The 121,969-nt window shown below is 40.5% G+C and overlaps 2 protein-coding genes across 2 annotated transcripts; one reads left to right on the forward strand and one right to left on the reverse strand.

Annotated features, from left to right (window-relative positions):
• Positions 1–37,807: 37,807 nt before the first annotated feature.
• Positions 37,808–85,779, reverse strand: LOC132818669 (uridine-cytidine kinase 2). Its single transcript, XM_060829692.1, has 7 exons — positions 85,469–85,779; positions 72,177–72,336; positions 71,977–72,073; positions 67,995–68,137; positions 60,539–60,636; positions 40,981–41,029; positions 37,808–38,108 (listed from the first exon to the last, which is right to left on the reverse strand). Exons 1-7 carry the CDS (start codon positions 85,556–85,558, stop codon positions 37,972–37,974), a joined length of 774 nt encoding a protein of 257 aa, XP_060685675.1. The 5' UTR covers positions 85,559–85,779; the 3' UTR covers positions 37,808–37,971.
• A 9,405-nt stretch (positions 85,780–95,184) lies between these two features.
• On the forward strand, positions 95,185–121,267 carry tmco1 (transmembrane and coiled-coil domains 1). The gene is made up of 7 exons (XM_060829693.1): positions 95,185–95,343; positions 102,281–102,358; positions 102,767–102,826; positions 104,479–104,525; positions 104,894–104,961; positions 115,637–115,781; positions 120,752–121,267. Exons 1-7 carry the CDS (start codon positions 95,274–95,276, stop codon positions 120,848–120,850), a joined length of 567 nt encoding a protein of 188 aa, XP_060685676.1. The 5' UTR covers positions 95,185–95,273; the 3' UTR covers positions 120,851–121,267.
• Positions 121,268–121,969: the final 702 nt, after the last annotated feature.

Raw genomic sequence — 121,969 nt, forward strand, 5'->3', positions numbered from 1 at the left:
GGCCTCTCTGTGAAAGGCGGCTTCATCGGAACAGGTGCGTCCAGAGATGGAGAAACTAGGAGAATGGAATGGAGTCTTTACAGGAAGCAGAGTGTGAGGATGTATAGTTCAGGTAACTTTGGCAGTTTGCAGTGAATATTGGTGGTCAGACTATCCCCAGAAATGGAAACAGAGATGTCGACTGAAGGGAAGAGTCAGAGATGGACCAGGTAAAAAGTGTGAGCGGGGAGGAAACTAGAAGCGACATTGATTACTTTTTTTCAATTCCAGATGAGAGATGGAAACAGCACCAATGAGGTCATTGATACAGAAAAGAGTTGTGGAGATGGATCTGAATAGGATCGGAACAAGGAATGTTCCTTGTACACCGCAAAGGGACAGGTATAACAGGGGCCTGAGCGGATACCCATGGCCACCCCTTCGATCTGAAGAAAGTGGACAGAGTTAAAGAAGAAGGTGTTCAAAGTGAGGGTGAGCTTGGCCAGGCAGAGGAAGGGAGTTGGGGAGGGTGTTCCATGAATCTGTTTTCCAATAACAAAGTAATGCATGGTTTTAGTTGGGCTTTTAGCCATTTGAGAATTACTGAAGATGCATTTCAGTAGTGAAATCTAAGAGCACAATAATAATTCTCTTTGAGTTAAGTCATGTGGTAAACAGCTCTCTGCTTCCATTTGGATACGAGCCTCTGAAAATAAATCAAGCAGCACCTTTACAATGATTATGAGAAGGATAAGAGGTGTATATTTTTAAACATAAGTACTGATTCATTTTATTTTATCTTCAACTTGACATTTAGTCCATTGTGCCTCAGTCATAACCAGAGACACAGAACAAATGCTTTAGAATGTGTTCAGTTTTGTCATACCAGGGTTACAACAAGTATCACTTCACATCAGCTTTGGCATAATATGCTGTTCTTTAAATTCCCTTGCCAAAAAAGATCCTCCTAAATAATGAGCTGTGCAATAACAGCTTCCTCAAAAACACATTTTGATACTAATTTATTGCCTACTCAAGTGCAAAGAGGTTCGGGTAAATTTTATCTGTTCATATTTTATATCATCAAAGCATACAAATTATGGAAATAACAGACAACAAGCTATTTAAAAAAAACCTTTCAAGGCATTAAACTGCTGAGATCGTGTTGTAAAGTATTGAAAACACACTTGTCATAACAAATGTTTCCAGTTATCTAGCACCTTTAACATGTCCCAAGATACATTACTGGATGCTACTAAGTTTGAAACTGAGCCACATGACAGAAGATTTTCTTTGGCACCAGAGATCCTGCCATGAGAGAATATTCGTTGAGAGAGGAGAAACTTACTCTCCTCTGAGACTGTCAGTCATCAGCTAGAGTGCATCATTGGGACAGTAATCCACAAGTGTACTCACGCGGCCATCTTGAGATAGTCAGTGATCTTGCTAAAGTGGAAGCTCATATAGACAATCTGCCAGTGTTTGGATGTGGAGAAACAATGCAAGAAGCCATCACATATCACAGTATGTACTTGGTATATTGCTAGAGATCTCATTAGGTGAACCTGAAACTCAACAGGAAAGAGATTTGATTGAAGATGTCTGAAGTCAAGTACATAGGTCATTACTGATAGCAAAAGACCTTGGTCTGGAGCTTGATGATAGCTGTAGCAGAGACACAGATGCCAAGAGATGGGAAAGCAGTTCAATGATTTGTTTGATTTGTGGACTATTTAACAAATTTCTTGTCCCATTTGTCATCAGAACGTTAACCTCTGCACAAACTTCACTATTTTGGATGTGCATTGGTATTGGAGGACAGAACAAGGAGCAGCTTTCATTTGAATCAAACAGCGAGTGATGACAACAATGGTGTGGAGTTGCGATGGTGTTAACGATGAAGTGCGTTGTCAGAGAGATTGAACTTGGGGAACATTCATTATACAACAAGGACACGCAGCTGCATTGCATTCAGGGTGTTTATGCAAACTGAATGATTGAAAAAGTGCCTGGTTATTGTTTTTGCTGGTGAGCATTTAAACCAATACCTGTTTGGGAGAGACTAAGTGTCAGTGCAGTCTGACGGATTCAAAGTGTCAGTGCAGTCTGACAGTGATATATTCATACCACTGACGTCTGTGCCAAAGCATCTGCAAACAATGTTACTTTGCTTGCAGGTGTATCATTAGAACATGGAGGATGTGTTGAGATGCTATTGAGGGTAGTACTCCCTTTGAAGAAAGTTGAGGATACTAACATAAGAGAATGAAACCATCCAGATTTCAGATCTGAGATGCAACAGGTTGACATGCCCTGGTAGTTGTCGACACATCAGAGCCACTGAATCTGAAAGACAAGCTTCTCATTCAAATCTAGTAAACAATGCGGCGATATTGCAAATGGTGCAAGTAGTCATGATGAAAGCATAGCCTGAAAATATTAAAGATAAAGATAAATGTGAGGTGCTGCATTTTGAGAAAGCAAATCTTAGCAGGACTTGTACACTTAATGGTAAGGTCCTAGGGAGTGTTGCTGAACAAAGAGACCTTGGAGTGCAGGTTCATAGCTCCTTGGAAGTGGAGTCGCAGGTAGATAGGAGAGTGAAGAAGGCGTTTGGTATGCTTTCCTTTTTGGTCAGAGTATTGAGTTCAGGAGTTGGGAGGTCATGTTGCAGCTGTACAGGACATTGGTTAGGCCACTGTTGGAATATTGCATGCAATTCTGGTTTCCTTCCTATCGAAAAGATGTTGGGAAACTTGAAAGATTCAGAAAAGATTTATAAGGATGTTGCCGGGGTTGGAGGATCTGAGCTACAGGAAGAGGCTGAACAGGTTGGGGCTGTTTTCTCTGGAGCGTCAGAGGCTGAGGGGTGACCTTATAGAGGTTTACAAAATTATGAGGGGCATGGATGAGTAAATAGGCAAAGTGATTTCCCTGGGGTCAGGGAGTCCAGAACTAGAGGGCATAGGTTTATGGTGAGAGGGGAAAGATATAAAAGAGTCCTAAGGTGCAACTTTTTCACACAGAGGGTGGTACATGAATGGAAATGAGCTGCCAGAGAAAGTGGTGGAGGCTGGTACAATTGTAACATTTAAGAGGCATTTGGATCGGTATATGAATAGGAAGGGTTTGGAGGGATATGGGCCGAGTACTGGCAGGTGGGACTAGATTGGATTGGGATATCTGGTCGGCATGGACGGGTTGGACCAAATGGTCTGTTTCCGTGATGTACATTTCTATGACTCTGTGACACACCTGTTGCTATAAGAGGGTGTCGGGCGTGAAGTGATAGTCTAAGATGGCAACTAGTATAAGAGGAATACAGTAAATATTCCTGAGGAGTTGAGAAAGGAGATGCTGAACAACATCAATGTAAGCCATTGAGGAATTTAGTCCCGTCTAAAAAAGACAAGTATTTTACTGGCCAAACATAAAATCCCTACAATACAGAGCAGACCATTCAACTCATCGAGTCCATTTCAGCCCTCTGTAGAGCATCCCAACCAGACCCACGCCATCCCTGTAACCCCACATTTCCCATGGCTAATCCATCAAGCCTGCACATCCCTGAACACTATGGGCAATTTAGCATGGCCAATTCACCTAACCTGCACATCTTTGGTCTGTGAGAGGAAACCAGAGCGCCTGGAGGGAACCCACACAGACACGGGGAGAATGTGCAAACTTCACACAGACAGCCACCCAAGGCTGGAATTGAACATAGGTCCCTAGCGCTGTGAGACAGCAATGCTAGCCATTGTGCCACCCAAACAATGAGGTTAAATACCATGTTAGTCAGTGCAATGCTTGTAACAAATAGCAAACCAAGCAAGATAATGATCCACTCATGACACATAGTCAGAAATCATAAAACACCAGGTTATAATCCCCGACAAGTTTATTTGAACCCACAAGCTTTCAGACCACTGCTCCTTCATCAGGTAAAGCCCTCTAAAAGCTCGGGATTTCGAATAAACCTGTCCAACCATAATCTAGTCTTGTGTGACTTTGTCCACCCTAGTCCAACATCGACACCTCCACCTCATGAGACATGGCATTCCAGACAGGTCATGGATAAAGCTTGGGGTAGATTTTGTTCCTCCTTGAGATCCAGGTTATAATACATGTTGTGGCAATCTTTCTCTTATTGAAAATAAATCCAATTTGGCCTTATATTTCCTTTCATTTCTACATAAATAGGAAGTGGAAGATGCACACATATTTTGACTCACCCATTTCTTCCTTGCCGTTTCTTTCAGTTTGGGAATCTCTTCTAGTTCTGAAAAGCCACAACCCGCATGGGCACCATTTCTGACACCATATTAGAACATTTGAGTTAGCCCTTTATCCATTTAGAAGATAACAGGTGACTTTATTGATAGGATTGATGTTGAAAACCATGTTCCTCCTTTTGGGAGAGCTAAGAGTGATAGGACAAAGATTAAATGTAAGTGATGTCCCATTAAAGACAGAGATGGGGAGTTTTTATTCTCTCTCAGGGGTTATGAATGTGTTGAACTCTCTTCTCCAGGACATAGTGGAGGCAGGGTCACTGAATATTTTTGAGGTACTTCTAGATTTTGACTAACAGATGAGTTATTGGGTATCAGGGAGGTGAGTGGGAGCTAGGCAGGAAAGCAGACTTGAGATCACAAATTGATCTACTATGACTTCGTTGAATAGCAGAGCAGGCTTGTGGGGCCGAATGGCCTATTCTTGCTCCTAATTAATTTTCACAAGTGATATGTGTTTAATGGTTGTACACAAATTCACCTACAGTGCTCATTTGAATATGGCAAACCGGTCAATATATGAAGGATGTAATTGCATTTGTACATGACACTCACTGTTGTTCTTTGCAAACTACATTTCACATTTATTTGAACCACAGAAATAGGCTCTCTTTTGACTTTTTTACCCAAAATCAAAACAAATCGGCACAATGGCTCAGTGGTTAGAACTGCTACCTCACAGCGTCAAAGACCTGGGTTTGATTCCAACCTCGGCGACTATCTGTGTGGAGTTTGCACATTTTCCCTGTGTGTCCCTGTATCTGGAAGCTCCGGTTTCCTCTCACAGTCCAAAGATCTGCAGGTTAGGCTAGATTGTCCATGGGATTAGCGGGGTTACAGGGATTCGGTGGGTCTGGGCCAGATGCTGTTTGGAGTGTTGCTGTGGACTTAATGGGCCAAATAGCACACTTCCATGCTGTAGGGATTCTATGACTCATAGAAGACAGATCTCCTTCATTAATCTACTAAAATATTAACCTAAACTATGTCCTCAACTCCTTATCTAACCTGCAGGAAAGAGGTTGCCAAGTACTGCTTTCTGTAAAGGATAGGATTAGACCCTCTTTAGTTTCAAACAAAATCCGAAATGCCTTAACTCTGTGCATCTGTGCCATTCCATTTAATAATTCAATACTTTAACACCCAAACAAAAAAATAAGTCAATTTGTCTTGTGTCGGTTTATTTCTGGAAAGAGAAATATTATGAAAGGCTGAATTTGCGATCATTCAAAAAGCAATATCCTTGTTGAGCCTAATTTCATACATTTCTAAAGTTTTTGTGCATGACTCAACCCACAATTTTGTAAATATCTGGTTGTTAAACTATTCTTCACCAAATGGATTTGTTTATTTTGACTACAAGTTCTCTTCATTCAAAGCTTAAAATCACAGCAGAATATATTTTCTGCTCCATTAGCATGTAATGTTGCATGACTATTAACCTGAGAGCAATCACTTCTCTCACTGACTCCTTCTTAAAGGATAAAGTGCCAGGGCTTCTCGTTAAACCAGTTAACCTTCATTACAGGACTAATTTAAGCATTATCATGGTCAGCTCAGGAAGTTTCAAATCTGTCAAATTTTATGATAACAGGGGCATGGATAGGATAAATAGACAAAGTCTTTTCCCTGGGGTCGGGGAGTCCAGAACTAGAGGGCATAGGTTTAGGGTGAGAGGGGAAAGATATCAAAGAGACCCAAGGGGTAACTTTTTCACGCAGACGATGGTACGTGTATGGAATGAGCTGCCAGAGGATGTGGTGGAGGCTGGTACAATTGCAACATTTAAGAGGCATTTGGATGGGTATATGAATAGGAAGGGTTTGGAGGGATATGGGCTGGGTGCTGGCAGGTGGGATTAGATTGGGTTGGAATATGTGGTCGGCATGGACGGGTTGGACCAAAGGATCTGTTTCCATGCTGTACATCTCTATGACTCTACGACTCTATCCTTCCTAACACATCAGTGTTGATCCTGCCAAGTGGGAAAACACTGTGTTTGTGGCTGTGCTTCTTCCCCTATCATCTTAACTTGCTTGAATCGAGAACAGGCAGACTAACAGCACTGAAGGATTGTGCCTGATTTTGTTTCACATTAAAGCAAAGTGGCTCTGAATTCATGACTCAGTCAGAGACCCTTTGAGCAACAATACTTTTTCTTTACAAAACAAAAGGACCCGTAATATGAGGTTGGTTAGGACATAGCTAGAGTATTGTTGCAGTTCTGGAATCCACACCTTAGAAGGGATCAGATTACACTGGAGAGGGTGAAGAGGAGATTTACCAGGATGTTGCCTGGAGAGTTTAAGTAATGAAGAGAGATTGGATAGACTGGGGTTGTTTTCCTTGAAGTAGTGGAGACAGAAGAGGTACATGATTGAGATGTATAAATTTATGAGGGACACCGTGGGCGGCACGGTGGCACAGTGGTTAGCACTGCTGCCTCACAGCGCCTGAGACCCGGGTTCAATTCCCGACTCAGGCGACTGTCTGTGTGGAGTTTGCACGTTCTCCCCGTGTCTGCGTGGGTTTCCTCCGGGTGCTCCGGTTTCCTCCCACAGTCCAAAGATGTGCGGGTCAGGTGAATTGGCCATGCTAAATTGCCTGTAGTGTTAGGTAAGGGGTAAATGTAGGGGTATGGGTGGGTTGCGCTTCGGCGGGTCGGTGTGGACTTGTTGGGCCGAAGGGCCTGTTTCCACACTGTAAGTAATCTAATCTATATATAGAGGAGACTGGATTAAACATTCCCTTTGGTAGCGGGATCAATGACCAGGGGACACAGATTTAATGTATGGGGCAGAAAACTTAGAGGAGATGTGTAGAAAATGTTTTACATCAAGAGGGTGATGCGAATCTGGAACTCACTGCCTGTAAGCGTCATTAAGGGAGAAACCTTCATAATATTTAAGAAATACAATAGAACCCCGGCATCCACAGATTCAGTTTCCACAGCTTCTTTTATCCACGGTTTACAGTGGCCCGAATATATTACATGAACATTCTAGAAATAATTCCAGGGGGCTGCAAGGCAGGTAGGTTTCCCATTTAAATGACAGGCTTCGCTACTATCCGCAGTTTCGGGCATCCGTGGTAGGTCTTGGAACGTTTCATTGGCAGATATGGGGGTGGGGGTGGGGGAGCACCTGTAATTAGATGTGCACTTGTGATGGAAAGGTTACGGGCAATACATTGGAAAACTGGGGTAGAATAGTTCGGTGGTTGATTTGGACCTTTTTCTGTAGTATGACAGCCAATTGCAGAATCAAACTCTATTCAAAAGGTTCTTTACATATTTTTAAGATAATGACAAATGTATATATGAGTTATGTAGGATGGGATTGGTGGTCTTTGCCTAATCTCAGCAAAAGTGCTTCCCCCCCACCCCCGCACCACTGTCCCCTCAGGGAGGTGGTGGTATAGTAGATCTGCCATTGTGCTAAACATCCAGAAATCCAGGCCAGTACACTTGTGACCCAGTTTGAACTCCCCCAGGGCAGATGACGAAGTTAAAATTCAGTTAACAAATTTGGACTTAGAAGCCAGTCTAAATGGTGTCCATTATCGACAGTAATTAGAACCCATTGGGTTCACTAATTCATTTTGGGGAAAGAAAATTTGACACCGTCACCTGGTCTGGCCTACAAGGCAAGTCCAGATTCACAGCAATGTGGTTCCCACTGAAATGCCTTCTATAATGACCGAGTAAGAAACTCAGTTGTGTCTGATGACTAAAAAGTCTGAAAAAAAGGAATGAAACTACACACACCGCCCAACATAGATCAGGGAACCAGAAATACCAATATCATACACAACCCTGTTAAACTGCCAAAGTCCTTCTAACTAACATCTGAGGGTTAGTGCCAAAAGTAGGAGTGCTGTCCCATAGACTAATCATGTAAAAGCCTGACATAGTTATTATTACAGAGTTATACCTTTCAGATATTCTTCCAAGCACCACCAGCACCATTCTTTGATGTGTTCTGTCCCACGAAAGGGACAGACAAATTAGAGTTGGTGGTTCAGTGATAGACAATCAGTCAGTAGTTGTTATGGGAGTCCTCAACATTGACTCCGTTCCCTGTGGAGTCTCAGGTCAAACTGTTGGTTAATACCTACCACCACCTCTTGGTTGATGAATCTGTTCTTCTCCATGTTGAACATCAATTAGAGCACACACTGAGGGTGACAAGGACAGAGAATGTACTTGAGGTGGGTATTTCAATCATCAAAAGTGACTCAGTAGCACCTCCTAATGGCTGATGGCTGAGTGCCAAAGGACAAAGCTGGGAAACAAGGTCTGCAGCAGATGCTGAGGGAACCAAAAGAGAGGAAAAACTTGCTTGACTAATCTATTAGTAGCAGATGAATCTGTCCATGCAATATCAGCAGGAGTGTAGACCTCACAGTCACTGTGGGGAAGAAGTTCTGCCTTCACATTTGAGGATACCCTGCATCGTATTGTGTGGCACTGTAACCATGCTAATTGGGATAAACTTCAAGCAGATCTAGTAGCTTAATTAAGACGAGACATCCTAAAGGTGCTGTTGGCCATCAGTAGCACCAGAACCGCATTCAACTACAATTTGTATGTTCATGTCCCAGCATATCCGCACTTTACCATTACCACCTTGCCAGGGGATAAATCATGGATAAGGAATACAGGAGGGCATGCCAGGAACAACACTGGGCATACCCAAAAATGGGATGTCAAAACCTGGTGAAGTTACAACACAGGACTACTTGTGTGCCAAGCCACATAAGCAACATGTTATAGACCATGGCTCTGCAACCCCATTGCTGACCAATGGGTCAAATGTAAGCTCTGCAGTCCTGACACATGCAAATTAAACAACTAACAGAAGAAGGATACTTCACATGGATACATCTCCAGCCTCAGTTTGTTGCTGAGCATAAACAACAAGGCTGACACATTTGTATCCATCTCGGCCTCTTTTATTGTAATTGTACCAGCCTCCACCACTTCCTCTGGCGGTTCATTCCATACATGCACTACCCTCTGTGTAAAAGAGTTGCCCCTTAGGTCCCTTCTAATAGAATCCCTACAGTGTAGAAGCAGGCCATTTAGCCCATTGAGTCCACACCAACCCTCTGAAAACATCTTCTCCTGAGGTTTTCAGCATTATAGATGCCAGTCTTTGGCCAATTCAATTCATCCAAAGTGATATCAAGACACAAATGGAGGTACTGGATGATGCAAAGGTTTTGAGTCCTGACAACATTGCAATAATAGTACTGAAAATGTGTACTCCAGACTAGCCAGACCAAGCTATTCCAGTACAGCTACAACACTGGCATCCAACTTGACACAGATATGTCTTGTCTTATCACTGTCACGGTGACAAAATCCTGGAATTTCCTCCATAACGGCGCTGTCAGTGTCTCCATACCCCAAGTACTGGGGTGCTTAGAGAAGGCAACTCAGCACAAGCTTCAGAACAGTTAGAGTTGGGCATTGACGTTGTGTGAATTTAAAAAAATACTTTAGCTTCACCGATGATGGCTCCAACTCTGAATTCTGCACTAAACAAAAAAAAATGGATTCTGATATTTCTACTTAATTGCCAGCCTCAGTTAATCCCAAAACCTGAAGGTCGTCTGGATGTTTGCCCAGAGTTCGAACTCCTTAAGCTTAATTTCATATTGGCTATCTGAGTGCAGGCAGTGTGCTTGCTTAATTTTCCAGGATGGATTAGGACCTATCAGTCAGGTACAATGTTTCAGTTTGTTTTCTCATGTTGAACTTTTGACTTAAAAACTTTGGTTCAAATAATTTTGAAATAATATCAAAAGCTATGCGAGATAAAAAATTTACATTCGAATTATCCTTTGGAGGACAAGCTGAGGAGAATTACCTGTCCGCGCGTCTCTCTCTCTCTCTCTTTCTATCTGTGTATGAAGAAAAAGAAAAATGGCTTTCTGATTCACATTTGTTTTGTTTTTATAAACTTCAGAATGTGCATTACGTTTGCTGAGTGAGAGAGAGAAAAAGGATTTTGGTCAATTTAGATTAAAAATGTACTTAATTATAAAACAAACAATTTATCCTCTATGTGTTTTGCTGTTAGTTTGAAAGCTCACCACTGGTTCTGATATAGGGGTCTGAATTCATCTATCAATAAGACAGAACCCATATATCATTGACATTTGTGTGTGATGCTGCTCAGTTGTACTCCATTGACTTTCCATTTACTTACCTGTGACATTTCTCTGTCACACACATGACCTCTGTCGAACTGCAACTGTTGGCTGAATTTCTCTCATTCTTCACTGTTCTTTGGGAAATAAATTGCGAGCTTTGGTTAAGATTTTTGAATGTGTTTCTTTCACCCTAGACTCCATCTATTTCCAATTAGTTCCCAACTGGGTCTCTCAGCCTCTACAATACTGTTTTGGCTTCTGGCCCTCTTCAGAAATACACTGATACTTTAGGTTCCTTGTCCCTTCTCAGGGGTATTCCTGCCTCACTCATTTCATCTGATTTATTTGCAATTTGCCTCAGTGCTCAATCCCTATTTCTGTTTTTGCTGCAGCTTTCTCCCCAGATGTCTAGTCCAGTAAAGGTCTTGCTTACCTTTTATGGCAAGGTTCAAGGAAGACGTAAGGGCAAGAGAGAGAGATAAAGAGGTTGGAAACAGAGGGAAGGAGATGAAAAGAGACAGACACACACACACACACACACACACACACACGCGTGCGCAGATGAAGGAGAAAATCAAGCTTCACAAGGAGAAGGAGGAAGCTTGGAGGAAAAAAGACTGGGACACTGGATGGTCACAATGACCTAATGAGGAAAACACAAAGGTCAGAGTGAGTAAATGTCTCACTCTGAGCAATGTTACTGTGTACAATAATCCTGAACATGTTGTATTAGCATTACATGTTTCTGAAAACCAGAGACACTCGAATACATAGACAGATCTTTCAGCTATGAATTCTGAATAATGAAGGAAATATTGGACTTTACTCCTCTAAGTAAGAATTAGTGCACTTGTGCAAAGCACAGTTCTGAATTCTCCACGGGCTGAGGACCCATTGACAGTTTAATTAATTCCTTATGCATGCTTTCGACTGTCTCAGCATTTGGCCATTTTGTCTCAAGTTGCTAAATCAATACTGCATGATCCAGCCACAGTAACTAAATCAAACAACAAATCATTATTTTTTTTTCAGAAGTATTCTCTAATGACAGAGACTACATCTCTGAGGTGAGATATTTCTGATTGTACTTGAGAATACCAGGGTTAAAGTCCAGAGTGTAAGGATATCATCGAGGATGAGAAGAAAAGACAAGACATGGTAAATGATGAAGCATGATTAAATGATGCAAAATCGAACTGCTTTGCAAATAATTCCTGTTGCATAGTAAAAATGATCTACTTCAATATTCATGGCCTGCCTATTTTTGGAGGCTATGAATAAATCATTAATGGATGATTCTTTTCTGAATGAAAGATATCATAAATTTGCTCCCTTTTTTTGCAAAGAAACTGGTTGTCCTTGCCAGAAGGGACAATGAAGTCATTAAAAGAAGTGACAGATAGATCAATGGATAAATATGAGCATGTTCTTTTGCAATCGGTAAAATTTCTTAAGAAAGTAATTAATTTTATTCGAAGATATTGACTTGACTTATTGAGAAAAAATGGCCGATAAAATAAAAGGATCAGAAAAGATTTGATGTGATTTGCAGGGACCATGGGGGTACATTTCCTCTCCATGTGCTTTGCTTTGCAACGTGAACAGGAAGCTAGACTGATACTTTTGTAAAATTGTTGCCACATGCTTTTCTCCTGAGAGCTACCCAACTTGATTTCCATATCTGAAATAGAGAAGAGAGTGGATAAAACACTTGAATCGGACGTTGCAGCCCTCTGCTGCGATGTGCTATTTATTAGACGGAGTGTAATAGACTCCTTCAGAACACTTAAATCAAGGAGTAAACTAATTTCTGTGGAAGCAAGATTGCTTCTGTGACTCCATGGCCCCCAGAATCACTCCCTTCCAGTGCTCTGAAACATGCATTTCCAATTTGATCCTGTGGAGGAGATGCTGAGTATCCATCCTTTCCCCTCTTCCCATTACAATGCTGGAAGAGAGGTCATCAGAAAGTGAAACAAGTTTGCTGAAGTGACAATAAAGCTAGGAAAATGGATCAAAATCATACATGTTTTGAACTCTGGCTGCTGGAAAGATTTTCCTTCCCTGTAAACTCAGATTTCTCGATCTGTATTGTAATGTGATTGTCTCGGTTAACACCAACTAGACATAGAACACGCACAACAAACTAATGATGACTCAGAATACACACAGATTTTGTGTGCTTCCCCAAACTGACCCATGTTGGGTTATACTTATTATTATTAGATAGAGATATTGGACTGAAAATAGCCATTTATGCCAAGTGATCACTGTCATCTTTCATGTTCCCTGCTGCAAGTCCTCTCCTACTTCTCTTCATCTAGCTCTCTCTCAACATAACTTCCTAGAGCCAAACACCTTCTCAGTCATAGCCATTAAAGCAACAAAATGAATAATTTTAGGCCATAAAATGCTCATTCAGGCACAGTAGTGCCAAAAATTGCAGCAATATTTAGGCTGGTAGTTTAAATCATACATTTTTAACTGTGGAATAGACAATGTAAGTGTTTTTTTAAATTTTGTGCAATAAACTGTGTTTTCCTTCATTTGTTCTGAAGAATCATATCCTGACTGCAATGTTACGTAATTCTGCGCCACCTGTAATATGCTGTGGTGCTACCTGACATAATCAGTTCATGCAGACTGAACCCACTCTCCACTCGCTTAACAAATACAGACTCAAACTCTTTCCTGCCACTGGGACGCTCACTGCAACCGACATTCTGATGGATTGTCTCCACTGTTAGGACATTTAGCTAGACTGGAAATTCTTTTTTTCAGTTTAGAACCAGCAGTGTCGTTTATATTTGTAACATTTTTCTGGGGCATTTACCTATAATTCATGTTCCTGATTCATGGGACAAAATACTGTGGTCTAGTGATAATGAGAGAAGAAAGAGATTCCACCCAATATTGAAAATGTCATTGACCTTCTACTGAGTACAGACACAGAAGATTTTTCTGATATTAATCATTTTTCTCTTCACATATTTATGAAAAAAGTTTCGCCAGATTTTTTTGTAAAATATTAGTATGTGTAGGCCATTTGGGCTCTTCAGCTTACTGTGTCATAGATCATGGATGATTGGATTGTGCCCTCAACTTCACGTGCACTCTCCCTCCAATAACCCTGGATTCCCCAGTTAGTCAAGATCTTATCTACCCTTCCTTTAAAAATATTCAATGAAACTGTCTCTACTCCATTATTGGAAAGTGAGTTTCAAAGACTCATGATCCTCTGAAAGATTCTCACCTTAAAGGGAAACCTTCTCATTTTTAGACTGTGCCTGTTGTTTGTATTCTCTTCCTCCAAGGAGAAACATCTTTTCTGCATTTTTAAAGTGCCCTCATGACATCTATGTACCAAATGCATTCAATAAACCCTACAGGCCCTGCTGTTGGAAGTAGGATTACTGCTCTAAACATTTACTGTCTACAAGCCCTTTGGCCTGAATCTTTGGATTAACAGCTAGGACTGGGGCAAGGGGAAATGGTGTTTAATGCAGAAACATCATGTTGTTGTAAAGCAACGTCTTAAGGAATATCACAAAGTTGACAGGGAGCTACAGTCAAGCTGCCAACCAACTAATCTCTTTCCAAATTTTAACTTCCAAATTACGTGTGCTTGGTAAAGATGCCTTACAATAAACAGCACATGTCAACCAGCATTGTGTTCTTTCCAGAGTTGTTGCTTAACTTCACTGTAACTTGCAATTGAAACAAAGGCCAGGTGTACCTCTGGCATTTACGGGACTGAACTGTCAGGGTCGATCTGCCTGATTCAGTGGGCAAAGATATGTTGTAGACAAACCTAATGGACAAACAAGACAGTTAATGGACTGTGAAGAGATTGATGAGATAGGAAAAACTTATTTTCCTTCTAAGCATAGATTTTGTAATTATAATATGTTATGTTCATGTGTTTCTCAAGAATGGCTGGGATTAAGAGGTTGAGGTAAATGTCTTTAAGGATGCATAAGGTATGGATATAAACAGAAAGGAATAGAAAGATATATAGATAGGGTTCAAAATAGGTGGAAGGAGGCTGACATAAAGCATTAACACTATCACAGATCAATTGGACGAAGGGCTTGTTTCTGTTCTGTACATTCTGTAATTCTAGTCTACTATTAGAAACAAGCCCATCACTGCCATCTGGTGGAGTCTCTAATCTTTGCCTAGTACACAGCATTAGTAGCATAATGATCCATTTTGCATTAAACCATAATTCTCAACAAAATAACCAGTTGACATTCCTGTTTGTGTCCAGTACCTTAAAGTGCAATGTGTTTGATGAGGATAGTGCAAGAGCTATTAGCTTGCCTTTGACACTCGTGATAATTGATTTCCAAGCAGCACGCGCTGCCTTTAAAGTCTACACGTTAAGAATGACCATTTACACAATATAATAGAAGGCCGCTAACACCTTTGGAATGATGGTATCACAATAAGTACCTTGTAGAGAGAAGAAAAAGCTGAAGAGAATTCACCACATATGGAGAAAATAAATCAGAAACCAAATAGGTCGTGTACTTCATATCATTGAGTAAAAAATGAGGTCTGCAGATGCTGGAGATCACAGCTGCAAATGTGTTGCTGGTCAAAGCACAGCAGGCCAGGCAGCATCTCAGGAATAGAGAATTCCTGAGATGCTGCCTGGCCTGCTGTGCTTTGACCAGCAACACATTTGCAGCTACTTCATATCATTCCCCACTTTACAGTGACTTTCAGTCGCCAGCAACCACTATATTGTCTGGCAGTGTGAAATACACTTGTACAAGTGAACAAAGTGGAATTTTGAATGTGGTTGCTTTTCCCAGCCATGAGTGTAGGCTGGGTGATTAAGCCTTTGGAAGGTGCCATTCACACAGTATTGTTGCTGCAATCTACTCTACAGTGTAAACAGGTTGAATTTCACAGCAGTTGGAACCAAGGCAAATATGTCCTTGACTTTTCTAATGCTTTTATGTGAAACTGTTTTAAATACCATAACCTTGCTAACTATCTGTGAAAGAACTCAAACATACAAAGTTGTGGGGGGGAAGGACAGCACAAGGCAGAAAGCAAAAAATAAATTCATTGAACACAATAAAATTGAATGACATTACCAGCTGGAGATATCGTTATAACATAATCACTCTACCTTTAGTATAACAAGTTTCATGTATAAAATGCATTACAAGAGAGGAAGAGAAACTTCCTTTTGGCCCTTCTCATCCACTCCATGTTCTTTCCCCTCCTCCTGACTATTTACCTCCGTCCTCAGATCAATCAGCGACACTTCTGGTACTCCCACTTACTGCCATCTTTTCAAGAGCAATTAGAGATGGGCAATAAATGATGACCTTGACAGTGACACTCAAATTTCAAAAATGACTATTTTTAAAAGTCCCTTTTGCAACAACACAGCTAACATGGATTGAAAGCCAAATTTGTCTGGAACTCATCCATGTCACGGATGACAATCTAACCAGGTCACACTGTTTCAGATAGCAGAAATGCAAATGTCTGTGAACACTATTATGTCAATTTACCTTTGCTTTTTATTTATCTATGAGATGCAAATATTACTGGCAAGGTCAGTGCTAATTGCCATTGAGAAAGTGCTGGTGAGCTAAATTCCTGACCTACAGGTACAGCCACAATGCTGTTATAGAGTCATAGAGATGTACGGCATGGAAACAGACCCTTCGGTCCAACCCATCCATGCCAACCAGATATCCCAACCCAATCTAATCCCACCTGCAATCACCCGGCCCATATCCCTCCAAACTCTTCCTATTCATATACTCATCCAAATGCCTCTTAACTGTTGCAATTGTACCAGCCTCTACCACATCCTCTGGCAGCTCATTCCATACATGTACCACCCTCTGCGTGAAAAAGTTGCCCCTTGGGTCTCTTTTATATCTTTCCCCTCTCACCCTAAACCTATGCCCTCGAGTTCTGGACTCCCCAGCCCCAGGGAAAAGACTTTGCTTATTTATCCTATCTATGCCCCTCATAATTTTGTAAACCTCTATAAGGTCATCCCTCAGCCTCCGACGCTCCAGGGAAAACAGCCCCAGCCTGTCAGCCTCTCCATGTAGCTCAGATCCTCCAACTCTGAAAACATCCTTGTAAATCTTTTCTGAACCCTTTCAAGTTTCACAACATCTTTCCGATAGGAAGGAGACCAGAATTGGACGCAATATTCCAACAGTGGCCTAACCAATGTCCTGAACAGCTGCAACATGACCTCCCAACTCCTGTACTCAATACTCTGACCAATAAAGGAAAGCATACCAAACACCTTCTTCAATATCCTAACTACCTGCGACTCCACTTTCAAGGAGCTATGAACCTGCATTCCAAGGTCTCTTTGTTCAGCAACACTCCCCAGGACCTTACCATTAACTGTATAAGTCCTGCTAAGATTTGCTTTCCCAAAAATGCAGCACCTCGCATTTATCTGAATTAAACTCCATCTGCCACTTCTCAGCCCATTAGCCCATCTGGTCCAGATCCTGTTGTAATCTGAGGTAACCCTCTTCGCTGTCCACTACACCTCCAATTTTGGTGTCATCTGCAAACTTACTAACTGTACCTCTTATGCTCACATCCAAATCATTTATGTAAATGTCAAAAGGTAGAGGGCCCAGCACCGATCCTTGTGGCACTCCACTGGTCACAGGCCTCCAATCTGAAAAACAACCCTCCACCACCACCCTCTGTCTTCTATCTTTGAGCCAGTTCTGAATCCAAATGTAGTTCTCCCTGTATTCTATGAGATCTAACCTTGCTAATCAGTCTCCTGTGGGGAACCTTGTCGAACGTCTTACTGAAGTCCATATAGATCACATCTACTGCTCTGCCGTCATCAATCTTCTTTGTTACTTAATCAAAAAACTCAATCAAGTTTTTGAGACATGATTTCCCATGCACAAAGCCATGTTGACTATCCCGAATCAGTCCTTGCCTTTCCAAATACATGTACATCCTGTCCCTCGGGATTCCCTCCAACAACTTGCCCACCACCGAGGTCAGGCTCACTGGTCTATAGTTCCCTGGCTTGTCTTTACCACCCTTCTTAAACAGTGGCACCATGTTTGCCAACCTCCAGTCTTCTGGCACCTCACCTGTGATTATCGATGATACAAATATCTCAGCAAGAGGCCCAGCAATCACTTCTCTAGCTTCCCACAGAATTCTCGGGTACATCTGATCAGGTGCTAGGGATTTATCCACCTTTAACCGTTTCAAGACATCCAGCACTTCCTCCTCTGTAATCTGGATATTTTACAAGATGTCACCATCTATTTCCCTACAGTCAATATCTTCCATATCCTTTTCCACAGTAAATACTGATACAAAATACTCATTTAGTATCTCCCCCATTTTCTGTGGCTCCACACAAAGACCGCCTTGCTGGTCTATGAAGAGCCCTATTCTCTCCCTAGTTACCTTTTTGTCCTTAATATATTTGTAAAAGTCCTTCGGATTCTCCTTAATTCTATTTGCCAATGCTATCTCATGTCCCCGTCTTGCCCTTCTGATTTCCCTCTTAAGTATACTCCTACTTCCTTTATACTCTTGTAAGGATTCACTCGATCTATCCTGTCTGTACCTGACATATGTTTTCTTCTTTTTCTTAACCAAACCCTCAATTTGTTTAGTCATCCAGCATTCCCTATAGTTATCAGCCTTCCCTTTCCCCCTGACAGGAATATACTTTCTCTGGATTCTTGTTATCTCATTTCTGAAGGCTTCCCATTTTCCAGCCGTCCCTTTACCTGCGAACATTTGCCTCCAATCAGCTTTTGAAAGTTCTTGCCTAATACCATCAAAATTGGCCTTTCTCCAATTTAGAACTTCAACTTTTAGATCTGGTCTATCCTTTTCCATCACTATTTTAAAACGAATAGAATTATGGTCACTGGCCCCAAAGTGCTCCCCCACTGACACCTCAGTCACCTGCCCTGCCTTATTTCCCAAGAGTAGGTCAAGTTTTGCACCTTCTCTAGTAGGTACATCCACATACTGAATCAGAAAATTGTCTTGTACACACTTAACAAATTCCTCTCCATCTAAACCCTTAACACTATGGCAGTCCCAGTTGATGTTTGGAAAGTTAAAATCCCCTACCATAACCACCCTATTATTCTTACAGATAGCTGAGATCTCCTTACAAGTTCATTTCTCAATTTCCCTCTGACTATTAGGGGGTCTATGATACAATCCCAATAAGGTGATCATCCCTTTCTTATTTCTCAGTTTCACCCAAATAACCTCACTGGATGTATTTCCAGGAATATCCTCTCTCAGCACAGCTGTAATGCTATCCCTTATCAAAAATGCCACTCCCTTTCCTCTCTTGCCTCCCTTTCTATCCTTCCTGTAGCAATTGTATCCTGGAACATTAAGCTGCCAGTCCTGCCCATCCCAGCGCCATGTTTCTGTAATTGCTATGATATCCCAGTCCCATGTTCCTAACCATGCCCTGAGTTCATCTGCCTTCCCTGTTAGGCCCCTTGCATTGAAATAAATGCAGTTTAATTTATTAGTCCGACCTTGTCCCTGACTGCCCTGACTGTTTGACTCACTTCTGTTCTCAGCTGTATCCGTCTCAGATCGATCTCTTCCTCACTACCTCCCTGGTCCTACCACCACCCCCCTCCCCCCTCCTCCACACCACCTTACTAGTTTAAATCCTCCCAAGCAGTTCTAGCAAATTTCCATGCCAGTATATTAGGCCCCTTCCAATTTAGATGCAATCCGTCCTTCTTGTACAGGTCACTTCTACCCCAAAAGAGATTCCAATGATCCAAAAATGTGAATCCTTCTCTCATACACCAGCTCCACAGCCATGCATACATCTGCTCTATCCTCCTATTCCTGCCCTCACTAGCTCGTAGCACTGGGAGTAATCCAGATATTACTACCCTTGAGGACCCCCTTTTTAAATTTGTGCCTAACTCTCTGTAATCTCCCTTCAGAATCTCAACCTTTTCCCTTCTTATGTCATTGGTTCCAATGTGGACAATGTCCTCCTGCTGGCCCCTCTCCCCCGTGAGAACATTCTGCACCCTCTCTGAGACATCCTTGATCCTGGCACCAGGGAAACAACACACCATTCTGCTTTTTCTCTGCTGGCCACAGAATCGTCTGTCTGTACCTCTGACTACAGAATGCCCTAACACAATTGATCTCTTAGAAGCCTACGTACCCCTCGTTGCATTAGAGCCAGTCTCAATACCAGAAACTTGGCTGTTTGTGCAACGTTCCCCTGAGAATCCATCGCCCCTTACATTTTCCAAAACAGCATATCTGTTTGAAATGGGTATATCCACAAAAGACCCCTGCACTAGCTGCCTACCTTTCTTACCTTCCTGGAGTTAACCCATCTATGTGACTGTATCTGAGACTTCCCCCCTTCCTATAACTGCCATCCATCACATACTGTAGCTTTTGCAAATTCCTCATCACTTCTATCTGTCTCTCCAACTGATCCACTCGATCTGATAAGATTTGCATCCAACAACATTTATGGCAGATATAATCCGCAGTAACCCTTAAACTCTCTTTAAACTCACACATCTGACAAGAAGTACATATCACTGCAAAGGCCATTTTTGCTCCTTCACAATCTACAGACCCAGAAAATAACACTGTCTTATTCCTCTACAAACAGTGCCACTGGTTAAATTAATAGCTGTGGCTTATATTTTAAGTTTAATCAAGAGACTTATCTCTAAAAAGATATAATCAAGAAAGAATCCACTATACCCACTACTGCAGCCTTTCTCTTGGACAGACTTAAAACAACAATTAACTTATCTGATTCTGTGCTGTGAACTTCGCCCAACAGTTCCTCCAAGATTAGTTGTGAATTTCACTGTTTGATAATTTTCCCAGATGCACTCCGATGTTCCAGTGATACATGAATTCAAATAGCAAAGGTGGTAACTGTGCAGGTTCTCTCTCTCTCTCTCTCTCTCCTGCACTGTCCTCACCATGTGCTTCCTTTGTCTGCCCTTCTCCCTTTTAAACTGTTGTTGTTTTGACATTTTTTTTTCCAAAGTTCCAAAACAATGCAACAGCATATAAAATAGTAATTGCTGCTCCTGGAATTCGAGGAAATCACCTCCAACACCTAAAATACCTCAAAAAAAGGAGCACCTCTTACAGCCAGAAATTTTTCCCATCCTCCATCTTAGATTACCCAGGGAGGGAGTTTCAGGGTTTTGACCTAATGGACAGTAAAGAAATGGAAAAATACTCAAGAATATATATGACTTGGAGGGGAACTTGCTGATAATGGTGTTCCCAGGTGCCTGTTCTCCTTGTCCTACTTGGTGGTAATAATCACATGATTGGAAGTTTTTGTATTGTATTGCTCTCCAGAATTGGCTTGTAGAAAGCATTCGGTGCTGGAGTCAGGATTTCTTTAGGTCAGTGTTTGAAAAGGTTTTTAAAAATCTAACAATGCAGACTTGCGCTTTTTGATTAAATCAAAAACCTGCATTTTCCACAAAATTAGTTCTATTTCTGAAATCGTTATCTCAGAGTATAATTTAACGGTTTAAATTTAAAAGTTTTTTTTAAAAAGCGCTGAGCGGACCAGGAAGCTGGTGTAGCGCAAGCTTACCTGGGTAGGTTTTTCCAATAAAGGCGCACAGGTCCAAGGCCTAGGCCTCACTCTCTCGGCGGAGCAGGTAAGGGCTGTTTGGTGGTGTCTCTTTGTAGACACAGTTAAGTTTTTTTTAATGGTTTAAATTTAAAAGTTTTTTTGTAAAAGCGCGGAGCGGACCCGGAAGCTGGTGTAGAGCAGGCTTACCTGGGTGGGTTTTTCCAATAAAGGCGCGCAGGAGAGAAAACCTAGGCACTAGAGGGATACTGCCTCCCACCCGCCCTTCTCCTCTAACCTAATAATAAGACCTGTTCTGGTAAGTAGGTAAATGCTGCATTTTGCTTGTTCTATTCTTTAGACCTAGTTTTTTTTAAAGGTTACTTTTAGAGGGATGGCAGTGAAGGCTGTGCAATGTTCCTCTTGCAACATGTTTGAGGCGAGGGATGCCATATTCGTCCCTGCTGATTACATTTGCAGGAAGTGCACCCATCTCCAGCTCCTCCAAGAACGTGTTAGGGAACTGGAGCTGGAGTTGGATGAACTTAGGATCTTTCAGGAGGCAGAGGGGGTCATAGATCGGAGCTTTGGGAAGTAGTAACTCCAAAGATTGCAGACAGATGGGTGACAGTGAGGGGGACTGGGAGGAAGCAGCCAGTGCAGGGACCCCCTGCAGTCGTTCCCCTCAAGAACAAGTATACCGTTTTGGATACTTCTTGGGGGGGAAACGACTTACCAGGGATAAGCAATGGGGTTCAGGCCTCTGGCACGGAGCCTGTCCCGTTGCTCAGAAGGGAAGGGTGGAGAAAGGCAGAGCAATAGTTATTGGGGACTCGATAGTTTGGGGCACAGATAAGTGGTTTTACGGGGACCAGAGAGAGACTCACGATTGGTATGTTGCCTCCCAGGTGCAAGGGTACGTGACGTCTCTGATCGTATTTTCCGGGTCCTTAAAGGGGACGGGGAGCAGCCCGAAGTCGTGGTCCACATTGGCAGGGGGAGAGAGAACAGTAAAATGCGTGGCTACAGGGATGGTGCAGGAGGGAGGGATTCTGATTTCTGGATAACTGGGGTTCTTTCTAGGGAAGGTGGGACCTCTATAAACAGGATGGTCTACACCTGAACCTGAGGGGCTCCAGTATCCTTGGGGGGAGGTTTGCTAGTGCTCTTTGGGGGGCTTTAAAATAACTTTGCAGGGGCATGGGAACCTGGAGTGTAGCTTTAGGGTGCAGGACCTTGAGTGTAGGGAGGTTAGGAACATGGCATCAATCTCGAAGGAGGGTGCCTGTAAACAGGAAGGTGGCTTAAAGTGTGTATACTTCAATGTGAGAAGTATACAAAATAAGGTAGGTGAACTTGCAGCGTGGGTTGGTACCTGGGATTTCGATGTTGTGGCTATTACGGAGACATGGGTAGAACAGGGACAGGATTGGCTGTTGCAGGTTCCAGGGTTTAAATGTTTTAGTAGAGTCAGAGGTGGGGGTAAAAGAGGGGGAGGTGTGGCATTGCTTGTCAAGGATAGTATTACAACGGTGGAAAGTACGATGGATGAAGACTCGCCATCTGAGGTAGTTTGGGCTGAGCTTAGAAATAGGAAAGGTGAGGTCACCCTGTTAGGAGTTTTCTACAGGTCTTCTAATAGTCCTAGAGACGTAGAAGAAAGGATTGTGAGGATATTCAGGAGAAGAGTGAAAGTAATAGGGTGGTTCTTATGGGGGACTTTAACTTTCCAGATATTGACTGGGAAAGCTATAGCTCGAGTACATTAGATGGGTCGGTGTTTGTCCAATGTGTGCAGGAGGGTTTCCTGACACAATAAGTAGACAGGCCAACAAGAGGTGAGGCCATACTGGATTTGGTTCTGGGTAATGAACCAGGCCAGGTGTTAGAATTGGAGGTAGGTGAGCACTTTGGGGACAGTGACCACAATTCGGTGACTTTTACTCTAGTGATGGAGAGGGATAAGTGAGCACTGCAGGACAAGAGTTATAGCTGGGGACAGGGAAATTATGATGCAGTGAGGCATGACTTAGGATGCGTGGCTTGGAAAAGTAGGCTTCAAGGGAAGGGCACAATCGATATGTGGAGCTTGTTCAAGGAGCAACTGTTGAGTGTCCTTGATAAGTATGTACCTGTCAGGCAGGGAGGAAAGGGTCGTGTGAGGGAGCCGTGGTTTAATAAGGAATTGGAATCCCTTGTTAAAGGGAAGAGGGCGGCCTATGTAAAGATGAGGCGTGAAGGTTCAATTGGGGTGATTGAGAGTTATAAGGTAGCCAGGAAGGATCTAAAGTGAGAGTTAAGAGCAGCAGGGAGGAGACATGAAAAGTCCTTGGTTGGTCGAATTAGGGGAAACCCAAAGGCTTTCTATAGGTATGTCAGGAATAAAAGAATGACTACGGTAGGAATAGGTCCAGTCAAAGATAGTAGTGGGAAGTTGCATGTGGAGGCTGAAGAGATTGGGGAGACACTGAATGAATACTTTTCATCAGTATTCATTCAGGAACAGGACATTGTTGCCGATGTGAATATTGAGTCACAATTAATTAGAATGGATGGCTTTGAGGTAAGTAGGGAAGAGGTGTTGGAAATTCTGGAAAGGGTGAATGTAGATAAGTCCCCTGGGCCTGATGGCATTTATCCTAGGATTCTCTGGGAAGCAAGGGAGGAGATTGCAGAGTCATTGGCCTTGATTTTTACGTCCTCGTTGTCTACAGGAATAGTGCCAGAAGACTGGAGGATAGCAAATGTGGTTCCCTTGTTCAAGAAGGGGAGTAGGGATAACCCTAGTAACTATAGGCTGGTGAATCTCACTTCTGCTGTGGGTAAAGTCTTAGAGAGAATTGTAAGGGATAGGATTTATGAACATCTGGATAGGAATAATGTGATCAAGGTTAGTCAGTATGGTTTTGTGAAGGGCAGGTTGTGCCTCACAAACCTTATTGAATTCTTTGAGAAGGTGACTAAGGAGGTGGACGAGGGTAAAGCAGTAGATGTGGTGTATATGGATTTTAGCAAGGCATTTGATAAGGTTCCCCATGGTAGGCTACTGCAAAAAATACGGAGGTACGGCATTGAGGGGGAGTTGGAGGTTTGGATTAGGAATTGGCTGGCTGGAAGAAGACAGAGGGTAGTAGTTGATGGTAAAGGTTCATCTTGGAGTGCAGTTACCAGCGGTGTTCCGCATGGATCTGTTTTGGGACCATTGCTGTTTGTCATTTGTATAAATGACCTGGAGGAGGGACTAGCAGGTTGGGTGAGCAAGTTTGCAGATGATACAAAAGTCAGTGGAGTTGTTGACAGTGAGGAAGGATGTGGCAGGTTACAGTGGGATATAGGTAGGCTGCAGAGCTGGGCAGAAAGGTGGCAAATGGAGTCCAATGTCGCTAAGTGTGAAGTGATTCACTTTGGTAAGAGTAAGAAGAAGATGGAGTACTGGGCTAATGGTCAGATATTTGGTTGTGTGGATGAGCAGAGGGATCTTGGTGTCAATATACACAGATCTCTGAAAGTTGCTACTAGGTAAATAGTGCTGTGAAGAAGGCATATGGCGTACTGGCTTTTATTGGTAGAGGAATTGAGTTCCGGAGTCCTGAGGTCATGTTGCAGTTGTATAAGACTCTGGTGCGGCCACATTTGGAGTATTGTGTGCAGTTTTGGTCGCCATACTATAGGAAGGATGTGGAGGCACTGGAACGGGTGCAGAGGAGGTTTACCAGGATGTTGCCTGGTATGGTAGGAAGATCGTATGAGGAAAGGCTGAGGCACTTGGGGCTGTTTTCATTGGAGAAAAGAAGGTTTAGGGGTGACTTGATAGAGGTGTACAAGATGATTAGGGGTTTAGATAGGGTTGACAATGAGAACCTTTTTCCACATATGGAGTCAGCTATTACAAGGGGGCATAGCTTTAAATTAAGGGCAGGTACGTATAGGACAGATGTTAGGGATAGATTCTTTACTCAGCGAGTCGTGAGTTCATGGAATGCTCTGCCAGTAGCAGTGGTGGATTCTCCCTCTTTATGGGCATTTAAACGGACATCAGATAGGCATATGGAGCACAGTGGGCTAGTGTAAGTTAGGTGGGCTTGGGTCGGCGCAACATCGAGGGCCAAAGGGCCTGTACTGCGCTTCATTTTTCTATGTTCTATGTTCTAATTCCAGCAATGAATTGATCATACATTTCACCCGTTGTTTTATCATGAAGATTGTTGAAATGAGCTTATACAACCCACATTATGATGAATGAATCTCGCATAGAATAAAGTGGAAAGCTGAAAACACTGGAGAGACAACAGTAAAGGTGGTGAATAATGAAAGCATATTTTTAGGATTTTAACAGGATCTGTAAATCTTTCTGGTGGATGATGGAAGTGATTGAGTACAAAGGAATTCTGAAAATAGATCGGATATGTTTTATTTCTTACTTGTTCACAAACAAACAACAGAGAAAATTTACAGCCCAGGAACTGGCCCTTCGGCCCTTCAAGCCTGAGCTGATCCAAATGTACTGTTTAAACCTGTCTGTCAATTCCTAAGCATTTGTATCCCTCTGCTCCCCACCTACTCATGCATCTGTCCAGACACATCTTAAATGAATCTTTCATGCCTGCCTCTACCACCTCTGCTGGCAACTCGTTCCAAACATCCACCACCCTCTGTGTGAAGTACTTGCTGCGTGCATCCCCCTTGAAGGCATGACTCTGGTAATTGAATCCTTCACCCTAGGAAAAAGCTTGTCTCTATCCACCCTGTCTATACCCTTCATGATTTTGTAAACCTCATCAATGTTGGCACAGTTGCATTCCATCATTGGTTGCTGTTAGAAAATATGAATAATTTGGTGAGAGTCATTCACAAGGATGTGATAACCAGACACTCAAAAAATAATGATGTGATTAGGAAGCATTAACATGGATTGATGGAAGGGATATCATGTTTGACAAATAGGGTTTTACTGAGGATGTTACTTGGAACATAGATATGGGAGAACCAAAGAATCTGGCGTGTATGGATTTTAAGAAGATTTTTGATAAAGCCCCACTCAAGTTCAATAATTACAGCATGTGGAAATGGGATTATTATAAGGCTCTATAGAATTGGCTAACAGACCTAAAACAGGAGTAGGAATAAATGGATCATTCGCAGATTGTCAGGGTCTGACCAATAGACCACCGGAAGGACCCACAGCTGTTCACAATCCATATCAAGAAATTGGATATGGGGACCAATACCAATCATAATATTTCCAGATTTGCTGATGACCCCAAGCGAGGTGGGAATATGAGTTGTGAAAATGATGCCAGGAGACTCTGGAGGGGATTTGGATGGGCTCGATAAATGGACAAGAACATGGGAGATGGAAATTAATGTAAGCGTAAAGTTATCAACTTTGGTAGAAAAACAACAAGTTTTTCTTAAATTATGCAAGTTGGGAGACGTGCTGATGTCCCTGTTCACTAGTCAGTATAACCTAGTATGGAGGTTCTTGTGTTGCAGTCGTAGTGTCCCAACCTCTGAGCCAGGAGATCTAGATTCATGTCTGACCTACTTCAGAGATGTGTGATAATGACTCTGAGAAGGTGATTATAATATAGCACAGAGGATTCTTATGGCATGGTGGTAATGTTCCTACTTCTGATCCAGGGAACTCAGGTTCAAGTCCCAACTGATCCAGATGTGTGTCATCTCTGAAGAGGGTGATTAGGAAATACTGATTATAATCTACAGACAGCAAGCAACTGGGATTGCAAATGATGGAAGTGATTGAGTACAAAGGAATTCTGTAAATAGATCGGATATGTTTTATTTCTTACTTGTTCACAAACAAACAACAGAGAAAATTTACAGCCCAGGAACTGGCCCTTCGGCCCTTCAAGCCTGAGCTGAAGGTCTTTAGCACAAAAGGATTTGAATATAGGATTAAAGATGTCTTCTTGTACAGGGCCTTGGTGAGATCCCTCCTGAAGTATTGTGTACAATTTTGATCTCCTTATCTAAGAAAGGACGTACACCTGTACTTAACTTAGAAGGAGTGCATCAAAGGTTCAGCTGATTAATGGAATGATGGGATTGCCCTAGAAGGGGAGATTGAGATAACTGAGCTTTATATTCTCTACAGTTTTGAGCAATGTGCAATGATCTCATTGAAAACTATAAAATCCTCGTGACAAAGTACACATAGCTAGGATGCTCCCCAGGGTGGGAGTGTAGAATCAGTGATCACAGGCTTAGAATAATGACAAGCTATTAAAGATCGAGGTAAAGAGTTTCTTAACTTGGACCGTGGTGAATTTTTGGAATTCTTTACCAAAGGGTCTGTGGAAGTTTAAACATTGGACTGTATTTAAGATAGAAGTTGATAAATTTCAGGATAGTAATGAAATCAGGGGAAATGGAGATAGTGGGGGAAATGGCATGAATGTAGATAGATGATAAAACATGATCCGTTTGCATGGCCCACTTCTGCTCCTATGTATGAATTAGTTGTTAGGAAATCAGTTTAATTTTGTATCCATTTGTAATGTGTAAGCCAGGAATTTGTGAAGATTCAGGAAACTTCAATAGTTGCTATATGGCTACATTCTATTAGCATAGGAACGAGAGTGAGGCTTGTTTATAATTGGATTAGGTTACTAGTTCACTACCAATACTGCCATGCAATTGCAAGCTTAAGGTTACCTAGTCTATTGCAGAAAGAGAGTACCTATGAAGATTTAGCCATCGTTTGCACTTAATTCAGTAGAGACTGCGAGAACTCAGTCCTATATTTGAAGTATGAACATTAGCTATTCTGTACAAAATTCAGAGAGAGGGAGAGCGCCAAGAGAAAGAGCATGAGAGAGAGAGAGAGAGAGAGAGAGAGAGAGAGAGAGAGATGGAGCAACAGGCATTGCAATCACAAGGAGGAAGCTCATGGCCAAATGCTACGACCCTGATTATCATCTTAGGATTCAAGTCCATAGCTCCCTGAAAGTGGTCGCATGAGTCGATAGCCTGTAAAGAAAGCTTTTGGTATGCTTGCCTTTATTGGTCAAGACATTGAGTACACCAATCAGGATGTTATGTTGCAGCTTTATAACATTTTGGTTATGCTGCACTTAAAGTATTGTATTCAATTCAGTTGTCACATTACAGGAAGGATGCGAAGCCTTTGGACACGGTACAGAATAGGCTTACCAGGATGCTGCCTGGATTAGAGGGCTTGAGCTAAAAAGGGAAGCTAGGAAAACTAGGATTGTTTTCTCTGGAGCGACAGAGGCTAAACAGAGACTTGATATATAAGTCTACTAAATTATGAGATGCATAGATGGGGAAAGAGATTCTGGCTGTCAACTCAGAGCTGAAACGTCAGAAACTAGGGTGCATGCATTTAAGGTGAGAGGGGAAAGTTCAAAAGGAAATGTGAGGGGCATTTTTTTTTACACAGAGAATGGTAGGTGTCTGGAATGCACTGCCAGGATGGTAGTGGAGGCAGATATAATAGAGGCGTTTGAGGGGTTTTAAGATAAGCACAAGGAATGGAGGGATATAGACCCAAGGAATGGAGGGATATAGGCCCAGGGCAGGCAAAAGGAATTAGTTTAATTTGGCGTCATGTTGAGCACAACATCATGGGCCAAAGGGCCCATTCCTGTGTTGCATTGTTCTATGTTCTAAATCTTGCCAGAGGAATAATGGACAGCTAACAATGCACGCTATTATTAATGTTGAAATCAGCCAGGAGGATCAAGCTGATCATTGTGAATCACTGAAACCTGCTGTTTTATTTGTATTACTCCGCTATTAGTTTCCCACTAAATTGTAGAGATGCCTGTTATCAATTAGGACATGTCCATCAAACTCACGTTAAAATTTGCCAGAGGTAGAGCTGGTCTGTAAGAAACTAAGTGTTCTTTTAATAGCATGGGAGTTGGTAATGCAACATTGAGCAAACTTTCCATCCCAGAAAAAAACTATTGAATTTCATTGTGAAACATGGTAAATTCTTGATCTAAGATTTTTAAAAAATTTCTAAATATTTTCATTACTTTTCTTAATCCAGTCTTTCCTTCTGTCTCTTTCTGTAATTTTAAAATCTGCATTTTTAAAAAAAAAATAGTCTTTAACCCTCACCAGTTGAAAGGATGGACTATCAGTTATTCACTAAGATGCCAAACATCCTGCTATTTTCACTGGGCTGTTATAAGCTCACAATTCCAGCAAGCTGAAGGCAAAATAAAACTGTAGTGTGATGAAAGGGGCACACCACAAGAGATCACACAATCACAAAGTCTGGACATCATTAGGTCACTTTGCATGCAAGGCTTATTTATGAGAAAAGCTAGAGTGTAATGGAGTGTCACAATAAGCTAATCAGCAGGCATTAAAATAATTAGGGATCGTGAAAGCAGCCAAGACAGTCTTTAGTCCTGTTGAAGCACATGTGTCCAGCTGAGCACCTGTCTACCCATGTGCTTTCAGCACTGCTCAGCCTCTGCCTCACGACAATAACTGAACAGCATGAAATGAGGAGGAGTTAAGCGCACACGGTTCTGCTCTTCCAAAATGACTCATGCCTATCCCACAAATAGCACAGGGGGCTTCACTAGAACTGCAATTGTATGTCTAGACTAGGATCTTAATAAATGCAAAGCAATACCTGGACTTTTCAGGTGAAGGGAATTGGGACACAATATTTAAAGATGATAACACAATTTTAGTTTGTGCCAAAAGCTGGGATACCCATCACATTTTCATGAAAAGCTGAGATCTTGACCAACACTACCACACACCCACCATTATGTTCTTCACCCTACTACTACATGTGCTATTGGTAGATGATGACTCAATGCCTTTACATTCATGGATTGCATGTGCATAGTACATTGTGGAGTGGTATTACCACTGATGTGCATGCTGGGCAGTTTCTACTAAGGTATAGATCTTTCTCCAAATAGTAGGAGGAAGTGTTTTTATTCAAATCCTTCCAAAGCTTCACTCATCCTCATCTCTATAACCACCTCCAGCCCTGCAACCATTTATTTATCCAGCCAGATATCAGTGTTGTAGGTAAATTGCCACTTGCACCCCCCTTCCATTGTCAGTTACACCTTCAGCAGCCTACGGTCAGAAGATTAATTCACCCAAAAGGCAACCTAATCAACTTTCCCTTGACTTAATATCTTGTCTGATGATATTACTCGTGCTATGCTAGGCCATTGTGTCTGTTCAGGCATAGGCACAAGAAAACGTGACTTGCAACATGATCTGTTCAATAGAACAATCCCTCATTTCTCCTCTTTATTTGACATGTTTTCTTTTCTTTACCACAAATTTTATTCCTCTACAAAACATAGAAATTGACTGAGGATGAGCTTCCACAGGACCTGGTAGAGATGAAGTCAAAAACCAACATTACCTATCCAAATACGGCTGCTGAACATTAACAGGCTATTGGACAGTGAAGGGCCATCTTTGATATAATTTACAAGCCTAACCTGATGTGTCTACATACAGGATTGAGAGGGGAGTGTCACGGTTTAACGACCAAGAGAGAGGAAGCACAGATTTTGCAGTGCAGTCCCTTGACAACCAATACTGAAACTGATCTTGTGGTTTCACCACATTAAGCAAACCTGGAATTGAAAATGAACCTGAGATAGGCCCCACTTACTAGATTAGATTCCCTACAGCGTTGAAACAGGCCCTTCGGCCCAACCAGTCCACACCAACCCTCCGAAGAGTAAGCCAACCAGACCCAGTTCCCTCTGGCTAACACTATGGGCAATTTAGCATGGCCAATTCACCTGACCTGCACATCTTTGGACTGTGGGAGGAAACCCATGCAGCAACGGGGAAAATGTGCAAACTCGAGGCTGGAATTGAACCTGGGACCCTGGTACTGTGAGGCAGCAATGCTAACCACTGAGCCAAGTACTGTGAGTAGTTCTGGCCTTCTTAGCAAGGCTAGATTAGCCTGGGAGGGAGTTCAACATAGATTTATGAATGATACCTGAACTTCAGGGGTTATGTTATGAATGATAAATAAAATGTTTATTTTCTCTAGAATTTAGATGGTGAAAGGGTGATCTGATCAAGACATTAGTGAGATAAACTACTTCCACTGGTTGGAGGTTTTAGAACTAGTTTAATTTAGGTAAATGTGAGGTGCTGCATTTTGGAAAGGCAAATCAGGACAGGACTTATACATTTAATGGTAAGGTCCTGGGGAGTGTTACTGAGCAAAGAGACCTTGGAGTGCAGGTTCATATTTCCTTGAAAGTGGAATCGCAGGTAAATAGGATAGTGAAGATGTTTGGTATGTTTTTCTTTATTGGTCAGGGCATTGAATATAGGAGTTGGGAGATCAAGTTGTGGCTGTTGAGTTGCAATATTGTGTGCAATTCTGGTCTCCATCCTATCAGAAGGATGCTGTGAAACTTGAAAGAGTTCAGAAAAGATTTACAAGAATGTTGCCAGGGTTGGAGGATCTGAGCTATAGGGAGAGGCTGAAAAGGCTGGGGCTGTTTTCCCTGGAGTGTTGGAGGCTGAGGGGTGACCTTATAGGTGTATAAAATCATGAAAGCCATGGACAAAGTAAAAATCACAAGGGCCATAGATAGGGTAAATAAACTAGGACTTTTCCCTGGGGTGGGGGAGTCCAGAACTAGAAGGCTTAGGTTTAGGGTGTGTGGGGAAAGATTTACAAGGGATCTATGGGGCAACTGTTTCACACAGAGGGTGGTGTGTATATGGAATAAGCTGCCAGAGGAAGTTGTAGAGGCTGGTATAATTACAGCAACTAAAAGACACCCTGATGGGTATATGAATGGGAAGGGTTTAAAGGGATATGGGCCAATTGCTGGCAAAGGGGATTAAATTAGGTTAGGATATCTGGTCAGCATGGACGAGTTGGACCGAAGGGTCTGTTTCCATGCTATATATGTCTATGTCTCTAGTGGGCACAGTCTGAGAATTAGGACCAGAACATTTAGTAGACCTATTAGGAAGCACTTCTACACACAAAGGGTAGCAGAGGTTTGGAACTCTCTTCCACAAATGGCAGTGCATCCTGGATCAATTGTTATATTTAAATCTGAAATAGATAGGTTTCTTTTTGTGAAGCAAAGGTGTTAAGGGACATGTGCCAAAAGCAGGTATACCGAGTTAGGCCAGAGATCAGCCATGATCTCAAAACAGGCTTGAAGGGCTGAATGGCCTATGCCTAATCCTACATCTTTGCTGAGCGCAGATTGCTCACATACTATAGAGGAACCCACAAGGAGGAGTGATCCAAACACACCTTTTCAAAAATAAATGTTCTGGAAAACACAGTTGCTGCTCAAAGACACCTAATGAATTTATAATCTTAAAATGTCTAGTCATAATGTCCACAGTTAGTCGTGTGTGTAAAGATATATAGCCAAAGTCTAAGGCATCCAAATGTGACTGATAATCACTAACAGCAAAGGTTTGACAAAAAAAAAATCACATAACAGAATATGAAAAACTGAAAAGGCTTCTAAACTAGACAAGGTTAAGTTCTGAAGTAACTTCCCAATGTATAGTCAACATGGATTTAAAAAAAATTAACCTACTTCTCCATTTTGGATTTTATTTCTCTGATGAGTAGTCTAGTTGAAATCCAATCACGTCATTGTTGAAACTCCTTCAGTGTACATTCATCATTTTCTTGGCTTGGTTTCATAACTACATCCCAGAGTTTGGATTCAAGATATACTAATCATGAACAGACAGAGCAGCAATGTTAAGTTGGCCATCAGCTGAAGCTTCTTTATTTTTAAAGGAATAGTAACATATCAATAATATGATTTGACAAGTAATTTTATTCTCCCTCACGGGCAATCTGTCCCAATCCCCATGGATGTTCTAATTCTGCCTATCCCTTCATCACAACGTTCCAGCCCCACCTCAGACCTCAGCTCAACTCCCCACCATGAGACTCCTGCACTTACCCATACCTGGACTCTGGAATTTGAAGTGGATAATAGATTGTAGCTCCAAATCCAAGCCACTGCTACCACTGGGACTACAGAGCTGCCAATACCATCTCCAGCCAATGGGTTTGGAGATGCTGTAGTCTCATCTGTCCCCTGCCAATACCAATGGTGCCAATATGGAAAATCTCACTAGCTGGAAAAACCTACTATATGGGCCAAATGAAAACTTCAAAAATTAAGTATACATTTCTGGGAGGAAAGGATATGGAATTGTGGAACCCAGATGAGTGGCTGGATTTGAGATAAAATATACCAGCAGAATGCCATTACATGCTCAAAACACTAAAGAACCTACTTCAATTCCTAGCTTGCACTTTACAATGCAGTCATTGAAGCTGTATAAGAAAATAACCATCATATAGATTAGCAGAAGCAACCAGCCATTCGAGAATGGATGCTTAACAAGTTCCTTCAAAGTTCATTCCAAATTTCTTTGAGCTACAAATTTGTACTCCCATTTAGACAGCCAAACTGATGAAGTTTAGGAAACCTGGAGAAGGATTGCACTAATAATTTATTTGCATTGGGGAGCAAGTTGTTCGATGGCACCTGTCATTGTTTCTCAGACTTGGAGGTGACATATAAAAAATTGATTTCTCTAAACAAGGTATCCACAATAATTTCTTCAGCTCTGAAACAGTTCTATTATCAAAATCACTTATGCATTAGAGAGCTTATTAAAGTTGGCTGGAGATGGTATTGGCAGCCCTGTGGTCCCAGTGGTAGCAGTGGCTTGGATTTGGAGCTACAATCTATCATCCACTTCAAATTCCAGAGTCCAGGAATGCAGAAGCTTAATTAGTTAGATCTAGGCCAGACTTGTAGAATTTTCATTGCAAATTAACAGAAACAGAGGTGACTTTTTCCTGACTTACTTGAAATCTTCCCACTTGCCCAATGGACTGTTGTGGGAGTAAGAGAATTCTGATAACCTCTTTGCAAGTGCAAGACCTTCAGGGCAGAATAGAACAGCAAGAACATGCAGTAGTAAAAGGCATTCTTACCCGCAAGTGTGACTATGTTGATATAAATTAACAAATGTCCTGGAACTGTTTCCTGAAAATAATCAGTCTTAGTATTGACTTATGAAATGATCAGACACAAGCTGTCGTTTCCAAAAAGTTCTTTAAGACATTATCATCACCTGGAGTTTTTCCATTCCAGCTTATACTGAAATTAGGTTGACTGATGATACTGCTTTCTAACTGTAATGCTGCAGGTTATGGATTTTTCCTATTCATGGATTGATGATGCAACTGTTACAGGTAATTGAACAAAGACATAATTCCAGCTCATTTACCTTTGAATTCATCTCATTTTGAATCTGTTTTAAGTCTGAAAAGTCAAATTTCTCAGAATTGTGCCTTTTCCCTGCACAAGGATGAAAATAAATGCCTGAATTTGATTCTATCTATCTGGGTTTGGCAGCTGTATATATCCATGCCTTGCATTCAATAATTCTACATACTTCCCGAGAAGAAGGGAACTAACCACACCATCTCATGGGCAATGAGGAATGCTGACACAGCCAGCAGTGCGAATATACCTGGAGTGGTTAAGAACACAACCATTTTAAGACAAAATAAAATTAGGATTATGGAGATCATAATGCAGGGAGCATGATATGTGGAGAGAGCATGCGAGTTAGTAAAACAGCAATAGGGCACATACTAGAAGTCATTCAGATTTATTTTCTAAAAGACAGGAATGGAGAAAATTTGCAGAGCTTTGATTTGCAACTAACCCTCATTTGGCACTCACTTTGTTTCTGAAACAAGCAACATGCGACACAAGAATAGGATGGTCTACAATCCTTACTTGTAATATTTTACATTGAAAACCCATTGGTCATCTTCAATCTAACTTGTTCAAAATTCCTCTAGCTCCTAGTGACTATTTCTCACTTCTGAAACCTTGCTGTAAGTGGGAGGGGGTCCAGTCAGTTAGCAACTAGCACAGCTGCATTTTTTTGTTTTAAGGAAACAGATTGAGTGTGTGCAGTGTCTATACTAAAACGAAAACAGAAGTAGTGAAAGTGAAAGTGTGCTATTAGAATTTGCTTCTCTGAATACTTCCTGTACTTCCAGGCAATTACTATTTTTTACAATTTCTTCTTCAGAAGACAAGTGAATCTTTTCAAAAGCAAGCTTCTTAGTGACAATGCAGAAAATCCATTAAAGGAAATTAGTAGTTAGTTTTGGTTAAACAAATTACAAAGCATCACAATTCTCCATAGAAAATTCTTGTTTTATTCAGGTACAGCACATCAAGAGTCTCTTCATTCCCTGACTTTCTAGGAGATTGGACTGACAGACAATACATTACAAAACACTGGAGGTGGGGTGGGGGTAGGAAGTTGAGAAAACAAAATATACTTAATAAAATAAATTCAAATCAAGTCATTCATCAACAAATAAAAGGTTACCTGCACCATTACAAAACAAGGAAGGACCATTTTGGTCACAAAGAACAATGAATTATCTTTCTCCTTCAAGTTTAATTCCCCATTTCTGTGATAGCCAGTATAACCCCAGAGATATGTAACAATTCAGAAGTTGGCAAAAACATAAACTGATAGGCATTAGCCTTTCAGACAGCAGATACAAATTCAAGTATTTTAAACAAAAGCAAAATACTGTAGATATTGGAAATAAATACCGAAAATACTAAAAATACTCAGCAGGTCATGCAGCATCTGTAGAGACAAACAGATTTATCATTTCAGGTTGAAGCTTAGAGTATTTCAGCATTTTTTTGTTTTCATTTCAAGCTCTTTAGAGTTAGGACCAGGCAGTCCACACAAAGCTTCAAATTTCAGAGTTAGTAAGCATTTAATCTTTCTGCCTTTCCAATTAAAACCAAAACTACATGTATAGCCATTAAAAAGAAAATTGGCTAAATAGACTAATTGGTCACAAGCTTAGTATTAATTATTGTGTTTATATTGGTTCCCTGAAGCAGTGGGTTACAGCAACAGGAATGACATGATTCATGAACGATATCAACACATTATAGATCTCCTGAAGCTAGACGATAATATTATATATACTCCTTCCCACTTTCCACGTGTCGGTCTTACTTTAGCCAACATTATTTGCATCTACAAAAGGAATGCAGCTGCCATTTGTCCTTCAACTTAATCTGAAAATACTCTTTATGGCTTGGCACTACTGGTATTTAACGTTAACACCTGAATCTCTGCACTCAGTGCTTCCCCCCAAAACAACTACAGCAGGTTGACATTAGAGGTCCAATAGATATTTCTTATCAATGAAACGGAAACTCAAAACAAAAAAGGTTAATGTTTTGCGTCCTGGAACTTCTTACATTAAAATGCATTGATAAAACAGCTTTTAATGGTGATGGAATCTGCTCCAGATTCAGTTTATTGAGCACAGGAGGTGGCCCCGGTCTCAAAGTAAACAGAAAACTGCACAAATAATTAAACCTAAAATTTGAACTCAAAATACTGGAAATATGCAGAAATGCTATGAGAATTTGTAAAAGGCTGTGATATGGGTGCAACCTTTCATCAGTAACAGGAACTGAAGGTGGTAGTGCGAGCCTAATGGAAACTGAATGAGGAGGGTGAGAGGTAGTAGGTGGAGGAAAACAGAGGCAGAATTTGTTATCTCCTTGTTTGGTTCCAGTTTAAAAAAAAAGAGCTCACTCTTCTTCCAATTCAAATGAAATAACTTATACCAAAACTGCAGGGGAAGGTGGTGATCATATTTAGGCAACAAGATGGTATAGGAAGAGAAAGGGTCAACTTGCATGATTCAATTTTAGGACAAAGAAGTGGAGACAGAGAGAGAGTGAGAAAGAGAGAGAGAGAAGGTTCAAACTATTAAAAAGGCAAATATAATATCGTTATCAGGAAAGAGCAAGCACGTTTATAAAATGGATTTCTGGAAAATTAGTGGAGGCACAAGATCCTGGAATTGTTTCTTTATGGATGTTGTCAATGGCAGAAAGGGAATTGGGAGAAAAAGGAATGGCAAGATTTTTCTGTATAACTTAAAATAACATGGCTTGTTTGGTCTGCATCATTATCCTTTCTTCTTTTCTGAAAGGATTCTGGAAATACAAGTCAATCCAACTTTTCTTTATTAGCTTGGCTTCCTATTCAAAATAAATGATAGAATGATTAAAAAGTACTGGTAAACTGAAATTGCAGGTTTCACAGAACAATTCCTTGGTGTCAAACAAGCCCAACAAAAGGAATACAAATTGTTCACAAGTATTGTAATGTCATAACTCAGTACAATCCAAACCCACTAAAGAATTTAAATCGCCCTTTCAATCACACAGCTACCTCAAAATGTATCTTGCATTCAAACAAGATTTTCCAGGAATGACCTTTCCATTCATTGAAAAAAACTGTTGAATTGCAAACACTTATCAGCCCCTCACTCAAACCTAAGAGTGCTTGCAATTTTTGTAAAATCAATCCGATGGAACATCATGGGGTAGCAAGTTAAAAACCCTTCAGTGCAGTGAAATTCAGTAATGGCATGCCTCTTAAATATTGCTGCACAGACATTAATACCTAGATTTTTGTATCTTAGGTGCAACAGTGAACACTGTTCCTCAATTTCTTTCCCATGTCGGTTATTTTTCAAAATGATGTTCAGAACAGGGCAAGATTTGCCTTCATTTTTACATTTCCAAAGAAAATGCAAATGCATTCCATTATTGGATTGTATTTCTTTACCAGATATGCTTAAGCACAAACATTTAATAAGGAACACACTTCTTTTAAAGTAATGCATTGGCAAAAATAAATGCTGAAAAATGTTGTATTGTCACCAGAAGAAAAATGTAATTTTGTTTTGATCAATTATTATAAGGCCTTAACTAATTTGCCCTTCCCATAAACAGTAAATATTTAAAGTCAATGCTAAATTTCAGTAGAGGATTTCTACTGCTTGGCCTTCAGTCAGTGTGGTCTGCTGTTGGAGTCCGATGTGTCTCTCTTGCATGATAGAGTGTAGCCATTCAAATAACCATTCTGACGTTTGCTCAGCCCACCATTGAGAAGATCTTGGATATGTTGCACTATCAAGTTTATGGCAACTGGAGAGAAGAATTAAAATAATTTTAAAGATAAACAGGAATTAATACTTGCATATCACTATATAAACCAACCTAATGATACACAGTTAACCAGGTCCTCTGCCAGAAACTCCCTCCCTCTTGCCACTATTAAAACCTTTAAAACAGTTTTATAATTAAAAAGTAGAACTTGAAAAGTACTTTTTGTTCTATTTTACAATTTCAGATATGCTGAAGATAGAGATAAAATGAATCCTTGAGGGAATGCAATAGTTATAAGCATGTGGAACATGATTATTGGCTAAACTATTCAAGTCACATCACACTACAACCCTATATGAAAGAGTGGCAAAAGTACAATTCTTGCTCTAGCTAAAGTGAGCACTGCAAGATCAATGGAGAAATAGCATCAACACAGCCTAATCAAATCAGAGTTGCAATATGCAGTCCACACAGATTACTCCTTCATAAAATAGAATGTTGGATGCTATACTTTCACAACATTTTCACCCAAGAAACAGCATTAGTGCTCCATTAGCTTCAAATTTGCTATCTGGTCAGATTCAAAAGCCAGATCTTAGTCTAGTAAATTATTCAGCCCTATTTTAACAAGCTCAAAACTGAGGAGGGCTTGACTACTTTTTATTAGTGCACTGATAATGTTAAATAAACCTCAAGTGTTAATATCCCAATATTTGCTTTTGATAAAGTTGCATAAGTGCAGAAATGTCTAACAGCTCGTCCTTTGTGTAATTCAGAATCTAAAAAGCTACACAATTGACAGCCTTATAAACATTTCTTTGGCAAAAACTGCTAAATTATTTAAAGTTGATACATTCCTGTTCTGTCTCATTCTTGTTTCCTAAGTCGTCATGTTCTTACAAACTACGGATTCTGCTCAAACTCAGAATCTGTAAAGTCAGGACTGTTTCCCAGTCAGCAAAATGTTTGTCTGTACATCCACTTTATTATTTTAACATCTGCTTCACAAAATTCAGTATGGTCCAATGACTAGAAAACAGTACATGGAAAGTAGATAGCAGAAGTGGCAAATTCAGGATTGGATGCACACCAGGAACTGTCCCAAGGCTTGATGCTATAGTATAAAAATATTCACTCACTATCTTCACAAGATGCAAAATGAGAATGGGGTAAATGTTGCGATTAAAGTAAAAATGGCAATAATTGATCAGTCACTTCTCCTGATTTTAGATTCCATTGAAGTCAAGTCAATCAGGAGAGGCATAAATCTGCACCAATGTGGTCTCAATTTTTGCCTGATATTACAGATTTTTAAACTGGAGTCCTTGGTTCACCAAGAGTTTATAGCATTGATTTTCTTCATTTGCATATAGAGAAAAACAGCATTCAGAACAAGTATTTTAACAAGGATCTGGACAGTGAAACATTTTCTGAAAAATCAGGATATATTTGCAGAGGACTCCCAACGTGTAGTACTGAAGCTGCTGCATTAAGTAACTATGATTTTTGAATTTTTTAATAACTATACTTTGGACTACTTTACCAATTCTAAATTTGAAAAGTTTAATTTGGTCAACATGGCAATATTTACCTCTTGTGCAATGTTATGGAGTAGTTCAGGCATTGCAAATGTAGGAACCTGTCTTCACTGTATATGAAATGAATAATATCCATCTAGGTGGGTTTCTCAATCACCTGCTCACATCTTACTAAACTTATTATTAGGGGTGCTGTTGCAGGCAAGGTCAGAAGGAATGAAGTGTCAAGTATTTCAGTTCTTTATGTTGTAAACTTATGGATTTAAACAATCAAAGCTATCTTTTTTCAGTAAGTTAAAGAACCACCATTAAGTTTTTTTTAAATTAGTTTTGAGCATCCTATCAAGTCAGAACTGTTTGCCACTATCAATTGTAATAGCTGTTGCATTGAATCCCAGAATAAACTGCAAGATAGAATGAAGCAGCTCAGAAACAAATGAGCAGGACTTTGTATTTTGGTTGAGGTCAAATGTCAGAGGGGGAAATGCAAGTCTTGAACTTATGCTATTCCCAGAGCAAAGACCTGACAAGGTGTTGCCCAAATTGATCAATTAGTGGCCCCCAGAGGACAAGGTCATCATCCACTTAAGGAGGCGGTTGAAGGTAAAATCTCCACACAGCCAACCAGCAGCTGCATAAATAGCCAGCTAGGTACTAATGGTAGTGTTAGGGGGTCTCAAACTCTTCCTGGAGTGTTGACCTCTTGGCCTGTTGATAGAATAAGCCAAAGGAGTCTGCAGTTGGACTGGAAAATTCCAATCAACCTCTCTGATATTTGACTTCAAACCTAAATGAACTGTCAGTCATTTATACACAGGTAAGCTATTGAAGTTACAAGATACTAAGGGAATTTATAATGTAGTTTCTCCTTAAGTCCATTGGTTGAGGTATCTAGGATTGGGTGACATAGATATAAATTAGTGCGTTCATTTGATGTTCCAAGGCCTACTATTTCAGGTTTCTGGGTCAATGGATAGACAGGTTCTCGAGAAGAACCTAACAAAAAGAAAACACTACTGTACGGCTCTGCATACCAGTCCAGGAGTATCAGTTTAATATACATTAGGAATTTGGAAAGGAGACTTTCTTCCATTATCATTATCTAACACATACCACTAGCATAAGTCAATGATCTGAACACTTCCAATTCTTTTAAGATGCCCCTCCTAAAATACTAATACAGGTATGATTAAATTCATGTCAGAAGTTCAAGTTCAATCAGTAAGGTGAGCTGATCATGGAAGCAAAAAAAAAGGTGCATGTCATAATAACTGATCTCACCAAACAGCTAGCAGTAAACAATGAAATTATTATTCTGCTTCAAGGGAGAAGGAATTTATAAACAGTATAATAAGCAATGTGAAGCTCCATACCCAAGTTTTCTGCTCCTCTTGGAATGATGACATCTGCATACTTTTTAGTCTGTTTTGAAAAAATAATGTTTATTTGGTGGTGTATCACAACATCACAATAGGTTAAATAGGGAGGATCCCCAAATTTATACATGTGGATTCATGCACTAGAAATAAAAGTAAAAGGGCAATTAAGACCAGCCTTAGTTACTAAGCAAGCAACTGTATGTTGGGAATGATATTAAAATGGAGCTTTAGACAGAAGAATCTAGTGTCTGTTGCTTTTAGTGAAACAGTTTACCACAATCTGTGAATTTAATGAAACATTATTATTTGCAGTTATTCTATTTAAAATTCTTAAATGAAGTATTACTCATTAATTACACAGGTTACTTGGACATGACAGAAACACATTTAAATATGTTTTTAAAATATACTTTTCAAACATCACTCTTGAATGTGATACAGTTTTATAGTAGAGCTATGGCATGTCATAAACATCTTTAGATAAATAAAACTCTAGAAATCACTGTACTCAAGTTTTTACCTATGTTTTTCTTTTTATAGTTACATAAAATCCACACCACAGCAACAGGTCAATTGGCCCAACTGATCTATCAGAGTATGGGTGCCATAAGAGCCCCTTCTAACCCATCAGTATAGCTTCCTTCTCCATCTCCGTTGTGTTGTCAGCTGTAGCTCAGCTGGTAGCTTTCGCACGTCTGAATCACAAGGCTCTAGATTCACATCACTCTCCTGGCTTGGGCACAGAAATTATGGTTGACACATCAATGCAGTACTGGAGGGAGTGCTGCACTGTCAGAGATGCCACCTTTTATATAGGTGTTGAACTGAGGGCCCATCTGTTTGGAGGGAAGCAGGAGATCCCATGGTACTATTTGGAAGAAAAAAAACAGGAAGAGTCTTGGCCAATATTTATCCTGTAATTAACATATCAATGTCTAGTTATCATTACACTGCTGTCCTGTGCACATAGGTTGCTGCACCTTATCCATTGCTACAGTGACTTTACTTTCCAAAATACATCATTTGTTTGGAAACACTTTGAGATCTCCAGAGCTGATTAAAAGTGCTACATTTATGCAAGTCTTTTCCCTCTCGTTGTACTTAATTAGCTGTCTTTGAAAAGCAACAATAGACAAAAGCAAAAATATAGTTTAACACCTTTTAAAAGCAAAGATAAAGTTTAATTTTAAAAAACAAAATGTTAACCATACCATAGCTGAAATAACCACATAGGCAAAACTAGTTCCATTTTATTCTTTTTCAATTTGACACTTTGTAGGCGTTAGGTACATTCTAAACCTGCACAAGCTACAATATATTTTCAATGTAATCAAAAAACCAAGCACAGGATTTGAGCAGAATTTAGTCCAGCTTTAGCAAACAGAACTTCTGTGAAACAAAAGCTATTGCAGGAGCTTTGTGTTTAATTCACCCCATGCAATACCAAGATGTGGCTGAAGCCACTAGATATTGCAAAAGGCTGGATAACATTCCAACAGTAGTACTGAAGATCTGCCCCAGAATTAGCCCATGTCCCAAGTTAAGCTGTTCCGGTATTCTATAACAATGGCATCTCCCGACAATGTGGAAAATTGTCAAGGTCTATCCAATGCTTACAAGTAGGAAAAATCCAACCTGGCCAATTACAGCCTGATCAATAGACTTGTTGCTTAATAGCGCTATCTTCCCTGTTCATTGTTGCTCAGCTTGGGTGTTGCTAGGGGAATTCGGCTCCTGACTTCATGGCAGCCTTGGTCAAAACGTAGATGAGAAAAAAGCTCAACTCAAGGATATGAGTCAAGACTGACTTCTCTTGATACCAAGGTCACACTTGACGGAGTATGGCACCAAGAAGCCCTAGCAAAACTGGAGTCAATGGGAATCAGAGAAATCGTTCTATTGGTTAGATTCATATTTAGCAAAACGGAAGATAGTTGTGGGAGATCAATCATCTCTGGCTAAGGACATCACTGCAGGGGTTTCTCAGGATAGTATTCCTGGCCCAACTACCTTCAGCTGCTTTGTCCAAGGATCTTCTCAGCATCAAAAAGCCAGAAGTGGAAATACTTGATGACTGTAAAATGCTCAGTACCATTCACCACAACTCAGACACTAAGAAAGGCTGTTTCCATATGATGTAAGATCGGAAACATGCAGGTTTGAGCTTATAAATGATAGGTAACAGCTGTGGCAGATCAGTGGCCTGAAATTTCCATCTCCATCAAGACAGAACCATTGCCTCTTGACATTCAATGGCATTGAATCCTCCACTATCAACATTTTGGGGTTAACCTTGGCCAGGAACTCAACTGGACTCATCATATAAATACACAGGCGGCTACATGAGCAGGTCAGAGGTTAGGAATACTGTGGCTACTGTTTTCTTAATGCATGTCCACAATCTACAAGGAACAAGTCAGGAGTATGATGAAAAACTCGGTCTATAAAAGGTGCAGCTCCAACAACACAAGAAATTTGATATTATCCATGAACGAGCAACCGGTTTGGTTGATACGCCCGCCACCATCTTCAACACCAAAGCACATTTGCACCAGGATGAACCTTCTACAAAATGCACTGCATCAACTTGCAAAAGGTTCATAGACACCAACTTCCAAATCGATGATCTCTACCATCTCGGAGTACAACAGCAGATGCATAGGAACACCACCTCCTGCAAATTACTTTTGAATTCATTCACCATCCTGAACTGTACTGCCATTCCTTCATTGTCACTGGATCAAATCCTGGAACTCCAGGATTGGAGGTATGACTATGAAACCACTATGATTTCCTACCCTACTGGATTGGAGATATTCGACAAGACAACTCATCACTACTGTTTCCTGGGCAACTGATATTGGACATCAATAGCTGCCTAGCCAGTGACATCCACATTCCCTTGAAATGAATAAGAAAGATTAATAAATTATTGCCTACATTACTGTTCAGACAGAGTTCACTGAACTTATTGTATCATTCTCACAGCTCCCTCCACTTGCAGTTTTTATTCTTAAATACAGTTAAAGGGCATAACAATCACACCTCCTTTGGGTATGTACTTAACATGCATTTTGCTTTTTTTGAAAAATGTATGGAATAATAGAAGGACACATTCATAAAACGTCATGGAACTGTGTTTTTTTTAAATATAATTCATTGTTGAAATGAAAATAGACACGTTCCCTAAATTTTACAAACATGCATCGTTGATCTAAAATGGAATAGCCACAAGCCACTTAATTCAATGAGGAATTTATTCAGTTAGAATGTTATCTCACAGTGATGTGCAGTTCAGGTGAATAATAAAGATCCATTTGGAGGAAACTAGGTAAATACACAACAGAGAAATGATTAGCAGGAAATAGCCATAAGGATACAGCTGAAGTAAAGAGAGTCAGAGGAGTCTCTGTGGAACATAAACATCGAATAGTGTGTTGCTGAAATCTAAATTCTATTAATTAGTTTGGAGACAATTAAATCACACTTCGGTTACGGCCCTTCCAGCTGGCACAGTCATAGAGAAGTACAGCACGGAAAGAGACCCTTCAGTCCAACTCATCCATGCCGACCAGATATCCCAACCCAATCTAGTCCCATCTGCCAACAACTAGCCCATATCTCACTAAACCCTTCCTATTCATATACCCATCCAGATGCTTTTTAAATGTTGCAATTGTACCAGCCTCCACCACTTCCTCTGGCAGCTCATTCCATACATGTACTACCCTCTGCGTGGAAAATTTGCCCCTTAGGTCTCTTTTATATCTTTCCCTTCTCACCCTAAACCGATGCTCTCTAGTTCTGAACTCCCCCAACCCAGGGAAAAAAAACACTTTGTCTATTTATCCTATTCATGCCCTTCATGGTTTTGGAAGGTCTAGAAGGTCACCCCTCAGCCTCCGACACGCCAGGGAAAACAGCCAAAGCCGATTCAACCTCTTCCTATAGTTCAAATCCTCCAATTCTGGCAACAACTTTGTAAATCTCTTCTGAACCCTTTCAAGTTTCACAACATCTTTCTGATATGAAGGAGACCAGAATTCACGCAATATTCCAACAGTAGCCTAACCAACGTCCTGTACAGCCGCAATTTAACCTCCCAACTCCTGTACTCAATACTCTGACCAATAAAGGAAAGCCTTCTTCACTATCCTATCTACCTGCGACTCCACTTTCAGGGAGCTATGAACCTGCACACCAAGGTTCTTTGTTCAGCAACACTCCCCAGGACCTTACCATTAAGTGTATAAGTCCTGCTAAGATTTGCTTTCCAAAATGCAGTACCTCACATTTATCTAAATTAAACTCCATCTGCCACTTATTAGCCCATCTGATCAAGATCCTGTTGTAATCAGAGGTAACTTTCTTCACTGTCTACTACACCTCCAATTTTGATGTCATCTGCAAACTTACTAACTATACCTCTTATGCTCACATCCAAATCATTTATATAAATGACAAAAAGTAGTGGACCTAGCACCAATCCTTGTGGCACTCCACTGGTCATAGGCCTCCAGTCTGAAAAACAACCCTCCACCACCACCCACCTTTGAGCTAGTTCTGTATCCAAATGGCTAGTTCTCCCTGTGTTCCATGAGATCTAACCTTGCTATCCAGTCTCCCATGGGGAACCGTGTCAAACACCTTACTGAAATCCATACAGATCACGTCCACCGCTCTGCCCTCATCAATCCTCTTTGTTACTTCTTCAAAAATCTCAATCAAGTTTGTGAGACATGATATCCCATGCACAAAGCCATGTTGACTATCTGTAATCAGTCCTTGCCTTTACAAATACATGTGCATCCTATCCTTCAGGATTTCCTCCAACAACTTGCCCACCACTGACATCAGGCTCACTGATTAATAGCTCCCTGGCTTGTCCTTTCCTCCTTTCTTAAACAGTAGCACGATGTTAGCCAACCACCAGTCTTCTAGCACCTCACCTGTGACTATCGCTGATACAAATATCTCAGTAAGAGGCCCAGCAATCACTTCCCTAGCTTCCCACAGAGTTGTAAGGTACACCTGATCAGGTCCTGGGGATTTATCCACTTTTATGCGTTTCAAGATATCCAGCACTTCCACTTCTGTAATATGGACATTTTTCAAAATGTCACCATCTATTTCCCTACATTTGAATAACTTCCATGTCCTTTTCCACAGTAAATACTGATGGAAAATACTCATTCAGTATCTTTCCCATCTCCTGCGGCTCCACACAAAGGCCACCTTGCTGATCTTTGAGGGGCCCTATTCTCTCCCTAGTGACCCTTTTGTCCTTAATGTATTTGTAAAAATACCCTTTGGATTCTCCTTCACTCTATTTACTAAAGTTATCTCATGTCATCTTTTTTGCCCTCCTGATTTCCCGCTATACTCCTACTTCCTTTATACTCCTCTAAGGATTCACTTGATCTATCCTGTCTCTACCTGAAATATGTTTCCTTCTTTTTCTTAACCAAACCCTCAATTTCTTTAGTCATCCAGCATTCCCTATACCTACCAGCCTTTCCTTTCACCCGAACAGGAACATACTTTCTCTGGACTCTCGTTATCTCATTTCTGAAGGCCTCCATTTACCAGCTGTCCCTTAACCTGCGAACATCTGCGTCTAATCAGCTTTTGAAAGTTCTTGCCTAATACCATCAAAATTGGCCTTTCTCCAATTTAGAACTTCAACTTTTAGATCTGGTCTATCCTTTTCCCATCATTATTTTAAAGCGAATAGAATTATGGTTGCTAGCCCCAAAGTGCTCCCCACAGACACCTCAGTCACTTGCCCTAACTTATTTCCCAAGAGTAGGTCAAGTTTTGCACCTTCTCTAGTAGGTACATCCACATCCTCAATTAGAAAATTTTCTTGGACACACTTAACAAATTCCTCTCCATCTAAACCCTTAACATTATGGCAGTCTCTTTCTATGTTTGGAAAGTTAAAATCCCCTACCATAACCTATTATTCTTACAGATAGCTGAGATCTCCTTACAAATTTGTTTCTCAAGTTCCCTCTGACTATTAGGGGGTCGATAATACAATCCCAATTTTCCCCACTCCCACCCTCCTCTCATTTATCTCTCCACCCTTCAGGCACTCTGCCTGTATTCCTGACGAAGGGCCTTTGCCCGAAACGTCGATTTTCCTGCTCCTCGGATGCTGCCTGAACTGCTATGCTTTTCCAGCACCACTCTAATCCAGAATCTGGTTTCCAGCATCTGCAGTCATTGTTTTTACAATCCCAATAAGGTGATCATCCCTTTCTTATTCCTCATTTCACCCAAATCACATCTGTGGATATATTTCTAGGAATATCCTCACTCAGTACAGCTGTAATGCTATCCCTTATTAAAAGGGATCAATTCAAAGTATTCTAACATAAAATTGAAAACCCATAAGTATGCTATCTGGTTATGGTATGGGAGGAGTTTTCAAATTGGAAGTCATTGGCTTTGAGGTGTTTAAGGAGTGTGCAGCATTATGAAAAGAGTGTTTGTTAGCTTAGTTGGCTGGATGACTAGTTTGTGCTGCAGAGTGGTGCCATTAGCATGGGTTCAATTCTTGCACTGGCTGAGTTAACCAACCTTTCTTTCACTGAGGTTTAACCTGAGGGTTAAACAATAGAGCATTTCTATGCTTCAACAGGACTATGGAGACTTTACCTTTACCTACAAAGTCAAGTCTTCCTTTCAATAGTAGGATGTCAGTTGATTTGACAGGGGCATTGGAAGCACAGAATGCCTAAACAACATATTTTTAAAAATATACAACTATTGTAAAGACTACCTTTTTATTTTTCTGTTTTTGACTGTGAACTGGAATGGAATAAGAACTGTTTAAAAACAAAGGATTGTTGAAGGATCACTACACTTTTCAGAAGTACTCAGTATAAGAGTTGTTTACATAGTTGCTGGCTGAATAGTATGGAAGCCTAATTTGCAGACGAGCTGGAGCCAAGGGTTGTGTATGAATAAAGCTTTGGGTGGCAACAAGTAGCTGTTTAACTAGTTAGCCATGCCAGATCATTGATGACAAAGGACTTCTACCTGCCAAGAATTGTGTGACTAGTTCCCAGTTAGGCAAACAGCTCAGTGTGTGTAAATGTCTTGGCAGAAACCATTGAACCTTTTGGGAAGGGATTTTGCTGTGCAGTTTAAAAAATAATCTCACAACTGAAGATAGCCAGCTCTTCTTCCTCCACAGTTGCAGCTAGTAATCTTAACTAGTAATGTGTGTGGACTAGCCACCCTGTACCTTCTATAAACAAGTGGGTAGTATCTTCAGAAAGAGAATAAGGGAGCAGCAAATCCTTACAAACCAGAAAGGACTTCTCACCAGACCCTGTGAACCAATGAACTGCCTTCCCAGTGTTTCCCTTCAACCATAACACCAATATTTTTTTTGCTGTCTGTATATAGAGAGAGGTAGTTCGTAAAGAAATTAAAGCAGTAGAGTATTGTATCAATTGATCATTGTTTATGTGCATCTAGAATCTTTCTTATAACATACAGAAACCTGGTCTGTGTCTTGTGTCAACCTAGGTCTAAATGATAGGGAAATTCTGGAATTCTGCATTCTTTCCAAATGATTTAGAGAATGGAATAACAGGTTTGATTTCAGTGTGCTACTCCAGTGAGATGCATTATATTAAATGAGTCGAATGGATTCAATTACTCAAGCTAATTAGCTCCTTAAACTTAAAAGCAAAAATTAAACTATAAACTTCGAAATGGCATATAAAATTGAGGTGAAATGTTGTACCAAATATCCATACATCATATATACAATGGCATTGGGAGATGGGATCCTTTTAGAAAGGGTGTGAAACTGAGAAAGAAGATAAAAAGGATATATTGCAATACAGTGGTATTTAAAGAAGTGAATTAGAAATTAGTTGTCAACACACAAAATAAACCACACAGCAGCTATGCACTAATTATTTGAGTTATATAGATAGGAGAGTCCAACATTTTTCAGTGCGGATAGCAGTAAATGATTGCATTTCCAATCAGTGAAGAAAACTAATTGTGTGCGAATAGAAATGGACTCCAATGACACGCACACACTCACTCACTCCTTGGGAATGCAAAGTGGGGAAAGAAAAATGTCCATGAAAGAAAATCCACGAACAGATAAACCTTAAGATCCTGGAAACATGATCAGATAAACAGACAAAACTATGAGCGAATTGTACATTTACTTTTGACTACATTCCAAAAATATTGAAGTTGACAAATTTTACCACAGTGTTTGGAAAAGTAGGTATGCACTCAGGAATATATTGAAAACGATGTTGGAAAATAAATGGAGCATTTTATAAACTTAAAATTATATTCATCTAAAACTAAAAGGCACCATTTTATTTTCTTGGAACAGCAACTGGTCATAGAATTTCTGTAGATTGACAGGAGTGTAAGATGTGCTCAAATAAAGAAAAGCAGATAATTTTTTTTAAAATTCAGGAAGTCTTTGGACATAGGAAGGTCTCTGAAAGGAACATTCATTGAACTTGTGATCACTAGCTAACTGATTTGAAAGTATTGTTTAATGTAAAGCAGAAAGAATAACCAGGAACCAATTAGGAATTGAAACAGCACACAGTAGAGTCCTTCAAAATCCTGATAATACAATTTGAGTGTGACATTGGAGACTTTCTCCAGTACTACAAGAATGTTTTATGACATTAAGCAATAATGTGAAGAAAATGCTTTTAGCTGCAAACCTACATTGGGTTGACAGGAAGTGCACATACCAAATGTACTTCATATCAGTCGCAAAAAAGGATGAGGACTAGGTCAATTAAGCAGTTAACTCAAGTTTGTTAGCAACCAGGCTAAGTACTAGACATTTCCAAGGGCACCAGGTTACAAAAACCAGATTTTTCACAACCTACTATACAATTGTTACTGCCAGAGCCAAATCTAAGAAACTACATGCAAATTTGCCTACAAACTATTTTGAGCAGGGTTCAAAAAAATACAATCGAGATTTGGAACCCAGGGAATGCAAGTTTTAAATGGAGACAGGTAACATGCCAATTTTTCAAACAAATATAGTTAAATAATTGTGCCCACAGACTGCAAAACTGAAAACAAATCTGAATAAGGCTCATGAAATATTTTCTTAACTGCTTCTGCCAGAGAAGTTGGATGGAATACTGAAAATATATTTTCAGAAATACATGCTGTGTCTTGGATATTCAGACCATGGAAGTGTCATGAATGCATCTCAGGGATGGGTAACAGATTTAATTTCATGGAAGCTTATGAATAAATTTGAAGAAGTATTGGATTTAAGAGAATGTTCGAGATTTAATCAACAAAAAGATTGAATAAAAGGTCATTAGCAGTCATTGCAACTGCACTAACCAGGAAGGAAAATGATTTGTGGCGTCAAATAATCCTTAATCAAAACGATCCGTCACATTAAACCCACTTGGCTTGCCTGGGATCCAGAACTGTTAACACCACATCCATTGTCTATCAAATCATCACACAGATATTGATCAAAAATGCAAGAGAATTACAACTCATTTTCAAAGTTACATGGTAAGTTCAGGTTTCTTTACCATCAAATTCCTGTTACTATTAAACAACAAGGCCCATCATAGCCAGGTTTAGTAGCCAATGATAATCCAGAGGGATGTGTAATTTGGATAGGCAAGGATTGATTAGGGATAGTCAACATGGCTTTATGTGGCAAAACATTTCTGACTTATTCAAAAAACTCAACCAAGTTAATAACGAAGAAGATTGATGAGGGCAGAGCAATGGACGTGATCTATATTGACTTCGGTAAGGTATTCGACACAGTTCTTCATAGTAGACTGGTTCGCAAACTTAAATCACATGGAATGCAGGGAGAACTAGCTATTTGGATACAGAACTGCCTCGAAGGTAGAAGGCAGATGATGGTGGTGAAGGGTTGCTTTTCGAACTAGAGGCCTATGACCAGTGTTGTGCACAAGGATCAGTGTGGGGCCGCTGTTTTTTGTCATTTATATGAATGATTTGGATGTGAACATAGGAGGTATGGTTAGTAAATTTGCAAACAACACCAAAATTGGAGGTGAAGTGAACAGCGGAGAGTACAATGGGGCCTTGATCAGATGGGCCAATGGACCGAGGAGTGTCAGATGGAGTTTAATTTAGATAAATATGAGGTGCTGCATTTTGGAATGGCAAATTAGGGCAGGACTTATACACTAACGGTAAGGTCTTGGGGAGTGTTGCTGAACAAAGAGACCTTGGATTGCAGGTTCATAGCTCCTTGAAAGTGGAGTCACAGGTAGATAAGTTAGTGATAAAGGCATTTAGTATGCTTTCCCTAATTGGCCACAGCATTAAGTATAGGAGTTGGGAGGTTATGTTGCAGCTGTACTGGACATTAGTTGGGCTACTTTTGAAATATTGTGTGCAAATCTGGTCTCCCTCCTGTAGGAAGAATGTTGTGAAACTTGAAAGGTTCAGAAAAGATTCACGAGGATATTGTCAGGTTTGGAGTGTTTCAGCTATAGGGAGAGGCTGAATAGACTGGAGTGTCGAAGGCTGAGGGTTGACGTTATAGAGATTTATAAAATCATGAGGGGCATGGATAGAGTAAATAGACAAGGTCTTTTCCCTGGGGTAAGGGAGTACAAAACTAGACGGCATACTTTTAGGTGTGAGCAGAAAGATTTAAGGGACCTAAGGGGCAACATTTTCATGCAAAGGGTGGTACATATATGCTGTATAACTGGTGCGTGTATGGAATGAGCTGCCAGAGGACGTGGGTGGACACCGGTACAACGACAACATTTAAAATGGATCTGAATGGGTATATGACTAGGAAGGATTTAGAGGATTATGGGGCAAGTGCTGGCAAATGGGACTCGATTAATTTAGGGGGAATCCAAGATGGCAGAGATCTAAGAAGATCGCACTGCAGAGCTCCTCATTGCAGCAGAAACGAGATGAACATTCAATCCGCCCAAGCCAGACCATCGCGATATCTTGGGACTCTGGAAAGATTGTGAAGTCCCAAGAAAATTCTATAAGTTAACTTACCTGCACTTGCAGCCGTCCAGAGATGCCAAAAAAGGGAGGAGGAGTATCTGAGGCCAGGTCTGCAGCTCAGCCTGCAGGATCCTCAGAGTCAATTACTTTCCAGGCCCTGGTGAATGAGATGCTGGGGACACAGATTGAAGAGAAGCTGGCTCCAATCTCTCTAATGCTGCAGAAGCATTAGCAGCAGCTGGGAGACCTGGAGAAGAGGACGGATGAGGTGGAGCACAAGGTCACAGTGGGGGAAGCTAATGCCAGTTAATCCAAGGATAGGATCCAATCGCTGGGGATGCAGGTCCGTAATTTGCATGACCAAGTGGATGATCTTGAGAACAGGGGCAGGAGAAAAAAAAATCATCCAGATCATCGGTCTGCCTGAGGGTAAGGAAGATGAGTGGCCTGCGGAATTTGTTGAGGATTGGCTGCCAAAATTCCTCGACTTGGAGGCTGGTATGAGAGGATTGAAGATAGAGAGGGCTCACAGAGTTGCAGTGTGGAGATTGGGTTTGGGTCAACATCCTTGTCCTCTCCTAATGCGGTTCCATCATTACCGGATAAGGAGAGTGTCACGGAGGCTTCCAGAGTCCAGGGGAAGGATCCGAAGGCCCTAATTTACGAGAGCTCTAAGGCCATGTTCTTTCAGGACTTCTCAGCAGCAGTGATCCAGAAATGAAAATCTTATGATACTGTCAAGAGAAGACCGAGTGAACTTGGGATTCAGTACTCCCTGAGATATCCGGCGGATCATCTTAGATGGATCCATACATCTCTTTGACATGTCGGAAAAGGCAAGAGACTTTGTGGACAAATTAACCAAACATGAACAATTTTGGTATGTATAAATAGTGTTGTTTGGGTATGTGTTTATGGTTTTGTAAAAGAAACAGAGCAAGTCCGATTGGAACTTTAGTTTTCTTTTGTTTTCCTTCTATTGATAATAATAATGTTTGGCGGCGGTTGAGATGTACATTTTAAATTTCCAAGTTAGGATATACCAAAGAATGTATGGGGTATTATTCCCCTTTTTTTAAATTCACGTTGGTATTCATTGGATGTTTACTCTTTTCTGCTTGTGTTTGCAGTGCAGCTCTAGCTGAGAGTAGTGAATGGTTAGATGCCTACTTATGGGTAGTTGCCCCCTCTGGGCAGGGGATGAGTTCCCCTACTCAGCGCTGTTGGCGCTTTATATGTTCGTTTGTTTTTTGGTTCTCATTGTTTTTCATTTTTAATGGTTTTAGAGATTTGTTAAATGTAGTGGCTTTAGTTTATGTAGTTTTTATATTTGGTAGATCACGTGATACTAAGGCTCAGCGATTTGTGGTTTGGGTTCCTCATCTCTGGAAGTTAAATGTTATTGCAGAAGGTGATGGCAAATGACTTGAGTAAATGGTTGACGTGGAATGTCAAGGGAAGTCACTCCTAATTAAGAGGAAGAAGGTATTCTTGAGTCTTAGAAAGGAGAAGGTGGATATTGCTTTGTTACAGGAGACACACTTGGATGACAAGGAGCATCTGAAATTACAGCAGAATGGCTTTGACGGAGTTTATTTTCATCATTTAATACCAGAAGTAGGGGAGTGGCTATATTGGTTAGGAAGAATCTCCCATTGAAGTTGTTAGTGTGTGTTAAAGATTTGTAATTCTTAAAACCTTCATAAGTGGTGAAGAATATGGTGTTTTAAATGTTCATTGCCCTCCAGCTCATCCCCTTAGATTTTTGGTAGACATTTTTTTCTAAACTGATAAGTCTCGAGTCCTGGCACATCATTCTAGGGGGAGATTTTAACTGTCTCATGGATCCCACAGTAGACAGGTTGCCCAAAGGTACCTTGATATCCTCTGTACAAACTGAACAGTTAGTGGATCTGTGTGGGGAGTTAGGTACGGTGGACGTCTGGAGGTGTCTCTACCCTATAGGTAGGGATTTCACGTTAGTCTCCAGTCCACACAGATGTCACACGAGGATTGTTTTTTTTTGACCCATGCAGTAACCCTAGATTTGATGACATCTTGTACCATTGATAATATTACCATCTCTGATCATGCTCCAGGGTACCTTACGTTTAAGATTAAGAATGTTACAATGGGTTCAAGGTATTGGCGAATGGATCCCTTTATCCTCAAGGATAATAAGTTTGTGGCGTACTTCTCTAGGAATTTCAGATGTTCCTAGACATCAACCTAGGCTTGATTGGTAGTTCATTCCTCTGGGAAACTGCCAAAGCCTGTGCTGGGGGTTAGTTATTTCATTTTCCACGAGTAGGAAGTGGCAGAAGGGTGAGCAGCAACATCTCCTTGAAGCACGGTTGAAGGCAGCCGAGAAGGCCTATTTTGACAGATCTTCAAACTACAGAGGAGTACGGCACTGCGGTCTGCACTAAATTCCGTGTTCGTGCAGATGGCAAAGAAGGAGCTGGCTTTTGAAAAGCAAAGGCTATAGGAGCATGGTGACAAGCCAGGCAAATACTTAGCACATCTTACCAGGAAAAAAAGAGCGCCCCACAAGCCATTACTTGTGATTTTAAAACGATTAATGTGGCATTCCAGAGATTTTACTCGTAAGTTATACCAATCAGAGGATTGTGAGGAGGGGCAGGCCAAAATGGAATTTTTTTTTAATGATCTGAAGCTCCCGGGTGAATCCCGAACAAGAGTCCTTTCTCAATGCCCCCTTATCAGAGCAAGAAGTGCAGGAAGCTGTGAGGCAGCTTCAGAATGGAAAGGCGCCCGGTCCTGATGGACTTCCCAGTGAATTCTATAAGGAATTTAGAAGTAAAATATCAGGCCCGATGCTCAATATATGTTTAATTATTCATACAGTCATGACTGTCTCCCACTACCTCTGACAGAGGCCAATATTTCACTTATCCTTAAAAAAAGGAAAGGACCCGAAAGATTGTGTTTAGTACAGGCCCATCTCGCTCTTAAATGTGGACTTTAAAATCCTGTCTAAGACTCTCACATTAAAGATGGAGACTGTTTTACCTTCTATTATTAAAGAAGATCAGACAGACTTCATAAAGGGCCACAGATCGTTCAATAATGTTAGAAGGCTGCTTAATGTAATTCAAGTATGCCAACAACAGTCAATATATGGATAGGAGTTTTCTCTAGATGCAGAGAAGGCATTTGACCAAGTTGAGTGGCCATACCTTTTCTATACTCTGGAACGGTTTGTTTTGGCCAAAGTCTTTATAAGATCGGTAAAGGTTCTCTACGCTGGCCCTCTCGCAGCAATTATCACCAACGGGGTAAGATCAAGCAATTTTAATATTTTTAGGGGCAGCCAACACGACTGTCCCCTTTCACCACTGCTTTTTTATAGTGGTGATTGAACCATTGGCAGAGGCCATTCGTGGGGATCCCAATATATCAGCTCCAGAAATGGGGTCAAAGTTACATAAGATTTCGTTGTATGCAGATGATGTCCTAGTTTTTTTGACAAATCCAGCGGTTTCAGTGCCTTGCCTGACACAACGCATTCGCCCTTTGACGCTTTCTCAGGGTACAAACTTGGTTTTGCGAAATCAGAGGCTATGCCAATGGATGGTCTTACAAAGGAGCTAGGTCTTGAGGGCAACTATAGATTCCCATTTAGGTGGCCACAGGGGGGTTGTGTGTATCTGGGCATATACATTACTCCAATTCTGGATTGGCTGTTCAAAGCCAATTTTATCCAATTATTGATAAAATTAAACAAGATCTTCAAAGATGGGAGGCATTTCCAGTTTCATGGTTGGGTCGGATAGTGCTTATTAAGATGAATATTCTCCCCCGTTTGCTATACCCTATACAGATGACCCCCCAACCCCCGATTTCCAATAAGCAATCACTGAGGAGGATAAATGGCTGATTCCACTCTTTTATTTGGCATTGTAAGTGGCCCCTCATTAAATTAGCTTATCGGCAACTGCCTCACAGATTGGGGGGAGTACACCTTCCAGACATTAAAAATTACCGACTAAGCTAGTTTTTGTCTAATGTGAATGCTTGGAGTTGTGGGGATCCTCTTTCAATATGGCTAGATATCGAAGTCTCCCAGGCAAGGTGCCCCATTACTGGTTTGCTGTTTTTGTACAAAATGAGAACAGTTAGGGAATATTGCCATAACCCAATAGTTATCAATACTGTTAAAGCATGGAGGGCAATTCAGCAGAGGGAAGGCAATATTGGCAAAACATCTTTGTTTACACCTTTAATGGGTATGCCGGGTATGGGGATGACAGATTCAGGATTTAAACATTGGGCAGCTAGGGGTGTGTCTTGCATGGGCAATTTATCTGAGGGAGACGTAATGATGTCCTTCGATCAGTTAGTACGGAAGTGCGAATTATCTAATAGAGATCTCTTTCAATTTTTTCAAGTTAGGGATTTTATTCAAAAAAAAGACTACACTTTTGACTGATCTCTACAAATCTGACATAGAGAGGGGTTACTAAGGGCTAAGAGTACACTTTCTCTCAGTACTTTAGATCATCAATTGGGGGGGGTTGCCCCCTCAGATGTGTTTACATAGAACATAGAACATAGAAGGATACAGCGCAGTACAGGCCCTTCGGCCCTCGATGTTGCGCCGACCGAATCCTACCTAACCGCCTTAGCGGGCGGCACGGTGGCACAGTGGGTTAGCACTGCTGCCTCACAGCGCCTGTAGACCCGGGTTCAATTCCCGACTCAGGCGACTGACTGTGTGGAGTTTGCACGTTCTCCCCGTGTCTGCGTGGGTTTCCTCCGGGTGCTCCGGTTTCCTCCCACAGTCCAAAGATGTGCGGGTCAGGTGAATTGGCCATGCTAAATTGCCCGTAGTGTTAGGTAAGGGGTAAATGTAGGGGTATGGGTGGGTTGCGCTTCGGCGGGTCGGTGTGGACTTGTTGGGCCGAAGGGCCTGTTTCCACACTGTAAGTCAAATCTAAAAAAAAAAAATCTAAACCTATACTAGCCCAATAACTTCCAAATGCCTATCCAATGCCCGCTTAAATGACCATAAAGAAGGAGAGTTCACCACTGATACGGGCAGGGCATTCCATGAACTCACAACCCGCTGTGTGAAGAATCTACCCCTAACATCTGTCCTATACCTACCACCCCTTAATTTAAAGCTATGTCCCCTAGTAACACCTGACTCCATTAGCTGTAAAAGGTTCTTAGTATCTACCCTATCTAAACCCCTAATCATCTTATACACTTCTATCAGATCTCCCCTAAACCTTCTCTTCTCCAATGAGAACAGCCCCAAGTGCCTCAGCCTTTCCTCATAAGATTTTCCTACCATTCCAGGCAACATCCTGGTAAACCTCCTCTGCACTCGTTCTAAAGCTTCCACATCCTTCCTATAGTATGGCGACCAAAACTGCACACAATACTCCAGATGAGGCCGCACCAGAGTCTTATACAACTGCAACATGACCTCAGGACTCCGGAACTCAATTCCTCTGCCAATAAAGCCCAGTACTCCATATGCCTTCCTCACAGCACTATTTACCTGGGTGGCAACTTTCAGAGATCTGTGTACATGGACACCAAGATCCCTCTGCTCATCCACACTACCAAGTAGCCTACCATTAGCCCAGTAATCCATCATCTTGTTATTCCTACCAAAGTGAACGACTTCGCACTTAGCTACATTGAATTCCATTTGCCACATTTCCGCCCAGCTCTGCAACTTATCTATATCCCGCTGTAACCTACCACTTCCTTCCTCACTATCCACAACTCCACCGACTTTTGTGTCATCCGCAAACTTGCTTACCCAGCTTTCAAGTCCTTCCTCTAGATCATTTATAAAGATAACAAAAAGCAATGGTCCCAAAACAGATCCTTGTGGTACACCGCTAGTAACTGCGCTCCAAGATGAACATAATCCATCAACTACTACCCTCTGTCTCCTTCCAGCCAGCCAATTCCTAATCCAAACCTCTAATGTATCCTCAATGCCATACCTCCGAAGTTTTAGCATTAGCCTACCATGGGGAACCTTATCGAACGCCTTACTAAAATCCATATACACAACATCTACTGCTTTACCCTCATCCACTTCCTTGGTCACCTTCTCAAAGAACTCAATAAGGTTTGTGAGGCACGACCTGCCCTTCACAAAACCATGCTGGCTATCCCTGATCACGTTATTCCTACCCAGATGTTCATAAATCTTATCCCTTACCATTCTCTCTAAGACTTTGCCCACCACTGAAGTCAGACTCACTGGCCTATAGTTACTCGGGCTATCCCTACTCCCTTTCTTGAACAATGGGACCACATTCGCTATCCTCCAGTCCTCTGGTACTATTCCCGTTGACAACGACGACATAAAAATCCAGGCCAATGGCTCTGCTATCTCCTCCCTAGCTTCCCATAGGATCCTGGGGTAAATGCCATCAGGCCCAGGAGACTTATCTATATTCATCCTTTCCAATATTCCCAAAACCTCTTCCCTGCATATTTCCAGGGCATCCATTCTAATTAATTGTGATTCCATATTCACATCAGCAACAGTGTCCAGTTCCTGAGTGAATACTGATGAAAAGTACTGATTTAATGTCTCTCCAATCTCCTCCGCCTCCACACACAACTTCCCACTACTATCCTTGACTGGACCGATACCTACCCTAGTCATCTTTTTATTCTTGACATACCTATAGAAAGCCTTTGGGTTTTCCCTAATCCTACCAGCTAAAGACTTTTCATGTCCCCTTCTCGCTTCTCTTAGCTCCCTCTTTAGCTCCTTCCTGGCTACCTTATAACTCTCAATCGCCCCTACTGAACCTTCACGCCTCATCTTTACATATGCCGCCTTCTTCCCTTTCACAAGGGACTCCAATTCCTTACTAAACCACGGCTGCCTCACAAGGCCCTTTACACCATGCCTGACTGGTACATACCTATCGAGGACACGCAGTAGCTGCTCCTTGAACAATCCCCACATCTCATTAGTGTTCTTCTCTTGAAGCCTGTTTTTCCAATCCACACATCCTAAGTCATGCCTCACTGCATCATAATTTCCCTGCCCCCAGCTATAGCTCTTGCCCTGCGGCGCACAATTATCCCTCTCCATCACTAAAGTAAAAGTCACCGAGTTGTGGTCACTGTCCCCGAAGTGCTCACCTATTTTGAGTGACTCTGCAGGATGTGGGAGAGACAGCTGGGTGAAGTTACCTCAGGAGACATGGGAGGATATTTGGGAGAATGCAAGGAAGATATCAATGTGCAATTGGACACATGCTTTACAGTTGAAGATTCTCCACAGGGTCCACTTGGCTTGGGATTGTTTGTCAAAATTTAAACCAGGGGTATCTTCAGCATGTGCCAAGTGCAAGGACTGTACGGGCACTCTAACCCATTGCCTCTGGTCTTGCTATAGGCTTCAAACATGTTGGAGGGCTGTGACGGGCGCAATGGAGAGGACTTTGGGTGTAAGGGTGGAGAAGGACCCTATCTCTCTCCTTTTGGGCCTGCCCACTGTATTTCCTGCAGACGTGCATAAGAAAAAGCTTTTCAATATTCTCATGTTCTGCGCAAGAAAGGATATCTTGCTAGGCTGGATATCTGAAACCACACTCCCCAGGCTTGTCGGATTGGCAGAAGATTGTTATGGAGCATATTCCCCTGGATTTTCTCACAAATATGGTACACCACAAAACTGAGAATTTTTATAAGACCTTGTTGGAGTATCTTGACACAGGTTTATCTGCCACACTAACAAGGGCTTTTATATAGCCATAATGATTGTGTTTTAGGAGTCCAATATCCAGGGAGGAGGAACTGTGAATGTATGAGCATTTTGTTTGGCTGGGCTGAGTTATTACTATTTATTAGTTTGTTGCTGGTTCTTTATTTATTTAGTTATATAACCAGTTTGGGTTCTTATTACTCTATATAGTTTTCTGTATATGTTTATACATTTATACATGGGGGGGTGTGGTTGGGATTTTTTTTACTTGGGTTATTTTTCTTTGTATTGTTTTGTACTTGTTGTAATATTAAAACATCTATTTTTCCAATAAAATATATATACTTTTAAACATTTAGGACATCTGGTCAGCGTGAATGAGTTGGACCAAAGGATTGGTTTCAGTGCTGTACATTTCTATGACTGTGTGTGAAACTATTGAATTAGGACTGACAGTACATCTAAAGATAGCATTAAATATTTCACAACCTGGTAGTTACAATGACTTGATTATTACAACTGCAAATTATTTTACCTTATTGTTAAATTATTTCAACTATTTCCAGCTCCATATAGTTTAACAAATGCAATTATATTTTTACAGAATTTCTCCAAAATCAAATTTAAAAAACTCATTTCACTTACAAATGTCACCTCCTAGCTCAGTAAATTATTTCTCAGTCATAACAGCTTCAGCAACAGAAATGAAACATGATATGTCCAGTAAAAGCCACAAATTAACCAAGCAGGACTCATCCATATTGGAATAAGGGAAAAAGGGAAATGGGAGGACCCACAGTTGCGAGTATGAACTCAATACATTTATGGCCGTGTTATACTTACTGGGAGACAGAATTCTTCAAAAGCTGGCTTCACAAATGTTATATACTGTGTTAAAATTTGTTCCAGGTCCCGTTGTCTTTCACTGATGTCTCTTAATACTGAAACAAACAGAGACTTCTTACTGAGGAGTTGCAAACTGAGAATTTACAGAAACATTAACTTTAAAAATCATCATTTTTAAAACAAAAATACTTCCATAATTTTGTATTCACGTTCTTATTTATTAACCTAAGATATAAACGTCTCACAACTGTTTCAATCTGCTAGCAGTATAAATAAGTAATTGTTGTAAACAATTTAACATATAGCGATTTAGAGTAAAAGATCAACATGCATACATTTAAGAAGTTGCATACAGGTTTCATAATGTATTGCAGTACAAATATTGAGACAAGAGAGGTCCAGAAATAATAACCAACTATACCATATGCAAATATCAATATTCACCATTCTCATTTCTAATGTATTCAATTACAGAAGTTTATCCCTAAAATATCAACGTATTTTGAAATAGAATCAACAGTTCTGCAGTATGGCTTCTCCATTTTCAGTTCTTTCAGCATTGAAATCAAGGTGCAAGTGTAAATCTAAAGACTTTAATAAATAGTATTTATGCAAACAAGCCACTTGATTTAGCAAACCACATGACAAACATATACTGACACTCTATGAGACTTGTCAAAATGACATCAGGCAATATTTTAGTAAAGTTCAACTTTTAAACTCCAGTGAAGGAATACCACAAACAGGAGAGTTTCTTCTTAGAACAGAAAACAAAATTTTCATGTCTGCAGGAATATGAAGAATCAAAACTAGTATTGTTCAAAAAGTAGATAGCAGATTGTTGAAACTTAGAAGCAAAAATAACAAAAAAACTATATAAAGTTGAAAATTGTACAGGCTGCGCATGAGACACTCAATTATTTCAGGAAGCATCAGAACTTAAGTCTATAAAAAGGTCTAAATAATGTACCTTGTGTTAATTTATCTTTGCAACAATAGTCCAAAGCTCAGAATCCACTGTCACTCAGCATTCACTATATAGTCATATCTTCATCCTTCATGCTTTATTCCAGTAATTGTTGTGTCTACAGTTTTACTGTATACAATAAAACATTGTCAACTTCACCAGGATGTTGCCTTTTTTGGGGCATTTTAGCTACAAAAGACAGGTTGGACAGGCTTGTATTGTTTTCATCAGTGTAGAGAAGACTGGGTTGGAGAGGGAGAGCTGAATTGAGGTATGTAAGATTATGAGGGACAAAGTGAATAGGACGCGGCTTGTTCCCTCAGTTAAGGAATATTTTTTAAGGGTGAAGGGCAGGAGGTTTTAGAGGAGATTTCATAGAAACAACACAGTGTGGAAGCAAGCCATTCAGCCCATCAAGTCCATAGCGATCCTCTGAACAGCCTCCCATCCAAAACCACCCCCTCCACCCTACCCCCGTAATGCTACATTTCCCATGGCTAACCCTCCACATGTACACATCCCTGGATACAATGCAGTAATTTAGCACAGCCAACCCACCTAACCTGCACAGCTTTGGACTGTGGGAGAAAACTGGAGCACCTGGAGGAAAACCACATAGACATAGGGAGAGTGTGCAAACACCATGGGACAGTTAACCGAGTCTGGAATCAACATCAAACTGGGCCCCTTGCGGTGTGAGGGAACAGTGCTAACCACTTAGCCACTTACCATGAGGAACAATGTTTTTCATCTTGAGGGTAGTAAGAGTCGGAATGTACTGCCTGGGAAGGCGAGTATAGGCAGGAGACCTCAAACTTTAAAAAGGTATGTGGATGAGCACTTGAAATGTCATAACTTTCAAGGCTATGCGTCAAGTACTGGCAAGTTGTATTTGCATATATAAGTTGGCACAGACTCAATGGACCAAAGGGTCTCGTTACATGCTGTATGACTAATAATCCAAACTTGGAAGCCAGGTAAGTCATTTCAAACTTTGTAAAAAAGGTCAAAGCTCACAAGAAAACAACTACAGATGCACGGGATCCAGATTGATGGTATACTGCCAAGAAGACGGGTTAGAGATAAGAACTGCAGATGCTGGAATTCAAAGTAGACAGGCAGAAGACTGGAAAAACACAGCAAGTCAGGTAACATTAGAAGTCAATGTTTCGGGTATAACCCCTCTTCAAGAGTAAAGGTGGGGTAGGGGGAGTTGCAGATAAGCGGGATGGGGAAAATAGGGTCGGAATGATGAGGTAGTCATAGATGAACACAGGTAGTGGGTACGACCTGCTTGGTCGATGGGAAGAATGAATCTGGTTGGTGGCTGAAAGGAAGGGTCAGTAGGTCGAATGAAAGAAGGAAGTGGGGCTGGAGAGGGAGTCAGGGAATGGGTGGGGAGGTTATCTGAAATTGGTGAACTCAAATGCTGTGTCCTCTGGGCTGTAGGCTACCCTGGTGGTAAATAAGATGTTTTGATTAATCCCCTACAGTATGGAAACAGGCCATTTGGCTTAACAAGTCCATACTGACCCTCCGAAAAGTAACCCACTCAGAAACATTTCCCTACACTTACCCCTGACTAATGCACCTAACACTACAGGCAATTTAACAAGTTCAACTAATCTGCATATCTTTGGAATGTGGGAGGAAACCAGAGCACCCAGAGGAAATGCACACAGACGCGGGGAAAATGTCTGTGTGGAATATGTCATGTCGCTTGAGGCAGGTTCTGATTTGCTGTGGTAATGGAGGAGGCCGAGGACGGGCATGTCACAGAGGGGGTAGGAAGGGGAATTGAAATGGGTGGTGACTATGGGAGATGGGTTAGCAACTGGATCCTACACAATTCCTTCTCCACAGTGAAAACAGTTAGGTATGCGACATTCATCCAACCTATTACATCACCAAAGATGTTGCAATGGTTAATCACCTGTTAAATTCTACTGTGCAATTATGGAACTAATTGCAGGACACGAATGCATGCTGTTATGCAAGTTGAGGGAGGGAACAATAGGTAAAATGGGTTTAAGATTCTTTTCCCCAAAAAACATAGAGTGGATAAAATGAAAATTGTAGTCACTCTTTCCAGAGTGACTTTTTATTTTTTGCAATGGTTATTTTAATTTCAGTGTGTAACTTTGCATGACTTTAGCCCTCTGATATCTTATCATTGTAAATTCTCACACATTGATGGATCATTTAGACATGGCAACTTCTTTGTACATCAGGGACTTATAGGCTCCTGTGATGATGCTGAACAAAGTTTCTGAATATTTTAAAGGTTGCGCTTGCTGACACATGCAGTGCAAGGCTTCTTGTGGAAGGTGGGACCTTCAGTTCAACCTCATGGACATGGTAGATGCTAACACAGTAGTCAGTAGATTGACCTTCAAAACCTCTACTTCCTGCTAAGCTTCAAACAAAATCAGTGGAAATTAGCAAACTTGCTTCCCGGATAAATCTGAATCAAGATTCATTACTCCTAATCCTATAGGAAAACATGCACAAACAGTCAGCCTTTGTGGCTCATGGCACCAGCTTTCATGGATTTGCAAGACACAAAGTACAACTCCTGATGTGTGAAGCAAGAAAACAAAAGGTTTTCAGGACTTTACTTCAAAGTGGGCAATAAATTTTCTCCAACAGAAGGTATTTAACTTTGTAAAAATGAAAACTCTGTACCATCATCAGATTTAATTGAAGGTATAGCAGAGATTATAAAACTTAAACACATCATGGGCTTCACGAATGATCATTTACGGTAACTGTGCAGCAAAAAATATCATTGAGTTTAGGTCCTCAGCTGACTATTAAATTAGTCACTCTTAACTATGACAATTAGTGTAACTGAATTTGCCAAGGAAACATGGTCACTTGATGAAAACTTCCATAGGAGTTACCATCCAAAAAGAATAAAATGGTGACAAGATCCAACTGAAAAGCAATCTGAAAAGTTGGACAAAAGCAATAACCTCTAAAAAGGCAAGACATTTCTTCTGGGTGAAGGATAAAGTCCATTACATTTTCCCCTCTCTCAAGGTGGAGATCTAGGCAGAAAAGAAGCAAATGCAATTCAACCCAAAGAAGTGTGAGGTGATGCATTTGGTGATGTTAGACAAAGCAAAGGAATACACTATAAACTGGAAGATACTGGGATGTGACAAGAGGAAATGACCCCTTGTACTGCATGTCCACAAATCCCTGCAGGTAGGAGGGTAGACTAATAGGTGGACAACAAGACATCTGAAATACTTTTTTTAGTTGAGGCAGAGAAGGCAAGGAGCTAAATAAAATTAAGCCACCATTTGTGTATGGCGGTTCTGATCACCTCAGTACAAAAAAATGGAATTGCAGCAGAGAGGCTACAGAGGAGGTTTCTGAGGCTGTTACCAGGATTGGAAAAATTGCATCAAACAGGAAAGATTATACAGACTGGAGTTACTTCCTTGAAACCAAGGAAGCTGAGAGGACTTTTGATTGAAACAGGTCTAGGTAGAATGGAAGGTCTTATTTCCCTTAGCAAAGGATTTAGCATTTCAGGGTATAGATTTAAAGTAGTTGGTAGAAACATAAGAGGGACAGGAGGAAACGTTTCTTTCACCCACAGGTTAGTAAGGGTCTGCAACATTTGGGCTTGGAAAGGATATTAAAGAGAGAAAAAAGGACAAACCCTGAACTTTAATCTCAAATAAATTCAAATTTAAAAAGATTTCTGGGACTTCAGGTGCAAATTCTGCCTAAGGTTTACACAAAGTGCTGGAAAGTAGTTTTAGGTTAGGTGCTTTGGTGCTTGGGAGGCACAGACATAATTAGCAGAATGGGAGAAAGTAAGGACTGCAGATCAGAGTCGAAGAGTGTGGTGCTGGAAAAGCACAGCCGGTCAGGCAGCGTCCGAGGAGCAGGAGAATCGATGTATCGAGCATACATTCTTGAGTCCTGATAAGAGCTTATGTTCAAGACATTGGTTCTCCTGCTCCTCAAATGCTTCCTGACCAGCTGTGCTTTTCCAGCACCACACACTCAACCATAAATTAGCAAGGTGTCTGCTTTTTGTGCCACAACATTCTTCTACATTTCTTCAATTTTGAGCTATCCCTACCCTCACTCAAAATACATCATTCCAGCCATTGGTTTCAAAATGGTAATGATCTACCAATCAGTTTTGGAGTCATTTGGAGCTGGCTGGAGTCATAGCTGGCACATAGAAAGATGACTGTGGTTGTTGGAGGTCAGTCATCTCAGCTCCAGGACATCTCTGCAGGAGTTCCTCACCATGGTGTCCTGGGCCCAACCATCTTCAGCTGCTTCATAAAGGTCTTCCCTCCATCATTAGATTAGAAATGAGGATGTTCGCCAATGACTACACAATATTCGGTGCCATTTGCAACTCCTCAGATACTGAAACTGTCCATGTTCAAATGCAGCAAGATCTGGACAATATCCAGGCTTGGACTGACATGCAGCAAGTAACACCCATGCCACACAAATGCCAGGCAATGACCATGTCCAATAAGAGGCAATCTAATCACTTTCTTTTGATATTCAATGGTGACACTATCACTGAATCCCCCATATCAAAGTCCTGGGTGTTACTATTGACCAGAAACTCAATTAGACTCACCACATAAACACATTAGCTATTCCTGATGAATGGCTTTTGCCTGAAACGTCGATTTTCCTGCTCCTCGGATGCTGCCTGACCTGCTATGCTTTTCCAGCACCACTCTAATCGAGACAATGGTTTCCAGCATCTGAAGTCCTTGTTTTTACCACAGTAGCTACAACAGCAGGTCAGTGGCTGGGAATACTATAACGAATAACTCATCTCCTGACTCCTGTCCACCATCTACAAGCCACAAGTCAATAGCGTGATGGAATACTTGCCACTTGCCTAGATGAGTCAGTTCCAACAACACTCAAGAAGCTTAACACAATCCAGGACAAAGCAGCCCACTTGACTTGCACCACATCCGCCAGTGTCCACTCCCTCTATCACTGACACTCAGCAGCAGCAGTGTACTATCTACAAGATGCCGTGCAGAAATTCACCAAAGGTCCACAGACAACTCCCTCCAAACCCATGATCACTCCAATCTATGAGGTCAGGGGCAGCAGGTATATGGGAATATTACCACTTACAAGTTCCTATCCAAGCCACGGAAATACACTGTTCCTTCACTGTTACAGAATCAAAATTCTAGAATTCCCTCCCTAAGATCATTTTGGGTCAACCCACACCATGCGGAGTGGACTGCAGTGATTCAAGAAGGCAGCTCACCACCATCTTCTCATGGGCAACTAGGGATTAGGCAATAAATGCTGGTCAGCCAGCAACACCCACATCCATCTATTGAATATAAAAGAAAAGACTTGTTCACAGCATGCACATGAAAAAGCTTCCTTCTTCTTGGGGTAATTTGCCAATCTACGAATTTACTGGTGGAATATGACAGGCTATTTTGGGAGCTCAGAAAACAAAAATCTCATTTTCCAATCAGCATTTGAAAAAGGTCTTTTCCCTGGAGTGGGGGAGTCCAAAACTAGAGGGCATAGGTTCAAGATGAGAGGGGAAAGATTTAAGAGAGACCTAAGGGGCAACTGTTCCACACAGAGAGTGGTGCATGTAAGGAATGAGCTGCCAGGGGAAGGGGCAGTAACTGGTACAATTACAACATTTAAAAGGCATCTGGATGGGTATATGAGTAGGAAGGGTTTAGAGGGATATGGGCTAAATACTGGCAAATGGGACTAGATTTATTTAGGACACCTGGTTGGCATGGGAAAGTTGCAACAAAAGGGTCTGTTTCTGTGCAGTACATCTCTACACTCTATGTACAGACAGCAGAAAAATAACACTAACCAGAAGAGTCCCAAAGGTAAAATCTACAATCAAGTGATAGATTGATCCTAGGTTTTCTATTTAGCAGAGGTGGGTGTGTCAGGCTGCTATTGGATTTCTCTATCATCATGGATCGAAGGTGGACAGTATTGCACAGAACAGGCTACCTGACATGGTGAGAAATCACAGCCTCTCTCACACTATTTAAAAAGAGGATGCATCTCAGCTTCTGGGTCAAGCTCCTGATCTTTGTCCACCATGTGATGCAAGTAGGGGTTTTGTAGAGGTTGGAAGCTGGATGGATGTCTCAGGATTCTGCTCTTGGGTATCATAAAAACCAAGCTGGGCACATGCCAAGTTGTTTGACCTCTTCCACAGAGTCGACCACAGCCAGGTTGCCTTGGCAATGTACCAGACTATGTCCAAACATGAGGTTATCTCTGATCAGTAAACTGCAAAGTATGCAGTATCTTAATAAAACACTGATATTATCAAAGTTCAAAGACCTTGTACATAAATAGAGCTTTGACAGTTGTGCCAAACGAACAAGGGAGTCATTTGTTTAATTCTTTGGACTTAAGGAAAAAAAAATGCCATATTTACATAGATCGCACATCGTAATGATAGTTTCAAATGCCCTGTACCTCTGCGTGATAGCCGGGTGTCTGCATCAGTATCCACAAAGAGCTTCATCTGAAACATGTCTCGGATCTCCTGCACATAAAAGGCCAAGATACCTTCAAAAAGCACCACGTCTGCTGGGTAAACAGTAACCGTCTCAGATTTTCTAGAAAGGCAACATATAAACAGGAATACTATGATTTCTACTGCCGATGAGTTAACTAATTATTCTAGCCTTACCACAGCTCTCAGCAATTTTCTTGGTACATATAAAAATTGAAAAAAATTGCAGATGCTGTAAATCAGAAACAAAAATAGAAGGTGCTGGAAAAGTTGAGCAGTTCTGGCAGCATTCATGAAGAGAAATCAGCGTTAATGTTTTGAGTCCGATGACCCTTCCTCAGAATTCTTAATTTAGTTACTTTGTTTTTCCTTCAAAGATGCTGCCAGACCTGTTGAGCATTTCCAGCAACTTCTGTTTTTTGTACATATTTAATTACTCAATGGAATCAAGTATATTTTCAAAATTATTTGCCCCTCCAGGTTAGTAATGCCCTTGAGAGGCATGTGTAAGGTTCCATTCTATGCTGCAAAACTCATCAACATAATGCTCTCAACATTTGGGTGCTTGTTTTATTTTGCTGGGAGAGGGGAACAAAAAGGTACTTTTGCAGTTTATAGTGCAAATTGTACAGACCTCCTTCACTTGAAAAATTGCCATTCAATTTTGAAGTTAGAAGTCTTTATGAGATTCTATATTTAAAAAATAATCAAGTCCAGGTCAGAATGATCTGAACTCCTTGTTCTAAGAAGATTCTGTCTTAACATAAAAAGATTTATTTGTACAACTTTGTAATATCAAAATATACCCCAGAAAAACATTTGGTAATAAAAGGGAGAAGTGCTGGAACAAGTTATGAAGGTCTAAACATTGCTGGAAAAAAAGTGGTTTTCGAACAGGGAAGAGCAGATTTTAAAAGAGAAGGTAAAGGCCTCATGAAAGAATTGGTAATTAAAAGGTTAAGATCTTAGTTGGTACTTGCCACTTGATGAATAGGTTGATTCTCCAGCACAGAACTGAACAGGAACTATTTGATAGGTTGGAATTTTTAATATGGAATGAAATATTCTAGTCCTGCCCAACTAAAGCATCTTAAGTGAACACATGCAACTTAGATTCAGTTCGTACTTGGGACGGTATTTATATTGTTTTCATGGATTTAGAACTGGTAAACTTGCCAATATCATATTATTCTCCATTTTTAGTGAGACAAGTCAGACATATGCAAATTCAGAGAAAGCCAGGGTGCTAAAGTTGGAACACAGTTATACTGTACTTCCAAAGTTACTGTACTAGTAATCCAGAAACCTACACTAATGGATTTCTGTCACTGCAGCAGACAAAACGTTCATTTAGCATTTACAAATGAAAAAAATTTACGAGATGTGGATATCACTGCATTCATTACCCATGCCTTGAACTGAATGGTGTGCTAGGCCATTTCAAAGGGCAATTAAGAATCAACCACATTGTTATTCCATGGTTCTGAAGTCACATGTAGGTGACAATGGCAGATTTCCTCAAGACATCTGCTGACGGAACTTAGTGAACTGGATGGTTTTTTTTAACAACAGCCAATGGTAGTTGTCAAGGTCAATGAGTGAGACGAGCTTTTAATTTCAGATTTATTCATTGGAATTTAAATTCCATTGGCTGCTGAAGTGGAATTTGAATCCATGTCCCAGGATGCTATCCTAAGCCTTAGAATTTCTAAAGACATTACCATTCTGCTACCATCTCCCCCTAATGTTACATAGTATAAAATATGGAATTAAAAACAGATTGTCACCAAAAGCCCATTTGCTTTACTAATGTCCCTTCAGAGAAGGTATCTGCCATCTTTGCCCAAATTGACCGATACAGGACTCTGGACCCACAGCAATGCTATATGCTGCCCTGTAAATTACTTTATTAACCACTCAGTGGGTGTTCTTTTCTATAAAGATTTTTTCATTAACCTATTTTCCAAATCAACCTTATCAGAAATATGACTACATACCTCTGGAGCAGGTGGGACTTAAGTCCTAGCCTCCCAGTCCAGGTGCAGGGACTCTACCACTGCATTATAAGAGGGCCCAACCACTCAGTTGTATTTAAGTGGGAAGATCACCATGGCATGATCGCAGTTAAGAATTGGCAAACAAATACTGGCCTTACTAACAATATGCACAGCCTGTCCATGATTAGATTAGATTAGATTCCCTACAGTATGGAAACACGCCCTTCGGCCCAAGAGGTCCACACCAAACCCTCCAAAGGGTAACCCACCCACACCCATTCCCCTACCCTGTATTTCCCCCTGACTAATGCACCTAACACTACAGGCAATTTAATATGACCAATTCACCAGACCTGCACATCTTTGGACTGTGGGAGGAAACCAAAGCACCCGGAGGAAATCCGTGCAGACACGTGGAAAATGTGCAAACTCCACATGGTTACCTGAGGCAGGAATTGAACCCAGGTCCCTGGTGCTGTGAGGCAGCAATGCTAACCACTGAGCCACCATGCTGCCCCCAACAAATTTGCACCGTCAATAGATTTTTTTTTAAAAAGTGCAAAATCTTTACTTGATTTTGGCACTAAATTTCATGAAATGCATGTGTTCAATTTTATAAAATGTCTCCCATTTCTAATTTCCCTCGCTCTTAAAATCTCAAGTTCTGTTAATTTTAATGGATTTCTGTAAAATATCTAAATTGCTTCAAATAGTTCACCCACGCAATATGTTACTGCTTGTAAAATAGTAAAAACCTGTCAAAGAGCTTTATAGAAATTTTAAAATACGTACATACAATTTGGCACCAAGCCACACGAGGAGATATTGGAACATTAGACCAACATTTGGTCAAAGAGGTTTGTTTAAAACAGGATCCTAAGGAAGCAAGATGGGTACAGGGGTCTAAGAGAGAGAATGCACAGCCTATGAATCACGAACTGAAGACACTGGCACCCATGATGGTGCATTCATAATTTTTATTGCTCAAGAGACCATCAATTGGAGGAGCCAAGTTAGATTTTGCATGATCGTATGGCTGGTGATTACAGGATTGAATGGGGTTGAGAGCAAGGCTTTAAAAGGACTGAAAACAAATTGAACTTTTTTTAAATTAGCGGTGTTACCAAAATGTAGGTCAACAATCAGAAGAGCGATGGATGAATGATACTTGGTCAAAGTCAAGGTATACGTAGCAAGTTTTGGATGCACTCAAGTTTATACAGAATGCAAGGGAAAAGGTCATCCAGTAGATCTTTAGAATAATTTGAGCCTGGACATTTACAAAAAGGCATGGATAATGGCTTTAGCAGCAGATGAGCTAAAGCCAAAACACAGCTATTTAGGTAGAAATAGGATTATGGTGATTCTTTGGTTAGAAGTTCAGCCTGGATTCAAATAGGATGCCAAAGTTTTATTAGGTCTGGCTGAGGTTCAAACGTATGGTGTTTCCTCCCCACCCCTCAAAAACCTATCCAGTTACCTCATTGCTATCCCCCAATTTGACAGAACTCAATCTTGTAGCTATACAAGTTTACATATTTATAAACAGAATGAAAAAAAAACTTCACATTAACCCTTGCATGACAAAGACAAGCCTGATACCTGCAAGATCACAAGAAGGGAGGCTACACAAATTTTCCTTCTCTTAACCAAACACAGTACTGCTATACTTATGACACCTGGGTCAATTTTGCACCTCTGTCCTGTGAGGCTGTCCTGTTCACTGGTTTCTCCAGCCAAGACACAGTTGATAATTCTAAGATCGGAGTTTGAGGAATGAAAGTACAAAGAAAACATCAACTCTACAAATAAATTGGCTTAAAATGCCAATTAAATCAATTACATCCAATATGTACATCTTTTGGTGCCAACAGAATCTGCCAAGTATTACTTTGTCCACAAGAAACATTCAAAACAAATATGACCTTGTATTAGTGTAACTTACCTGGAATGTGAAACAAAGTCATAGACGGGAATCTCAACTGTTTTGCCTTCAACAATATCCCTCAGGGTGTTCAATATTAATTCATTATCAAAAGCATCTGTAAATGAAATAAAATGGAAACAAGATCATTGCATGATCAAAGACTACAGCGGTACATAATTAAATTCTCTGTTGATAGTTCCTTTGCCAAATTCATGTACCTGGATGATCGAAGTTAAATTGGCCTTTCATTGCTTTTCCTTTCTGTTCAGCTGTTAACACTTGGTAAAAGCTGTCTTGACTCACAATAACCACCTGCCGCTTATGATGATCGATTTCATTTTGGCCAAGTAGCTGAACTATTTTTGCACAAACTGAGGACTACCTCAGAAAAGAGAGAGAAAGACAAGTTTAGGGCAGTTATAGTTCCTACATTAGCTATTTTACTACCATTTGGCCCTGTCACATTTCAAAACTATACAAAAGTAGAACAATAAACAACTTCGAGAGATGTAGCAATGTTAAACTTTTAAAAGGAGATTCTTAACATTTAACATACTTCAGCTTAATAACATGTAGAGATATTTAAACCAAACATCAACATCTTAGCAACAAGACTAAATTAGTAATACTATCTCTGGTTTTGTAGTCAGACAAAATCAAGGCAGCATGAAACCATTATCACCAATAGGCATAACAATACCAAAGAACTGGGCATAACTGCTACAAAGTTATGTCTGTGGCAGTGTGTGAAGCAGTTCTTTAAAATTAAGCACTGAATTTGTTGGATGCAAAGCACCAAATTTCAAGAAAGCATAATGACGAGCTGTTTAAGAAAACTTCCTCAACCATGAATGACACCCACCATTATAGATATAAATGTTACCCATCCAAATTTGAGATTATACACGTCTAATGGGCAGATGGAATATTTATGGTTATAGGTCAGTGGTGAATCAGTGATGGCATTGAGGGGGGCTCTTGTGGCACAGGGGTAGCGTATTACCTTTAAACCAGAAGGTCTCAGTTAAAGTCCAACGTTCTACAGAAGGACGTTAAACTCCAAACAGGCTGATTTGGGAGATATTTTAAAAATGAAGGCATTGAGAAATTGCTACTTTATAACTTCAAATATAAGTGCCAAATAACTAGGAATCATCAAGCCCTTTGACTGGATATGTTTTGGGAAAGAAAAATATTCTAGTTGAGCCTGTGAACATCTTCAACAGAGATCACAGGATAGTGACAAGGAGCAAGAAATATGATGGCACCCCCCCACCCCACCCCTCAACTTTCCCAGAGGCCTTGGGTAATGCATCATTTTTTATATTCCTACTTCTGTCCTGTCAAAGATCAGCACAGCATTAAACTGAAGAATTTGGGCTACAGCAGGATCATCTAGGGTGCTAGATGATGATAAGAGCAACACTCAGCCAACTACAACTTTGAATATATACTTTCTCCCACCATTTTACCATTTGCTACAAATCCAATACCACAGCATGCAACTGAAATGTGACTGCCTGTTAGGCCACAGTTTGTCATTCGAGCCAGCTGCATCTTCTCAGCCCTCCTCTGCAGCAAATACAGCAGAAACTGCCAAACCAGGTGTGGTTCCTGAGCAACACCAGGCAATATTTAACAGAGTTCACAGAATCATAGAGAGGTACAGCACGAAAACAGATTCTTTGGTCCAACTTGTCCATGCTGACCAGATATCTGAACCCAATCTAGTCCCACCAGTCAGCATCCAGCCTATATCCCTCCAAACCCTTCCCATTCATATACCCATCCAAATGCCTTTTAAACGTTGCAATTGTATTAGCCGCCGCCACTTTTTCTGCCAGCTCATTCCATTCATGTACCTCTGTGTGAAAACATTGCCTCCCGGGTCACTTTTATATCTTTTCCCTCTCACCCTAAACCTATGCCCTCTAGTTCTGGACTCTCCCACCCCAGGGAAAAGATTTTGTTGATTTATCCTATCCATGCCCCAACCTCCATAAGGTCAGCCCTCAGCCTCCAACATTCCAGGGAAAACAGCCTTAGCCTCTTCAACCTCTCTCAAATCCTCCAACCCTAGCAACATCTTTGTAAATCTCTTCTGAACCCTTTCAAGTTTCACAACATCTTTCCAGTAGGAAGGAGACCAGAATTGCACACAATATTCCAACAGTGGCCTAATCAATGTCCTGTACAGCCGCAACGTGACCTCCCAACTCCTGTATTCGATACTCTGACCAATAAAAGGAAGGCATACCAAACTCTCGACAACAGAAGTGTAATCTCATGAGACTGAAGGTTACAGTAACAATCTTCATAACAACTGTTACAATAAACTCCAATTGATGACTGCAAATTCTCCAATGATACAAATTAGTGATTTCCACACCACTGAAAATTGGTGCTGGCTTTGTTTATATATCAAAATAATTCTTAAATAAAGTGCATTATTGAAGAATTCATTGTAGCTACAATTTCCACTGACTTTGACAAAGCCCAGATTCTGACATCTTGTTTTGCAGGAAGAATGGGAAGAGGTACAAATCAAATGTCAGGACTGTTGGTAAACAAATCACTTAAAGTGGTGGGGTAGGATGAGAGAGTAGTTAATTAATATCAGGATTCCAAATAATTCGAGAACAAAAGCAAATGATGATAAGCCATTCAAAAATGCTGGCTTCAGCCTCAACTGGAACACTGCATCCTGTTCTAGAAGGGTATCATCAATAGACACAACGGTGACAAGAGGAAAAGCACCTTGTAAAAATAAAACGGTTCAAATCTCCAATGCACTGCCCGAGAATGTTGCAGAGGCAGATTCAATCCTGGCATTCTAAAGCGAATTAGATCATTTTCTCAAAAGTGAAAAAGAGATTGGAAGACTATAAAGAGTAGATAGGGGAGGGAACCAGGTGAGCTGCTCTTACATAGCAGGGACAGACAAAACATGTGGAGCATGAAGGGTACTGACCAGAAATGTCAACTTTCTTTGGCTCTTCCAATGCTGTCTGACCTGCTGCATTTATCCAGCTCCGCAATTTAATCGACACGGACTTCCACTATCTGCAGTCCTTATTATGTCCAAGCCAACTAATTTTGTTCTTTGCTGTAGCCATTCTACAATTCTAGGTTTGTTTCAAATGTTTTAACATTTTCTTTTAAATTTGGGAAAATTGGACTAGGAAGGAAAACCTAGATTGGCTTTTATTGCAGGAAGCAACTATGTGATAGCTGGTTGTGTTTACTCACTGCCAAAACTTTATTTTGACTGCAAATTCTGCTTTCTAGATAAGACAGCAGAATCAGATTTAGTAACACAAATGCAAGGAGCCAGGACACTAGATGTACCGATCCTGCTTTAAGAGTGAAAGTCCAATGTTATAATGCATAAATACCAAGTTCTACTTTTGAAAGCAGCATGACAAGTGCAGAAAGATGCCCTGGAAACACATTTGACAGATCACCCACATGAGCAGACAGTAGAATTATTCAGTAAGGCTACTGTTTAGTTGCTTTTCAGATCTATTTCCTCTTGCATAGACAAACTCTTGATTGCCAACAGTGTCAGCTACACATCAGAAAATAGCACAATGAACACATAGAACGAACCCGAAATACAACACTAAAGGCAGAGAAGTACAGAATTCTTGCTGCATTTGTAAGAATGGCTCTGAGTGAACAGAAATTAACTGACCTCAGAATGCTCATATCAACCTCCACAGCCATTGGCAAAAGTTAAAAGTATTTCAAGTTTGACACATCAAAAAGATCCATTTTAAACACATTTGTATGACTTCTATTCAGACTGCTGTCGGAGACATTTTCAAAAAAGATCTGGGAATTTTATCCTAAAATTCCATCCATATTCCTTATGAGAGAGAGGGGAAACTAAATCAAATTTTTTTTATAAAATTGATTTTCCACCAGTTTTGGAGTATACTTTACAACTCTGTCCATTTTTCAAAGTGAACAGTTACAATTTCATCATGCAGAGCTTTATTGTTTGTGCAAACAATCATGGCAAGAAACACCAATAGTCTGAGGCGAAACACACAGGTCTCTTACAAGGTATGGGGAAATGGGTTTAAAATATATCTTCCAAGATCAAATGGCAGAGCAGACTTAATTAGTCGGATGGCCGAGTTCTGCTCCAAAATGGCCCATGTGCTTTAATGGGCAAACAAAACTTTAATTTTGTGGTGCGATGGTCTCTTTAGGAACTAGGAACTGATTTCTGGTTTTAAAAAAACAGCTGCATTTCAATAAATAAGTATGGGATCGAGTTGCTTGGGAGTACAACAATAAAAAAAGTCAACAAGTTAATTATTGAGATAAGTAGGTTCCTAGGGTTAATAGGAGAAAGTCAGCATTGCCCTCTTTGATGTGAAGGGCACTGCTCATCACTGGCCACTCGGGTGTTTTTCTATTTTCCTGGTGGTGGAAATTAAATAAAGATTCGTGCACTTAAAAAAAAGGAGAAAGTGAGGTCTGTAGATGCTGGAGATCAGAGCTGAAAATGTGTTGCTGGAAAAGCGCAGCAGGTCGGGCAGCACCCAAGGAACAGGAGATTCGACGTTTCGGGCATAAGCCCTTCTTCAGGAATGAGGAAAGTGTGTCCAGCAGGCTAAGATAAAAAGGTAGGGAGGAGGGACTTGGGGGAGGGGCGATGGAGATGCGATAGGTGGAAGGAGGTCAAGGTGAGGGTGATAGGCCGGAGTGGGGTGGGGGCGGAGAGGTCAGGAAGAAGATTGCGGGTTAGGAAGACGGTGCTGAGTTCGAGGCATTTGACTGAGAAAAGGTGGGGGGAGGGGAAATGAGGAAACTGGAGAAATCTGAGTTCATCCCTTGTGGTTGGAGGGTTCCTAGGCGGAAGATGAGGTGCTCTTCCTCTAACTGTTGTGTTGTTATGGTCTGGCGGTGGAGGAGTCCAAGGATCTGCATGTCCTTGGTGGAGTGGGAGGGAGAGTTAAAGTGTTGAGCCACGGGGTGGTTGGGTTGGTTGGTCCGGGTGTCCCAGAGGTGTTCTCTGAAACGTTCCACCAGTAGGCGGTCTGTCTCCCCAATATAGAGGAGGCCACATCGGGTGCAGCGGATGCAATAGATGATGTGTGTGGAGATGCGGGTGAATTTGTGGCGGATATGGAAGGATCCCTTGGGGCCTTGGAGAGAAGTAAGGGAGGAGGTGTGGGCGCAAGTTTTGCATTAATTCTAGTTTTAACTCTGTTTGAAATCAAGGGAAAATTTTATTTGCTAACTCTGTTCTCTCCACAATGATCCTGGATGAGCTGAGTTATCCCAGGATTGTTTCTTCTACATGATGTGCTATGCATTGTCCTAGTTTTGTTTCCTTGCTTTATCAATTAAGCAGTCACAAGCTCCTCAGTAGATTAGAACTCTGATAGTAGCCCTCAAATGGTGAAGTATAGAATCAAAGTATTACAGTTGTTTTCGTAACTCTATTGACTGCATTTTTAAGTGTGCGTATTTTTTGTGCTTGTTTTTCCCAAAAAAAATCAAAATAAATCATTAGTTATGCTGAAAATTCTCAGCAGGTTAAGTAACATTGGTGAGGAGAGAAAGAGAAACAGAGCTAATTTTCCACTTTCATCAGAATCCCTGTGATGTTGGAACTACCGCACCAAGAATGCACAGTGCCAAAAAACGCAGTTTTAAGCATAAAACAATTTTGTTAAGCATTAAATTGGCTTGTAAGTGGGTTCAGGACAATGGGAAAGCTACAGTCACGGCCACACCATTCAAATTCTCCATTGAATTTGAATTCTCCACGCTCAAGGGAACTGTAGAGATTGGGTGCTTCTATGACGTATAATTTGACACTTCTAACTCCAGTGTGATAAACATGCTTACATGATCAAATTCTGGAACTTGGATTTTTGAAGTAACGCAGATGGATTTTAGTTTCAGTTCTGCGAAAATGATTTATTTAAAAGGAAGTCAGACATCATTTGGCATAGTGACTTCAGTGTGTAATTTCCAAGAAAACATGTTTCATTCAAGTGTCCAGCAGGGTATCTGTGACGTTAATGGTAGGATATTTATATGCTGAGCTTACAACAGACAAAGAAGATAGACTGAGTCAAGCAGTTTATATTTCTTCTTCAGAAGGGGCACTGCTGCCTCACAGCGCCAGGGACCCGAGTTCAATTCCTGCCTCGGGCAACTGTCTGTGTGGAGTTTGCACATTCTTCCCATGTCTGCGTGGGTTTCCTCCCACAGTCCAAAGATGTGCAGGTTAAGTGAGTTGGCCATTGGTGCATTAGTCAGGGGTAAATGTAGGGGAATGGGTCTGGGTGGGTTGCTCTTCAGAGGGTCGGTGTGAACTTGTTGGGCTTAAGAGCCTGTTTCCACACTGTAGAGGAATGTAATCTGAATTTAACAGGATTCAGGATAACAGTAGAAGAATTAACATTTCCAAGTTTGAATCCTGATGTGGCAGATGGTGGAATTTGAATTCACTAAATGTCTAGAATTAGGTGTCTAATGATGATCATGAAAGCATTGCCAATTGTCAGGAAGAACCCATCTGGTTCCTAATATCATTTAGGGAAACAAACTGCTGCCCTTGCCTGATCTGACCTCCACAATGTACTTGACACTTAACTACCCTCTCAGCAATTTGGGATGGATAATAAATGCTGGCCTTGCCAGAGACATCCACATCCCATAAATAAATAGGCAGTTCAGTTTGGTTCAGAATAAGATAGAACAAAAGATACATATACATCCCCACAGCACCTTCCCATGCAATCACAGAAGATGTAACACCTGCCAGTTTGCTTCATTCCTCTTCACTATCCAAGGCTTCAGACACACCTTCCATGTGAAACAGCAATTTACCAGCACTTCATTCAATCTAATCTATTGTAGTCATTGGTCACAATGTGATCTCCGGTATGCTGGAGAGACAAAACACAGACCTGATGACCTCTTTGTGAAACACCTACCTTCAGTCCACAAAATGCCCCTGAGCATCCACTTGCCTACTACTTCAACACACCATCGTGTTCCCTGGCCAACATTTCTATTTCAGGCCTGATGCAGTGCTCCAATGAAGCTCAGTACAAACTGGAAGAATACCATCTAATTTTCCACTTGGGAACCCTGCAGACTTCAGGTCTCAATAGAGTTCAATAATGTTAGGCTCTGCACACCTTCTATGAGAAAGTGAGGACTGCAGATGCTGGAGACCAGTGTTGAAAAATGTGGTGCTGGAAAAACACAGTTGGCCAAGCAGCATCCGAGGAGCAGCAGAATCGACGTTTCAGGCATAAGCCCTTTTCAGGAATGAGGCTGGTGTGCCAGGCGGGCTGAGATAAAAGGTAGGGGGGAGGGAATTTGGGGGAGGGGTGCTGGGGATACAATAGGTGGAAGAAGGTGAGGGTGAGGGTGATAGGCCTATTTTCCTGCTCCTCGGATGCTGCCTGTTCTGCTGTGTTTTTCCAGCACCACATTTTTCAACACCTTCTTCTATGTCTTTTACCTACCCTCACACACTAGACCCTATCAAAACATGGGCTTTCAGTACAGCCATCCCCTTTTCACCTACTTTTGGTCCACACTATCAGTTTTCCTTTCTCTGATCATACTATGATTGAACTCTTTGTCTGCCTAACTGTTGTTCTGTCTTCATGCTCCACCTACACTTGTTCACTCATTCCTTTCCCCACTCCACTTCTATCTTTGGCACAAAGACCACCTTTTCCTAGGTATCATCAGTTCTGAAGGGTCACTGAACTTGAAATATTAATTCTATAGTCTCACCACAGATGCTCCCATACCTGCTGAGACTCTCCAGCAATTTCTGTTTTCCTTTCAAAGAAAATACATTGAAATTTTGGATGTTGGTTTAAAAGAGTTAAAACGGTAAATAGCTGTCCACTGTTCAATTAACAGCTAATAATAATAATAATAATAATAGTAATAATAATGAGTTGAATTTCTGGTATATTTCAGCTAGAGACAGTTTTAGATACAAAACGCCATTGTTAAAGAATATCAAAACAAGGAGAATTTTGACCTGAGGTGGCTAAAGATACCAGGGATATCCAGGTTGAATGGGGAGTCTATAGCCTTTGGATGGTTGGCAGAGAAACTAAGGGGCTGCTTTCCTGGAGGAAAACAGAAAGCTCAAGAACTCTATGACTATGACAAAGTGTCAACCAGTATGCAAATCATTGATAGTACACATACCAAGCAGTTAGTCTGTGAAGTTTTACAAAATCAGACTTGAGGTTTGGAGGTGCATGTCTAATAAGTGTAGAAGGAAAGTGAATTTATAACATTCAGTTAAGAGCAAATGTGTTTATTATATTTTTATTAGCTTTAATACTGACTATTTATAATAAAGTAGTTATTACAGCCCTGTTCTTTGACTTTTGTGTAATAGGATTATTTTGTTGAAACCATAAACTTTGTGGATTCATTCATTTCAATTCTAAAAACCATTACAGGTCTCTACCATGATCATAAAATTACAACTAGCAAAAGTAGAGCTTCTGCTTCCAGGGGGTCAGCAGTCATGCCAAAATTAAGAGATTTTCCACAGTCAATTCCAAACACAGGTCAACTCCAAAAATGACTTTTCTACTGTAGGCAGAAACAGCATTCCTAAGTAGGTGGATTTGCGTTTCCTTGGGTAGTGGGAGTTATAGGAGAAATCAAAAAAAATTCTTCCAAAAAGCAGTTGAGGCCCAGTCATTTGAAAATGTAAAAAAAAGCGAGATTTTTATTAGGCAATGATATTAAAGTTTATGGAACTGATGCATGTGGATGGACTTGCAGTACAGATCAGTCACACTGAAAATGTGTTGCTGGAAACGCGCAGCAGGTCAGACAGCATCCAAGGAGCAGGAGAATCGACGCTTCGGGCACGAGTCCTTCTTCAGGAATCTTGGATGCTGCTTGACCTGCTGCGCTTTTCCAGCAACACATTTTCAGCTCTGATCTCCAGCATCTGCAGTCCTCACTTTCTCCTAACAGATCAGTCACGATCTTATTAAAATGGAGAATGTCTCTAAGGTCTGGATGGCCAGTGTCAGTTCTTGTTGTTGTGCACTTTAACCTGCAATACCAACAGAGCAGCTTTTGTTGTATTTGTAGCCTGGAGCATTGAAGCAGAACTACTCCTTGTATTATCTAAGATTAATGAAATGATCAACAGAAATAGTCATACAAAATGAGACAGTTCAATGGAGGAATGCAATATGCAATGCAAGCCACTAGCCAGTGAGGAGGAAGGGATGTCAACACGTTCTTCCCAGACAACATTCAGCTGATCAATGAAATACAAGATGCTGAACAGTCTGAATTACCTAATGCAGCAAATATATTGGCTATTCAACAAAGCGATGTCACAACTAAGCTGCACACATCAGCACAATGCAGTGTAGCATTAAGCAAGGTACTAGTGTCATCAGTGGCAGGGATGTGCTGTAAGGTTACTGTTAGACTGGTATACAGAATATATTTTAAGCTTAAATCACATGATTGTAAATTTGATTTTTCTGATTACTTTCAGAGACATCCAAAAGAATAACTAAGAGATACCAACAAGATATAGCATTTTTCTTCATTCCTGGGCCTTCATTACTTTACATCATGGAAGGATTTAAAACACAGAATTCAATTTTAACAGTAGATAGGGAGCTAAGCAAACTGATTATGCACCTATGTGCTATCAGAAATTGTCTAAATTTTAAAAATTCATTTTTAACATGGAAATCAGAAAATGCTGGAAATTTGGAGTTCTCTGTTATTTTGTTGCTTCTTCTAGGTGCTGAATGACCTATGTGTGCTCAATGTCATTGGTTTCTGTTTTCAGTACCTGTATTAAACCATAGTAAAATGGGGAAACTCATCAAAATATCTTTATGATTAGTGCTCATAAGATTAGAAACAACTTCAGAGAGATTTCCATACTATTAACAAGTGATAACAGCAACCAGAAAAAGTCAGACCTGCATTTATATTGCACCTTTGACACCATCCCAAAGCACGTCATAGGTAAGGAGTAACTGTTGCAGTTTTGACAAAGGCGGGTTTCCTATACACCAAAATCCCCAAGCCTTTGTAGTCCTTTACATACAATTATTTACTACACACACTTGAACAGGCTGGGGCTGTTTTCCGTGGAGCGTCAGAGGCTGAGGGGTGACCTTACAGTGGTTTACAAAATTATGAGGGGCATGGATAGGGTAAATAGACAAAGTATTATCCCTGGGGTGGGGGAGTCCAGAACTAGAGGGCATAGGTTTAGGGTGAGAGGGGAAAGATATAAAAGAGACCTAAGGGGCAACCTTTTCACGCAGAGGATGGTACATGTACAGATGAGCTGCCAGAGGAAGTGGTAGAATTGCAACATTTAAAAGGCATCTGGATGGGTATGAATAGGAAGGGTTTGGAGGGATATAGGTCGGGTGCTGGCAGGTGGAACGAGCTTAGGTTGGGATATCTGGTCGGCATGGACAGGTTGGACCGAAGGGTCTGTTTCCATGCTGTACATCTCTATGACTCTAGTTCACCAGAACATAAATCCTTCTTTTATATATCAGCAATGTCCTGGAGCAACATGCACAGATATAGGATGATTAGCAATTAGACCATTCTATAGATGCTGGATTAGAGTGGTGCTGGAAAAGCACAGCAGTTCAGACAGCATCTGAGGAGCAGGGAAAAAAAAAATCGACATTTTGGGCAAAAGCCCTTCATCAGGAATAGAGGCAGAGTGCCTCAGGGAGGAGGGTGGAGGAAGATAGCAAAGAGTACAATGGATGATTGGGGGTGGTATGAAGGTGATAGGTCAGAGAGGAGGGTGGAGTGGATTGGTGGAAAGGAAGATAGGCAGGGAGGACAAGTCATGGGGACAGTGCTGAGCTGGAAGTTTGAAACTAGGATGAGGTGGGGGAAGAGAAATGAGGAAGCTGTTGAAGTCCACATTGATGCCCTGGGGTTGAAGTGTTCCAAGGCGGAAGATGAGGCGTTCTTCCTCTAGGTGTTGGGTGGTGAGAGAGCGGCGGTGAAGGAGGCCCAGGGCCTCCATGTCCTCGGCTGAGTGGGAGGGGGAGTTGAAATGTTGGGCCACAGGGCGGTGTGGTTGATTGGTGCGGGTGTCCCAGAGATGTTCCCTAAAGTGCTCTGCTAGAAGGTGTCCAGTCTCCCCAATGTAGAGGAGATCACATCGGATACAATAAATGATATTGGTGGATATGCAGGTAAAACTTTGATGGATGTGGAAGGCTCCTTCGGGGCCTTGGATGGAGGTGAGGGGGGGGGGGGGGGGGAAGTGTGGGCGCAGGTATTTGCAATTCCTGCGGTGGCAGGGAAAGGTGCCAGGACGGGAGGGTGGATTGTTGGGGGGATGTGGACCTGACCAGGTAGTCACAGAGGGAACAGTCTTTGCGGATGGCAGAAAGGGGTGGGGAGGGAAATATATCCCTGGTGGTGGGTCCGTTTGGAAGTGGCGGAAATGTCGTCGGATGATTTGGTTTATGCGAAGGTTGGTAGGGTGGAAGGTGAACACCAGGGGGGTTCTGTCCTTGTTACGGTTGGAGGGGTGGGGTCTGAGGGCAGAGGTGCGGGATGGGGATGAGATGCGTTGGAGGGCATCTTTAACCAGTTCCAAACTTTCAGCTCAGCACTGTCCCCATGACTTTTCCTACCTGCCTATCTTCCTTTCCACCTATCCACTCCATCCTCCTCTCTGACCTATCACCTTCATCCCCACCCCCACTGACCAACTGTACTCTATGCTACTTTCTCCCCACCCCTACCCTCTCATTTATCTCTCCACCCTTCAGGCACTCTGCTCTATTCCTGATGAAGGGCTTTTGCCCGAAACATTGATTTTCCTGCTCCTTGGATACTGCCTGAACTGCTGTGCTTTTCCAGCACCACTCTAATCCAGAATCTGGCTTCCAGCATCTGCAGTCATTGTTTTTATCCATTCTATAGATGCATCATTTACACAGAGAAAAAAAATTGGGGGCAATTTTGACAACCTAGCTTTGGCATTTGCCCTGGTAAAAATCAGAATACATGATAAATATAGCACTGTATTTGGACTTTTGTCTGAAAATCTATGTTAATTTGAAAATACGTGTATATTGGAAATTCCCTTTGTTGGAGAAAGTGAGGACTGCAGATGCTGGAGATCAGAGCTGAAAACGTGTTGCTAGAAAAGCGCAGCAGGTCAGGCAGCATCCAAGGAGCAGGAGAGTCGACGTTTCGCATGAGCCTTTAAGAAGGACTCTCCTGCCCCTTGGATGCTGCCTGACCTGCTGCGCCTTTCCAGCAACACATTTTCAATTCCCTTTATTGTACCATTTGATTTGGCAGACGTGGCAACTCTAACTAATCCGTTTCGTGATCGATGCATGAAAATATGAATGTTAAGAAAAGTCAATCCTTCCCATTTTTGTATTATCAAGACCCTACACATGTGAATCCAACGATTGTCAATTCCCAGTTCGAGATACCTTTCGACATAGTCTTCAAATGCATTAAGCAAAAAAAACTATTATGCCAACTTCAAATATGTCGCCCTTATGTCACGCGAAATCATTCTTCTTTAAAATGGACATGCAAAGAAATAGCTCAATTTATGATTAAAATGCTTAACATGTGAAGCTGTTCTAAACAGTATCCCCCAACCGATAGAAAATGGCCGGAAGACCCCTATCTCCATAAAACAGTAACTACGTAACTTAAGAGGCGTTTCTAAATGGTTTAAAAAAAATCAGATTTAAAAAAAAACTGAGACGCTATATTGCCGTGTTATTAGGGAATTCAGGAAGATCATTTACCAGAATAACCTTGGGTAGAGGGATTCTCACAAGAACCTGATGTCATGCTAACACATGGCGCGAAACATGTGGCTGACCGGATACAATGTGCAGTGAAAAATATAGCCAGATAGTTACAACAAACTTGACCTGTTCTGAGAGGAGTCTGACGCATTACAGAGGGCTCAGACTCTTAAAGAGGACGTTCTCATCGCTTCCAACCCATCCTTAAAATTTATAAACTTAATACATGTGCTAGTCTATACTGGACGAGCATTAGCCCCACATTAAAACCTGCCCCTTCACTTCTGGGCAAAGCTCAAGATATAACATCTCACATCGTTTGTGAACTGTTGTAAAAGACAATAGATGCAGTTGCAATGACTGGAGGGTTGGACTAGTTTCCCTCCACGCTTCCGACCAGAACATCCGCCACGGATCACACGTTACTTTGTTACATATTCCAACAATATTCTGAAACGTGAAACCACAACCTGTCACTGTTTATTTAACCGCGCCAGTCATATAAATCATTGCAACACTGTAGCACCCAAAACGAAAAGGGGTCTGCAGACACTTCCACCTCCCCGCTACCAATCCCACAGGCAGTCCGGGACAAAGGGGCGTGTAAACCCCCGGAGAAGCCACACAGCCGCTTCAACTCGCTGACAAACACTGAAAACGCATCAAATCAGATACATAAGCCATACTTTGCCGCTGGCGGTGCCCCCTCCGACCCCGATTAGAAATGGTTTGCGGGACTTGTGGTTCTGCACCGTTTGATCGCTGTCTCCAGCCATGGTTCATACAGTCCTCGGCTATTTTCTGTCTCCTCCCTCCCCCACCTGCGACTCCGGGTTTGGTTGCTCCACGGGAAGAGAAAAGAAAGAGGCTAAGTCGATTGGATTTCCTGCCGCATTTCTGAAAAGCACCCGAATTTATAATTCTGGAGGATGATGACACACTCCAGACGTTTTCCAAACCCCCACCCGCTGCATCTGACTAGGTACAGCAGACTTCTGACTCAGAAACCGCCTTTCCAAGCAGAATAACCAGGCATGCCAACTTTATACTCAAGGGCAGGGGCGGAGTGTAGCTGAGTAATGAAAAAAGAACCACCCATAGCTCACTTTACTGGGAATAACCAACCAATGACATCCATAATAGTAAGTCATAAAATATTTAATAACCTTTTATTAAAATCTATATTTTATCAAGAAAAATCCAAAAAGAAAACGAAGGTCTGAACTTTCATCTGTTTAACTCCTTGTGACCAATACCTTGTTTTATTTCTCTCTTAATTCCATTAATGAGGATCTAATATGACTCTTCCTTGTAAAGACTATATCTTCTACCCCACAGCATTCTTACACTGCTTAGAATGGGGAGCACATGCCATGTCCAGTAACTCCGCAGATGCTTAATTTGCTATATACATCCCCTTCTTAAAGGTGACTCTAGAGTCAAAATTATAAAATGTAAGGCTACATACACTTGAGTTTGGGACTATTATGCACGGCCTATTCTCAGCCCTTTGTAATTTAGCACAAACAAATCTGTAAATATATATACACAGGCTGATACCATGTGCTTTTTCTCATTGGGTACAGAATACACACAGATTTCATCCAAGGTCAGAATCCTCCTTACAAGGATCATAGAAACCATTTTTTTGCGTGCTGTTGTAGAGTTTGGAAACCCTAAAAAGTATACCACCTTAGAGAGTGTGCTACCGCTGGGAACGTTCTAAAAGGTGAATGTAAATGTCTTGACACCTTTGAATGTCACTATTCCATGCTGTATTCTAATGTGGAAATGTTTTTTAATGCAATGTTTAATTATAGGGACTTACCTGTAAAGGTAAGTTGACTCTACATTGACCACAATTGTGTAAATATTATCATGCTTAATTCAGTCATTTTTCCATTGAAGAAATTGGCATAATGCATTAAAATATCAAAAAGAACATTCTATAAGCCTCTGACATCGCAGTTGCATTGTGAGTTAAATTGGCTGGTTTTTAAACATACTCTACTTTTGAAAATTGAAACATGTCTGCACCTCCTCATCTCCATTCATTGACCAATACTCTACTTTGAATTGAAAATTGGACATCATTCTATTTCGTAGGTTTTAGACATTTTTGGAAGCTTTTATAATGACAGCTGTAGCCATTTTGACTATTTGGCTGGCTTTCAAAATCTAATTCAAATTCAGTTCAGAGGTGGTCCATTGATCCAAGAACAATTGAAAGTTTTACAAAGCTATGATAATATGCTTTGGACTGCCCAGGATATTGGAAGTGAGTTTCATGGCAGCAACGAAGTCAGTGGAGATGGTGGCGAAGGATGACAAAGGGACTTGAAGCTATCCAACTGCTTTGTGCTGGTGGTGGTCTCAGCATTATGGTGGAAGAGCCCAGATCCAGGCCCATGACAAAGCACTTAACAAGAAGCACTGTAAAGTTGAATTCAACTTTATTTCCTTAATTTCTACCTTAATTCCATACAACACTGTAACAAATACATGTAACAAATACACATGACAACAAATAAACCAAATAAATAAAAACCTAAGAGGTACTTAAAGGATTACAATTTTTGCTGAATTTCATTTACATTTTTTATTTTACTTTAAGCCAACCACTCAGTTCAAAGTCAACTGTGTGGTGCTGAAAAAGCACAGCAGGTCAGGCAGCATCCAAGGAGTTCAAAGGCAATTAGAAATGAGCAACAAATGTTGGCCTTTCTGTTGCCATTCACATCCAATGAAAAACTACATACTAAGCAGAGGATTAGATAAAACAAAAACACACAAAATGCAAAAGCCTTACACAAGTTTAGCAAATGGAGAATTTTTCCAGGTAGAATAAATATCTAAAAGACATTCTTTGAAGGCAACAATTGTTACATTTAAGAATAAACTAGGTTGGCCACTGATCATAAGGACATATCAACACTGTTGTAACTTAATTTAAATAAGACATGGGAACTCAGTGTTCTTTAAAGAAGAGCAATATTAGATACTGGGGAAAGGATGGCTTACTAAAAAAATGGATTTTGGGTAACCCAAGGTTGACTGGCAAATGGCCTTTTGCTTCATAATTTTTTCCTATGCTGACACATGAAAGGACAGTGTGCTCACACATTTCAACAAAGCCTCTAGGTGCGCAGGAGTTACAACTCACAAACAACATTAGACATTACTTCCTAAACTTTCCCTAGTGTGAGCCCATCTTTGGAGTGATTGCAGAATTGAAATTTGGAGGGAACAAGACTTGGGGTGGGGTTGGTGGGGGGACTGCTATATTTGAACAAAACTAGGTTTCTTCCTGCGCTATCCTCTCACTGATCCAACTCCCCAGTTGAAGCAAAATCTTTTTTCCCTCTTATTGATCTTCCTGTTGGGATTCGCATTGATTGATGTGGTCCTGTCATAATTGGATCACTTGAAGGTTAACTCCCATCTGTTCCCAACATATGCTGAGCCAGAACAAAAAAACACCTGGCATGCTCAAGGCAGACACCGAAGCTGACTGTGTGAAACTTGTTCACTCCCCTCCTCTTCTATCAAGCTACACACCAGGGATAAAATAAAAATCAGGTATGTTAATCATAGAGTCACTCCCATGTCTTTCTCCATTCCATGACTGCCATTTTGGCCTTTAATCTCACAACCCCAAAATCCGATCCTACCTACATTTCTTTCCTAACGAAAGAGCAGGAATAGAACCTTTGAGCTTGCTCTACCATAGAATATATTCATGACTGGTCAACTACATTTCTTCACTTTTCCATTCGAATCCAATACACCTAGAGAATCTACATGTACAAAGATCTATCAATTTCAGTCTAGAACATTTTCTAAATTAACTTGTACTGCTAACTGACACCAGTTTTGCTAGGGCTTCTGGATGCTAACTGAGATGGAAGATTCCAAAGAAATTTCTACTCATCTCTATCCTAAATGTTTGATGATTTACACTGAGATAATGACTCCTGGCATGGAAAACAGCCTCTTAGCACCCATCTGGAAAGGATTCTAAAAATTTAAAACATTTCAATGGGATCACCCTTAAATCTTCTAAACTCCAGAGAATGTAGGACAATTCTATTCCATCCCTCATCTTAGGATAATCCAGGAGCCAGTCTAGTGAACTTTCATTGCACTCTCTCAATCCTTCCTTCGGTCAGAAACCAAATCCATGCACAGCATTCCAGGCATCATTTTACCAAAGTAAATACAGCAAGACTTATTTATTTTTATACTCTAATGCCCTGCTATGAAGGCTGTCTATCATTTCTCTATCAGATTACTTGCTCTGTATTCATTTTATGTGACTCATATACAACATACAAATCCCTCCGTAAAACATTTACTAACTTCTTACTTTTAAATAAAATCTGATTGTTTAATCCTTTTCACCAAAATGCATAATTTTATATTTCCAAGCATGATATTCTACCTGTTAGCTTCTTGCCTGCTCACTTTGTTTTAATTCATTCATGGCATGTTTGTGGAGGTGATGCCTATCAAATGGGCTGCTTTGTCCAAGATGATGTCAAACTTCTTCAGTATTGATGGAGCTGTACTCATCCAGGTAAGATGAAGAATTCCATCATTCTCTGACTTGTGCCTTACAGATTGTAGACAGGCTTTGGGGAAATCAGAAGGTGAGTTACTCACTCTAGTATTCCTAGCATCTTACTTGCTTGTGTAGCATTTGGCTAGTCCCGTTCAGTTTCTGGTCAATGGAAACTCTCAGGATGTTGATAGTGGGGGGAACTCAATGATTATACACCATCAAATGTCAAGAGTGATAGTTAGATTGTCACTCGTTGAAGATAGTCATTACCAGAACTTGTGTGGCATGAATGTCACTTGTTACTTGTCAGCCGAAACCTGGATATTGACAGGTCTTCTTGTGCTTGGATATGGACAGTTTCACCATCTGAGGAGTCATGAATAGTGCTGAATAGTGAGCAATCTCACTTCAGACCTCTTGATGGACGGAAGATCATTTGTGAGCAGTGGGTATAGCTGGGCCTTGAACACAATCTTGAGAACCTCTTGCACAGATCTCTTGGAGCTGAGCTGACTGATCTCCAATAACCACAGCTACTTTCCTCTGTGCCAGGAATGACTCCAACCAATGCCTCCGCGGCCACTCCCAATTTCCATTGACACCAGGGCTTCTTGATGCCACATTCGATCAAATATGGCCTTGATGTCAAGGTTAGTCATTGTCACCTCACCTCTGAAATTTAGCTCTTTTGTCCACATTTGAACAAAGACTACACTGGGGTCAGAAGCTGGTAGAACCCAAATTGAGTATGAGTGAGCAGGTTATTGCTAAGCAAATGCTGTTTGATAGCTTTGTTGATGACACCTTGCATCTCTTTACTGATGACGAAAGGGGAGACTGGCCGGTTGTAATTGGCTGTGTTGCACTTGTCCTGCTTTCTGTGTACAGAAGAACCTCGATTACCCAAATATCAAGTATCTGAATTTCAGGTTATCCAAACAAGATTTCAAGGTCCCATAGAAACCTTACCTCAAAGAGGTTAGTGAATTCAGATTACCTATAATGAGCAACATTTGAAAACGCTAGCAAAAGGAAAAGAAACACAAAAAACTTCAAGCAACAGTGACTGGACTTTTTTTATGTAAGGAGAAAGTGAGGTCTGCAGATGCTGGAGATCAGAGCTGAAAATGTGTTGCTGGAAAAGCGCAGCAGGTCAGGCAGCATCCAAAGAACAGGAGATTCGACGTTTCGGGCATAAGCCCAAAAGAAGGGCTTATGCCCGAAACGTCGAATCTCCTGCTCCTTGGAAGCTGCCTGACCTGCTGCGCTTTTCCAGCAACACATTTTCAGCTTTTTTTATGTAAGGGTTAGTTACATAGCCCTTTGTAAAAGTAAGCACTTTGTTCCCGTCACTTTACCGGGCTGTTCATAAAAAAAAGGCAGAGAAAGTAAACACATGCGTGAGGCAGTGCTTCTGTCTTTCTATCGCAACACTGAGTTCAGCGGAAACTGACAAGTGCTCATGATTGTAGAAGCTGTTCAGGACCTTGCTTAATGCTGGGATTTCATATAGTTATGTGATAGTAATGGTTTAGTCCTTCTCAATTTAATCTGCAAAATGCATAATGCAAAGATTATTTTGTTTAAATAGCAGACTCATCAAAATTATAGATTTAAACAAACTCTCCCATTGAGCACAGCGTTAGATCAGTATGGCTTCCCTTGTTTAAGGTCAAATCGATTATCCAAATAATCAATTATCTGAACTAAATACTGCCCGCCTGTCTCATTCAGATAATTGAGGTTCCTCTGTATAAGGCATAACTGAGCAATTTTCCACACAGTCAAATGTAACTGTACTACAGTAGCCTACCTCGGGGCACAGCATGTTCAGGAACACATGTCCTCAGTACAATTGCCATATGTTGTCAGGGCCCATAGCCATTGCAGTATTAAGAGCATCCAAAGGTTTCTTGATATAAAAACCTTTCTATAAACCCTTTGCAGGCTCTTTATACCTCTTCACAATGTAGTTTCTCCCTAGCCCATAGCTTTGTATCATCAGCAAATTTGGATACATTGGGCATAATTTCACAGTTCTTCACTGGTGGCCTGCTAGGTGTGAGTGGGAGCAAAATTTGTAAAGTTCCTCAGATGGTCTTTCCAATACTCTTCCTCATACTGTTATGGCCTGCCCAGCATCAAGTTTGGAGGAGATCAGGGATACGGAGAGAAGTCAGACAGGCCATGATGCTCTGAACTTGAATAACAAATGAGGACTAGATATCTTTCCACATTGGAACACCACACACCAACGTCTGCACTCCAATTCTGGTTGCTCTGACCCTGCCTAACTTTGCCATTGGGATCCCACCTCCACCATTCATGGGCATCTCCTGCCAATGACGCTGCAACATTTTATACTTACCTCCATCCTGGCTACAGTACTTAGAATTGGTGACTGCCCAAATCTAGAGAAAACATGCCTCCAGTCAACTCAGTGGGGATGCATTGCCTGCTAACTCTTTGTTTGGCAGGGTGGGAAAACCCAAAGCTAACACATTAACTCTGCATTCTCTCCGTAGACGCTGCCAGACCTGCTGAGTTTCACCAGCAATTTCTGATTTTGTCTCAGAAAACAAGATATTCTTGCAAAGAAGTTGGTATTAAGGAAAATCTTAAAAGGAGAAAAGGGTAGCAGATAGAAAATACAAGAAGAGAATTCCATAGCCATTAATAATGGAGTAATTAAAAGGACGAGGAGTAGGCCATTCAGTCTCTTGAGCTTGCACTCCATTTTCAATCTTGGCTCTTCATCTATCTCAATGACTCAACTAATTTTCTGAAAATAGTAAAGAGGTGCTGTCATCCCATGAACGAATGAAAAAAATTAGATATGATAGTAGACAGTACTTAAAGGATTAAAAAATGTTTTACAATAAATGTACATTCTTTAAGATACAAATTTGCAACTGGAAAAAAAGTTATTCAACAATGGCTAACAAAGGATTGTTTTACATAAAAGGAGATTGCTTATAAAATTGTCAAAAATGCAGGAAGTCTGACAATAGGGAGCACTTGGATTCAGCAAAGAACTACAATGAAATAATAAGGAGAGAACAGAATATGCACAAAAGCAACCAACAAATACAGGTATCTCATGAGGTTGTGAGACTGGAGTAGGTTACAACATCGAAGGCACGGGCAAGTTAGCTGAATAATATTTCCCCTTAAGAAATCCCTGCTTTATCTTCCTAATTAACCTTTTTTTTCCATGAGACTATTAATTAGGAACACATTCACTTCGATAGGCCCCATTTAGCCCCTTAAGCCTGTTATGCCATTTAATGGGATGACTACTGATCAGTGGCCTAACTCCATATACCTCTGAGAAAGTCTATAGCCTTAAAAGGTAAAACTTAAGCCTTTGCTTAACAAGAACTTATCTATCTTAGGTTCAAAACTAACAAATGATCTAGCATCAACTGCTGTTCCAAACCTCTACCACTGTATGTCGAGTAGCAATCCTAACCTAAATAGTCCGGTCCTAATTCTCAGACTGTGCCTCCAAGCTCTAGAGTCCCCTAATCAGTGGAAAAAAAATTATCTTTATCTAGCCAGTCTTTTGATAATATATCTCTAAGACTTCAATCAGATCACCCTTAACATTCTAAATTCTAGAGAAAATAGGCCTAGTTTGTATACACTTTCCTCATAACTTAACCCCTGAAGTCCAGGTATTACTCTCGTAAACCTACGCTGCACACCTTCCAAGGTCAATATATCTTTTCAAAGGTGTGGTACCCAGATCTGCTTACAGTACTCCAAGTGGGGTTTAACCAGGATTTTGTACAGCTGCAGCATAACTTCTGCATCCTGTACTATAGTCCTCTTGATAGAAAGGCCAGCATTCTATCTCAAATATTGATTTCAAACCATTTCCCCAGTATTTCTCATCATATTGACACATCTGAAAAGTCAAGTTTGATATTAGTCAAAATAGCACAGTGAAAATATATCCTAGTCATCATCATTAATAGTGCTGAATAAACACAGAACAAAACGGGAATAAACAATGAGTAACTAACAATGGAGTAAATTTGAATAGAATCTTGATTGCCAATTTATTTCCACATTTTAGGCTGCTGTGTGTTCTGGGTCAGTGCCCTGAATTAATGGGATCAAATTTAGACAAACTTGTGGAATTTGTTACTAATTGAAACCTAAACCATGCTGTATAACTTCAATTGTTTCCTTTGTCTTTTCCCAAATAGTTAAACAAATATTAATTGCTTCTGTATAGCATGAACATAAAACAAAGGAACAAAATGAGATTTTAAAAGTATATCTTCCCTTCATAACAGCATTGAGATCTCTGCAGTGCTTCAAGAAGGTAGCTGACAACCACTTGCCAAAGCAATTAGGGAATGGAGACCAAAATGCTGGCCTTGTCAGTGATAGTCATATCCAATGGAATAATAAAAATAAGCCAAGTTAACATTACATTCACACATCAGTCTAAAATCATGTAAATTTAACAATATTGTGATGAAGTGATTTTAATCCATTAATTTTGAAATCAATAAAAGTTAAGCTCTTATAAACAAAGAACACAGATTATAAACATTTTGGTCTCATACAGATGTTTTCAATACCTCCAAATAGTTCACTTAATTAGCAATGACCAAATGCTGAATTTGCTTTCTTCCTGGCTAGAGACTTTACAATTACAATCTTGGTAAAAAGGTAGGCAAGAGAGCTAGATTCCAGAGGCACGGTGAAAGTGACTAACCTTGAGATGACAGCAGTATTTGACAGAGTATGGCATCAAGGATGCCTAATCACCACTGGGTGCAGTGCAAAAGATAGTTTTTATTATTGTGGGCCAATAATCTTAGCTCCAGGTTGTTGCTGAATCATTGGTAGTGTTCAAAGCCCACCTTTCTTGATCAATTAATTGTGCATTTATTGCCCATCTCTAAACACCCTTTGGAATGTGGTGTTGAGTTACCTTCCCAATACACAACAATCATAATGTGTATTATGCGAACCCACAGTGCTGTTTGGGAAGTAGTTCCTGAAAGTTGATGCAATGGCAATGCAGAAACAAAATATTTACCAAGTCGGCATCATGTGAAACTTGCAGGTGCTCGAGTCTCTTGGCCTGACTGGGCAGTGTGTGTCATTGATCTGGAAGGTGCTGTGGACAGAGCCTTGGCAAGTTGATATCTTTTGTAGGTATTAAATACTGCATGGGTGGAACATCAGTGATGTAGGGGAGAAATATTTTAAAAAGGTAGATTGGGAGTTGTGGAGTCAAAACAGGCTGATTTGTTCGATGTTAAACTACTGGTGCGCTTTTGGAGTAAGGATTCCACCAAACGCCCGACTGCACTAATTATGCATATTTATAATCAACCTGTTCAGGGATGTTATGACACCTCTGGAGCAGGTGGGACTTGAACCCAGACTCAGAGACAGGGACACGAACAAGAGTCTTTTACCACAATATTTAAACGGGCAGTTCAGTTCCTCGTCAATAGTTGTTGTCAGTGGTGGCATTCGACGATCGTTTTCGGAAATTATCGACTCGGGGTGGGCTGGGGAAGTCGTGAACCTGAGAGAAGTTAACTTTCTTTCCCTCTGCAGACGGGTACAGCCCGTCCATCTCCAGCAGCTGTCTGTCTCTGACCGTCACCACAGCAACCAGCCCGGGGGGATCACTGCTCATGCGCACTACCGCCTCGTCCTCTTCACCGCCTTGTCCTGACCAACCGTTAGAAATTCAAAAATCATACCTTTGAAAAACAGTATTTTGTTCCTTTAATAAAAAAAAAGACATTGGAACGCGCGGTTCAGTATTAGACAGCGGAAAGCAGCATTTTAATGACCTTTGCCCCCCCCTCTCCTCCCAGCAGCCTCTGCCTGTTGCTAGGGCGAAGGGAGCGGAGCCTGGGCCTAGCCTCGGGGATTACTTTACTCCCGGCATCATGAGTACCATGTGCGCTGACACTATCCTCATTGTGTTTATCTCGGTCTGCACCGCCTTGTTAGCCGAAGGTGAGCACTTTCTGCTGGGCCTGGGACTCAGTTCCTCTCCATTCTCGCCCCACCCCCTCTCACTTTACAGCTCACACTCCTCCCCCGCAGTTCTCATCATCCCCATCCCCTCATTACTCCCCCAGTCTCCTCAAACCCACTCTCGTCTCCCCCAGCCTCCTCATTTCCCCCGCCTGTCTCCCCCTTGTCCTCGCCCGTCATCCCGCCTCGCTGACACCCTCCACTCTTTTTCTTTTAACTTCAAATATATACTTTATTCATAAAAAAGAATCTTTGTGTGTGTACATACATAGTCGCAAATGCAATTCGCTTCTGTGCAGTAACATATCAAGGAAACAAACACATTGGAGGTTGACTCTATCTAGACAAACCAACGACATCTCTTACAGATACAAGTCTGTTTACGGGTGAACGTTGAAGAGGACGAGGAGGTAGTGCTTTTGAGGCATTAGGAGGGTCCTCCTTTAACTTCAGAAAGACTTCAGTCACTGGATGAAGAGACTAGGGGCATCCTGGCAAAGTTTGCTGATGATACAAAGTTAGGCAGACAGGCAGGTAGTACTGGGGAGGCTACAGAAAGATTTAGACAGTTTAGGAGAGTGGTGCAGGAAATGGCTGATCAAATTCAACATGAGCAAATGTGAGTTCTTGCACTTTGGAAAAAAGAATACAGGTATGGGCTATATTCTAAACTGTGAGAAAATTCATAAAGCCAAAGTACAAAGCGATATGGGAGTGCTAGTCCAGGATTCTCTAATGGTTAACTTGCAGGTTTAGTCCATGATTAAGAAAGCAAATGTAATGTTGTCATTTATCTCAAAAGGATTGGAATATAAAAGCAGTGATGTGCTTCTGAGACTTTATAAAGCTCTAGTTAGGCCCCATTTAGAGTGTTGTGTCCAATTTTGGGCCCCAGACCTCAGTAAGGACATACTTGCACTGGAGCTTGTCCAGTGGAGATTAACTCACATGGAAGATCCCTGGAATGATGGGCTTAACATACGATGAACACCTCAAGATCCTGGGATTTTATTCATGAGAGTTTAGAAGGTTGAGGGGAGATCTAATAGAAACTTACAAGATAATGCATGGCTTAGAAAGGGTGGACACTGGGAAGTTGTTTCTGTTAGGCAGGGAGACTAGGATCTGTGGGCACAGCCATTGAATTAGAGGGTGTCAATTTAGAATGGAAATGAGATATTGCTTCAGCCAGAGAGTAAGTGAGCCTGTGGAATTCATTGCCACAAAGTGCAGTGGAGGTCGGGACATTTGATGTTTTTGAGGCAGAGATTGACAAATTCTTGATCTTGCGAGAAAATAAGGGCTACAGGGAGAATGCGGGTAAGTGGAGTTGAAATGCCCGTCAACCATGATTAAATGGTGGAGTGAACTCGATGGGACGAATGGCCTTACTTCCACTCCTATATCTTATGGTCTGTGGTCTTTCCCCACTTCCCCTCCACTGCCCTCCCTCCTTGACATCCCCACCTTCCACAATTTATTTCTTGAGTTTACTTCTTCCCACTGTCACTAGAGGAATATAGCTTGCCTTCTGAGTAAAAGTGGGTTGTTTATGCTATTTATCCCAATTCTGTCAGAGTTTTCAGAACACTTTGCTGACATTAGGTCAGAGCTTGCATTTACCATCAAAGACAATTCATGAGATTTCATATGAGTTAGAATATGGAAGATTTTCATAAAGCTTTGGTTAGGTACAACATTTCTTTTCTGCACAGATTGTGTTATGTGCAATTTTGTTCATAACCAAATCAAATTCTGGTACAAGTCCTAAGGACTGGGATAATATTGAAAGCATGAAACAGTTGCGAATTTTGATATTTTGAATGCAAAACTTGCATCATTGTTGGGTGCAGCTCATTACCTATGAAGGAAACTGGTGATAAAATGAATTGGGAGAAAGTGAAGTAGTACATGATTGAGTGATCATAGTGAATTTGGAGTATCTGAAAGGAGGAGGGTAGTAGAACAGCCTGATGCTTATTTGACTTGTGCTTGAAATAAAAGTACCCTGTACAATGTTCTGTAAATAGCAGGTTTTACAGCATTCTTGGAGAGCAAAACAAGTTAGTGTTTCTTCAGTCAAAACTGGAAAAATTAGAAATTTAGTAGGTTTTGGGCAAAATTGCTGATAAAGAACTTTTGCCCGAAATGTCAATTTTCCTGCTCCTCGGATGCTGCCTGACCTGCTGTGCTTTTCCAGCTCCACACACTTGACTTTAATCTCCAGCATCTGCAGTCCTCACTTTCACCTAGGTTTTAGGCAAGTCAAAGCATGAAGGAATTGGAGGGAAAAAGAAAGAAAGAGAAGGCACAAGAAGAAAAAGTCAGAAATCGCATTGGAGAAAAAAAGAGAACTTTAAAGTAGACATTCCTAAAAGAAAAGTGTTAGTGAATTAATTAGTAATACAAAGCTAAATACTGCAGATGCTGGAAATTTGAAATAAAGACATAATGTTAAAAATAGCTTAGGCAGTATCTGTGGAAAGACAAACTGAGTTATTGTTTTGTAGGTGCATGAAGACTGGGCAGCAGAGGAAGAGAGAGTGTCATGTTGAATTATCTGATTACAAGTTGAAGAAACCTACCATTTGAAATGTAAGAATTATTCTTATGTAGCTAAAGAGTGATTTGTGGATCTGTGTAAAAGAATGTTACTGCTCGTAAATTACAAATTTGAGATTGTTCATACTTAAATAACCAAAACATGCTGAAAGACATTTGGTCATACATATTTTCTTATCAACCTGTTCAGAGATTTTATTACACACCTGTGGAGCAAATAGAACTTGACCCTGGGCCTGAAAACAACCAGTGCTGGAGATCAGTGGGTCAGGCAGCATCCATGGAGAGAGAGCACACTAATGTTTTGAATCTAGATGACTCTTCAGCAGAGCTGGCCTCCTGGTTCAAGGGTAGGAATGCCAGCACTACACCACAAATTCCCTTTTTCCTATTCAGCAGAATCTGAAGTTTTTAGTTTTCCAATATGCTGAAGTGATTAATATTTAAGTACTATGCTTAATAGACTCGAGGCTATTGATTGTGCCTGTATTGGGTGTCATCTCGAAATTAGAAATGAACAATAAGTTAGGAAAAGATAGCCATTGTTGGAAAACTATTTATTGGCACTGACTTAGCTTTAAATGAATTGAAATGCTTTCATAGAACAATACAGTGCAGAACAGGCCCTTCGGCCCTCGATGTTGCGCCGACCTGTGAACTAATCTTAGTCCGTCCTTCTATACTATCCTATCATCATCCATATGCTTATCCAAGGATTGTTTAAATCTCTCTAATGTGGCTGAGTTAACTACATTGGCAGGTAGAGCATTCCATGCTCTTACCACTGAGTGAAGAACCTGCCTCTGACATCTGTCTTAAATCTATCACTCCTCAATTTGCAGCTGTGCCCCCTCGTACAAGCTGACATCATCATCCTAGGGAAAAGACTTTCACTATCTACCCTATCTAATCCTCTGATCCTCTCTATCAAATCCCCTCTTAGCCTTCTTCTCCCCAATGAGAACAGACCCAAGTCTCTCAGCCTTTCCTCATAAGACCTTCCCTCCAGACCAGGCAACATTCTAGCAAATCTCCTCTGCACCTTTTCCAATGCTTCCACATCCTTCCTGTAATGGGGCGACCAGAACTTTACACGATATTCCAAGTGTGGCTGCACTAGCGTTTTGTATAGTTGCAACATGAACTCAACTGGAACTCAATCCCTCTACCAATAAAACCTAACACACCATACACCTTCTTAACACTATCAATCTGGATGGCAACTTTCAGGGATCTATGTACGTGGACACCAAGATCCCTCTGCACATCCACACTATCAAGAATCTTTCCATTGACCCAGTATTCTGCCTTCCTGTCATTCTTCCCAAATATTCTGCCTTCCTGTCATCCTTCCCAAAGTGAATCACCTCACATTTATCTGCATCGAACTCCATTTGCCACCGCTCAGCACAATTCTGCAATTTATCCAAGTCCTCCTCCAACCTGCAACATTCTTCCACACTGTCCACAACTCCCTTTCATGTTTCAAATTATTTGTAAAATCTGCCCAATTACATTTAAACAAGACCTATAGTTTACCTGCAATACAATGGCGAACACCTTCCATCTTGCCTAGCCTTTTTACTCTGCTGATCTTAATTTCCTCTTTGAAATATCAATGACTGTTTTGCTAAATTTTTTATACCTTAATCCAAATTATATCTCTTGGGTTTACTGATATTTCTGGGGAAGCGTGCAAAGTTTTTTTTTGGGTAGGGGATAAAAGGATTGTGATGGCAAAAAATGTTTAAGAATAAAAGAATGTAATAAACCTGATGTAAAATCTGATGACCAATATCAGAATTTTGAACATATTAAAACTCAGTGGTGTTCCTTAGCATATTGCTGAACAACATTTATGACCTATGTGCTTCATTGAGGTTTTCCCTCAATATTTTAAATGGTGACAAATCTTCCAAATGAAAATATTTTATTTATTCAGAGCTACTGTATGTTTACACTGATTTCTAATAATCAGAATTAGAATGACCAGCATTTGCTGTAGGAAGGAAAATCATCAAGGAACTACAGAGTTGTATCCCTGTTGTGAATTTTGAAATTCACTCAACCAGTGAATGCCAAAACTAAAAACATTGAAATGCTGAAAATACTCAGCAGGTAAAACATTATCTGTGGAAGAAGAAAGAGAGTTCAGTTAGTCAGACTGAAATCTTAACACCAGCTTGCACAGATACTGGTTGGAGTACTAAATGTTCCAGCATTTTTATATTTTTAGTTCAAATTTCCAGCAGCCCAGTATTTTCCCTTAATGGTTTAACTGCTGCTTGTTGATTTCAGTTTAATGTTCATGTACTTTTGGCATCAGCACCTGTGCAAACATATTGCATAGCACATCAAATGATCGTTGATATTCAGTACTTTGCAAAATGACTTTGAAAGATTATGATCCTGTCAACTCTTTGAGCTTTTGTGAAGATGAAATACTTTAAATGAGGACATTACGATTGATTTTTCCATAACTAAAGCACATGAACTGAATATACAGGATATAAAATGAAATCTAGTATCATTAACAAAAGCTTGATGTCTCTCTATTGTGAAAAAGACTGACAAAAAATTGTCATCTTTTGAGGTATAACCATGCAGATCTCCCATTTTTAAGTGTGTGGCTGATTTGAGCTTTAGATCTAATGTAATTGGGATGGATTGTTCGTTTCCCCTCTGGCAGTTATAGAGTCATAGAGCACAGAAATAGACACTTTGGTCCAATTTATCCATGCTGACCAGGTTTCCCAAACTAAACTGGTCCCATTTGCCTGCGTTTGTCCTATACCCTTCTAAGACTTTCCTATTTGTGTACCTGTCCAAATGTCTTTTAAATGTTGTAACTGTCCCTGCCTCAACTACTTCCTCTGCTAGCTCATTCCATACACACACCACCCTCTGTGTGAAAACATTGCCCCTCAGGTCTCTCTTAAATCTTTCCCCTCTCATCTTAAACCAATGTCCTTTAGTTTTGGACTCCTATCCTTGCGGTGGTGGAAGACCTTTGCTATTAACCTTTATCTATACCCCTCATTTATGAATCTTTATAAACCTCAACCTCTTATGCTCCAGGGGAAGAAGTCCCAGCTATCTGACCCCTCCTTACAACTCTAACCCTCCAGTCCCAGTAAAATCCTTGTAAATCTTGTCTGCACCATTTACAATTTAATAATATCCTTCCAAAGCAGGGTGACCAGATTTGGCCTCACCAATGTCCTGTACATTGTTACGTGATGTTGCGACTCCTGTAGTTCCATGCTCTGATCAATGAAGACAAGCATGGCAAATGTTGCTTTTACCAGCTGTACTCACCAGCCAGCAAGATACTCTGACCTTCTGGTCAGGGTCTGGCACTGATTTGCAAATGATTTGCCTCAATCTCCATGTCCAGTCATGTTTCAGCTATATGGCTCCCCGGCCAACTTTGGGCTAATGACTATGAGCACGTGAATTTCTGGGACTGCATATGCAGAGGGTGAAGCCTTCTTCTGGAAGCGGGATTGCCACTAGGCCCTGAGGTGAGGTCAGACTTCACTCCTCACATGTGCTTTTGGTTCACCATCACCCTCGTCCCACTTTAGTCTTTATCAAAACTGCAGGGAATGTCTTCAGCGCTGTAATCTCTGGCACAGGCTCTACTGTGAGCAGTTATGCTAAGTTTAAGAAGTATGGCCAAAGCGTAGGTTAGCCTTGGATATTAAGTTCACATGAGTAAATGAACAGTTGAATTGCGAGTATTTACATTTGAAGTTAAACATCGAAGAGACAGATTGACTTTGCTTTTTTGCCCCTCTAATGTGCAATGCTGTGGGGTACCTGCCAAATGGGAGGTTCTAGATGCGTGCATGTTTAGGAGATGTGGTATCTGAGCTTATGGAGCAATTGAGGATATTTATTGTAAGATAGCTGAGCAGACCCTGGGTCATACATCCAATTTCAGCGTAGAGCACGTTGTTGAGTCTGAAAACAATACCTGAATCTTGGGGTGTGGGAATTGACCCAGAAGGAAAGCACAAGCAAAACAATGGCACAGATAGAAACAGAATCTGTAATTATTGTTGAAAAGTTAGCTGAATAAGTAATTGAAAAATGTTTTAAAGGACATTACAAAATTGGAACATTGAGACCTGCTGGATTTCTCCAAGGTATCGGTTGAATTTTTGTTCCAGAAATGAGAATGGAGCAGTTAGCTTTTTACAATGCTGTATAAATTCTGTATATTTATCTCAGTCAAAAAGATTTAACTTTGAACAGGTAAGAATGCATACAACTAATATAACATTTAGTTGCTTTTCACATTACATAAAGGGCCAGAGAGGGGAATTAAAATTTTTTTTTGCTTTTTCAGGTATCACATGGGTACTGGTGTATAGAACTGACAAATACAAACGCCTGAAGGCAGAAGTAGAAAAACAGAGTAAGAAATGTAAGTAGTAAATTGGGAAATGCATTGATGTGTTCTGGAAATCAACTGGATGAAAAATATTGCTTCCAAGATCTATTTTCCTATAAATTCTGATACATTTATAAAATTGTAATTCTTCCTGTGCTTTTAACTTCAAGGTGGGAATGACTCCGTTTTCAGACTAAAAATATTACTTGTCTCTTCTCAACTCTGCTTGGGTATTGTTCATATCCAGTTACAGAGAGGCACATGCTGTTTTATTAAATTAAGAAAGTGAATAAGTGAAACTAAATTGGAAGACCAGTTTGTCAAGGACTTCAGCCCTGTCCAATGATAGAGAGAAAGGCTGATTTCTGTGGGGTTAGATGCATTGTTATATTAGTTCAACTTTGACTAATTTTAATTTCTCACTGTTTCCTTTTCCTACAGTAGAGAAAAAGAAAGAGGCCATTACGGAATCTGCAGGGAAACAACAAAAGAAGAAAATAGGTAATGATCAGAGTATAATATGATGAAGTTATTCACTTCAAGAGCATGATTTGTAACACCTTCTGTGCATATGGTGCCTTTCACATGAACCCAAGATCAACCATCAATTGGATTTTAATATCTTAAAAAATTCTACCATTTTGCTATTTCTGTGTTAGATAGTCATGTGTAGTGCCAGAAAACCACACAGTGAACTGAACAGCTGAACCAAGTAGTATGAAATTGTTGGGGTGGGCCTATTGACAAATGTTCAACCTGTTTCCTTTTTGTCTAGTTTTTATTTCTTAGTTTTGGCTCACTTCACTTTTGCAGGCATTGTTTGACACAAAGTCTGCCTAGTAATAAATTCAAAACTTAACATGTCGGTCTTGTGGACAAATTAATACTTTGTAACTGGAATTAACCACCATTGTGTTAGTGTGTGAAAGAATTAGTTGAGATGAAGAATTCTTGTGACCCAGGATATCGAGGTACAGTGAGATTTAAAATGTTGATTTTTTTGTATTCTACTGAAATAGCATCATATGAGATTTCCAAATTGAATTGATTTCGCAGTATGAATTTCTTGCCTGAATTGTGGCTTGATTTTCTGCCATTAATGTGCTTACATTTCAAGTAATTATTCCTCAGTCCTGTCAATTGTGAGTAGTCTGCAGGTCACTTCAAATTTGGATCCTAAGAAAAATATCTCAAAGATAAAGAGAACAATATAAAATTAAAACTAAGGTTCCAGTGTAGAGTTCTGTGTACAATTCAACAGAAGTTTGTTGGCAAAGCATTGTGTAGAATTGATTTAGGGTGGTGGTGAAGAATGTGTAGTGGATTGAGGGAAGAATATTGATGCATTGGCAGAAGTGCGGAATGATGAACAATGTTACCTGAATTGTGAGGATGCAGCATTCAGGAAAAGTCTGGAAAAAGGAAGACTGAGAAAACGCTATAAAGGAAATGGATAACATGGATGTGATAAAACTATTTCTGCTTGTGGGACTGACTCTAGGACAAGGTGGCACAATTATTAAAATATCTAAAGCAATGTAATTGAATGTTACAACTTTGAAACTGATGCTAAGTGAACTAGTTGTAACAAATAATATTGGTGCATTTACAGAGAAGCTTATAACAAATGAGGGAGAGGAAATAATGTGTTGTGTGGCCACGGTTGACAGAAATAAAAATGAGAGGAAGTTTATATGTTGTCTTTATGCTGTAAGTTACTTGTGATGTGCAATAAAGACTTAAGCTTGATAAAAGGGTAAATGTTATATATATATATATGTATATATATATATATACACATACACACACACACACACACACATACATACATACATACATGTTCTAGATTGTGTACACATTGTGCTTATGTTGTTTTTCTGAAATACTTCAGTAAAGTAAAATTAGTAATGACTAATCTGAAGCAGACATTCTGTCACCACTGTGGCAGCACCTCTCCGCAAGAAAAAAATAGCACAGAACAAATCTCTTAAAGGCACAGTACCATCACACATGGGAATCATTTACTCTTAATTTGTTTTTAATCTCCCTCCTGGAAGATATAGATTTGCAAGAGTGCATGAGCTAAAACAGGATATGGAATGAAAAATTGTATATTCTCTATTTATGAAAGGTAAATTTAACTTAATTTTCAGAGAGACAAGAGGAAAAACTGAAAAATAATAATCGGGACCTCTCAATGGTAAGTAAAACTTTGACCAATTGATTTTAATAATGGTGTTCAACCAAAAATGTACTGATTTCTCTAGAGAAAATTCATTCAGTACTTTTCACTTGGTCACTTACACATTATTGATAGTAACAAATATAGCAGGAGTTATTGAAGAATGCAAACATCACTGCAGTTGAACGTTTTGGCATCTTCTCTTCAGGCAATAACTATTTAATATGTAGAATCCATGTTTAAAAGTGTTGTCTGGATTTGGGCATAATGTTTTTATGTAGTAGAATCCTTCATCCTTCAACAATATAGAATCTGTTTCTAATTTGAGGAAAATCAAGTCTTCCTTAATGAATTATTTGTTAACTTTTTATAACTTTGCTTTTTAGGTGCGAATGAAGTCTATGTTTGCTATTGGATTCTGTTTCACTGCTTTGATGGGCATGTTTAATTCTATGTGAGTAGACATAATACAATATTGTGCTTTTATTATTTTGTGATCATGAACAGAATTTTTCTTTAAATCTATACATGAATGATGGATTTCAGATTTTACATTTACCTCAAATATGTGATTTGGCTATTTTCCATAACTGGTTGCCTAGGTATTGCAGAATGTCACCATTACCATTTTGCATAGGGTGCAGAGGTTATCTATTATGTTTCAACATTAAACAGCCATCCAATTTATATATTCAAATAGATACGATATACAGTCACAAAAAATGTATTTAAGGAAAGCCAATTAATACAATTAATTTCTTATACTACAAAAGATATGTGCATTAAATAGTTTGATGCTTTTTGCCTCGTAATTATGTTGACCATTAGATAAATGATATAATACTGCTGGTAGTCCCATGATGCCGCCACAATAACGAATGTCTGCTGCCATTTTTCTCTACTGTAGACTTCCTAAGTGCTTGGCTGCGGGACTTCCCTCAGCCACATGGCCACTCCAAGCAAACAAAATAGAAATTGCAGATGCATAACTTTTAATCACGAGCAATGGCGAATTTGTACACATGTAAATCAAACATATCATTGATGCATAGAAATAATCCAGTCACTGTTACGTCAGCCTCATTTATGTGTTTTCAGCAAATCATTTGCATTGTATCACATTGGGCATTGTATAAAAGATGCTCATCACTCATACTACGTTAGCATGATCTTTTGACTTTTTTTTGTATATTTATGTCCCTATGTCCCAATGCCTATAGTTTATTTTTATTTTTGAGGAGTAAAATGCTACATTTTTTGGAATTAGTTCTGAGAATCTAGAATTTGATTTAAAATCATTCATTCTGATGGATTAACTTAATTCCAAAAACCAAAGAATGCCAAACAGTCAAATCTCTAAAATCATTTCACAAAACTATAAAATAATACATTGATGGCTGCCATGAAGAAGCATAGAATGGTCTGACCTGAGGATTTCTCCATGGTCACTTTCCTTTGCTAATTACTGTTTTTGATAGATGTTCCTGTCATTCTCTGCTTTTTGTTTTCTCCACATACAATCTGTCCTGAGATCTCTGGATAAATTTTCTTTCAGTGATAGGTAAAACTGAGATTAGCTCAGTTGGCTGGATGATAATATTCCTGATGAAGGGCTTTTGCCCGAAACGTCGATTTCGCTGCTCCTTGGATGCTGCCTGAACTGCTGTGCTCTTCCAGCACCACTAATCCAGAATCAGTTGGCTGGTTGGCTGATTTGTGATGCAGAATGGCACCAACAGTGTGGGTTTAATTCCCACGCCAACTGAGGTAACCATGAAGGACTCTCCTTTGCAACCTCTCCCTTCACGTGAGGTATGGTGACCCTCAGGCTAAACCATCACTAGTACCCCCTCTCTGGGACTGTGGCAACTGTACCTTATCTAAGGCTGAGCTTGTTGGGTTTTATGATTTGGGACTTTGGACTGACGAAGACTATTTATATATTTGCATTGATCAAGAGGGTACTGTTTTTCACATAATGTCTTGTATGATTTAATTCTGCTGTTAATAGTCAGAAATTTGAGAAGTAAAGAGGTTGAGAGATTTGAGGGGTAAATAGTGGTTGCATTAAAACACGTGCTGCAGAACCCTTCTGATAGTGGTGTTGGTGGAGAATGTTTTTAAACGTTGTGCCAACCATCTTAAATTCTATATACTGAGCAATAACAGCATGCTTCTTGATACAGAGGAAATATTTCACAATTGGGAAATAACTCAACAAGAAATACCATCTAAAGAACTATAAATTAGCTGGTGAGAAAACTGTATCAACATCCACTTCCACTCAAATCTTCTGGCACTGTAAACAAGCATCTGTTGAGGGCGTTACTTGTAATTGTAATATGTCTTTTTGTGTTCAGTAAAGTCCAGTGACCTAAAAATAACTGGCAATCGTGCTAATGTTCATTGCTGCAAGCTTTTAAGGTTTTCTTTTTATTTTTCATGATCATATACTACAGGAACATAATACAGTGAGCTACATGCTTTGCTTTCCTGTTTAGTCATAGAACAAGACATTTGACTTATTGAGCTTGTGCCTATCTATGGATAAAGTTATCCAGTTGACCCCACCCCTGACCTTTCCTCATAGTTTGAATTTTTTTCATTTTCCGTGTACTTAATTAGTTCCATTTTGAAAGTTAGTGTTTCTGCTTCTGATCACTGAATTCCAGATTATAGTTGTAAACACAGTGAGTTGCTAAAAGCTACCCACTCTAGTCTTTATCCAATTACCTTCTACCTCCTTTAGAACCATGCTGGTTGCAAACTTAATGTTTTGTGTGCACATAAACTAGATCAGATGAGTTTAGCAAGTGTTCCTTCTGGTCTCCCTCATGTAAGAAGGATATTGTGAAACTTGAAAGGGTTCAGAAAAGATTTATAAGAATGTTGCCAGGGCTGGAGGGTTTGAGCTATAGGGGGAGGCTGAATAGACTGGGGCTGTTTTTCCTGGAGCATCAGAGGCTGAGAGGTGACCTTGTAGTGGTTTATAAAATCATGAGGGGCATGGATAGGGTAAATAGACAAGGTCTTTTCCCACGGGTAGGGGAGTCCAAACCTACAGGCACAGGTTTAAGGTGAGAGAGGAAAGAATTAAAAGGGACCTGAGGGACAACCTTTTCAAGCAAAGGTTGGGGTGTACAGAATGAGTTGCTAGAAAACGTGGTGGAGGCTAGTACAATTGCAACATTTAAAAGGCATCTGGATGGATATATGAATAGGAAGGGTTTAAAGGGATATGGGCCAAGTGCTGGCAAATGGGACTAGATTAATTTAGTTAAAAATTTCACAACACCAGGTTATAGTGTAACCGGTTTATTTGGAAGCACTAGCTTTCAGAGCGCCGCTTCTTCATCAGGTGTGATTTTTAACTTGATCCACCGAGTTCCAACACCGGCACTTTAGGATATCTGGTCGGCATAAGCGAGTTGGACCGGAGAGTCTGTTTCTGTGCTGTGCATCTCTCAGATGGCATGTCAGCAGCAAATAAGAACTTGGAGCAGTAGGAGTCCATCTGGCCCTTTGAACCTGCTTTGCCATTCAATAAGACCGTGGCTGATCTTTTTGTTGCCTCAGCTTGACTTACCCACCCTTCACCGTAAACCTTAATTTCTTTAATGTTCAAAAAAATTTCTATCTTAGCCTTAAAAACATTTATGTCAACTACTTCACTAGGCAGGGAATTGCATAGATTCACAGCCCTCTGGGTGAAGTTCCTTCTCAGTTCAGTCCTAAATCTGCTCCCCTTCATTTTTATGCTATGCCCTCTTGTCCTAGTTTCACCTGCCAGTGCAAACATCTTCTGCAAGTCTATATTATCTGTTCCCTTCATAATTTTATATGTTTCTGTAAGATCCCTCCTCATTCTTCTAAATTCTAATGAATTTGATCCTAGTCTACTCCGTTTTTCAAACCCCTCAACTCCTTTTGCACCCCCTCTAGTGCCAGTGCATCCCTCTTCAGTAAGTTACCAAAACTACACACAGTACTCCAGGTGTGGCCTCACCAGCACCCTACACCGCTGCAACATAATCTCCCTGCTTTTAAACTCAATTCCTTTAGCAGTGAAGGACAAAATTCCATTTGTCTTACCTGTTGTACCTTCTGTAATTCATGCACAAGGATATCCAGGTCCCTCTGCATAGCAGCATGCTACAACCTTTTACCATGCAAGTAATAGTACTTTTTACTGTTATTCTGACCAAAATTGACGACTTCACATTTATTAACATTGCATTCCATCTGCCAGACCTTTGCCCACCCACTTAAAGTATCTATGTTCCTCTGCAAAGTTTCCCAGTCCTCTGCACACTTTGCTCTATCACTCATCTTAAAGTCAATCAAGAGATGTGTGACACTGGTTCAGTGCCCAACCCTAATTTCTCTTGAGGTAGTGATAAGCTGCTTGCTTGAACTGCAGTGGTCCTTTAGATATTGGTACATTCATAGTGCTGTTGAGTAAGGAGTTCAGGGTTCTGTCTGAGCAAAAGTGAAGGAATGGCAATTGAGTTCTAAGGCAGGATGGTGTGTGACTTTTGAGAAAACTTTGGTGGTGTTTCCATGCATCTACTGCTCATGCTTCCTCTGGGAGTAGAGATTGCACATTTAAAAGTTGCTATTGAAGGAGCCTAGATAAGTTGTTGCAGTGCATCCAGTTGATTGTACATACATACTGCTGCCACTTTGTGCCCTGGCTTGTTGAGTGCTGTTGGAGTTACTCTTGTCCAGGCAGTGGATTGTTTGTATGTATAACCAGAGTGTTAAATAATATTGGATGTTAGTAATGAGCACCCAATCTGAATCAGCACATTCACCAGAACGTCAAAGATCAGTGGTTGTGAATGCTGCTTTTTCTTTTGAACAAGTGCTATCAGCTACTGGTCTTGGCAAATACTGTTTACCATTTGTTGCATAAGGCCTGTATAATGGGAGCTGGTAGTTTCTAATCAATCTAAATGTAATACAAGGTCAAATAGATATGTATAGAGAATATAAGAATGACTGATATGACTATTCCCTTGAGGATTCTCCCTCAGTGCCTATATTTTTCCAGGACACAAATTTAAAGCAATTAGCAAAACAATCAAAGCCAAATTGATATTTTTTTGTTTAAAATGTGCATTATGATTTGAATGCATTGTTTGAATTTGCTTCCAATAGCATTGCTAATGTCATCAAAAGTGCATTGGCTAAATGCTTCACAGGGAGACTATTGCAGGACTCTGAGGAAAAGTAGGGGAGAGGAGCTGAAAGGTTAGAATTGCTGGAACAGCTAGGTTAAATGGTTGTCTTCTTTGTTATATGGCTTTAAATGCTAAGTATGCAATTAAATTGTAGATGTATCCCTAGCATCATGCTGTCAAAAACATTTATGACCCAATTATTTAATCTTTAACATTAAATCTGATTAAGAGAAAAGGCCATTTGTCCTTATTCACAACTGATGTTCACACTTTGAATTAATGGGCAAAAATGCTCCTTGAGTTTTGGTAACCTAGTTCATTAAGGTGAGGGAAATAAATTTAATTGATGTTTATCTTCATTTTTGTTGATCTTTCACGAATGAGTTTTATTGTCCAAGGGGTTTTGGAAAAATCCAGAGGACTTTTGTCACTCTATATATAAAACCCAACTAATACTGAGATCTAGTATCAGAGAACAGAAATGTATGCACATTGTGTCATTGACATTTCCAAAGTGTGTTGCAAAAGTTGAGGCTTGTATACTTCTGGTCTGTTTGTGATTGTGAATGGCACTGAGGTTGGCAAGGGAATAAAAGGGAATAAGCCACTGAAAGTGGCTTGGTGTCGTCACTACTAAATGAGTTCTAAAGGACATTGCAATAGACTCAGTCTGGCAGCTGGAGGCGAGGGAACCAATGATGAAAAAATATACTGGACTTCATGCTCACTAAACTCTGTTACAAATGCATATTTTCGTGAGAGTACTGTGAGTGATCAGCAGCAGGATTGTAAACAACCTCAACTTGTGACTTTCATCGTCATCTACCATTGCCATCAAGCCGGGAGTTCAACTTTGGTGTGATCAAGAGTGAGAGAGGGCATGCCGGAAACAGCATCTGGCATACCCTAAAAACGAGGTGTCAGTTTGTTAAAGCTCCAGCATAAGACTGTTTGTGTTCCAAACAACATGTGAGAGATGTATTCATTAGTTGTGGGAATCACTTAGCTTGAAGCTCAGCAGCCTTGCCATATCAGTGTCAACTAAACAACTCACTGGAAGAAGAGGCTCCATAAATATCCCCATCCTCAGTGACAGGAGAGTCCAGCACATCTGTGGAAAAAGTAAACCCGAAGTCTTTGACACCATCTTTATCCAGAAGTGCTGAATGGATATTGTGACCTCCTCCTGAGGTCCCCTGTCTGACAGTTGAATTCGTGCATGGGATATTAAGAAACAGTTGGAGACATTGAACACTGCAAAGGCGATTGCCCTGGCAAAACTCCAGCAACAGAATTGAAGACTACGCTCAAAACTAGCCATGTTCCTAATCCTGATACAACTCCAACATTGGTACTTATGTGGAAATTGAAAAATCCTGTCCACATGAAGCAGAACAAATGCATTCCAGCTAATTGCTGCCCCATTGGTCTATTCTCAGTCATCAGCAAAGTGATAGACGATGTCATAGTGTTATCAAGTGACACTTGCTCAACAATAACATGCTCACTGACACTCACTCTGGGATCTGTAAGTGCCACTTATCTCCTGACCTCATTACAGCCTTCGTGTAAACCTGGATAAAAGACCTGAAGTCAAGAATGACTGACTGACTGCTTTTGACATCAAGGTAACATTTAACCAAGCGTGGAGTCCTAGCAAAACTGGAGTCAGTGGGAATCAGCAAAATCTCTTACACTAGTTGGGAAATGATTGTTGTGGTTTCTGACACACCTATCCTAGCTGCTTTATTAATTATCTACTTTCTGTCAGCCATGATCATATTGAATGGTGGTGCAGGCTCGAAGGACAGAATGGCCTACTCCTGCACCTATTGTCTACTGTCATAAGGTCAGAGAGGATCTAGCAATCTCTCCTTTGACATTCAATGGTATTGCCATCAATTCACACATCGTAGGTCTTACCATTACACAGAAGGTGGATTGGGCCAGACGGAAATTCTAAGGCTCCAAGAGTATGCCAGATGCTGGGAATTCTGCAAAATGCAACTTGTATCTTGTCTCATCACTTGTGCTTTGCAAATTCTGGAGTGCTCAGGCCTTTTGGACTGTCTTGGAATACTGTCGATGCATGAATGGGTGCATCTCCATAGCACTCAAAGCTCAATAATATCCTAAACAAAACAGCCTGCTTGATTGGGATTCCATTTACCCTTCACTACCAGTGCACAGTGGCAGCAGTGTGAATCATCTACAAAATGCCTGGCAAATCTCCATGACTTCTACATCTAGAAGGGCAAGGCAGGATATGCATAAGAACACTACTATATGCAAGCTCCCCTGCAAGTTACACACCATCCTGACTTAGAACTATATTGTTGTTCCTCATCTATCACTGGGTCAAAACCTTGCTATTAGCACTAGGGTGTCCTTACACCACGTGGACTGCAGTAATTCAAAAAGGTAGCTCACCACCACTTCCTTGAGGGCAATAAGTCTTGGCTGAGGCAGTGGCACTTATCCCATAATTATATATTAAAAAGTAACCAAAACCTTTGTGATTTGTTAATAGGCTAGCATGTCATTACAATATGCCTGTCCTTACAAATGAATCCTATGGAATGTGATTTGAAAACTCTCCCTTTTAAGTATCTTTTACTTTAGCTATTGTGATGTTGTGATGTTTGAGTGATATGAACTCAACTTTACAAAGAAAACTGTATCTGCTAGTAATTAACTGAGTAGGTAGTAAGATGGAGACATCTGAACAACAGATTGTACTAATAAGTACAGAAGAAATGTGTATAAGGTTTGGTTCCAGGAAATTTGGGAATAAATGTGTTTTATAAAGTGTTCAGTATTTGATTATGGGTTTCCCTTCAAACTTATTTGTTTTAGATATCCAAATTTCGTAGAATGTTAATAGCAAAGAATAGGTATCATGCTGAAATTACTCATCTGACACATTAAATCTGTGTAAGCTCTTTTGAAGGGTCAGCCGGTTAGTCTCACTCTTATGCTCTTTCCCCTGCAATTTTCCACCTTGAAGTCATTATTCAGTTCCACTGAAGGCTACAGTTGAATCAGTATCCACCATCTTATTGGGCAATGCATTTTAATTCAGTTTCTTTTTATTTATTTTGTCTTTCTGGCGTCCGTCAATTGTTCTCTTAATGCTAAACATTCAGAATTTGTCTTTGAGGCAAAATGTTATCCCATTATAAAAGCCTTTTTTTCTTTTTTATGTGTTTTATGTGCTGCACATGACAGATGAGTACTTTACTATTTCCTTTCCAGTTTGTCTCTGTTCTTTGTTCTCTCATCACGTTCTGATTTAATAATGGCCAGTGACTAAGAAGAGCACTACACAGTGTAAGTAGGAGAATGTAAAATTTATGAAGCCTTTTTCTTTCAGTCTGCAGCAAGGCATTATATACTTTGGGATGGAGTTATTTTTATTTGGGTTTAATATCTTTCATTGCTGGAGTATAATTTCATTATTGTTTATATCGCCATGGAAGTCCTGTCATCTGAGATGACTGTGGCTACTGGTTTTTTTTCGCAGTAATCATTGAATAGTCTAGAAACCCCGTCTGAATTTTGCCCTGTTTTCCCAAGTGCAGTAAATGATATCAATTCACTTAAAAACTGGGATTAGAAAAATAGATATTCTTGGTCTTTAAGAGTTAGTTCCACACAAAGAATTACTTTATGAAACGGCTGTTGAAGAATCTGGTTTAAAATTTTTATTGTGAGCCATCTGATGTCAACTTTGCAATGTTGTTTTATGTAAGATTCACTAAGACTATCCCATTCTCCCTAGATTTTTCTAAAGGGCAACTAAGTTAGATTCACTCCCTTTCTCTGTAGCTCTGAAATGTAATTTCTCCTTATGTACTTATTTAATTCCATTTTGAAAGCCACAATTCCATCTTCCTCCACATTCTCAGGCAGTATATTCTACGTGTTAACCATTCCCCTTTTTTAAAAATAAAACTCAAGTTGCTGTTTGCTCTCTTGCCAAGCATCCTATGTCAGTATCCACATGTGAAGTTTCCTAACTGTGAAGGTATCCCATGATTTTGAAAACAGCTACTCCTTTTAATCATCTTTCTCTCTGGAAAATAACCCCAGTTTATCCAATCCATAAAACCAATTGACGTTCATCATGGCTGGAACAATCCTCATAAATCCTACTTCCCTCAGCATCCTCCATTGAAACCTATTTCGTCCTGGTGACTTACCAGCTTTGAAATACAATTTGACTATTGAATCCTCCTCTTCATTTTTATTAGTCCATCCAGGTCTCCTCTACCTCATCTTTCACTATGTCTTGAAAAACATCACTTTGGTGAAGGCAGATGCAAACTACACTTTTAGCATCTTGACCATATCCACTTCGTCTATGCATAATTTCCTCTTTTTTGGTCTCTAATGGGTCCCATGATGGCCATGCTATTCTTCTACTGATATGCCTGTAAAAGTCTTTGTCCTTGTTCAGATATAGCCTTGACTTGCAGCAGAGTATTCTAGCTTTTATTTGTCATTTCTACCATATACAACTGATGCAGTAAAAATGAGACTGTTCCTCAACAATTCAAAGTTATGCATAGAATTTCAGATGGGAAAGAGTCCAATCATACTGTGTTTAAGGAGCCTGCTGGCTTGGGGGAAGAAACAGTTGAAAATGTGTTGATGGAAAAGCGCAGCAGGTCAGGCAGCATCCAAGGAACAGGAAATTCGACGTTTCGGGCATAAGCCCTTCATCAGGAAGACACAGTTGCACAGTCTGGCCGTGAGAATGCTCCAGTATCTTCTGCCAGATGGCAGGAAGGAGAAGAGTTTGAGCGAGGGGTGCATGGGGTAAATGCTCTTAGCCTTTCGGATGCAGCTTGGGTGTAAATGTCTATAATGGAGGGAAGAGAGACCCCGATGACCTTCTCAACTGAGCATTCCTATGAATGATCACCTTTAAATGACAAACAAGTTGTCAGAATAATTATTACAACGCAAGTGATCGAAACATTATTAATTGACTATCTATCTATTTTCAGATTTGATTTTATTTCCTTTTTTCCCAATCTGACTTCTTGAAATATTTGGCAAACAATCTTTGAACACTGTTCCGTGTGTTCAATGGCATTGTTTGAAAGTTGTCAGATCAACCCTCCCATCTCTTTTTCTTCCCACCCCTCCAGAAAAAACACAAGGACACACTAATGCTCTCATAAACAACATAGTCGTGCACGTGCATGTATTCACATGTACACAGTATGCAAGCACACATATATGCATGTTACTCCTTAAGACACTATTATTTGAATATTACAGCTTCTAAACATTTGTAGACACCTTCAGTTTTTAAAAAATAAACTTCAGTGGGCAATTGTTGATTTGTTTTGCTTATTTCATGGACCTGAACCCCAGAATACAGTATTTTGATAATTTTTCACTCTTTTGTACCATGAACTGGAACAAATAATTCCTTTATACCTTCAATTATGTTGTTTAAATTTTGTGCTCACATTGTTTTTAATGTACAGTAACTCACTTTCATTTAATTCCACCCATAATAGGTCATCCGAAAAAAGAAATGGTGGAACTATATTATTCCACAGGTTTCAAAGTTAGCAAACCAGTTGCTTTTGACTTGAGGTTAAAGGAGTCATCTGAGCTTCCTCAAAATTCACATTCTTTTCATTATTTTATTATTTAAGAAATGGACCATGACAGTTGAACTGTACAATAGAATCTTCTGATTTTCAGATCATTCAAGGTGCATTAACTTTGACATTTCTGCCATGAGCTGTTTTGTGTAAGTTGTAATGAACAACAACAGGAATTGCTGGAGAAACTCCGCAGGTCTGAGAGCACCTATGCAGAGAAAACAGCATTAATGTTTCAAATACAGTGACTCTTCTTTAGAACTCTAGCATCATTAGTTTTTTGTTTTATTTTTGAATAATTTTGGGTTGTTTCTTTTTCCAGATTTGATGGACGAGTAGTAGCTAAGCTCCCATTTGTGCCTTTGTCATACATCCAGGGATTGTCCCATCGCAACCTTCTCGGAGAAGATTATACCGACTGTTCTTTCATTTTCTTGTACATTTTATGTACAATGTCCATTCGTCAGGTAAGCATCTATCATTCTATTGAATAAATGGAATAAACTGTTGTAGTACAGCGTGGAGAGTGCAGAGCAGGAAGAGGCGTGGAAAGAAATGTAGTTGTCCAATACAATATTTACTCAGAGCAAAGACTGCCAGGACAAACTTGAAGTGAAAATAGAATCAAAACTCACTATTAATCTCGAACCTTATAAATATATATGGGCAAAGACTAATCTTTCTTTAGCTGACTTCAAAGTTGAAAGCCTCTATTAACAATAATTAACTTTTTGGCTGATAAAAATCTATATGGAAGGAAATCATGACAAGCAATAGTACATTGGCTTGAATCCATATCACAATGTCGATCAGTTCAAACCAACACTGCATTAGCCTGACAAAATTCACTACGTTCCTGTGCAAACTAGTTGATATGTGGTATTGGATTATGCCTGTCTTAATCCCACCACAAATGGTTTAAAAGCTAATTTCATATCACAATGTATCTTTCTGGTTTACCTATGTATTATCAAACTGGACAAACTTAGCTTGAACATAGCTGGTGTTTATTTTGTGATGTAAATGTTTGTGTTTTCAATTTTAAACAAAGTGACAGCCTGAGTACAACAGATTTTTTTTTCAACTTGCTTCCTGTTCTTTCTCCATTTAATAATGTTGAGTGGAATTGGTTTGTATATGCATGGTTAAGAGTCTTACTTGATTTGCTGAGTTTTGTTTTAATTTTAAAATTGAAGTGACAAATACATTTTGCTCGCCACCTTGGAAGAGATGGCAGAAGTATAAATTCCAGCTTAGAGTTCCTTCATGTTTCCTGTGTTTACATGCGGTTTGTGTGCATGTGTATATTTTTCCTTGTGACTGGTGTTTCCTGATGCAGAAATCTTATTTCACATTTTTTGTGGATAAAGTTTTTTTTTCAAGTTTTGGTATTTATTAATTCAAATTGATCTTCCTTGATGTTTTCAGTAGAAAAATGATTAGCTTTGTGTTTTACTCCACATTGAGTTTAAGCACTACCCTAAACAATCTTCACTGAATATTCTTCCCAGTGTATGGCAGGCACAGCGATTAAAGTGCTGGTTGTCTGAATATACAAGTTGAATAAGAATTGGCAGCTGGTAGAACATGACTCGACGCTGCCATAAAGTGACAGTGCTTTTCTGAAACTATGTGGCCAGGACTGCTCGTAAATACCATCAGTGAGGTTTTGATCAAAAGGGTGAGAAAGAGGCAATCAAGTGATCAGTGCCCAGAACAAGTAAACTTACACTCATCCTTATAAGTCGATTGCTATCCTTTGGTAAGGTCTTCAGGCGGTCACAATACTGACTTCCCCTTTTGAAACTTGGACTTTATGGGGGGATACCACATGCATTAGTGGGGGGATGGCTTTCTGACTGCAGATTGCATGAAAATTCAGAATGATGGGATACCGGAAAATGGCCATTTTACTGTATTGTACTGTAGATTTGCTCGCTGAGCTGGAAGATTCGTTTTCAGATGTTTCGTCACCATACTAGTTAACATAATCAGTGAGCCTCCGGATGAAGCACTGGTGGCATGGGTTTCCTTGGGTTGGTGACGTCATTTCCTGTGGTGATGTCATTTCCTGTTCTTTTTCTCAGGGGCTGGTAAATGGGATCCAAGTCAATGTGTTTAAAGGAGATGTGAGGGGCAAGTTTTTGAACTGAATTGAATTTATTATCACGTGTGCCGAGGCACAGTGGAAAGCTTTGTATTGCAAGCAATACAGGAAGATCAGAGTTAAGTAGCATCGATAAGTAAATAATAGGTAAACAGCAGCAAAAACGCAAGTACAGGTGAATATTAAGAATTTGTGAATCCATTCAGTATTCTAACAACAGTAGGGTAGAAACGTTACAAAGCTGGCTGGTGCGTGTGTTCAGGCTTCTGTACCTTTTCCTCGATGGTAGAGGTTGTAGAAAACATTGCCAGAGTGGGATGGATCTTTAAGAATGTTGGCGGACTTTCCTTGACAGTGGGCCTGGTAGATGGATTCTGTAGATCGGAGGTTGGCTTTTGGGATTGTCCAGTTCACCACTGTCTGTAACCGTCTCCGATCTTGAATGATGCAGTGGTCATACCAGGTAGTGATACATCCAGACAGAATGCTCTCGCTGGCGCACCTATAAAAGTTGGCAAGGGTATTTGCTGTCATGCCACATTTCCTCAGCTGTCTGAGGAAGAAGACCATAAGACATAGGAGTGGAAGTAAGGCCATTCGGTCCATCGAGTCCACTCCACCATTCAATCATGGCTGATGGGCATTTCAACTCCACTTACCAGCGTTCTCCCCATAGCCCTTAATTCCTTGAGGCAACAAGAATCTATCAATCTCTGCCTTGAAGACATTTAGCGTCCTGGCCTCCACTGCACCCTGTGGCAATGAATTCCACAAGCCCACCACTCTCTGGCTGAAGGAATGTCTCCACATTTCTGTTCTGAATTTACCCCCTCTAATTCTAAGGCTGTGTCCATGGGTCCTAGTCTCCTCGCCTAATGGAAACAATTTCCTAGCGTCCACCCTTTCCAAGCTATGTATTATCTTGTACGTCTCTATTAAGTCTTCCCTTAATCTTCTAAACTAAGAAGAGACATTGTTGGGCCTATGTAACCAGTGCATCCACATGAAGAGTCCAAGAAAACTTGTTGTGGATGACCCCTCCCTGGAGCTTGGCGCACTCCACTTGTTCCACCTCTGTGCTGTTAATATGTAGGGAGGCATAAGTAACATTCCGCCGAAAGTCAATAAGGAGTTCTTAGGTTTTGCTGGCATTGACAGCTAGGTTGTTCTCAGTGCACCATTTTTCCAGGTCTTCCATCTTCTGTCAGTAGTCTGCTTTGTCACCATCTGAGATTTGATCGACTGTGGTAGTTTCATCAGCAAACCTATAAATGGCATCAGTCTGGTATTTGGCGCCGCAGGCATGGGTATACAGTGAGTACAGAAGGGGGCAGAGTACACACCCCTGGGGGGCTTCAATGTTGAGTATTAGTGACGATGAAACATTGTCCCCAGTCTTCACTGATTGTGGCCTGTGGGTCAGGAAACTGAGGATCCAGTTGCAGAGAGTGGGGCTTAGTCTGAGATCACTAAGTTTAGTAATCAGTCTCGAGGGGATAATAGTGTTGACTACAGTTCAGCCTTCAATGAGTAGGATTCTTACGTAGCTGTTCTTGGTGTCACTTTGTCCTAGAGAGGAGTGAAGGGCAAGTGATATGGCATCTGACATGGATCTTTTGGTCCGATGGGCAAACTAGAATGGGTCAGGTGTAGTGGGGAGGCTGGAGTTGATTAATGCTATGACCAGCCTTTTCAAGATACTTCATAACCACCAAAGTTAGGGCCACTGGGAAGTAGTCATTGAGACGTACTGCATGAGCCTTCTTAGGCACAGGAAAGATGTTGTGGTTCTGTTCGCCAAGCTGGGAATTTGTGTTGTCTAGATGACATCCTCAGTGCTTGGGAGCCTCCTGTGAAGCGCTTCTGTGATGTTTCCTCCGGCATTTATAGTGGTTTGAATCTGCCGCTTCAGGTTGTCAGTTCCAGCTGTCCGTTGTAGTGGTCGGTACATTAGGTCCAGGTCGATGTGCTTATTGATTGAATCTATGGATGAGTGCCATGCCTCTAGGAATTCCCTGGCTGTTCTCTGTTTGGCTTGTCCTATAATAGTAGTGTTGTCCCATCGAACTCATGTTGCTTGTCATCTGCGTGTGTGGCTACTAAGGATAGCTGGTTGTGTTGTTTCGTGGTTAGTTGGTGTTCATGGATGCGGATCGTTAGCTGTCTTCCTGTTTGTCCTATGTAGTGTTTTGTGCAGTCCTTGCATGGAATTTTGTAACTACATTGGTTTTGCTCATGCTGGGTATCAGGTCCATCGTTCTGGTGAGTTGTTGTCTGAGAGTGGCTGTTGGTTTGTGTGCTGTTATGAGTCCTAGTGGTCGCAGTAGTCTGGCTGTCAGTTCGGAAATGCTCTTGATGTATGGTAGTGTGGCTAGTCCTTTGGGTTGCGGCATGTCCTCATTCCGTTGTCTTTCCCTTAGGCATCTGTTGATGAAATTGTGCGGGTATCCGTTTTTGGTGAATACATTGTATAGGTGTTCTTCTTCCTCTTTTTGCAGTTCTGGTGTGCTGCAGTGTGTTGTGGCCCTTTTGAACAGTGTCTTGATGCAACTTCTTTTGTGTGTGTTGGGGTGGTTGCTTTCATAGTTCAGGACTTGGTCTATGTGTGTGAGACTTTCCTGTATACATGGCACTCATCCACAGATTCAATCAATAAGCACATCGACCTGGACCCAATATACCGACCACGGCAGCGGACAGCTGGAACTGACAACCGGAAGCGGCAGATTCAAACCACTATAAATGCCGGAGGAAACATCACAGAAGCACTTCACAGGAGGCTCCCAAGCACTGAGGATGTCACCTGGACAGGGGACGAAACGTCTGCAACACAAATTCCCAGCTCGGCGAACAGAACCACAACAATGAGCACCCGAGCTACAAATCTTCTCACAAACTTTGAGTACAGGAAAGATGTTGGACCTCTTGAAACAGGCAAGGACAGCAAGTGGTAGGAGTCTGGAATGCAGATACAATGAGGGTATTTAAGACTCCTTTAGATAAGCGCATGAATATGTACAGAATGGAGGGATATGGACCAAGGGCAGGCAGAAGGGACTAGTTTCATTTGGCATCATGTTCAGCATGACATCTTGGGCTGAAGGGCCTGTCCTTGGCTGTACTGATCCTATTTGTTTTTATTTCTCATCTCTACCAAACCTGATGCTATATCTTGCTTTTTGAACTAAGATAATTTCTAACGACTGTACTGATGAAATCCTTAATTAACAGTGCTGAGAAAGATTACCTGTTACTAATTTGTGTTCAATCTTATTACTAGACTTGATTTCAAACTATATTCTTGTTTCTATTGTTTTTCTTTCCCTATAGAATATTCAGAAACTACTGGGTCTTGCTCCATCACGTGCTGCTACCAAACAGGCAGGAGGATTCCTGGGACCTCCACCTCAAGCAAGCAAATTCTCATGAGCCCAATATTAATCTGATATCTATGTACTAAATGTGGCTCTTCATAGCTGAAAAGGCAATTTGAATTTTGTTTCTATTTGGCATTTAAATCTAGAAAGGTTGATGTGTGAAGTTATTGGAATACTTATGTGATATTAAACTGCCATTTTTTGAATACAGAATCACAAGCCACTTTGCTGCGTGGTTATGATTCTTTGAATTGTTGAACAGATAGTGAACTTAAGCCTAAAATAGCAAAATATCGAAATAAGTTATAAATTATAGAAATTGCTTCTTGATGGGTTTAATTAAATGTTCAATTTAAAAATGACTGTTTGATCTGAAATAATTTTGTTTTGAAATGTTAATCTAAAAAATGGAAAGTTAACTTGTGATGAGGCTGATGTATTGAAAGAATAAAAAGTTTTAATCTTTCAAGTTCCATGATTTTTGAATATGCAACAGTGGAAATAAAATCTGATTTCACTTCACCTAAACACATTATGGGGAAAAAAAAATTCAGGTTTTGACTTTTGAATACTTTCTAACCAACCTATTCGGAGATGTTATTACATACCTCTGGAGCACGTGAGATTTGAACCTTGGTATCCTGGTCCAGAGGTAGAGACACAACCACTTTAGCACAAGAGACTCTTTGGGCTTTGCTTTTGTCAATGGACAAGTCGAAGAGTGATGCTGGAAAAGCACAGCTGGTCAGGCAGCACCTGACGAGCAAGAGAATCAACGTTTCAAGCATAAGCCCTTCATCAGGAATGAAGTCCGATGAGCCAAAGTAGAAGCTTATTTTGCCTTATGGACATTGGTTCTTTTCTACCAGGCATTTAGAGTTTCCATGGCATGAACACATGGTACTTAGTCATCTGCAGACATAAAAGTATAATTTGCTATGCAGCTACTGGAGAAGCAATAGGGATGTTTAATATCAAGTATTACTTTGAAAGAAAGCATTCTTAATTCATCTACCTCCTGTCACAGCCATTTAAAGATCACATCAAACTTGAAGGACCTATTGTGACTCATCATTTTTAGAAATCTTTTGACTTAGCTAGATTGTGACTGTGCCTGTGTTGGCCTCTCTCTTAATGTTGTTCTCTGTAATGCATCCTAATGTGTTGGTAT

Source organism: Hemiscyllium ocellatum, chromosome 9 (genome assembly GCF_020745735.1).
Source record: "Hemiscyllium ocellatum isolate sHemOce1 chromosome 9, sHemOce1.pat.X.cur, whole genome shotgun sequence".
Classification (NCBI taxonomy): Eukaryota; Metazoa; Chordata; class Chondrichthyes; order Orectolobiformes; family Hemiscylliidae; genus Hemiscyllium; species Hemiscyllium ocellatum.

Bases quoted from the DNA above. Each gene is read 5' to 3' on its own strand.
- LOC132818669 (XM_060829692.1), bottom strand. From the start codon at position 85,558: ATGGCTGGAGACAGCGATCAAACGGTGCAGAACCACAAGTCCCGCAAA. The intron at 68,138-71,976 runs GTAAGTTACACT...TTGCCTTTCTAG, and splicing joins GACTTTGTTTCACATTCCAG to AAAATCTGAGACGGTTACTG. The intron at 60,637-67,994 runs GTACAGGGCATT...TGTTTGTTTCAG, and splicing joins CACCCGGCTATCACGCAGAG to TATTAAGAGACATCAGTGAA.
- tmco1 (XM_060829693.1), top strand. From the start codon at position 95,274: ATGAGTACCATGTGCGCTGACACTATCCTCATTGTGTTTATCTCGGTC. The intron at 102,359-102,766 runs GTAAGTAGTAAA...CTTTTCCTACAG, and splicing joins AGAAAAACAGAGTAAGAAAT to TAGAGAAAAAGAAAGAGGCC. The intron at 104,962-115,636 runs GTGAGTAGACAT...TTCTTTTTCCAG, and splicing joins ATGGGCATGTTTAATTCTAT to ATTTGATGGACGAGTAGTAG.